The following is a 144,179-nucleotide window of genomic DNA, read 5'->3' on the forward strand; positions in this document are numbered from 1 at the left end:
TTTTACTATCTCTCTGGAAATTAGGGCAAAACCAGCAAAATATAACTCAGCACAACACAGTTTTCCCCTCAAATTGAGTAGGCATATGGCTCTCAATTACAATTCAGCAACCGTGTCAAATCTTGAGATCTAACTGTAGCTCATACTTCCTCTTCTGAAATGGTTGATTTGGGAAAGCAACCAACAACAGAAGCATCAGGCAGGTGTTCCTGAATTGTCTGCTGGTCCATTTGGTAATTCTTGCAGACTCGTTGGCAAGGCTGCCTGCTGATAAACTCAAACCTGCTCATTGTTAGAGATTCATGGATCAGGAAATGAATACCTTTAAGTGAATGATTTCATGTTCAGCTAACACCCAGGGATTTCTGTTTACCTATGAGACTGTGTGGGCACCATTTGATTATGAGACATATGCTGAGACAGCAGGGTTTGAACTAAATACAAACAAAAATGTACCATTTGGCTTGGGCATATTGATAAACAAGAGCAAACTATGTTCCCCAATGATATTCAAGCTACGAATGGACAATTTAAAATTCTGAGGCGAGTCTTTGGGAGTCAAAATGGCCCAAAGTTACACTGATAGGTGGTTAATTAGCATGAAAATGTGTGATATGGAGGCAGACTCAAGAGTTATCTTTATGCATTGAAATCAACTACTATCCCAGATCTGATCAGCATTAGTATACAGACTTGGGTCAAAATAACTTGGGTCAAAACTGTTTTGGCAGTTTGAAAATAACTTCCAAAAAAGCATGTAGGGATTGGGGGACTTCCCTGGTGGTACAGAGACTAAGACTCTGTTCTCCCAGTGAAGGGGACCAGGGTTCAATCCCTAACCTGGGAACTAGATCCCACATGCTGCAGCTAAGATCAAAGATCCCATGTGCTGCAACTAAGACCCAGCATAGCTAAATAAATAAGTGAATAAAATAAATTCAAATGAACATTTAAAAAATATGTAGGGATTGCATAAGAAGAATATTCAGCCTATTCTCGACCCATTAGCTTAAAATGTTTCATAAGTGAAAACTTGTTTTTGTTGGTAAGATACACGGTAGACATAAACCCTGTGTTGTTCCTCAAAAGGTGGAAGAATTCTTCTTAATAAATTGGGCTCCATTGCAGTGACTCTCGATCTTTTTTGTACTTTATTTTTACCAAGCGAGCTTTATAAAATTCTAATACCTAAGTTGGTCTGAGGAGAAGGATAAGCATGAGGATTTTTAAAGTGCCTCAGGTTATTTTAACATAAGACTGTGGTTAAGAATCACAGTTCAAACGTTTGTTACAGGCAAAGCCCTCTTTGGGTCAATAAAAGATACTTAAAAAACAATATGAGTTGCCAAGGGTAGATGTTCTGGACAGAATTATTATCTAAGATGCTTATAAATGGGCATCAAAATCACTGCAGCTAGTGATTGCATCCATGTAATTGGAAGATGCTTGGTTCTTAGAAGGAAATCTATGACGAACATAAACAGTCTATTGAACAGCGAAAAGCAAAAACCTTACTTTGCCAACAAAGATCCATCTAGTCAAATCTATGATTTTTCCAGTAGTCATATATGGATGTGAGAGTTGGGCTGTAAAGAAAGCTGAGTGCCGAAGAAGTGATGCTTTAGAATTGCGATGCTGGAGAAGACTCTTGAGAGTTCCTTGGACAGCAAGGAGATTAAACCAGTGAATCCTAAGGGAAATCAATCATGAATACTCATTGTAATTGTTGATACTGAAGCTGAAGCTCCAATACTTTGGCCACCTGATGCGAAGAGCAGACTAATTGGAAAAGGCCTTGATGCTGAGAAAGATTGAAGTTAAAAGGAGAAGAGGGCAGCAGAAGATAAGATGGTTGGATGGCATCACCAATTCAATGGACATGAACTTGGGAAAACTCGGGGAGATGGTGAGGGACAGGGAGGCCTGGTGTGGTGCAGTCCATGGGGTTGCAAAGAACTGGACACGACTTAGGGACTGAACAACAGCAACAACGACATGCTTACAAAATTGCCTTTGACCTTACTGGAATCCTAGGAAAAGGAAGAGAGAAAAAGTGAAAAATACATAGTAAAGAAACACCTCAATATATAAATCAGCTTTTATCAATTTCATCTTTGAGATTTTGTCATTCTGACAAAGTCTCCTATAAGCCTTCTAAGAAAAGACATTCTGTGTACTTTGGAAAGGACTCAGGGACAAAGATAAATCAGGTCACATGTATTTCCTTAAGTCTTACCTTCCTCATCTTAGAAATGATATTAATAGGTAAGAATACCATGGAGGTACTATCTAAGTTCAAAGTTCTGTGATTCAAAGGTTGTTCTTCGATTTGAAGTCTCTGCTACTTTCTTTTAAACCAAAGTACAAATCTTTCAAAATTATCAATTTAATCATTTAATTCAAAATTCTAGTTAGGCCCAGGAAATTGTGAAGTTCAAACATATTATGGGCTATAGCACAGTTTGTTTGTATATAGGCCTTTACACTGAGAAGAACATACCTGGAAAAATAAGCTTCTATTATCACAGATGATGTTTCTGAATGACTTCAGCCCAAATGGGTCTGTATAGGAACTGCATAGGCCCAGCAAAACACAAAGTGTCTTTCCAATAGATATGAAAAAGCAGTAGTGTCGTTCAGATAACTGGTTAATTATTAAATAAGTTTAATTAGAAAAAAGATAACTAGATGTCAAAAACAACTTTATTCCCATGCAATAGTGGGGATTTTTATTATAAAGCCAGAATTTTTCACAGAAAAATCACAAAAATAAAGTACAAAAGCATGTGCTATTAAAGTTATAGGAAAGTGAACATTTTATAAAAATTCACTTTCATTTATTTCATTTCTGTTTGAAGAACTTCTTAGTGAAATGTTTTATTAACATTTAATTTATTTATTCCAATTTTGATATTTTTCAAAGCACTTTCACAAAAGAGCCTCACGTTTTTTTGTTTAAGAAGAGAAAGTGATTTGCTATGAAGTGAAAGTTGCTCAGTCGTGACCGACTCTTTGTGACCCCATGGACTATACAGTCCATGGAATTCTCCAGGCCAGAACACTGGAGTGGGAAGCCTTTCCCTTCTCCAGTGGATCTGCCTAACCCGGGAATCAAACCGAGGTCTCCTGCATTGCAGGCAGATTCTTTACCAACTGAGCTATCAAGGAAACCTTAATTTGCCATTGGATAGGTGAAAATGCAAATCAAGATGGGAAAGTAGTGACATAGTGAAGTTAAAATGGAATTTTAGAATCTAAGAGGTAATAATCTTAGTCCAGATCCTTGGTCTTCAGGAATATCCTAAGGCCATAAGATATAGGATTTTTCTAAATGCCACTTATCTAGTTAGTTACAGCAGAAGGACTATAGTTAAGTCCTTTTTTCTTTTCAGTGTTTCATGCTGTTTTCATTTGGGCAAAGCCAAGTGAATACTTACAGGTGGTGGCAATCCTAAAACTCAATAATTTATTAGGACAATCACTGTCTCCAAGCGCAAGAAATCTCCCCTGGATGCTCCTTTCTAAGCTCACGAACAATGGGAGGTCTACACAATAGGATTATGATCACAATACTCTAAACGGAACTTGGGAAGACATTAAGACCCATTTATCATACCATATTCTAAGCAACTTAGTATGGAGTAGTGAGGGAATAGTTTTGGGTTATTCACAACAGATGGCCAAATAGCATCTGTAACTGATTTGTTTATCCAAATGGATCTTAAACAACACTACTGCATTTATAGAAAAAGCATTTTTAAGTGATGGATTCTGTACCACCCAAAGTGAAAGTGAAAGTGTTAGTTGTTCAGTTGGTGTCCGACTCTGTGCGACTCCATGAACTATAGCCTGCCAGGCTCCTTTGTTCATGGCTTTCTCCAGGCAAGAATACTAGAGTGTGTTGCCATGCCTTTCTCCAGGGGATCTTCCCCACCCAGGGATTGAACCTGGGTCTCCTGCATTGAGGGAAGATTCTTTACAATCTGAGCCACCTGAGAAGTCCATATCACCCAAAGGATAGTATATTTTTACCACCCAGCTATCTTTGGTAAGCCTGTGAAGTCTAGAACTTCAAATTCAGCTTGCGGAGCTCAAAGTACATACGTGACATATAAGTATTCTCATCCTCAAAACTTTCTCTGTTTTCTACTTATCTCTCCTCTTTTGAGTTCATACAATCCAAATAATAAGGTAATGGAAAATAGATGTAAATGGCATCTTAGAGTTAACTTATTTCATTTCCTAGAAGTGGGTAATAAATAAATGTTATGACAAAGGTCCCAGACTTGGCTAATTGCTTATCAGAGATTTTAACTCCCCAGGATCTTCTCACAATCTACCTATAATCTATATTATTTTCCATCCATTGAGTATTGATTGATACAGCCAAATCTATGAAATGCACTTGGCATCTTCTTTAATGGTTTACATATTGAATTGGTGATATTACCTGTCCTATAAGATTTTATTTCTTTAGACAAAACTGTTTTCTTTGCAGCTTATGTTTTGCAGCTTAACGTAAGGGGGGCATACAGGGGGCATGTAAATAACACAGTTGGTCAATCTAATTCAATCAATCAAATATCTATTCCATAAAGAAAATTCAAATTATGCTTGTTTTTATCTCCAACACCTTCCCAACCCCCAATCATTCAGTGTCATGGTTGCTTTATAGCTAAGCAGAGAGCAGAGAATGAATCTCAGAAGTGAAATGTAGGGAAAGCAACATTTAGCCCAGGTGTTTTGAGAATTGAGAAGGTGTTGGGTTACTGGGCCAGTTAGAATTTGGGTTTTAATAATGGCATTGCTAAACAATGAGCTGAACACACAGGAGGAAATCAAGAAGGAGGTGGAGAAAGAACGGCAATTTATGAACAGCAGCATAAAAAGCAGCTAAATGGAAGTTAATTTTGTTCATCCAGAGGTAAGACACCCAGGAGAATTAGCCTAAAATGTTTCTTTTGGTTGATTAGTACAAGATGGCTGCCTAGTGTCCTGAAGATCTTGTAAGGACCTTCTCTTTACTGAGACTGATTGATCACTGAGAGCACTGCATCTTTGTTGTTGATCTGTACTCTTCTTAATGGACTACAATATGCCTGATTCTTGCTTATTTTTGCCAACAATCAGTTAAGATCAATAGCCTTTGGTGGAAATTTTTGCCAGAATAGAACTGCAATTTCCTGTTTCGATGAACAGTTAGTGAAGTTTGCCTTTACTGAATAGGATTTGACCATTATATTAATTCAGTTAGTACTCTAAATGTGGGCAGAGAAACCATTGAGTGACTTGCAAGATACTGATTATTGGAGTAGAATGCTATAAGAGAATTGAAAAAGCAACACTTTTGAGGACAGAAAGGGAAGAAGAAAAAAAATCTGTCATCATGTATTCATATCTTTGTGATTGCATATTGGAAGCATTCGGAATATTTGTAGGTGTGGATGGAAGTTTTGGATAAAATACTGTACTTTTGTAAGGAAAGTTTATGACTCCCCCCCCAATCCTGCAATGACTGAAAACGAGATGGTTGGATGGCATCACCAACTCGATGGACATGAGTATGAGCAAACTTCGGGAATTGATGATGGACAGGGAAGCCTGGTGTGCTGCAGTCCATGGGGCCAGAAAGAGTCAGGCACGACTGAGGGACTGAAATGAATTGAACTAAATACTGCCTTTACAAACCTCTCTCTTTAATTCTAGAATGAATTTCTCAATTGTCCTTTCAGAGAATCAGACTTTCAATATGATAATTAGCTACTTTACTTAACTGAGAAGCAAATATATCTGTGATCACTCAGGTTGACAGAGAGAAAAAGAGGAGGAGAGCTAATCCATATTCTAATGGCCGCATATGGCAACACCATCACACATCTCATCCGCTCCTAAGTGGAAATTTTCTTATTAATATCCAAACTTATGTCCATTTCAGATTTTTTTTAATCTTTTTTTTTTTTAATGTTACCACTTACTCCCCACTGGGGTTGGTAATTAAAAACTCTCCAGAGTAGATCATAGTTAATCTAAGTTTGTTCTTCCCTCCAGAGCTTTATAATTACAAACTTATTCCATTTATGACTATATGCACTGCCTCATGTTTTATCCATTTCCAAAAGAACATTGCTTGTTTGTTTTTTTTTTTTAAGGGCAGAGATATGCCACAATGCATGGAATGAAATTTAACAAGGTAAAAAGTTTGTTAAAGTCAAAAAACAAGCAAACAATATTCAGAGACGGTGGTCATTTTGGCAAGCATTTGTAAGGTCAATTGCATGGCAATGATGACAGTATACTAGGTAGCTAAACTCTCCTTTTGGCTTGGGAGCAAACTGATTAGCTGCCTGCTCCTGATAGCCACCTTTATGCTAAGAAACCTATTGAAAACTTGGGGAATTGAACTTAGCTCATTGCCTCATAGAAAAATCAACTTGCATGAACCACAGTACTGACACTTTTGTTGCCAGCTTTGATCTTCTGAAATAATTATATACTTACTTGGACTTGACACATTAAATGTACATGTTAAGTTCTGTGGTTCTGGTTTTTAAGGTAGTTGTAATATAGTGGTACAAGAATATTAAGGAAATGAACATACATAAAAAAAAAGTTGTAAAAAGAAGAACCACATTTACTCCAGAGATCCTATTGTACTTTTCTAAATCTAAATCTCCTTTAATATGTATATATTTTGATTTAGATGCTCTTGTTATTTAATTAATTCCAAAAATGTAATACAAACTTAGAAGCATAAAAGTGAGTTGAAATATGATGGATTTTGCACAACAGTAAATATACCTTTTTTTTTTAGGAGAAGCATACTGACTGAAACTACCCACCCTGGCCAGACACCATAGCTACCATTTGTATGAGTTGTTTTATGACAGGAAGTAAGGAACACAGAACTAATAAGCCCCCACCAACTGGATGAGTTCGGGAAGGATCAAAAATGTGATACCACATGTCTGACCACCTCCAAGAATCCTTCTTGCTGACATCCATCTTGGACAAGCAATGCATCAGGACTCTGAGTCAGAATGATTGGTCAAAGACAACTGCAAACTAATCCCATTACCATAAATCCTGAGACTGCGAGCCACATGGCAGAGCAGTTCTCCTGGGTTCCTTTACCTTCTGCTCTCTGCCCAGGCTCACCTTCCCAATAAAATCTCTTGCTTTGTCAGCACATGTGTCTCCTTGGACAATTCACTTCCAAATGTTAGGCAAGAGCCCACTTTCAGCCCCTGAAAGGGGTCCCCCTTCCTGCAACACTTTCAGTCAATATCATTTTGAGCAGTTGAATGGGTCACTAATTAAAAGGCTGATAGTGAGTGTTTAGTAATACTAGTAAACTCTTCATTTTCATTAGCATATTAAAAAAAGAAAGTCTCCTGGATCCTTTTTAGGAAGAAAGAAGTTCCTCTGAGTTTCTTCCATAAACCCAAGGGCAAACACTCTTGAAAAATGTGAACAGCACTGTGTTTTCAGATCTGAATGAAAAGCACTAAATTCATTTCACCAATTAAATTATAAGGTATTATCTACATGTTGAAGAGAAAATCCAAAGCCTATAGCTGAACGGTTTATTTTCCATTTTCAGAGATAAATTTAAGGATCATGAATTGCATTCCAAAAAGCATCCAAAAGTAGATGGGTAGATCTGCCATAAAGCATCTCATGGAATCAATTGAACATGTCTGTGTACTTAAAGGATCTCCTAATTTGGCTTAAGCAGGGACTCACTTTGTTGAGGCATAGTAGTCATTTAGCATGGCTGAATGACTGTAATTTTATCATTTTTTCTTCTTTCTACTTAAAATAAAATAGGCAAAATAAACATTGTAAAGTTAAATTGTTCTTTTTTTTTCTTCTTTCTTGTCAACATAATATATCTGGGTAGTTTCTAAAAAAACAGACAAATCAAACAAAAGTAATTAAATTCAAGTAAGATAATTATTTTCAGCATAAGTTTACGGCCAATGTCAAAGGTACTCATTGAACAAGCTATTGTGTTACAAAGCAGTCCATAGAATACAAAATATAGTGATTATCTGTCCTTGGAGACTTTACATTTTAAATGCCATCATAAATTTAATCCAATTATATAAAGTAATCATTTGAGATGCATTAAAAGAGTTTGTTTTCTACTAACCAAACGCCTTAGCCTACTATCATTTTTCTCCTTACCAAATTTTTCTGTGCTATAATATTTGTATATTGTGACTATTTTTGCACCTTTATCTAGATAATAGTACTTTTTATTTAAATAGCAACTTTTTAAGGCAAAGAATATCTTTGCATCTGTTTTCCCAGAGAAATGTAATAGGACTATTTTGAAGATAAATATGATTGTATTGTGGTAGTTCAACTTTTTTCTCCTCAACACTGAATTTCTCAGTAACGTGAAGCTATTTTGTCAAGCTATGGGGAAAGTGATACCATGAATAGCAGCCCCTCTGCTTCTAAGGCGTAAAAGACCTTAAAATGACGGCTAAGAAACACCAGTGGGAAAAAGAATCAAGGTTTCCTTTAAAACTGACAGAACTAAGTTTATCAATGATAGAGCAGAGAAGAGGGAAATAATAATTCTGTCTTATTTTTGTAAAGAATGTTACAAAATTATTTTGTAGCAGTCTCACATTAATTTTTAAGGAACTTTTAACATAACTAAATAACATAAAATAGACTAAAATATATCAAGTAATCCAGTCTACTAGATATATAACACAAGATAGGTAAGTGTTTTATCAAAGTTTAAATTTACAGATGAGGAAACTGAAGCACATAGTAACTTTCTTGCCAAAGGCCACAGAAACTGCACAGTAAGCCCAAGACTAGAAGCCATGTCTTTTGGATCCTAAAGATTTTTTCAAGAAAAAGCTTCCTCAAATTAATAAACTGTTAATGATCTATTAACAAAAAATAACAAACTGCATGCAATCATAGGATTTCCTTTAAGAATCTCTGTGATGAACAGAGGCTGAAATCAAATGGATTGACCAGTATGATATTCCAGGGACAGCTACTTGTGAAATGGTTTTCAACCCTCAATCTTTTTCTCAGGGACACTTGATTATAAGATTTAGGTGCTTAAAGTGCACAAGATGGAGCTACTTTCTAAGAAGAACTGCTTTTTAAGACCCTGTGCAGCTTCAATCTCATCATCAAAGCAGTGTGCTTAAGAAAGCAGAATCTGATTCCTGGACAGGACCCATAAATCTGCATATTAAACAGACACTTCAAGTAAAACTGGTCCAGGTAATCCAGGGACCTCTAAATGGAGGTCTGTTTAGACTTTTGATTAGTTTAGGCAATTATTAAATGAAAGGATGTAACAAATGAGATAGGTATATTATTAGATATCATGTAAGATAAATAAAGCCTTTCCTGGTGGCTCAGTCAGAAATGGTCTGCCTGCAATGCGGGAGACCCAGGTTCAATCCCTGGGTCAGGGAGATCCCCTGGAGAAGGAAATGGCAACCCACTCTAGTATTCTTGCCTGGAGAATCCCATGGGAAAAGGAGCCTGGTGGGCTACAGACCATGAGGGTCACAAAGAGTCTGACACAACTGAGTGACTAACACACACACACACACACACACACACACACACACACACTCACACAAGACAAACAAAAGTTTCATTTATCCACAGAAGAGACTATTACAGCAGAGCCCCCTGCACCCACCTGGCCAGACCAGCTAGCCTCAATGCTGTCCTAAAGGCACAGTGTTTAGATGAAGTTTGCAGATTAATTTTCATGGCCCATTTAGTCCTTGGCTTCTCTGCTTTGCCTGCCAACAAAGGGGCCAATTAGTGAAGATGGTTTCAGTACTTTTTTCAGAGACAAATCCCTTCCCAGGAGGGAATTACATAAGCCCACTAACATATTTTGAATAACATGAGAAATCAATTCTAGGAGGGGCCAAATATTCTCATTGTGGGTTGAAGGAAAACAAAGTCATTAATCTTTTGTGGATAAGTGAAAGGTTGGCCCATGTGGATAGGGTCTTGGGCAAGATAGAATCAAACTTTTGGAAGGCGATCTCACAAAGAAGGCCACACTTTCTGTGTGTTTTAACTGTAATTAATGGTAACACTGAATTTTTGTACAATGTAACAATGTACCTAAATAATGTAGTATATATTTATTCAGGGTTGTTATGAAAACAACACAGAACAAAGAAATCTGGCTACATAAAAGAGGAAACAAAATGTAATCTTTTACTCTGAATTTTCACAGCAGTATCTTTATAAAATCTTCACTTTATGGAAAGCTTTTAATCTATCACCCACCTTCTAAGTTTCCCATTGAAAGTATATTTTTATTGAATTGCATTTAAATTATTTAGCTGTTTTTATCGGCATAAGGTAATCAGAAACATAATGTATCACACAGGTCCCCAAACGTCCCTGATGATGTCTTTCTGCTAATTAAATGTACATCACTGTTAGGAGGGGAGAAAAGGTTTGAGATTTATTTTTTTTTCCTATCTCTCTTGTATTTTTTTTTTCTAATTCTCAGTTCCTTTCTTTAAAAAGAAAATTAAAGGTCAGTTGTTAATTAGCTACTTTTGGAAAGTATCCATTAATATTATATAAATTGCTGCCTACAAATCCAATTAAATTCTTAGGTCATATTGGAACTAAATATATTATTTAATTTTCAGGGCATATTATGAAATGAGGTCTATAGGAGAAATCAGTACAGGCACAAAGACTAAGCTATAAGAGGGTATGTGTGTAGAAAATCTGGGCTTCTCAGGTGGCACTAGTGGTAAAGGACCTGCTTGCCAGTGCAGAAGATTTAAGAGACCTGGGTTCAATCCCTGGGTGGAGAAGATTCCCTGGAGAAGGGCATGGCAACCCGCTCCACTATTCTTTCCCTGGAGAATCCCATAGACAGAGGAGCCTGGCAGGATACAGTCCATGGGGTCACAAAGAGTCAGACACACCTGAAATGACTTAACACTCATGCACGTAAAGAAAATCTATAGATTTTCTGTATATTTTTTCAAGTGCTAAGTTCTACTGTGACTAAATAGAGGTGCACTGAATGCTTGGTAATCCTCTGGGTTACTGCCGAGACCAATAACCAAAACTTGCCTTAGAGTTACCTCAGTGGTTTAAAAAATGAGTAAATAAAGGATATGAGGGAAACAAATACATAGAAATCTAGAAAAACTTACATCTGAGTGCAAGAAATGAAGTGATCTTTCATATGTGTACCAATTCATTAAATTAGGCCAAAAGAAAATATTCAATTGCCCCAAATTTTGTATGCATTAATTAGTGTAAATTATAATCAGATTCGGAGAAGGCAATGGCACCCCACTCCAGTACTCTTGTCTGGAAAATCCCATGGACGGAGGGGCCTGGTAGGCTACAGTCCATGGGGTCGCTAAGAGTCGGACACGACTGAGCGACTTCACTTTCACATTTCCCTTTCATGCACTGGAGAAGGAAATGGCAACCCACTCCAGTACTCTTGCCTGGAGAATCCCGGGGACGGTGGAGCCTGGTGGGCTGCCATCTATGGGGTCCCACAGAGTCGGACACGACTGAAGCGACTTAGCATAGCATAGCATAGCATAATCAGATTAGGGGCTTCTCTCATAGCTCAGTCAGTCAAGAATCTGCCTGCAATGCAGGAGACCCAGGTTAAATCCCTGTGTCAGGAAGGTCCTCTGGGGAAGGAAATAGCAACCCACTCCAGTATTCTCTCCTGGAGAATCCCATGGGCAGAGGACCCTGGTGGGCTACAGTCCATGGGATCACAAGAGTCGGACACAACTTAGCAACTAAACCACATAATCAAATTACATCAATGTAGTAGAAAAAATGAATATTTAAAAGAAATACAGGATAAAGAAATTATTATTCCCTAAATTATTTTTGCTAAATAATTTTCAATGTTTCCTATAGCCTTCATGTCCTCTGAGTCCTCTCTCCTTGCCTACAGATAACAACCTTCTTGCTAGATTTCCTCATGGTCTTTTCCTGATTTTCCTGTCCCTAGTGTCTCCCTGTGTGTCTTAATCTCTTCTTTTTATAAGGATTGTATTAAGGTCCACTTTAAAGACATTTTAGTTTAATCACTTCTTTAAATATCCTATTTCCAAACAAGGTCATAGTCTGATATACTGAGGTTAAGGCTTCAAAATATGAATTTTGAGGAATCACAAATCAGCCCATAACAGAAGAATACCATGGTATACTACAAACAGCATTGAGTGACTCTTAGCCCTAGTATGTGGCATGACTAAGGAATTATTATGTGACTTTAGGCAGTATAATGGTGATTTAAGTCATGAAGTTTTAATTCAGGAGTAGATTACAATCCTAACTCCTCATTTAGAAGTTGAAAAAACTACAGTACGATATGTAACTTCGCTGAGTTTCAGTTTCATTATTTAAACAATAAATATTTCTGAAGATTTAATGATTAAATAAAATATGTTTAAAGCATTTAGATTGTTGCACAGAACAAAGTGGCTAATAAATTGTAGCTATGGGTTTCCCTAGTGGCTCAGCCATAAAGAATTCGCCTACAATGCAGGAGCGGCAGAGGTGGGTTCTATCCCTGGATTGAGAGGATGTCCTGGAGGAGGTCATGACAATCCACTCCAGCATACCTGCCTGGAGAATCCAATGGACAGAGAAATCTGGCGGGCTACAGTCATAGGGTTACAAATATTCGGACACAACTGAAGGTACTTAACACTCATGCATCATACATTTTTAAAAAATGAAGCTTTGTTGAGGTCTAGTTTATACATCATAAAATTCACTGTTAGTGTTTATAAATTCAGTGATTTCTTAAACATAGATTTACAATGTTATGCAACCATTACCACAATGCAGTTTTACAAAATTTTTGTCAGATTAAATACATTTTTTATGCTTTTTTGAAGTCATCTCATATTCCAATTCTCAATTCTCTACAGATTTAGCTATTCTGGAGTACTACATATAAATGGTTAATACAATATTTGCTTTTTTGCATACAACTTTTACACTTAGCATAACATATTTGATGTTCATCCATTTCATGATGTGCATTAGTAGTTTGTTCCTTTTTATTTCTGAATAAAATCCCATTGTATGAATATATAACATTTTGCTTAATCATTTAGATATTTCAGTTGTTTCTACTTTTGGCTATTGTGAAGTTTAGATACATACTTTTTTGTGTCAACATATGTTTTCATTTTTCATGGCAGATTTCTTGAATAAAAATGGCAGAGCTGTATTGAAATGGCACAGGAGCCCATGGTCCCTCCCCATCCCCTAAACCTGTTCTCAGCCTACCTTTTGTCTGTGGAACAGCATTAACCGAACAGTGTGTTTAATCAGAGAAGTGCAAAAAAATGTAAAAATAAAGAGAAACAGTCAAAGAAGACCAAATAACAATAGCTTAATCATTAAGCAAGGGCCTTCAGTTCCTCAGGCTATAAATAATGTTCTGAGCCTTATCCTGAGAGCCTTCTTATAGATACTAAAACCTCTACCTTGTGGAGTAAGTTAACTACATAATGACCAGATGTAGTCATTAACATAAGCTGCCACAATTTCTCACATTGGCCTCAAACAACTTGAAATAACCTGACTATGAAGCTGACGATTAACTGTACTTAAAATAATCAAGATGATGCCTATCAGACAACCAGTGATAAATTTCAAGATGACTGTCAGAGCTGATTGTGTTATTTCTGCATGTAGCCCTCTCTGTCTATAAAAGCTCTTGCCCACCCATTGTGAGTGAGGGGTACTCAGCATTTGGATAGGAATCTACCCTCCCCCACCTCCCAGCCCCACTGCAAAATCTCCTTTCCACTTTATCAGCTTTTTAGCAGCAAGTAGCTGGCTTCCATGTTTGGATAAAACATGATAAATGTTGCTTAATAATTTTAAAATTTTTTCACAATTTTTCCAATGTGACTGTTCAGTTCAGTCACTCAGTCATGTCCAGCTCTTTGCAACCCTATGGACTGCAGCACAACAGGGTTCCCTATCCATCACCAACTCCCAGAGCTTATCCAACTCATGTCCATTGAGTTTGTGATGCCCTCCAACCAACTCATCCTCTGTCAATCCCCTCCTCCTCCTGCTTTCAATCTTTCCCAGCATCAGGGTCTTTTTTAAGGAGTCAGTTCTTCACATCAGGTGGCCAAAGTACTGGAGTTTCAGCTTCAGCATCAGTCCTTCCGACAAATTTTCAGGACTGATTTCCTTGGGGATTGACTGGTTGGATCTCCTTGCAGTCCAAGTAACTCACAAGAGCCACTCCCAACACCACAGTTCAAAAGCATCAATCTTCGGCGCTCAGCTTTCTTTATGCTCTAAATCTCACATCCATACATGACTACTGGGAAAACCATAGCTTTGACTAGATGGACCTTTGTTGACAACGTAATGTCTCTGCTTTTTAACATGTTGTCTAGGTTGGTAATAGCTTTTCTTCCAAGTAGTAAGAGTCTTTTAATTTCATGGCTGCAATCATCATCTAGAATGATTTGGGAGCCCCCCAAAATAAAGTCTGCCACTCTTTCCACTGTTTCTCCATCTATTTGCCATGAACTGATGGGACCAGATGCCATAATCTTTGTTTTCTGAATGTTGAATTTTAAGCCAACTTTTTCATTCTCCTCTTTCACTTTCATCAAAAGGCTGTTTAGTCTCTCTTCACTTTCTGCCATAAGGGTGGTATCATCTGGGTATCTGAGATTATTGATAATTCTCCTGGCAATCTTCATTCCAGCTTGTGTTTCATCCAGCCCAGCATTTCGCATGATGTACTCTGCAGATAAGTTAAATAAGCATAGTGATAATATACAGCCTTGACATACACCTTTCCTAATTGGGGACCAGTCTGTTGTTCCATGTCCAGTTCTAACTTGCTTCTTGACTTGCAAACAGATTTCTCAGGAGGCAGGTCAGGTGGTCTGGTATTCCCATCTCTTGAAGAATTTTCCACAGTTTGTGGTGATCTACACAGTGAAAGGCTTTGGCATAATCAATAAAGCAGAAATAGATGTTTTTTTGTGTTATTCCATTGCTTTTCCAATGATCCAACAGATGTTGGCAATTTGATCTCTGGTTCGTCTGCCTTTTCTATATCCAACTTGAACATCTGGAAGTTCACAGTTTACGTACTGCTGAAACGTGGCTTGGAGAATTTTGAGCATTACTTTGCTAGCATGTGAGATGAGTGCAATTGTGTGGTAGTTTGAGCACTCTTTGGCATTGCCTTTCTTTGTGATTGGAATGAAAACTGAACTTTTCCAGTCCTGTGGCCACTGCTGAGTTTTCCAAATTTGCTGGCATATTAAATGAAACACTTTCACAGCGTTATCTTTTAGCATTTGAAATAGCTCAACTGGAATTCCATCACCTCTACTAGCTTTGCTCATAGTGATGCTTCCTAAGGCCCACTTGACTTCACCTTCCAGGATGTGTGGCTCTAGATGAGTGATCACACCATCATGATTACCTAGGTCATGAATTTCTTTTTGTATAGTTCTTCTGTGTAGTCTTGGCACATCTTCTTAATATCTTCTGCGTCTGTTAGGTCTATACCATTTTTGCCCTTTATTGAGCCCATCTTTGTATGAAATGTTCCCTTAGTGTCTGTAATTTTCTTGAAGAAATCTATAATCTTTTCCATTTTATTGTTTTCCTCTATTTCTTTGCATTAATCACTGAGGAAGGCTTTCTTAGCTCTCATTGCTATTCTTTGAAACTCTGCATTCAAATGGGTATATATTTCTTTTTTTCTACTTTGCCTTTAGCTTCCCACCAACGTTATATGGGCTTCCCAGAAATGCAGTGTGAAAGAATCCACTTGCCAATGCAGAAGACTCAGAAGACACAAGTTCAATATCTGGGTAGGGAAAATCTTCTGAAAAGGAAATGACAACCTACTCCAGTATTCTTGTGTGGGAAATCCCATGGACAGTGGAGCCTGGTAGGCTGTAGTCCATGGGGCCACAAAAAGAGTTGGACAGGACATAGCAACTAAACAACAGTGACCCATTCCATTCTAGTGGATGTAAAGTGGTACTTCATGGTTTTAATTTTATTTTCCCTAATGGGCAATGATGTTGAATATCATTTAATATTTTTGTTAATTATTCACTTTGGCCTTTAGGAGAATTTCTATTCAATTTTTTTGCCTTTTGAAAAATTAGGTACTTATATTTTTACTACTAAACTACAAGTATTGCTTACCTTTCAAATTTTGGGTACAAATTCTTTGTCACATATGTGTTTTGAAAAAAAAAAATGTTCTCTGGGTGTGTGTTGTGGTTTGTTATTCATTTTCTTTTGAAGTGTGAACTGTTTAATTTTGAGATTGTTCAAATTGCCATTGTTTTCCTGTATGAATCCTGCTTTTGTTGCCATACCTAAGAAATCTTTACCTACACAAGGAGTAAAAGCTTTCTCTTACGACTTCTGAAAGTTTTATAGCTTTAGTTAGGACTACTTATGTCTATAATCTATTTTGAAGTAATATTCGTGTATGATGTTATGTAAGGATCTAAGTTTATCTTTTTATGTGTGGATATCTAATTGTCTCTAGGCAATAAGTTGGAAAGTTTATACTTTCCTCATGGAATTAGTTAAACATATTCATCCAAAGTCAATTGACTATGAGTTATTTTTAGAACTTCAGTTCTGTTTCACTAATCTTTCTTATGCTAATAACACATTGCCTTGGTTACTGTAGCTTTATAAGATGTTTTAAAGTTGTAAAATGAGTCCTCCAAAGTTCTTTAAACTTGCTTTGGCATTTCCATATAAACTTAGATATTTGCATTTAGATTCTTTGCATTTCCATACAAATTTAGATTAGGTGACTGATTTCTGCAAAAAAAAAAAAAGCTAAGATTTTTATATGGATTGCATTGAAACTACTCACCAGTTTGACAAGAACTGGAACCTTCAAGCTATTGAGTCTTCCAATTCATGAACACAGAATGTCATTCCACTCATATAGATCCTCTTTATTTCATTTAACAATGTTATTTAGTTTTAAATGTATAAGCCTTAGCCTTTTATCTATTAGATATAATCCTAAGTCTTTACTTTTTGGTGCTAATTTGAATAAATTTATTTCCTTAATTCATTTTTAAACGTTTTCATTGGTATTATATATAAATGCAGCTGACTTTCTTTTATATTAATCTGTATTCCTCATTCTTACTAAACTCCTTTATTCTTTCTTTTTTGGGGAGGGAAGTGTTATTTAGAATTTTCTCAGTACAAGTTTATATTATCTGAGGAGAATGTTTTACTTGTTTTCTGATCACATTGTAGTTTGTTGCTGATTTACTGGCTAGAATGTCTAATATATACTAAATAGAAGCAGTGAGAACAGAAATCCTTTCCATGTTACTGATTTCAGGGTGAAATATTCAATCTGTAATCACTAAATATAATTTTAGCTCCACAGTTTTTGAGTGTCTTTTATCAGGTTGAATCGTTTTTTTCTACTCCTAGTTTGGTGAAAATTTTTATTTATTAATGGGTGTTGAATTTTGTCACAGAATACTAGAATTGGACATTTTAGAATTCTAGAATTGGACATGGGTTCAAAATTCGGAAAGGAGTACTGTATATTGTCAGCCTGCTTATTCACCTTCTATGCAGAGTGCATCATGCAAGATTCCAGGCATGATGATTCACAAGCTGGAATCAAGATTTCTGGCAGAAATATCAACAACCCCAGACATGCAGATGATACCACTCTAAAGGCAGAAAGTGAAGAGAAACTAAAAAAGCTTCTTGATGAGGGTTAAAGAGGAGAGTGAAAAAGCTGGCTTAAAACTCAACATTCAGAAAAACTAAGATCATGGCATTGAGTCCCATCAGTTCATGGCAAATAGATGGGGGGAAAGTGGAAACAGTGACAGAGTTTATTTTCTTGGGCTGCAAAATCACTGCAGATGGTGACTGCAGCCACGAAATTAATAGACGCTTGCTCCTTGGAAGAAAAACTATGGCAAACCTAGACAGCATACTAAAAAGCAGAGACATCACTTTGCCTACAAAGGTCCATCTAGTCAAAGCTATGGTTTTTCCAATAGTCATGTCAGAGGTGAGAGTTGGACGATAAAGAAAGGTGAGAACTGAAGAATGAACAGTATCAAATTGTGGTGCTGAAAGAGACTCTTGATAGTCTCTTAGAAAAAAGGAGATCAAACTAGTCAATCCTCAAGGAAATAATTCCTGAATATGCATTAGAAGGATTGATGCTGAGGCTAAAGTTCAAATACTTTGGCCACATGATGCAAAGAGCTGACTCTTTGAAAAGATCCAGAGTTGGACATGACATAGAGATTGAACAACAAGAACTACAAACAAAGCTAGTGGACATGATGGGATTCCAGCCAAGTTATTGAAAATCCTAAAGGATGATGCTGTTAAAGTATTGCACTCAATATGTCAGCAAATTTGGAAAACTCAGCAGTGACCACAGGACTGGAAAAGCTCAGTTTTCATTCCAATCCCAAAGAAGGACAATGCCAAATAATGATAAAGCTACCATAGAATTGCACTCAATTCGCATACTAATAAGCTGGTGCTCAAAGTCCTCCAAGCTAGGCTTCAGCAGTACATGAACCAAGAACTTACAGATGTACAAGCTAGGTTTAGAAAAGACAGAGGAACCACAGATCGAATTGTCAAGAGTTGTTGGATCATAGAGAAAGCAAAGGAATTCCAAATAAATAAATAAAATAAATTTACTTCTGTTTAATTGACTATGCAAACGACTTTGACTGTGTGGATCACGTCAAATTGTGGAAAATTCTTCAAGAATGGGAATACTAGACCACCTTACCTGTCTCCTAAGAAACCTGTATGCAGATCAAAAACAACAGCTAGAACCAGACATGGAACAATGGACTGGTTCAAAATTGGGAAAGGAGTAAGACTAGACTGTATATTGTCACCTTGCTTATTTAACTTCTATGCAGAGTACATCATGTGAAATGCCATGCTGGGTGAATCACAAGCTTGAATCAAGTTTGCCAGCATAAATATCAGCAACCTCGGATATGCAGATGATATCATGCTAATGGCAGAAAGTGAAGAACTAAAGAGCCTCTTGATGAGGGTGAAAGAGGAGAGTGAATAAGCTGGATTGAAACTGAACATCCAAAGTATAAAATCATGGCATCTGATCCTATCACTTCATGGCAAATAGAAGGGGAAAAAATGGAAGCAGTGACATATTTTATTTTATTGGGCTCCAAAATCACTGCAAATGGTGACTTTGTGTGTGCTCAGTCACTTCAATCATGTCTGACTATTTGTGACCCTGTGGACTACAGCCCTCCAGGCTCTTCAGCCCACGGGATTCTCCAGACAAGAATACTGGAGTGGGTTGCTATGCCCTTCTCCACGGTATCTTCCTGACCCATGGATTGAACCTGGGTCTCCTGTGTTGCAGGCAGGTTCTTTATTGATTGAGCCACCAGAGAAGACCATAAAGAAGGCTGAAGTGAAGTGAAAGTTGCTCAGTTGTGTCTGACTCTTTGTGACCTCATGGACCGTACAGCCCATGGAATTCTCCAGGCCAGAATACTGGAGTGGATAGCTGTTTCTTTCTCCAGGGGATCTTCCCAACCCAGGAATACAACCCAGGTTTCCCTCATTGCAGGAGATTCTTTACCAACTGAAGTACCAGGGATGCCCAAAGAAGACTGAGCAATGAAGAACTGATCCCTTTGAATTGTGGTGCTGGTGAAGACTCTTGCTAGTCCCTTAGACAGCAGGGAATCAATCCTGGATATTCGTTGGAAGGACTGATGCTTAAGCTGAAGTTCCAAAACTTTGGTCCCCTGATGCAAAGAGTCAATTTGATTCATTGAAAAAGACTGATGCAGGGAAAGACTGAAGGCACAAGAAGAGGATGGCAGAGGAGAATATGGTTAAATAGCATCAGTAATTCAATGGACATAAATTTGAGCAAACTCCAGTGATAGTGAAGGACAGGAAAGCCTGGCATGCTGCAGTCAAGGAAGTTGCAAAGAATCAGACATGACTTAGTGACTGAACAGCAGCAATGGTTTTTAGCCATTATTTTCTTTCAATGTCATTAACCTGGAATGGGTATGGGATCATTTCCAGGCTAAAACAACAGATCATTCCTCTTTTCAATAATGTTCAAAAGTTTTTTGAATAAAAGCTGCTCAAGTTACTATTTGCCCTTTGTCAGAGTCCAGAGTACGGAAGTTGCTATTTTGACAACTTTTTTCTAGTTTTATTATTGCTTTTTAGAGAGAGTATTTACTGTGTTTATTGTCTAGCCATTTTAGGAGTCACTCCCTACCACTACATAGCTATTATTTTTGATCCAATTTAATTTCAGACTTAAATTTTCCTTTTCTGTAAACAGGATTACTAACCCTCCATTGGGTTGTTGGGAATGTTAAATATGTAGTATACTGGAAAGTGATGGTGTACTGAGCTACCTTGTACATAGCGCATTCAGTAAATATTTATTGCATTTGAATTTGCATTATTCAATTGAATATTCAATTGCATTGAATATTGCATTCATTGCATTAATAGAACAGGGTCATTAAGAAGTGACTAAACAGTGTGGGATTTCGCTATAACTCGGGGAGCTCTTTTGACTCCCCAGTTAAACTAATAAAGACTGATGCATCATTCTTCCTTGTTCTATTGGATAGACATTTTTATACCCTTTTATACTCTACTTGCTTTTTAAATAAGAGCTACCTTGTGACAATCTGCCTTTCTTCTTGAGGCTCAGGACATTTTACTTTCAGCTGCCCCTTAGTTAATAAAAGTAGAAAAAATCTTGATATACAGGTGACTCTCAAAAAAACAGCATTTTGAACTGGATCCATTTTTATGCAGATTTTTTTTCAACTGTAAGTACTATGGTGCTACATGATCCGTGGTTGATTTGAATCTATGAGTTCAGAATTGAGGATAAGGAGTAACTGTGTCATTGGTGGATGGACTGTAAGTTATATGTGGATTTTCAAATTTGTGGAATGTTAGCTAGCCTGCTGCCTGCATTGTTCTAGGGTCAGCTGTAAATCTTATTTATTGGGGTCCTTTGAAAATGCCAGTAGCAATACCCTAGGTATCAACTTACCATAATAATAAAGATCCATTAAAAATTATTGTTTACGGGTAGGTTTTGTATATCACAAATCTCTAACATCAATAAGCAGGCAAAAAAGAGCCTGGTAAGTCCAGAGAAAACAAAATTTGCTATCTTCAAGCTTGTTTTTGCCTTCTTTCCCTTAAGGTTTTGGTTTTCTGCTGTGGAATATGTTTTGTTATGCTATGTGTATTGGAATAGTGGCTAACTTGTAGACAAATAAATGGCAAGGAAGCAACAAAACCTTTGTTTGAAACTTTGATATGAACTAGGATTCAGCCTTATCTAGCAAGATTCTATAATTTTAACTAACACTTGTGGGATCAAAACAATATTTTGGAATTCTCTAAACTAGACTATTCCTGTCTCCTTGCCTTAAACTGTTCATTACTACAATTCAGTATCCACAGCCATGGCTTCTAGTGGGCAACATGTTGTCCTGGTAGGGGTATTACATTTATTTCACATAAGTATAGATATAGACTGTAAACAGATATAATTTAAAAGTTTCCCAGTAGAAAAGGTGTTAAATATGTAGGAAGAAAATACAATAAATAATGACAATTAGACTTGGCTATTTTTAATCATGTATGCATATCTTGATTTATCCTTTATTCCATTATTTCTATCCCTCCTCTTTCTATAACTTTTTTCAACATATTTGATCTTATTTCTCATATCTACTTTTCTTAATAATTTTTTAAATATTTTTTCTGCTTCACCCATGTCTCCCTTTCTTTTCCACGTCAGGCCTCACTCACACTTGTCTGTCTTTGTTTTTTCGGTACTATTTCAAATTTGTCCAAGTGTACTGGGAGCAGTTTATACTCTTCAAATAAGCCACTTGAAGAAACAGTTAATGTTATCTTCCTAATAAAGAATTTCAATCATCGTAGCATAAATATCTCAAAGATGATTACCCTTGTATTTTCATTAGAGCCAAGGTTTTGTTTGGTGTTTTGGTTTTAAACAAACACTTGTCCCAGCAGTGCAGCTCACCAATATAGAAGAGAATTACAATGTACTTCCAGCCAAATTCAGTTTATTGTCAATTTCAGTAGTGTTTCTTATGGTAGCAATTATTCTCTGTAAGCCTGCAAGCAAGCAGCAGAAAACTGAAATCATCAAAGAGTTTTTATCTGCAGCAATTCCAGAAATGGCAGGTAGCTGATAGTTTAAACTTTACTTCTCTGCAGTGGAATAGTGCAAATAGAAGAATGCCATCTGCCTGCTCCTGGAGGCTTTCTAAAATATATGACCAAGTTAATAAAGATTTGGGGTGATATTTGATGACTTTGGTTACTATTGCATTGGATGCTAGGGCATATCTATAACCCTATGCTGCTGCCCTGGACACTTTTGAGACAAATTTCATCCGCATTGCTTTTTTAACATATGGATTAGATACTTGAATGTTTGTCACAATTTTCTAAATACCTGGAGTGAGATCTTCTAATGTTAGTTCTTTGATGTAATCTGAAAAATAGGGTAATTGCTGAGATTCACATGAATAGGAAGAAATGTAAAAATGGGCAACTAGATCTGGATTTATTTTTAAAAGAATTCTTAGGAGATTAGATTAAAGAATGATTGTAAAATGTCACCCAGGTTGCTCTTCCTGTTGTTGATAATTTATTTAGAGCATACTAGACAGCAAGTGGACTACTGCTTTCTATAAATGTTTTAAAAGAAGATTTTTCTTTATTTCTTTGATCATTGATGCAACAAATATGTATTGTTCTTATTTGCTGTGCTGTGAAAATACAGTGATAGGCAAAGATGTGAGTTTGAAACAGTGACCAAGACAAATGCACTCTTTTGTAACTTACGTTCCAGCATAGAAGAGTATCAGCATCATAATTTCTTACGTACAATTATAATAATTGTACAAAGCCATCAATTAGATAAAGAATAAGGACATAAAATAAGATGATATGATCTGAATATTTGTGTTTCCTTTAGAATTCATCTTAAGTGATCTTAAACCCTGAATATTCACTGGAAGGACTGATGCTGAAGCTGAAGCTCCAGTGTTTTGGTCATCTGATGTGAACAGACGACTCATTGGAAAAATCCCTGATGCTGGCAGGAGGAGAAGAGAGCGTCAGAGGATGAGATGGCTGGACGGCATCACTGATGAGATGAACATGAGCTTGAGCAAACTCTGGGAAATGGTGAGGGACAGGGAGGCCTGGTGTGCTGCAGTCCATGGGGTTGCAAAGAATTGGACACGACTGGGTGACTGAACAACAACGTAATTCATATGTTGAAATTCAGATGCTCAATGTAGTCGGTGTTTGGTAGATAGACAATTAGGTCATAAGGGGAGAACCCTCACAGAATTAGTGCCATTATAAGAGTCCTTTGAGAAATCTTGCCTCTCCTATCAAGAGAGGATACAGTGAAAAGTCAGCAGACTGCAAGCCTTCACCAGGAACCAGCTATACTGACACCCTCATCTCTGATGTCCAGGGCCCAGAACTGTGAGAAATGGTTCCATTGTTTATAAGCTACCCAGTCTGTGGTGTGTTTGTTTGTTTGTTTGTTTTAATAGCATCCTCAATAGACTAAAACATAAGGGAACATGCTCTTGCCTCTAGAAACTTCCTTAAAGAATTTGATGAACCATAAAATATGATTCAGAATTAACTCAGTAAATGAACATGTGAAAGTGTAAAAGGTCAATCCAGGATGAATGGACAGAGTAAGCAGAAGTCCTGAAATAGAAAAGAATACAAGGAAGGAAGGAAGGAAGGGAGGAAGGGAGGGAGGGAGGGAGGGAGGGAGGAAGCCAGTTGTAGGGAAAGAGCAAATTAGCTAAGATAGCGTGGTCAGGCGGAGAAGGCAATGGCACCCCACTCCAGTACTCTCGCCTGGAAAATCCCATGGACAGAGGAGGCTGCCGTCCATGGGGTCGCTAAGAGTTGGACATGACTGAGTGACTTCACTTTCACGCATTGCAGAAGGAAATGGCAACCCACTCCAGTGTTCTTGCCTGGAGAATCCCAGGGACAGGGGAGCCTGGTGGGCTGCCGTCTCTGGGGTCGCACAGAGTCGAACACGACTGAAGCGACTTAGCAGCAGCAGCAGCAGCATGGTCAGGCTCTCTCACTATACGGCCTCTTGCTCTTGCCCCACATTTTGTAAATTATGATTGCATAAAAGCTGAGATCACTTATAGCACTGCACATGAGCATCTTATAGCACTGCACATGAGCATCATGAGGTACTCGCTTGGTCATGAACTAGTTTCTGGGGTACCCCTGTATGAGCTTCACCATAAAAGCACTGGCTGCTGCTGCATTGGGGCTACATTGGAGTGCATCCTGGTAATGCAAAGTCAGTTTATATTATGGCTCCGTTATGGCTACCTTATGGTTATGTTGTGTCCTCTGCTTTGGTTGCTGAGGAGAGAGGCTGTGTTATGGCTGCCATGCCAGCCAGGAGAGAATAAAAGTGTTTGCAGTTCCAGTGGCTCCTTGAGTCTTCTTCCAGCCTCTTAGCTCTTGCTTTGCATACCATGGGGTCAGGGAACAGTGCGGTAGTGTAAACAGTGAGACAACTGGTGCTGTGAGCAGGATCAGTGATACACCAGTGCAGTTAGAACACAAACAATAAGGAAGGAGTTGTTTGACGTGAGTTTGATGGATAAACAGGGTTAGACTGTGCAGGAATTTGTAGGTTAGGTCAAATATTTTAATCTTCAAGACAGATGGAAATCTACTTTACGACTTTAAGCTAGGGAGTAACATGGTTTGTTCATTCAAAATAACTCAATTGGCAATGTAGAGAGTCACTGTTCAAGGACCAAGAATGGATATTAGGAGGCTGATGCTAACTTACCCCGGAGTTGAAACAGAGATGAGAAGATGCGGGTATTTTCAAATGTTTTAAGTGGCAAAGTGACATATATCAGGATGAATGGAATAGGGAATAGAAGATGCCAAAACTGATTTCTGTGTCTTTGAAGTGTATCAGTGGAGGTAACAGGTTCAGAATTAGCAGAGATATTAAGCAGAAAGTTGGCAACATAGGAATTTTAACTGGGAAGTAACCTAGACCAGTAAAACATATTGACATGTGGCCGCTGAGGTTATAGCTGGAAATCACCTAAAAAGTATGGAAAAAGAAGCAAAAACTTAGGTTCTAGTCTACTAGAACTTCAATATTTAAAGTTTGGTTAGGTGAAAAGACAGCCTTCAGAATGGGAGAAAATAATAGCAAACGAAGCAACAGACAAACAATTAATCTCAAAAATATACAAGCAACTCCTGCAGCTGAATTCCAGAAAAATAAACGACCCAATCAAAAAATGGGCCAAAGAACTAAACAGAAATTTCTCCAAAGAAGACATACAGATGGCTAACAAACACATGCAAAGATGCTCAACATCACTCATTATTAGAGAAATGCAAATCAAAACCACAATGAGGTACCATTTCACACCAGTCAGAATGGCTGCTATCCAAAAGTCTACAAGCAATAAATGCTGGAGAGGGTGTGGAGAAGAGAACCCTCTTACACTGTTGGTGGGAATGCAAACTAGTACAGCCACTATGGAGAACAGTGTGGATATTCCTTAAAAAAGTGGGAATAGAGCTGCCATATGACCCAGCAATCCCACTGCTGGGCATACACACCGAGGAAACCAGAATTGAAAGAGACACGTGTACCCCAATGTTCATCGCAGCACTGTTTACAATAGCCAGGACATGGAAGCAACCTAGATGTCCATCAGCAGACGAATGGATAAGGAAGCTGTGGTACATATACACAATGGAATATTACTCAGCCATTAAAAAATACATTTGAATCGGTTCTATTGAGATGGATGAAACTGGAGCCCATAATACAGAGTGAAGTAAGCCAGTATACACCAATACAGTATACTAATGCATATATATGGAATTTGAAAGATGGTAATGATAACCCTATATGTGAGACAGAATAAGAGACACAGATGCATAGAACAGTCTTATGGACTCTGAGGGAGAAGGTGAGGGTGGGACGTTCTGGGAGAATAGCATTGGAACATGTATATTATCATATGTGAAACAGAACACCATTCCATGTTCGATGCATGAGACAAATGCTCAGGGCTGGGGCAATGGGATGACCCAGAGAGATGGGATGGGGAGGGAGGTGGGAGGGGGGTCCAGGAAGGGGAACACATGTAAACCCATGGCTGATTCATGTCAATGTATGGCAAAAACTACTACAATATTGTAAAGTAATTAGCCCCCAACTAAAATAAATAAATTTACTTAAAAAAAAAAAAAAAGAAGATGATGAACAGCAAAGGGTATACTGGCAGAGGCATAGGAGAAAAATAGGATAATTTGATTGCTAGGGTGTCAAGAAACACAATATTCTCTATCAGTCATATGCTGCTAGGAAGTTAAAACACCTATCTATAGGAAGTGTACTTCATTCTAATCAGCCTCTTTTCATTTGCTTGACCATGAAATAAAGGGGACATAAAAACGGCTTACTTTCGTTATTGATTATGGGCATTTCATTTTCTAGTAGGCTAAAATTAGTCAGAGTATTGCCTGGCTATATGGAAAATCTCTTTTTTATGCAAATAGAACTGTAAGTTTAAGCACAGTGTTCAGGTGGACAAACACAGTTCAGCTGCACCTAGGGATCTCAATTCTGTCTTTTATTTACCTTTCCTCTACACTTTTTTTTCCTATTAATATTAAGGAAAAAGTAAGGATTAGATTGAAAATAGTGTGGATTGCATTTTTAATGCTCTGATACATTAGGTAATTCTTAGAGTTTTAGGGATAAAGGCTGTGTTTTAATAAAGAATTGATAGGAAGGTAAACTGTATTCTTATAATGTGTTAATATTAGAAAATACCAGCAGTATTTTCTCTTGGAGGAATGTGTTAACATGAAATGATTATTTTTGATACACAATTTTGATTGCAATGAGGTTTACCTCATATACATTACTTAATTTTATCTGTAAGAATTCTTTAATTTAAAATCTATTTTGATAATATAATAATTTTTATATCAATAAAATTTTCTTATTTTAATGAAAATTATAGTTATTTTAATATTACAGTAAAAATATAGGTTAATCTATATTCACAATGACTATATATATATATATATATATATATATATAGTCTATGTGACTATATATATATAGACTGCTGCTGCTAAGTTGCGTCAGTCGTATCCAACTCTGTGTGACCCCATAGACGGCCGCCCGCCAGGCTCCCCTGTCCCTGGGATTCTCCAGGCAAGAATACTGGAGTGGGTTGCCATTTTATATATATACACACATATGATATATTGGGCTTCCCAGGTGTTGCTAGTGGTAAAGAACTTGCCTACCAATGCAGTAGACCTAAGGGATGGGAGTTTGTTCCCTGGGTCAGGAAGATCCCCTGCTGAAGGAAGTGGCAATCCACTCCAGTATTCTTGCCTGGGAAACTCCTTGGACAGAGAAGCCTGACAGGCTACTGTCCATAGGGTTGCACAGAGTCAGACATGACTGAAGCAACTTAGCATGCACAATATCTTACATGAAATACATATTTCAACTTTTAAAATCTCTATATCAAAATTAAATAAGTAACTCAAGGGTAAAGAATCCATCTGCCAATACAGGAGATGCTAGTTTGATCCCTGAGTCAGGAAGATCCCCTGAAGGAGGGCATAGCAACCCACTCCAATATTCTTGCCTGGAGAATCCCATGACAGAGGAGTCTGGTGAGTTACAGTCCATAGGGTTGCAACTATTCGGACCCTACTGAAGCAACTTAGCATATGTAGCATATATATTTTTACAGATATAGTTACATAATGCACTAAGATTTTTTAATTGAAATATATAATTTGCATAACATAAAATTTCCCAAAGTTTACATTTAAATGCATAAAGAGATTTTGACCTATAAATATAAAAAATATTTTGTTCAAGAGTTAATGAAATTCTTAGGTAAATGTGACTAACAGAAATGTCTGTACCTTTGTCTTAGAATCTTTTTTTTTTGGCCCCTGATATTGACCCTCTTCGCTCTGTTTCATGGGTTAATACACTCCTATCAGTTTAAATGTTTTTTGAGATTCTTATACATACTTTTTCTTTATGAGTATTGAAAACTTATACTTTGAATTTCCATTAGTTTTCTCATAAACACTACTGTAGTGGTACCAATTTAAGAGGGATCTAATCGTTCCTACAGTTTGAAGGAGTTAATTCTCTATAAATATATGATGTCAGTTATCATTGGATATTGAAATGATTCCCCTGATCAATAGTGAATTCAATGATGCAAAGCAAAAGTTCTGAAACTTCTTTCTTATGACAATATTAGTTGATTTTTGAGGGAAGATTTATAGGCTCTTTTTCATGGAGGATAAAGAAATAGATTTACCTGTGTTTATAGAGTATCTTTTAAGTTCATGATCCATTAAGACATTGAAGCAGATGTAAGTTGATTTTGAATGAACTTCTACCAAAGCATCTCTGATCAGTCAGTGAAGAACTGATCCTGTTTTCTACCACACGTTCCACTGTGTATGATGATTTGAAAGAAACTTAGGATACTGTGGCTACTTGTATAGAAATGAAAAATGGTATTTTATATTCAATCTTTACAATTTTATGGTGTTCAGCTTCAAATATTTTAAAAGAAATTTGGCAAAAAAAAAAGCAATTTGGCAATAAATAAAATAGTCACTTTTGATAGTTTCTATTTTTCACTGATCATTTTCAATGTGTCTTTTCAGGTTATTTTCTTTCTTTACTTCCCCTTAATAATCTGTTTCTTCTTGTGACTGCTACCATGTGTATCTCTAATCTTCCTCCATTATTTTGTTATAGCATCTTATACTTTACCAAAATGTTTATAATAATTGTTGCTTTTGATAACAGTCACTAAAACTCAATAAAATACTTGAGGTACCTCCCATTAAACTTAATTAACGGATAAAGGCAACTGAGACACAAAATATGGTAAAGTTCTGAAGGTGTCTTTGAGTTATTTCCAAACCTGGAGCTGAAACTTTCTGGATCTGTAACCTTGATCACTATATGATTTCCCTCTTTGTGAATCAGAAATTTTGCTCCCAGGACTATTTCATAAGGTTGTTTGAGCACCCTCTACATGCTTGGGGCTTCCCAGGTGGCTCAATGGTAAAGAATCTACCTGCATTATTCTGGGAAAGGTAGCTACAAAGACCAGCCATTCTTCCTGTACAAGTGTATAAACTTAAGTGCTTGTGTGATCAGTCCCTCAGTCGTGTCCCACTGTTTGTGACTCCATGGACTGTAGCTCACCTGGCTCCTCTGTCTATGGGATTTTCCAGGCAAGAATACTGGAGCAGGTTAACATTTCCTACTCCAGGGGATCTTCTCGACCCAGGGATTAAACCCGTGTCCCCTGCATCTCCTGCATTGGCAGGTGGATTTTTCACCACTAAGCAATATGGGAAGCCCAATAAACTAATTAAGAACCATAAAATTCCTCCTAGAAAATATCTAGAATAAACTTCCATAACAATAACCATAGAATGTTTTTCCAAAGCTTCTTGGAGATTTCAACTTTTATTTAAGTTTATTGGAATTAAGAAACATGAATTTGAAAATAATGGTAATGAGATATATCACAAGGAAAATCACATCATACCAACTTTGAGATTTGTGAAGAAAATTTTGTTCTTCTATATCCTCTTTTGTTCAACTCAGTGGCTCCATCTACCTTACTGAGTGTTTCCTCCAATTCTATAGAAACAGAAGGAGGTCTGTGGAACCATAAAGGACTATAGAAGAATACACAGAAGTATACATGTATAAAGTGTATATATTTTTCAGTATGCATAAATCCCATACCTATGAAGACACGGTCCCAGGTTTTATTCTACATTCTAGCTAAATCAACGTTTGAGGTCTGATGGAATCATAACATAAAAGTAATGTATTTTTATAATGGCAAGGCAGATTGGATTTGCTCCCAACCTTGAATGGTTCTCTTTCTCATTTTGTAACAGCCTGGGTAAGTGTTGGGACCAAATGTGCTACCCGCCTAATCATAACAGTACAATAAAATCACATTTATAATACTGTTGTTTTCCTTCCCCACTGTTGGCAGCCAAAGAGAAGAGAGAGATCAAGCCCAAGCTCATTTTCTCTGCATTATGCCTTTGTGATGCATCTCTGTATAATAAGAAATAATGGCTTTCAAACCATTCTTCTCCTCAACATATGAAGAGATCTGCCACAGTGAGATTGAGGAGAAAGATCACCCAATAACATAGTGTGATATTCATAAAGCAAACCTAAAAGTTGGACTTTGTAAAAAAAAAACTTTTCACTTTATATTGGAGTATTAGCCAATTAGCAATGAGTTGATAATTTCAGGTGGACAGCAAAAGGACTCAGCCATACATATACATGTACCAAAGTTGGACTTTCAAATCTATATAAAATACATGGATTCACTTAAAATAACTGGAATTCAAGTGTCTCTCTGCTCTTCATTTTTTTTTTCTCTCCCTTTATCTTCACTTTTCTTCTTTCTGCCTCCTTTCCTTCTTCCTGCCTCCTTTCTTTATCTTTTCTATTAACACAGCACTTCTGATGGGGTAGACATTGTATTAAAGAGATGCATTACAGTTTGTCCTTGCCAGGCATCATTACTGGAATTAAGGATGAAGAAAAGATTTGTAAATTTAAAAATTGGAAAACAAAAATTTTTAATTGGCATAACCGATAGCTGCAGGAGAGCATAGAAGGCAAAGAATGTAAGGTAGTTGTCACTGAAAGTTCTGTTGATAAGACAGTAACTTAGCTCCAGATCCAGTATATTAGTAAATACTTAAAGAAAAGCAAGCACAAAAGAGGTAATATTCATGGCATATTAGGGTAGTTCTAGGTTGTACAGCCCCTTCATGGATCACAGCCTTGTAATGGTGAAGAGTTCTGACCAAATGTGGTCCCCTGAAGAAGGGAATGGCAACACACTTCATTATTCTTGCCTGGAAAACCCCATGGGCAGTATAAAAAGGCAAAAATATATGACACCGGAAAATGAGTCTGCCAGGTCGATATGTGTCCAACGTGCTACTAGAGAAGAGCAGAGGGCAATAACTAGTAACTTCAGTAAGAATGATGCAGCTGGGCCCAAGAGGGAATGACTTTCAGCTGTGGATGTGTCTAGTGGTGAAAGTAAAGTCTGATACTATAAAGAACAATATTACATAGGAACCAGAAATGTTAGGTCCATGAATCAAGGTAAATTGGGCATGGCCAAGCAGGAGATGGCAAGAGTAAACATCGATATATTAGTGATCAGCAAACTAAAATGGATGGAAATGGGTGATTTTAATTCAGATGAACATTATATCAACTACCGTGGGCAAGAATCTCTTAAAAGAAATGAAGTGGCCATTATAATCAACAAAAGAGTCCAAAATGCTGTATTTAGGTGCGACTTCAAAACTGAAAGAATGATCTTGGCATGTTTCCAAGGCAAACCATTCAACATCACAGAAATCAAAGTCTATGCCTCAACAACTGATGCTGAAGTAGCCGAAGCTGATGGGTTTTATGAGGACCTACACCTTCTAGAACTAATACCAAAAAAGATGTCCTTTTCATCATAGGGATTGGAATCCAAAAGTAGGAAGTCAAGAGATACCTGGAGAAGGACATGGAAGCAACCTAGATGTCCATTGGTAGACAAATGGATAAGAAAGCTGTAGTACATACACACAACGGCATATTACTCAGCCATTAAAAAGAATGCATTTGAATCAGTTCTAATGAGGTGGATGAAACTGGAGCCTATTATACAGAGTGACATAAGTCAGAAAGAAAAACACAAATACAGTATATTAACGCATATATGGAATTTAGAAAGATGATAACAATGACCCTATACGCGATACAGCAAAAGAGACACAGATGTAAAGAACAGACTTTTGGACTCTGTGGGAGAAGGCGAGGGTGGGATGATTTGAGAGAATAGCATTGAAACATGTATATTATCATATGTGAAATAGATCACCAGTCCAGGTTTGATATATGAGACAGGGTGCTTAGGGCTGGTGCACGGGGATGACCCTGAGGGATGGGATGGGAGGGAGGTGGGAAGGGCTTCAGGATGGGGAACAGATGTACACCCATGGCTGATTAATGTGAATGTATGGCAAAAACCACCACAATATTGTAAAGTAATTAGCCTCCAATTAAAATAAATTAAAAAAAAAAAGATACCTGGAGAAACGAACAAGTTTGGCCTCAGAGTACAAAATGAAACAGGACAAAGGCAAACAGAGTTTTGTCAAGAAAACACACTGGTCATAGCAAATACCTTTCTACAACAACCCAAGAGATGACTCTACACATGGACATCACCAGATGGTCAATACCGAAATCAGATTGATTATATTCTTTGCAGCCAAAGATGGAGAAGTGCTATATACTCAGAAAAAAAACAAGACGAGGAGCTGACTGTGTCTCAGATTATGAGCTCCTTATTGCAAACTTCAGGCTTAAATTGAAGAAAGTAGGGAAAACTACTAGCCCATTCAGGTATGACCTTGTGAGTAGACAATGGAGGTGATAAATAGATTCAAAGGGTTAGATCCTGTAGACGGAGTGCCTGAAGATCTATGGGTGGAGGTTCATAACACTGTACAGGAGGCAGTGGCTGTTTGAGGAGGCTTTGAAAAATAACTGTGGAAAGAAGAGAAGCAAAAGGCAAGGGAGAGAGAGAAAGACATATTCAACTGAATGCAGAGTTCCAGAGAAGAGCAATGAGAGATTAGAAGACTTTCTTAAATGAACAATGCAAAAAAATAGAAGAACAGAATAAAACAGGAAAGACTAGAGTCTGATTTAAGAAAATTGGAAATATCAAGGGAATATTTCATGCAGGGATGAGCATGATAAAGGACAGAAATGATAAGGACTTAAGAAGCAGAAGAGATAAAAAAAAAGAGGCAGAAAGACTACTCAGAAGAACTCTAGTGCAAAGAGTCAGACACGACTTAGTGACTGAACAACAATAAAGATTGTACAACATAATTTTTGAGGGTGGGTATTTTTAATATGCATAAATGGTTTTTATTTCTCTAAAGCTATTTATTTCTCCATGCTATTGTTCTCATCTTTTTATTTTGAAAATTTTAAACTTCCAGAGAATTTGAAAGAATAATATATTGAGTTTCTATCCCCTTCACTTAGATTTACCAGTTGTCAATATTTTGTCTCATGTTTCTCTTTCTTTCTCTTCTCTCAAGACATATACACACACTATTTTTTGCTAAAGAATTTGACAATTGAAGACTTCACGATGCTTTAACCCCAAACATTCCATTGTGAGCATTCTATATAAAAAGAATCTCATTATCATGCACAAGATATTTAACACTGGTACAAAACAATATCTAACATACAGCTATTTTTCAGTTGCTCAGTCTTGTCTGACTCTTTGCAATCCTATTTATTTCAAAACACAAGGTTTCCCTGTCCTTCACCATCTCCCTTTGTTTGCTTAAACTCATGTCCATTGAGTCCGTGATACCATCCAACCATCTCATCCTCTGTCATCCCCTTCTCCTCCTGCCTTCAATCTTTCCCAGCATCAGGGTCTTTACTAATGTGTCAGCTGTTCACATTAGGCGGCCAAAGTATTGGAGCTTCAGCTTCAGTCCTTCAAGTGATATTCAGGATTCATTTCCTTTGACTGGTTTGATCTCCTTGCAGTGCAAGAGATTCTCAAGAATCTTCTACAGTAGTTAAGCAAATTTCCCAATAATCTCCATCTTTTAAAACAATTTTTTACAGTCTAGGATTCAACTAATATTCATACATTGCTTTTATTTGTTATATGTCTCAGCTCTGTTTTGGTCTAGAAGTGTCATATGTTTAACTCTTTCAGAGATGAACTGTTTTTTGTTCTATATGTTGACTCCTGATTAATTAGTTTATAGTATATCCCATGTTCTAAACTTGCCATGTTGTATTCTCATGATTCCACCTGTAATGCAGAGACCCTGGTTGGGTTGGGATAATCCCCTGGAGAAGGAAAAGGCTGCTCACTCCAGTATTCTGACCTGGAGAATTCGATGGACTGTATAGTCCATGGAGTCACAAAGTGTTGGACACAAAAATTCAGGTCAAACATTTTGGTCAAGGACACTATATATGTGACAGTGTGTGATGTGTACTTCCTATTGCATTCAATTAGAAGCATATGATATGAAGTTGTCCAATCATTGGTTATGCTAAATTTCAGCATCAAAGTAGTATAAAACAACACAATTTTATGGTTTACAATGTGATGGTTTAATATGAGTACAGATGACTTTCAATATACAATGGGTTGGTTTACAGTTTTTCAACTGTAGGATGGTGTGAAAGGGATACATGTTCAGTAGAAAACTGAACTTTGAATTTTGATTTAGGTTGATATCCCTCTTGATGCTGTCAGTGGCTGTGAGCCATAGTTTCTAATCAGCCCCACAATCAGGGGAGAATATAACAGATGCAAACGTCTGTTGTAATACAATCCCACTATTATAAAACTCAATAGCACCCCACTCCAGTACTCTTGCCTGGAAAATACCATGGACGGAGGAGCCTGGTAGGCTGCAGTCCATGGGGTCGCAAAGAGTCAGACACAACTGAGCGACTTCACTTTCCCTTTTCACTTTCATGCATTGCAGAAGGAAACCTTATCTATGACTATCCCTTCTCAATATATTCATTTTCAATTTTTGGCATTTTAGTTCAGTCATTAAAAATGTGTAAATAAGGCAAAACTGCTGTTGTACACAATCTATGGTTGTTATATTTACCTTATATTTTATCATTTTTTTGCTCATAGTTCTTTTCTGTTATGTTTATCCAAATTTTTATTATTATGTTGACTTTTATTTATTCTGAATGCTTCCAGTTTCTTTCTTTTATTTTTCTCTGAAAAGCAGATTCTAGCAAACATTTAGAGCAGGTTTATCCATGACAGATTTTATTTTACTTACACATGAAAATGCCTTTTTTTTTTTCTGTTTTTGTTGTATATTATAAAATTTTTCTTTTATTTAGCCTTTTGTATCATATCACAGCATGGTCTTGGCATTCTAAGTTTTCAGTTTCATAGGTTTTTTTGAGAAGAAACTCACAAATAGAATGATATATATAACATTGTTTTTTCCTTTTGTTGGGGGTTCAGCTTGGTGCTGATCCTCTTAGCCAGTTTCTAAGGCTTCCTGGCTAAGAGCAGCTGTCTCTTCCGATGGCAGCTAGATGCTCTTCTTAACATTTTGGTATGTGAAGGATGGAAGAATTTATCTTACCATTATACATAGGTTCATGAGAGATCATACTTTTATAGATATTTGAAGAGTATATGTCTTTCTACATCTTTTATTCTTTTTGCCTGCTTTAACATGTTCTTTACTATTTTATTTTATTTTATTTATTTATTTTTTTTATCTTTAATAAATTTATTTATTTTAGTTGGGGGCTAATTACTTTACAATATTGTAATAGTTTTTGCCATACATTGACATGAATCAGCCATGAGTTTACATGTGTTCCCCTTCCTGGACCCCCCACCCACCTCCCTCCCCATCCCATCCCTCTGGGTCATCCCATTGCCCCGGCCCTGAGCCTTTGTCATGCATCGAACATGGAATGGTGTTCTGTTTCACATATGATAATATACATGTTTCAATGCTATTCTCCCAGAAAGTCCCACCCTCACCTTCTCCCTCAGAGTCCATAAAATTGTTCTATGTGCCTTTTTATACTTACTTCTCATAAAGGTAATTTTGCTGAACATAGAATTTTGACTAGACAGTTGTTTTTATTTTCCTTCATCACTTACAAAATGCTGTGTCAATTCTTTCTTGTTTTCATAATTTATGATAAGCAACCCACTTTAATTTTTCTTAACTTATAAGTAAATATGTATTCCTCTCTGCCTGTATTCAAGGTTTTATTTTTATTTTTATTTAGTTTTCATAAATTTGAGTGTAACAGTCATGGGTTTCTTTTCATCTATCCTGATTGAGATTTGCCCAACTTGTTAAATTTATGTCATTCATCAAATTCAGGCAATTTCAGCATGATTCATCAGTCCTCTCTCTCCTCTCTACTCTGGGATTCCTATGATACAAATATTAAAACTTTTGTAACTGCCCTACAGGTTTTTCAACTCTGTTCATTTCATAAAGATATATATATATATTTTTCTCTGGTTTAGATTGGATGAATTTTTTGTCTATATTTAATTTTACTGACTCTGTCACATTAATTATGCACTTGAATATATGAAGCGAGATTTTTTTTTAATGTTATCATATCTTTTTAGTTACAAAAATGTAATTTGTCTCATACTTTTGTCTTCTATGTATTCAATTTATCTAATTTTCTTCTATTTCTTTGCTGAAACTTTTGCATTTTTTCCAGAATGTACCTACTTACCTGTTGGAATATTTTACTGATATTTGCTCTAAAGTCCTATCAGATAATTTCAACATCTGTATTATTTTTGCATTTCTGTCTGTTCATTGCCTTTTCACAGTTGAGATTTTCCCCTGTTCTAGATATGATGAGTAATTTTTTAATTTATTTTCTGGACAATTTGACTCATGATAATTTATTATTCAGCAACATCAATTTCAGTTTGCTGTCTACTCTTTTGTGTTCAGAATGTATATATTTGTCCATTGTGAGCTGTGGTTTGGATGTTAGTATAGTTTTTTAAGTTTGTGTAGTGTTATTCTGATATGCCTATGTAACACTTGAATGTTACACAGAGAGTAATCTGAATACCTGGTTAGAGCCCACTTTCTAGTTCAGTTCTCAAAGCACTCATGATACTGATTACAGTTGCAAAAATAGAATACTCCAGAGTTTGCATATGACTTAACGTGCATGCTAAGTTGCTTCATTCTGACTCTTTGTGACCCTATGAGCTACAGCCCTGAAGTCTCCTCTGTCAATGGGGATTCACTAGGTAAGAATACTAGAGTGGGTTGCCATGCCCTCCACCAGGGGATCTTCCCAACCCAGGGGTCGAACCTGAGTCTCTTAGGTCTCCTGCATTGGCAGGAGAGTTCTTTACCACTAGTGCCACCTGCGAAGTTCAGTTCAGTTAAGTTCAATCACTCAGTCGTGTCTGACTCTTTCCGACCCCATGGCCTAGAACACCAGGCCTCCCCGTCCATCACCAACTCCCAGAGTTTGCTCAAACTCCTGAACACTGAGTTGGGAATGCCATGCAACCACCTCATCTTCTGTCATCCCCTTCTCCTCCCACCTTCAATAACTCTCAGCATCAGAGTCTTTTCAAATGAATCAGCTCTTCGCATCAGGTGGCCAAGGTATTGGAGTTTCAGCTTCAACATCAATTCTTCCAATGAGTATTCAGGACTGATTTTCTTTAAGATGAACTGGTTGGATACCGTGCTGTTCAAGTGACTCTCAAAAGTATTCTCCAACACCACAGTTCAAAAGCATCAATTCTTTGGTGCTCAGCCTTCTTTATAGTTCAACTATCACATCCATACATGACTAATGGAAGAAAAAAAAAAACACATAGCCTTGACTAGACAGACCTTTGCTGGCAAAGTAATGTCTCTGCTATTTAATATGCTGTCTATGTTGGTCATAACTTTTCTTCCAAAGAGTAAGCCTCGTTTAATTTTATGGCTGCTGTCACCATCTGCAGTGATCTTGGAACCCTAAAAAATAAAGTCTCTCACTGTTTTCACTGTTTCCCCATCTATTTGCCATGAAGTGATGGGACCAGATGCCATCATTAGTTTTCTGAATGGTGAGCTTTAAGCCATTTTTTCACTCTCCTCTTTCATTTTCATCAAGAGGCTCTTAATTCTTCTTCACTCTCTGTCATAAGAGTGATGTCATCTCCATGTCTGAGATTATAGATATTTCTCCCAGCAATCTTGATTCCAGCTTGTACTTCATCCAGCCCAGAGTTTCTCATGATGTACTCCACAGACAAGATATATAAGCAAGGTGACAATATACAGCCTTGACATACTCCTTTCCCTATTTGGAACCAGTCGGTTGTTCCATGTCCAGTTTTAATTGTTGCTTCCTGACCTGCATACAGATTTCTCAGGAGGCAGGTCAGGTAGTCTGGTGTTCCCATCTCTTGAAGAATTTTCCACAGTTTGTGGTGATCTACACAGTCAAATGGTTTGACATAGTGAATAACACAGAAATAAGTGGTTTTCTGGAACTCTTGCTTTTTCAATATTCCAATGGATGTTGGAAATTTGATCTCTGGTTCCTCTGCCTTTTCTAAAGCCAGCTTGAACATCTGGAAGTTCATGGTTCACGTACTGTTGAAGCCTGGCTTGGAGAATTTTGAGCATTACTTTGCTAGCCTGTGAAATGAGTGCAATTGTGCAGTAGTTTGAGCATTCTTTGGCATTCTCTTTCTTTGAGATTGGAATGAAAACTGACCTTTTCCAGTCCTGTGGCCACTGCTGAGTTTTCAAATTTGCTGGCATATTGAGTACAGCACTTTCTTTTTTTTTTTTTTAATAAATTTATTTATTTTAGTTGGGGGCTAATTACTTTACAATATTGTAGTGGTACAGCACTTTCACAGCATCATCTTTTAGGATTTGAAATAGCTCAGTCGGAAATCCATCACCTCCACCATCCTTGTTCGTAGTACTGGTCAGGGCATAGACTTGGATTACCGTGATATTAAATAGTTTGCCTTGGAAATGAACAGAGATCATTCTGTCGTTTTTGAGATTGCATCCAAGTACTGCATTTTGGACTCCTTTGTTGACACTGATGGCTACTTCATTTCTTCTAAAGGAATCTTGCCCACAGTAATAGGTATCATGGTCATCTGAGTTAAATTCACCCATTCCAGTCCATTTTACTTCGCTGATTCGTAAAATGTCAACGTTCACATCTCCTGTTTGACAACTTCCAATTTGCCTTGATTCATGGACCTAACATTCCAGGTTCCTATGCAAGATTGCTCTTAACAGCATTGGGCTTTGCTTCTATGACCAGTCACATCCGCATCTTGTTTTTTTCTTTGGCTCCGTCTCTTCATTCTTCTGGAGTTTTTTCTCCACTGATCTCCAGTAGCATATTGGGCAGCTACTGACCTGGGAGTTCATCTTTCCGTGTCCTCTGTTTTTGCCTTTTCATACTGTTCATGGGGTTCTCAAGGCGAGAATTCTGAAGTGGTTTGCCATTCCCTTCTCTAGTGGACCACATTTTGTTAGAACTCTCCACCATGACTGTGGCAGCTGTGCCTCACTGGAGCATCCTTGAGGAGATACCCCACATGCAAGGTCAGGAGCGGCGGCTGTGCTTTGCTGGAGCGGCCGTGAGGAGACTTCACATGTCTCAGGGCAAAGGAGAAGCCCCAGGAAGACAGTAGAAAGGGTGAATTCACATTTAGAATCAAACCCCATTACCTCCAGGGATGCTCAGAGGGCTCAAACAAACCTTGTGCACACCAGGACCCCAGGGACCCCACAGAGGCTGAGACAGAACTGTGTTTGAGCATCTCCTGTGGAGGTACGGGTCAGCAGTGGACTGCCACAGGGACAGGGGCTCTGGTTGCAGAAGACTTGGGTATGGCATAAGCCCTCTTGGAGGAGGTCACCATTAACCCACCATAGAGCTGCCAGAACTTATACAGGACTGGGAAATAGACTCTTGGAGGGCACAAAGAGAACCTGTGTGCACCAGGTCCAGGAGAAAGGAGCAGTGACCCCACAAAAGACTGACCCAGACCTGCCCAGGAGTGTCCAGGGGTTTCCAGCAAAGATGTGGGTTGGTGGTGACCTGCTGCAGGGTTGGGGGCAGCGAGTGTAGCGGTACATTCATGGGATCTTTTGAAGAAGGTCGCCATTATCTTCATTACCTCCACCATAGTTTGGCCCCAGGTAAATAGCAGGAAGGGAACACAGCTTCACCCATCAATAGAAAATTGGATTAAAGATTTACTGAGCATGGCTCAGTCCACCAGAACAAGACCCAGTTTCCCCCTCAGTCAGTCTCTCCCATCAGGAAGCTTCCATAAGCCTCTTATTCTTCTCCATCAGAGGGCAGACAGACTGAAAACCACAGTCACAGAAAACTAACCAATCTGATCACATGGACAACAGCCTTGTCTAACTCAGTGAAAGGGCCACCTGGGAAGCCCAGCACTTAATCTCTCTCTCTCTTTAGTTGCTAAGTAGCTAAGTCGTGTCTGACTCTTGCGACTCCCATAGACTGTAGCCCACTAGGCTCCACAGAGGTTAAAAATAACTTTCTCCAGATCCTTCTTACCCAAGATTTACTCTCATTGTTCAGATTTGAGGAAGAGGACACTCTTTCTATTGCTTACTTAATTAAAGGGTGCAGGAATGGGCAACAGGGCTCCACAACATGATTTTTGCAGTGTTTGAAGGGAAAGAATAGTGCCATATATTGTTATTGTTTTACAAGCATCCCGTGTATATCAATCAGATTGTGTTTTTGAGAAGTCAGTTCTCAGTATAAATAACACTCTTTTTTTTTGTAGGTGAGCTACTTTTTCTCTGTGGTGGATTCTAGGATATTTTATCATCTTTTTATATCTTCAGGTTCATTATGCTTTTTTTTAATTATTATTATTTTTATTTGTTTTGCCATACATTGACATGAATCCACCATGGGTATACATGTTTTCCCCTTCCAGAACCCCCCTTCCATCTCCCTCCCCATCCCATCCCTCAACCTAGATGCCCATCACTATGCTTTTTAAAACAAAATCCATTGTATTTGAAATTCATTTGTTTTTCTGAATTTAAATGCAACGTGTCATTTATCAATTATGAAGAATCTTTGTCTGTCTTCTCTTCCAATATAGCTTCTTCACCTTTTTCTCTAGTCTCTCCTCATATAATTTCTATTGGATATATTTCATTCATTCCCACATTGTCCTTTATTTCTATTCTAGTTCATGTCTTCCCTTTTGTTGATTCTTTGTATTTTGTGATATAGTGGAAATGGCTTATAGCAGCTTCCTAGTCAATTGTTAAATGTTCAGAAAATTTTTGAACCAGTTTTTAAACTATCATTGGCTTAAAATGATTATGGTGAGAATATTTAAAATTGGCAAATGCTACAAATTAGCGGTTATTTTTGAAAATGTGATATTATTAATACCAAAACTTGCTGATGTTAAAAAGGTGAAAGATCTACATGATTCGAAAATAGAATATTAGCACTTGCTGATTTTAGATGACTTGTTCAAATATATCATCCAACTTCCCAATTATTTCTGTAGTTCTGTCTAATCTTATATTTAATAATTCATTTATTTTCTAATTTCAGTAACACAATTCAACAAGAAGATGAAATTGATTCTATGAAAGATTCACCATATAATTTTAAATAAACCCACTATATTCTAAAATGTTTTTATGGACATATAGTTGATACACAGCACTTATGTTAGTTTCATGTATATGATAATGCTTGACATTTGTATACGGTGCAAAATGATCACCATGATAAGTCTAGCTACCATCTGTCACCATATAGAAATATACATTTTTTTCTTATGATGAGAACTTTGAATATTTAATTTCTTAGCAACTTTCAAATTTGAAATATAGTATTATTGATTATAGTCACTATGTACATTGTATCTTGTGATTTATTTACCTTATAGCTGGAAGTTTGTAACTCTTAACCTTTCAACCTGTTTTACCTACCTCCAACTCCTGTCTCCTGTGGCAACTGCCAATCTGTACTCTGTAGCTATGGATTTTATTTTATTTCATTTCTCTTTTTGTTTTGTTTTTGTTTCAGATTCCATATATAAGTGAAATCACATAGCTTTTTGGATTTTTTGTTTGGTTGTTTTGTTTTATTTTGGTTTGATTTATTTTATTTAGAATAATTCCGTCAAGTCCATTCATGCTGTCAGAAATGGAAAGAATTCATTATTTTTATAGCTAATGATCTTTTGTTTGTGTGTGTGTATGAAGCTGACTATAAGATATATACATCTTTATCCTTTGATCCATGAATGGATACTAAGTCTGTTTCCATATCTTCAATATTGTATTAGTAAATAAGCTGCTATGAATATTGGGGTGCATTTATATTTTTGAACCAGTGTTTTCATTTTCTTTAAATAAATACCATGAAGTAAGATTGTTGGATCATACAGTAGTCATATGTTTAACTTTTTGAAGAACCTCCACATTGTTTTATGTAGTGGCTGCCCCAACAGCAGTGCAGTCATCTCATTAACAAGGCACAAGTGTATGCTTTTCTTCATATTTTTTTACCCATCCTTGTTATTTTTTGTCCTTTTGATAATTTCGATAATTTCTTATCACCTGACAGGTGTGAGATGACGTCTCACTGTGGTTTTGATTGTATATTCTTTATGATTAGTAACATCATACATATTTTTGTTTTCCTGTTGGCCACCTGTATGTCATCTTTGGAAAAATATCTATTCAGATACTCTGCTATTTTTTAATGATTTGCAAATATATATATATATTTTCCCATTCAGTATTTTGCTTTTTCATTTCATTGATGGTTACCTTTGCCTTTCAGAACATCTTAATTTGATATAGGGTTGTATGTTCATTTTCCTTTTTTGCTCCCATTGCCTTTGGAGTCAGATCCAAAAAATGTTGCAAAGATCAAAGTCAAGGAAATTTCTGCATGTTTGTTCTTTTCTTTTTTTTTTAGGAGATTTGCTGCTTCTCATCTTACTTTCATTTTTTTAAAAACTCATTTTGAGTTAACTTTTATGTATAGTGTAAGACAGAATTCTATTCTTCTGCTGTAGCTCTCAAGTTCCCCTCATACCACTGACTGAAGAGACTGCCTTTTCCCCAGTGTATATCCTAGCCTCATTTGTCATATATTAGTTGAACATATATGTTTGAGTTATTTCTTGGCTCTCTATTGTATTCCATTGAGTTATGTGTCCATTTTTGTGTTGACATCATACTATTTTGATTACTATAGCTTCATAATATAGTTTGAAATAAGGGAGCGTGATGTCTCCAGCTTTGTTCTTATATGTCGTGATTGCTTTGGCTATTAGGATCTTTTGTGTTTCCATACCAATTTTGTCTGGAGAAGGAAATGGCAACCAATTTTGTCATTGTTGGTTCTATTTATCAGTAAAAATGCCATTGGAATTTGATGAAAATTGCATTGAATCTGTGTATTGTTTTGTGTAAAATGGACCTTTTAACAATGTTCATTCTTCTAATCCATTGGTATGAATTCATTGTTGTTGTTGTTTCTTTATGTCTTCAGTTTTTTTCATTGATATCTTCTAGTTTTCTGTGTATAAATCTTCCACTCGCTTGGTTAATTTTATTTATAACTGTTTTATTAATTTTCATGTAATCGCAAATGAGACTGATCTTTTAATTTTTTTCTGATAGTTCAGTGTTACTGTTTTAAAGCAGCACATTTTTGTATATTGATGTTGTACCTTGCAACTTTACTAAATTAGTTTATTAGTTGTAAATATTTTGGGGAAGAATCTTTAGTGTTTTCTATATAATATATGAAGTTGGGGTTTTCTAGGAGGCACAAATGGTAAAGAACTCACTTGTCAATGTAGGAGCTATAAGAGACATAGGTTTGATCCCTGGGTTGGGGAGAACCCCTGGAGGAAGGAATGACAACCTACTCCAGGATTTGTGCCTGGAGAATCTCAGACAGGGGAGACTGGTAGGCTGCTGTACATAAGGCTGCAAAGAGTTTGACATGACTGAAGGGACTTAGCACACATGCATATATAAAATCGTGTCATCCACAAACAGTGACAAGTTTACTTCTCTCTCTCCAATTTGTATGACTTTTATTTCTTTTTCATCTATTTGCTCTGGTGAGGTCTTCTAATACTGTGTTGAATAAAACTTATGAGAGTGGGAACTCTTGTCCTATTCCTTATCTTAGAAGTTTCTGTCTCTTACCATTGAGTATAGTGTTAAATATGGGCTTATCATATATGTTTTTTTTGTTGTTACATTGTACTTTCTATATCCACTTTCTTAAGAATTTTTATCATGACTGGATGATGAATCCTGTTAAATTCTTTTCTGCATATATTGAGATGATTATCGTATCATTCATTTTATTGCTTTGGTGCATAAATGTTGATTGGTTTGTGTATGTTGAATCATCCCTGGAATAAATCCCATTTTATCATGCTGCATAATATTTTTAACGTATTGCTGAATTCAGTTGGCTAATATTTTTTTAGAATGTTGCATATGTTAATCAGATATATTAGCTTCTTTTTATTTCTTTACCGGTTTTGCTGTCCTTTCAGTATGAGTTTGGGAGCATTTCCTTTTCTTCAGCTTTTTGGAAGAGTTTGAGAAGGGTAAGTGTTAAAGTTTCTTTGAGTCGTTGATGAAATAAAACAGTAATAAACCCACCAGTCCCAGACTTCCCTATATTGAGTTTTCAACTGATAATTCAATCTCCCTACTCCTTTATCAAAATTGTTGTTGCAGTAAGATATTTACATTCATATATTTTCTTGATACTAATTAGTGCCCTTTCTTTTCAGCTTAAAAAGCCCCTTTAACATTTAGGTCAGTGTAGTGGAGAAGGCAATGGCACCCCACTCCAGTACTCTTGCCTGGAAAATCCCATGGGCGGAGGAGCCTGGTAGGCTACAGTCCATGGGGTCGCTAAGAGTCGGACATGACTGAGCAACGTCACTTTCACTTTTCCCTTTCATGCACTGGAGAAGGAAATGGCAACCCACTCCAGTATTCTTGCTGGAGAATCCCAGGGATGGCGGAGCCTGTGGGTTGCCGTCTATGGGGTCGCACAGAGTTGGACACGACTGAAGCGACTTAGCAGCAGCAGCAGTGGTGATTAATTCTTTCTGTTTTTGTCTGGAAAGCTCTTTCTCTCCCTTTCAATTCTGAATAATAGCTTTGCCTTGTAGAGTATTTTTGGTTGAAAGTGTTTTTTTTTTTTTTTTTCCCTTTCAGCATTCTGAATACATCATGCCAATCTTTCAGGCCTACAGAGTTTCTTCTGCAAATATGGGAGTCCTCTTGTATATAGTAATTTGTTTCCCTCTTGCTGTTTTTAAAATATTTTTCTTTAACTGTTATCATTGCAGTTATGTTTTATGTGGGTATCTTTACATTTACTTGTTTAGAACTCACTGGGCTTCTTGAATCTGGATTTATGTTTCCTTCAACAAGTTAAAGAAATGTTCTACTATAATTTCTTTATGTAAGGTTTCTGTTCTTTTTTCTCTCTTTTCTCCTTCTGGGACTTCTATAATGTGAATATTACTTTTCCTGATGCTATCCTATAGATCCCTTTAGCTATCTTCATTTTTTATGTATTTATTTTTTGCTGTGTATGGGGAGGGGGGCGTGATTTTTAGATAAGTTTCACTGCCCTGTCCTCCAGATCATTGTTTTTTCCTACTGCTTCATCTAGTCTGATTTTAAACCTCTCTATTCTTTATTTATTTATTTATTTTTCCTTTTCAGTTAATGTCATCTTCCACATTCTGACTTCTGTTTGATGCTTTCTTATACTGTCTGTCTCTTTGTTGAAGTTCTCACTGTGTTCATTCATCTCCAGGGTTTGGTGGGATTTTTATGACCAATTACCTTGATATTTTATCAGGTACATTACTTATCTTCATTTTGTTGAGGACTTTTCTCTAGGCTTTTATCTTGTTCTTTTTTGTGAACATATTCCTCTTTCTCCTCGTTTTATTTGATTGTGTTTCTATGTGTCAGACAGAACAGTTATCTAAGTCATGAAGGAGTGCCTGTGTATAGGAAATGAACTTTATCGTTTAACCCTCCAACTCTTCAATGTTGCCACTTGAATTTTTGCGATTGTCTGAGCAGCCTGATTTATTCTTGATAGGTCCCAGTTGTTGATGGTGTGTCAAGGCCTGTGAGTTTTCCAAAGGAAGATATCTCAGTCAGCACCAGTTTCAGTCTGATTAGAAGGTGGACCCTCAGGCAGCAGCTTTTAGAGAATACACGTATGTACCTAGTCACCAAAGCCAGGTTCTCAAGGACCACTCCCTGTGTGGGTTGCATGTGCCTGCCCAGTTTTGGTGGGACCACAGGATTGGTAAGGGGGTGGGGTCACAGCCCCTGACACTAACAGATTAGGAAGAGAGTGAGGAACTGGTGCTCAGGTCCCTTGAGAGAGGGCCTACAGACTCCTACTTGTTTGGCAGATGCTTTAAGATTTGAAAATGTGTCTCCTTCACATTGGTCTGGACATTTTTCAAACTGTTGCTTTTTCTCTGGGTCCTAGAGTAAATGAGTGTATATGCAAACTCTTTAAGAATAGCATCTCCATTCTCTACACTACTATAACTAGTGATTTACAAAATTCTAAGTCTCTTCTTCTTCCTAGAGTATCTTTCCTTGTGTTTAGTAATGGCTACATAACTTGCTTTGCCAGTGAACATAAGCATAAGTGATATGTATCATTTCTGGATAGAAGCATATCAGAGGCAATGTGCCATTGTCTATGTTTTTTTCTCTTAATTTGGAAATGTATGTTAACATGAAGATTCCACAAGATTGAAACAGCCTAAAATATGGACCCACCACAAGAAAGACATCTTTCTTTAAGAACTGCTTAGGCTCTAAGTGAATACTGGCAGGATAAGAAGTGAACTTTTATAATTGAAAGACTTTGAGAGCAGTATATAAAAAGATATAGATACTTGCATAACATAGTCTAGCCTGACTGATATTTTTATTTTTTTGTTCTGCTTTATGCTCATATGTTAGTTTCTACCTTTTAAATATTTGCTACGTTATTCTACTGCTTTATATGCTATACTTATTCCTATTTAAAATATCCTTGAATCCTAGGGTCTTTTGAACACTTTTTAAAGATTTCATTTACTTTATATGAAAAAGACAGACAACTTTTCTAACTATATAATTTATAAATTCTTAGGAATATTGATTATATACTAAAATCCTTTTATTTCACTAAGCCATTCAGTCCAATTAACACCTGAAGTCTATTTTCAATAATCATTGGTAAATAAAAAAATAATGTATTCATAAAAGATGTAGTTCACAAGGAAAAGTAAATTATTTGGATTAAGATGTTCCTTTAAAATAATAATAATGATAATAAAATAGGTTGTGCTTATTTTTTGGCCATTCAATTACTTCAAAATAATACTGACTGGTTTTTGTCCATACCCCAAAGCTATAGCACATGTTTTATAACAGATGTTTTATTGCCTGGCACTTTGCAAAACTCATTCATCCAAAATACTATAATATGCCCCCAACTCCAATCACTATTGAAATAAAACAGCAAGAATTGTAAAGCAACCCAAAAACAAACCCAAAAAGTAATTTTGGAGTTTAAGAACTCTTTTGTCCTTAGGTTTCTCCACATGATGTACTTTCTCTTTCTTAATTAAACTTTGGTCTTAAAAATTGAGTACTGTGAAGTTTTATTTTTCTGCTTTTCCTTTGCAAGAATGTATCTTACTCATCAGAAATTATAACTCTGGATACTACTTGAACAATGTCATTACTTTGATCTTTATAAACCATCTGATTAAGGTTTGCCCAAAAACCTTTTTTAAAAATTCTTAGCATAATGGCAATGGTGGATACCAGACAGGAAAATGTATTCTTACTTTATTACATGCTTTTGTAAAGATTAATTGATTAGACTTTCCAGGTGGTGCTAGTGTTAGAAAAATCATCTGCCAATGCAGGAGACATAAGACAGGAACTTTGATCCCTGGGCCAGGAAGATCACTTGGAGGAGGAAATGGCAACCCACTCCAGTTTTCTGGCCTGGAGAGTTCCATGGACAGAGGAGCTTAGCAGGCTACAGTCCATAGGGTTGCTGAATTGGACACGACTGAAGCAACTTAGCACATCTACCTGCTTTATAGTGTTAATCCATGTTTTTTAAGTACTGATGCTACAATATGGCTACCCTGGTGGCTCAGGGTCTTCTCTGGTAACTCAGTTAGTAAAGAATCTGCCTGCAGTGCAGGAGACCCCAGTTTGATTGCTGGGTCAGGAAGATCCCCTGGAGAAGGGAAAGACTACCCATTCCAGTGTTCTGGCCTGGAGAATTCCATGGACTGTATAGTCCATGCGATCGTAAAGAGTCAGACACGACTGATCAACTTTCATTTTCAGTGGTGGCTTAGATGATAAAGAATCTGTCTGCAATGCAGGAGACAAGGGTTTAATCCCTGGATGGGAAAGATCACCTGGAGGAGGGCATGGCAACCCACTCCAGTGTTCTTGCCTGGGGAATCCCATGGAGAGAGGATCCTGGTGTGTGGCAGTCCATAGGGTCCCAAAGAGTTGGACAAGACTAAAGCAACTTAGAATGCACCCACATGTGCTTTAAGTATACAAAGTAATCAGTCAGTGGAGAAAGGAATGATGGTTAGGAATACAGTAACAATCAAGAGGGAAATAAATAGAATATCTCAAATAAAGCACACTCAGACTTAACTGATTTGTTATAAGAAAAGTCAGGCTTACATCTCCCAATTGATATACTCTTTAACTAATACCTAGCTTAATTGGATATTACTTGTACCTGACTTGTACCTCATTTATATGAAGATTCACTAAAGCCTTTGACTGTATAGATCACAGCAAACTGTGGAAAATTCTTAAAGAGATGGGAACATCAGACCACTTTACCTGCCTCCTGAGGAATCTGTGTGCAGGAAAAGAAGCAACAGTTAGTACCAGACATAGAACAATGGACTGGTTCCAAATAGTGAAAGGAGTACATCAAGGCTGTATATGGTCACTTTGCTTATTTAACTTATATACAGAGTACATCATGAGAAACGCTGGACTGGATGAAGCACAAGCTCGAATCAAGATTTCCGGGAGGAATATCAGTAACCTCAGATATGAAGATGACACCATCCTTATGGCAGAAAGTTAATTGGAACTGAAGAGCTTCTTGAGAGTGAAAGAGGAGAGTGAAAAATTTGGTTTAAAACTCAACATTCAAAAAACTAAGATCATGACATCTGGCCCCATCACTTCATGGCAAATAGATGGGGAAACAATGGAAACAGTGACAGACTTTATTTTCTTGGGCTCCAAAATCACTGCAGATGGTGATTTCAGCCATGAAATTAAAAGACACTTGCCATTTAGAAGTAAAGCTATGACAAACCTAGACAGTGTATTAAAAAGCAGAGACATTACTTTGCCGACAAAGGTCCGTCTAGTAAAAGTTATGGTTTTTCCAGTAGTCATGTATGGATGTGAGAGTTGGATCATAAGGAAAGCTGAGCACCCCCAAAATTGATGCTTTTGAACTGTGGTGTTGGAAAAGACTCTTGAGAGTCCCTTGGGCTGCAAGGAGATCTAATCAGTCCATCCTATAGGAAATCAGTTCTGAATATTCACTGGAAAGACTGATGCTAAAGCTGAAGCTCCAATACTTTGGCCACCTGATGCAAAGAACTGACTCATTGAAAAAGACCATGATGCTGGAAAAATTGAACACAAGAGGATAAGGGGATGGCAGAGGATGAGATGGTTGGATGGCATCACTGACTCCATGGACATGAGGTTGAGCAAGCTCCAGGAGTTGATGATGGACAGGGAAACCTGGTGTGCTACAGTCCACGGGGTCACAAAGTGTCAAACATGACTGAGCCACTGAATTTACTGAACTGAGCTTAACTGGATATTACTTGTATCTACTTTATATGAAGATTCATATGGGGAAAAATTGTTTACAGTGAGATTATTTTGTCTGTGGTACTTCTATACATGTAAAGGAATGCCCTGAAATATACCAACGCTTAATCCCAAGGCTGTCTATTGTTGCATCTATTTATTCATTCATACTTCAAACCTAATGGACCCAAAAACAGTAACTTTCCATTTTTTTTTTCCTCCACTTTTGTTACTACCTCCCTAAACATTAGCCTCTTTTTCAAAATCTTCCAAAGGGAAGGACTCTGTATGTTTCTGTGATTTCATCATTTCATCGTACATCCCAAGGACATTTCTCTCATCTACAAACAAACAAGACATTCTATGGGAAACAATTGACTCCACAGTTTTGTTTTGTTTTTTTAAACAGGTTAATAAAGCAAATCAATTTTATCATTATTTTGTAAGTGGTCAGAGGAGGCCAACAACTTTTTAAAAATAATTACTGAATATTTTTTTCTTGACACTTGCTTCAATTTGCAAAACAAGTGATTAGAAAGGAGGAGAGAAGGAAATGCAGAAACCACTGTTTTGTTTTGTCATGAAGTCATGAAGATATAATGGCTGTGTGATCAAGGTATAAGAAATTTGATCTTTATTCTAAAGTTGTGGATATTATGTTAAGGGAACAAATAGTCTTACAAGAAATGTTCAAATAATGCTTACTATACTTAAGATTGTTCCTACAAATTAGCAAGCCTTAAAGTATTTGAAGCTATTCCTGTCTAAATATGTGGTTTATGTTCACCCTGTAACTCCCTATGAATTCTTCTGGCATAACATATTATCTTCAATCGGTAACAATGTCCTCAAGGTTAACCTATGTTAGGAACTTTGATAATTCTTTGTTTGCTCCTATGTTATTAAGTAGAACCTATGTACTTTATCATACCAGATAATTGAGATGGATCCTCCTTGCTTTGGAATATATAACAATTGCTTAACTCCTGTAGATGGTATAAGCCTTCTGGAAATTTAGTTCCTTGTGAATACCTGAGAGGCACCTGAGCAAGCTATATTTGGTGGCTGGGAAGGAAGACTGATCATAAAGTACGTAATTTCCTTTGCAGAGGACATTAAACATTAGAAGAACTGGGGTTCTCACACAATATATAATGAGTGATCATCCACAAAGCACTCCTGTAAAGGACCTGGAGTAGAAAATAGATCATATAATTCCTTCTTTGGGGTTCACAATTTTGTGAATCTGGAAATTTCCCACAATTGTCTAATGGCATAAGATCATAAAATTTCTCCAATATGCATTTGATTTCATGGATGAGTTAAGATTTAAGAAGTATCCATAGGAAATATGAGACTATAAGAAATCCCTCATTAATCTTATTCACTTAATTTTAAGTTTGAGATATAACAATGAAGTCCTGAAAGTTAGAATTTTCCTCTTTTTTTCCTATCTTAGTCTTCCTCAGCTTCCCCAAAATGGATCTATTTACATTCTCCATATTTGAATGAAATCATACTACAAAGTGGAACATGAACCAAGGGTCTAACCAGCCACTGAATTCCTTGTGTTCCCAAAATCCATGGCTGGCAACTTGGCCTGGTTTCATTTTACAAGAACTACACCCTAAGCCTGTGTAGCCACAAAAGCCAGCACTCCTACGTTTCCTTTACCTCAATTCACTAACACTTTTTACAGGACCTAGTTCTAAAGCAGAAGACAGCTTGCTGGAGGCCCCAGACTCCAGTTTATTTATCTTCCCTACTTTCATGCACCGGAGAAGGAAATGGCAACCCACTCCAATACTCTTGCCTGGAGAATCCCAGAGACTAAGGAGCCTGGTGGGCTGCCATCTATGGGGTCGCACAGAGTCGGACACGACTGAAGCGACTTATCAGCAGCAGCAGCAGCAGCATTGCTGATGGGACAACGATGGAGCTGCTAATGAAAGGATATGCTGTGGTGATGTCTGATGAAAGTCAGGAAAGCATTGTTTATTTCAGGAGATCTAGACACCAAGAAATGGAAATGAGATGTGAGACTATCATGAACTGCATGACTAACACAGAGACTGTGTGAGAGAATATTTTTGTTTGTCACATTTGCTAATTATGAGATGACCTGGTTGTATAAAGTACAAGGTTAAGTTGTGATCTTGATAGAGGTTGGGTTGAGGGCAAGGTTGGTGTATAGTCAATTCTGATTACTCATGGATTCTGTATTTGAAGATTCTCTATTTATGAATTCACCTACTCACTGAAAGTTGTTTGTAACCCCCAAACCAGTACCTGCTACAGGTTTATGGTCATTTCTGTGCATGCAGAAAGCAGCAAAAAATGTAGGTCATTACCTTAGTTGAGGGTGAACAAAGCAAGGCTTTGCTTTCTTATTTCAGCTCTCATGCTTTAAACAAGTGTCCTTTTCATGCACATGAATTGAGTGCCACATTTTTTTTTTTTTTACATATTGCACTTTTTGTTGGTGATTTCTCTGTTTAAAACAGCAACCGAAGGAAGAACTGAATGCTGCCTAGAGTTCGAAGTGTGAGAAGCCTGGGATGTGCCTGCCTTACAAAGAAAACACATGTGTGAGATAAACTTCACTTAGGCATGGGTTTTAGTGAGGTTTCTGAATTCAACATTAATGAATTTATAATATTTATTAGATAATCATCTGTACATATGTACATAAAATAAACTTATGTGTGGATTTATTGATGAAAATGTTGTAATTCGAGGCATACAGGACCCTAACCACATGTGGTTCAGTATTTGCTGATTTAGTGTTTGTAGTAACTTTATGGGACATAAGTTCCATGAACAATGAAAATCTACTGTAATTTTTTAAACCTCTTTGTTCAGTATTTTTCTGCTCAAATTAGAATGAATATCTCTATGGTGCAATGAGACAGTAAAATTTTTCCTTTAAGCAGAATACCAGGGTTTTTCAGGTCACACTCTAAATGCTTCACTCAGCCCCTTGATTGTGACTTGTATCCAGTCATACCCTTCTCCTCTCTGAAAAATGATTCTGGATTTTGCAGTGATGAAAATTTGCAGCAGACACTTGATATATTTACTCCAGTAGTGGGCAACTCTGCCCTTCTAGCTTTAGAGGTATACTTAATACTGCAAGGGTGAAGTTCAATTCAAAACTCAAGATGGTTCTTTCTTTTCGCCCTGTAAGGCAGAATCAAGAAACTCTCAAGTTCAGGTTCTTGTTGTTTCTAAATATACCCTGAGCTAAGGGGATAACCATTATAGTCACAGGTGTCTTTATATGATCACTTCCCCTCTCCCTTTTTTTTTCCTGGAAATTATAGGGCTTCGTGTGAAAAGAACCAACATTTCACCATAATTTTTGCTAACTTCAAACTTGGTATGCTTTTAAGAATGAGAGAAATTTGAAGTTAATATGGAATTCGATATAGACAGGTCTGCAAATTTATCTATATAAATACCATTTTTTCTAGAGACTCTGGCTAGCCAGAATTCCAACACAAAGCCTTGTAATAAAGCTGAAAAATCTCCATTTGGAATCTTGAAGTAACTAATTCTTTGTTATAACATGGTTTTCATAAAATTATGTAAAAAACTCATTTTACGGTTGTCAGAGGAAATAACTACCCAGATAAATAGGCATGAAAGTACTATAACTGCAGCATAGAAAGCCAATTCAAAATTGGGCCCCATCCCCAAACTCCTAATTGGCCTTATTATAGTGTCATAGGAATGAAAAGTTCTGCTAGCAATAGACTTAGGTTTGGCTGACTGTTCTGTATAATAGTGTCCTATATTCACTATTGCTTAGAGATTATGCTGTATTTTGCTATAGCAGAACCCATTTTTGCATTGATTCTTATGTGAACTTAAAATGCTTAGGCAAAAATGTAGGCGAGATTTCTGTTACTTAATTCTCATAAGCATTTTAGTACTTATTTTATGTAAGAAAGGCTTTTTATTAAACGAGTGTTATTTTTAAATGTAAGTTTTCTTTTTGTCAGGGCTTCTTATCATGTGATGCAATATTCTAAAATAAATGGCAATAAGATATAACACTTTGTTTATATATATATATATATTTTTTTTTTTTTCTAAAGAGAAAAGACAGTAGCAGCATTTCTGAGTATTCGGAGTCTGAAAAGTATTTGAGTTCATGTAAGTAATTACTTCAAACCTTTAGGATACAAATTGCTTTATTAAAAATTACATATTTTAATAAACATCTTCATGTGTACATGAAATTATATAAAAATATATGGAAAAAATGAAATGTAATGTTAAAGTTAGAACAAACAAAAAAATTTGATGTATATTGCTGTGCACATATATACACACCGATGAACACAATTAAATAGTAGAGACTCTAACATAATCCTCTAAACCAGGTTTCCATAAGTGAATAAGCCTTACAACCACTTTCTTTAAAATAGAATTATATATTTCTTCTTTTCCTGAAATCCCCAAGCCTAAAAATAATGTTCCATAAGAACTTCATGCGACAAGCCTACCAATACGAGATTCATTGGCTTGGGGACATAGAGATAAAAATTCAAAACTTGGCAGAAAATTGATGAATCTCTTTGTCTATTTGCCTTTATAACCTGATTGACAGTGAAAGAGAGGTGATTCAAATGCAGCTGGTGGCATGAGGAATTATATTTTCCCTTATGTAGAAGTGGGAGATATTCCTAATCCAAGAAAACCTGCATAACTGGGAAATGGTGAGTGTAAGGTGCTAAATGTCTTTCAGCTTATCCTGATCATGTTCAATCTGGAAAATAAGAAAAATGTATTGCATATCATTAACATATTCATGCTTTTAATATTATTCTGAACTCCCAGCATCTACTAGGCACTGTATATAATGCATACTGTCTGCCTTATTTTCTCAGTAGAAACTTGAGTAGGGAGTGAGTTGTGGGGGAGCTGGTGGAACCATAGTTCGGCTTAGGACAGCTCATCTGAGGACAACAGACACGGCTAGAGTCTTTATTTATTTATTTTAATTACTTTTCTCATCCTCCTATTAAATGCCTCCTCTTTTGTTCTTAATTTGAAAGCACCCTCATCCCCATTTAATTACTGTGCTTTTGATTGACAAGAGCAGGGGACAGGAAAAATAGAAAGCTGTCTTCTTCAAGTCCTATTTGACACAATATAATGAATGTGTGATGGATAGTTTATTTTTTCCTTGACAACTTAAATATTTGAAGATGAAATGCAGAACTTAAGCGCGTAATGACATAGAGCAAGGAGAGAGAGAGGAAAAAAAAAAAGAAGAAGAAAGGAAGTTAATTGGACTAGGAACCAAATACAATACTCATTTGTGCATTTGCCTAATAGTTTAATAACTGCCAATTTGGTGCAGGGATTCTGTGTAATTGTAATAAGAATTTCATCTTGAGCTCTTCCCAGGCAAAAAAGAGTCAGCAAATAGACTGTGTCCACCGGATGCCCTGGTCCTATGTTTTATTATGTTTACTTTATAATCCCATCATCCCCATGCCACTAGCATGCTTGAGGGGTAGAGAAGGCAGCAGCGGCTGCTCCCACTCGGCCCCCTGTCTTTCAGAGCTACCCTAAGGTACTTAAGAATGACAGTATAAAGAATATCTGTGCAGATGAGCCTGTAGATTTGGGGAATTGGCTGCTTATAGACAGGGATTCTTTTGGTAGACTTAATTCCTTTAGCAAGGGTGAAGTACCATCTGTGGGGATTCCTGTCATGTATAAGGAAGTTAGTCATGCTCTCTGTGGAGTTGAGATTCTTGAATTTTAATGAAACCCATGTCAATCTGTCTCTTCTATACCCTAGTGTTAAAATCAGTGGTCAGCTACTCAACAATCACAACAGTAAATCACAGCAGATAAACCAACCAGGACAGCTCTGAAGAATTTAAGGCTGTGTTCCCTCATCAGCCCCCCTTCACAACTAAGATGCTGAAAGAATACATAATGAACTGGTGGCATTTCTGTTTTAAAGGGACAGCCTTGTGTTCAAATACAGAATCTAGATTTTTTTTTTAAGTATCTTTCTTCATTGGGGAGTTTTTCTTCTCTGTTATCGTATGTGTTCCTTTTCATAGATCTGTCACAGATTTGGGGGCTTTTGTATAGTTCATGTGTGGTAAAGCTGAACTTTTACAAAATGCTCGGAGAGATGCTGATTCTAACCAAAGAAAATGAACTGTTATGCAGAAATTAAGAGAAAATGATGTGTGTGCCACCTGAATATAAATTAACTGTGAATGATGTAACTGAGAGAAGCAGGTGGCAGTTCAATATGAGATATTTACAATTAGCTATATGCATCACTCTGAGAACACAGGGTAGAAACTATCTCACCCAGATTGGATTGGCTCCCAACGGGTTGTAATAGCATTACAGATCTCAGTGTAACTTTCTAATTCTTCTACAACGTGTCACTACCATCTCAAAGACAAGGTCGTTGGAACATAACTTTCATTGTCAGTTTGCATGTATAAGCCAAAACTATTTCTGTGGGGAGGACTGACAGAGCAAGTTGGAACTAAAAGTTCTTTTTGGCAGAACTGTTTTGGCACAAAATGGAACTCTAACTGGTTCCTTAATGGTACAGCCTCCATTTATCTTCTTGTTTGAGCTAGTAGTTGGAATTGCTAGCTGGCCATTTTCACAGGTCTGTTGTCTCCATTCAGGGTTGCATTTCTCTTTATTTGGTTCTTTTTCATGTTGGTAAAGGTACATGCCATGATAGAAGTCTGGCAACTTTTATATTTTGCATAAAAATTGGCACCCTCCATTTAAATTGCAGTGTATTTTCTTCTCAACTCCTTATTTAGGTTAAGGACATTAATATGTCAGTGTATGTGCTAAACCACATTATATATCCATTTAAAAAATTGCTTATCTTGCTTTCAAATTAATGTGTGGATGTGTGTTGAGTTTTCTTTGTATTTTTCATGGCTACATCCATTTACTATTATTTGATATTTAAATGTGACAAAAATTAAATTGATGCAAACATCTTAATATGTAGAAAAAACGTATTGAAATATACATCAAATTTTTTTTTCAATAAGTGAAAAGAGACAGCTCTGTTTTTTACTGTTGTTGCTTTTTTTCTTTGTTTGATTTGTTGTATGAAGCATTTCAGTTTCCTCTTAGCGTTTGCTGCCTGATCTTCTCTTGTGCGTGTGTGTGTGTGTGCGCTAAGTCACTTCAGTCGCTGTCTGACTCTTTGAGACTCTATGGACTATAGCATCCCACACTCTGTCCACGGGATTCTCCAGGCATGAATATTAGAGTGGGTTGCCATGCTCTCCTCCAGGGTATCTTCCTGACCCAGGGATTGAACTCATGTCTCCTGAGGCTCCTGCTTTGCAGGCAGATTCTTTATCACTGAGCCACTGGGAAAGCTTGGATCTTTTCTTACACCTTCTTAATTTATTCAGTGGAGGGCCTATATTAGATAGTCAACAAAGGAATTTGATTAATGATTATATACTGGAGTGGGGTAGCCTTTCCTTTTTCCAGAAGATCTTCCCTACCCAGACATTGAACCCGGGTCTCCAGCATTGCAGGCAGACTTTACCATCTGAGCCACCAGGAAAGCCTCATATAATATATTAGTTATTATGTAAAAATCCTATTCTTTATTTTGTTGCAAACTCAGTTTAATGGAAATCTTCATTTCCATAGTGAAAACCAGTTGCCTAAAATACTATACATTGAGTAATTATTTATTAATTAATTCAGTTATTTATTTCAGTAAATATTTAGTGAACATACATTATGTGCCAATTAGAGCTCTCAGAACTGGAAGGATGATGAGCAGCAAGACAGTTAGGTCTTTCCTCTCTTGAGGTGTTACGATATAGAAAATCCCATCTATAAATGACTCAAAAGGACCAATGTCTTTAATGCAGATTTTGTATTCATCCACACTTTACCCAAATCTCCCCTAAAGCACTGCTACACTTATTTCTCCAATTACTAGAACTTTTAGCAATTGATTCCTCAAATTTAGATTCTCTCCAAAACCCTCCATCAAAGCAAGATTCCTTCAATTTTACATTCCTTCTGTGAGGCATCCCTCATCCACTGAATAATGAACATAAGATTCAAAGTCCTGGACTTCTTCACCCAAGATGGAAAGAGCCCACCACCAACAGGTTTCAATTGCCTGAACTGAGGCCCTTGTTGCAAGGTCATTAAAGTTCAGTTTCTCTCTCTGCCTAATCCTACTTCCCTCATTTTCATGGAAGAGAAGTCCTATATAGTTGTCTCCAACAAAGTTTGTGGATTCAAATTGCCACCTTAAATTCTTTTTCTTGTGAAAACCAACTTAAGACCTTGGCAGCTACTAATGATAAAGTGTAATATATGAATTTCTAAGGGCAGCTCGATCTTGGACCAGGAGTATAAGGAATAAATCAAATGAAGTGGCATTTGAACGATGAAAAGAGATATGTGAATGTCTTATTTTCTATTAATCCCAAAACAAATAGAATAAAACCTGAAGGAATTTACCTCAGTTTTCCCTCTAATAAGTTTCTACTTAAATGTCCACACTAAAGAATTAGCAGGAACTCTAAACTGACTTTCAAAGAATGTCTCCTCAACCTTTATTGCCTTATCTGAATATTTTATATAGTAATTTCAACTATCCTGAAAGTCACAAAATATCTATAACCTCCAACAAACAATTAGCTTTTGTTTTTATATTCTATGTTACTTTTTTTTTATTGTATATACTGGTGTGTGTCTTTTCTTCCAATTTATATTTTTGCAAACTCTCTGAGGACAGGTGTCATATTTTTCAACTCTTTTCCTCCACAGCCCATCATTCCCAACATTTGGTAGAGTGTGAAATATATATATGGGCTTCCCTTGGGGCTCAGATGGTAAAGAATCTGCCTGCAATATGGGAGACCTGGATTTGATCCCTGGGTTGGGAAGGTCTCCCGGAGAAGGGAAAGGCTACCCACTCCAGTATTCTGGCCTGGAGAATTCCAGGGACTGTGTAGTCCATGGGGTCACAAAGAGTCAGACATGATTGAGCGACCTTCACTTTTCAGGATATATATATATATATATATATATTTTTTAATGATATCTGAATACTTGAGACATTAAAGAAACAAAAGTAAGTCTATGCATTCCTTTATAGAAGCTTTGGAATTTATCTGGAAAATCAAAACAAGTATATTACAGTTGAACATTAACTCTTTCCTCTGCTCTTGCTTCTATTTGGCTGATAAATGTTCAGAATGCAGTCTTGAAAAAAAAAAAGAATGCATTGTTGCAATTATAAATTATGAAACTGAGTTATAATATTGTCTATTAATGACTACATAGTAATATTAAAAATAAACAACAGAATAAAAAATGAATTAAAAACATTGAAGAGAATGGTGCATAGTTTATTACTACAATGTAATGGATATTAAAATTGCCTAAAAACAAAAAGAATCCAAATATAGTATTCCCTTCATAACTCAAGACTGTACCATTTACCTGAAGCTAATAGTAACTTCTAAAATAATATATCTTGTGGATAGTTTTCAGTGCAGCTTCTAGTTTTTTTAAAATGTTGGTCTCTGCCTTGTCATCTCCATAAAGACTTTTTTTTTTTTTTTTGCAGTTTTAACTGTTGCTGTGATATTCTTCACCACTTTTTTCTTTATTGCTAGTAGTGTAGTGGTTGGACTTCTTCAAATTCTGAGATGTTTGAATACCTCTCATTTTCAGGAAAGAAATTCATTTCACACAAAGAACCCATTTCTAGAATTGGTTAGAGTGTCATTTGATCAGTTGGATACAGTCAAATATCGTCAAGATCCCTTTTCCTTCTCTAATATAATAAATGGGATGATTTCTTTCTTATTTTATTTTGGAAAGCTCAGTAAAAATTAATCAAACATGTTTTACTAAACCTCAGTTGTTAAGTCCCACAATTCATGTATTTACTGCCTCTACTTTAAAGGATGGGTTGGATAGGGCAGAAGCATGCCTTGCTTTTATGAATACACATAAACAGATCATAAGAATTTCAATACAGTATTTGCATCATGACTTTATTTTTAAGATTGAATTTGGTGCCCCATGATTGCTTATTTATTATTCATAAAGTATGTTACTTTGATTTTCTACATTAATGGTCTTCTCAGCAGCAAAGATATTACATCCAAACCACTTTTTCTGATATTACTGACATCTACGGGAAACTACTCTAAGATATTTTAAATTTTAGCATTTTCAAAAAAAAAAAGTGTGTCAATCCAAAAAAATAAAACTTTTATTTTATTAAAAATATAGGAAAATAATTTACCCCATTAATTAGAATATTTAAATATGAAATCTTAGAAAGTATAGGGGCATTAAAACGTGGAGACATTACTTTGTTGACAAAGGTCTGTATAGTCATAGCTATTGTTTTTCCAGTAGTCATGTATGGATGTGAGAGTTGGACCATAAAGAAAGCTGAATGACAAAAAAATGATGCTTTTGAGTTGTGGTGTTAGAAAAGACTCTTTAGAGTCCCTTGGACTGCAAGGAGATCAAAGCAGTCAATCCTAAAGGAAATTAGTCCTGAATATTCATTGGAAGGACTGATGCTGAAGCAAAAGCTCCAATGTTTTGGCCATCTGCTGTGAAAGTGAAAGTGAAAGTCGCTCAGTCGTGTCCAACTCTTTGCGACCCCATGGACTATACAGCCCATGGAATTCTCCAGGCCAGAATACTGGAGTGGGTAGCCTTTCCCTTCACCAGAAGATCTTCCCAACCCAAGGACTGAGCCCAGGTCTCCCGCTTTGCAGGCAGATTCTTTACCAGCTGAGCCACATCTGATGTGAAGAACTGACTAATTAGAAAAGTCCCTGATGCTGAGAAAGATTGAAGGCAGGAGGAGAAGGGGACGGCAGAGGATGAGATGGTTGAATGGCATCACTGACTCAATGGGCATGAGTTTAAGCAAGCTCTGGGTGTTGGTGATGGACAGGGAAGCCTGGTATGCTGCACTCCATGGGGTTGCAAAGAATCAGACTTGACTGAGTGAGTGAACTGAACTGAATATATAATTGACTTACACATATGTATATATTCTCTGCTCTATATTTACTATATGTTATATATATATATATATAAAATATTCTAAATAATAGCTTTACAACTAACTTTTCCATCAAGATTCAGATAAAATATTTATTTTTATGGGTCTAGTTCAAATTAAAAACCATCATTATTTCCTTAGGGTGTAAAATTGAACTCAATTTTCTATTTTGTTTACATCTTCAGTATTTACTATAGTATTCAGTCTACAGGAGGGACTCTGTAAATCCAGCTTATTAATAAATTAATAGTGCAAATAATAAATGGCATTATGATATCATAAATAGGGGGAATATAGGTTGATTCCTTCTCAACTTTCCCTTATTTTCCTCCAGGCTTCCCACTTTTTTCTTCCTAGTTCCAGTTTTCAGTTCAATCCCTAGAGTAACAAAGAGAAACGCATGTCTTGTCACATCCGTTATGTGAATTGAGTATTATGTAGGACCAGAATTATAATAATAATAAGTATAAATGAGAAGTTCCATCTCAATAAAAATGAAGTACTGAGCCAAAGTAATTGCTGCTGCAGTAGAATACAAAAATGAGAAATCAAGATTTTTGATTCCAAGTGTTTATCATGTCAATAGGAGACAGATATTTGTCCTGTAACTCTAATATGTCCTAAAATTTAGATATCAAGTTTTGTATGATATTACCTAATAATGGAGCACTTACATTTTACTTCAGAAGAATAATCATTTTTTTAAAATTTACAATCCATGATACAAGATCGCTTACATAAAATACCCTGCATATCTGTCATATGCTATATAGTGTAAAATGAAAGTTTTCTGTTGATTAGTTCCCTTACCTAATGAGAAGTATATGGTCAACAGTTCATGAAACACTTCTTCCTGATGTGGAATTCAGTGGGACCTTGAAGATATAAATTCACTTTCTTGCACTAAAAAAAAACATATTCATTTCAGCCAATCACTATAAAACAAACAAACAAAAAAATTAGTATTGAGGATATTCTCTCCACTACATTTCAGAGGGAAAATAACAAGCAACGTGCCTGTGTAAGATTGACATTTCAATCTTCTTCTTTGGCTATTTCCTGTCCAGAGTGGTTGTCTCTCCAGCTCCAGGACAGTGCTCTCTGAAAGCTCAGTCCAATTATAAAGTGACACAGTCAGAGCTCAGCTTTTTACTGCAACCTGATGGATAAAATAGTCTACTTTCACTTCCAAAGTTGGTGGCTCAGATGGTAAAGAATCTGCTTGCAATGCAGAAGACTCAGGTTCAATCCCTGAGTCAGGAAGATTCCCTGGAGAAGGAAATGGCAACCCACTCCAGTATTCTTGCCTGCAGAATTCCGTGGACAAAGGAGTCTGGTGGACTACAGTCCATGGTGTCACAGAGGGTTAGACAATTTCAGAGTATAAAGCAGGGATGAAAATCAGTTGCTCTAAATTGGGGTAATTTTTTTTTTCATATTCATTTTTCCTTTAAAACTTCCCTTCACTCTTTTACAACCCAGCAACAGAAAAAAAAAAAAATTGTACTTAAAGCTTCAGGATTAACCACTGAACACAACTTTCTGTTTTATTTAAATCTTAAGAGTCTATAGTGCTAGACATACAGACGATGTTCTGTGAATTGTGGGTGGATGTAATTGGATTAATAACCATCCAGCAGTTATCTGAAAAGAAAATGGGGAGGTGAAAGGCAGAGGGTTAAGCATTAAATGTACATTTGGTATCACTAAATTCAAACCACAAAGTCCAGCATGGGCTGGGATTTAATAACGCTCAATACCCATGTTATCTTCTTTTCCTTTTTGTGAAGAGAGGTCGATGCCCTTGTCTTTCCTTTTTCAAGTGAAGTGAAGCGAAAATCATTTAGTCATGTCCAACTCTTTGTGACCCCATGAATTATACAGTCCATGGAATTCTCCAGGCCAGAATACTGGAGTGGGTAGCTGTTCCCTTCTCCAGGGGATCTTCCCAACCCAGGGATCAAACTCAGGTCTCCCACATTGCAGACGGATGGATTCTTTATCAGCTGAGACACCAGAGAAGCCCCTCTCTAAAATTTTGATTGTCCTGATTTCAATTTCAAAAAAAAAGAAATTCACAAGCTATAATTCCTCCTTGGCCATCAAAGAAAGTTTAAAACAAGCCAAATAAAACTACCAAAAACAAAACAAAACCATAAAGTGCCAAAGAGTGATGCTTATAAGTTTTCAAATAGAAGCTGAAAACACCAATAAAGTTTGGATTTAGCTCCAATGTACCATCAACCTCAGGCAGCTCCCGCCTGTCCCTACCCCTTTTTAATGGTCCATTTGTCTAGTCCCCCTGGAAGATCTATAGAGAAAATTACCTGTGCAGAATGTAGATCCAATTGCACATCCTGCTATAGGAGAAACGATTCCTGTTCTCATCATTGGGATCAATAATTTGCTAACCCAGTATTAGCAACAGCAACAACTCTACCAGGTTAAAGGAGTTTTACACTGAATAATGACGGCCTAGGAAAGGGAAAAGCTGAGCGAGTAAATCCTGGCAGCCTTTTACTATTGAGAGAGCACACGCCAGTGAATCAATAGTGGCTCTGTTGAGTCCGGGCTGTAAAGATGCTTTATTGTTCTGCCTAAGTACATTGGCAGAGATGCTCCTCTTAATGTCTGTACACTGGGGCCACTGGGGTTCAGGCCCATCCTATTAACAGAAGCACTTTCTCCTCTGAAGAATGGAAGTCCCTTCCAGGGACCCAGAAATGGCTGCTTTGTATCTACAAAAACTCCAAGGGAAAAAAAAAAAAAAGCCGAGGATGAAAAGAATAACTGAATCCCCAGAGAGAGTATGGGAAGGGATTCAGAACTAGGAAATGTCACTTTACCTCAAAAGATTAAGAAAAAAAAAGAAAAAAATCAAGAGACCTTCACCCTTAGAGGTCTTCCTGAGTCATTTAGTTATATCTGTATTGCTAGAGGCAGAGACTATTAAAATCAATGCAATTCTCAGTTATCCTCTAGGACAAATAAGTCATCTCTTGTTTAAAAAAAGTGAAATTTTTGAACAGTGACTTGATTTACCCAAAATCATCAAATATGGAAGAGTGGTGGCAGGGGTAGTTTCCCCAATGTTGTTCGCTAGGCTGGAGTGGCCTTCACACTGCCCTAGTGATAATCTGTGATTTATGTCCCATTGCCCATATGGCATCCCATTGCCCATATGCCTATATAGCATCATCAACTTGATAAACATGAGTTTGAGTAAGCTTCAGGAGTTGGTGATGGACAGGGAAGTCTGACATGCTGCAGTCCATGGAGTCGCAAAGGGTCAGACACGACCGAGTGACTGAACTGAACTATGTCCCATTGGATAATCTTGTAGTTAAGGAAGGAATCTGTCCATCTAGTGTCTGGCTCTGTGCTTTTTGGTACACACAGAGACATTGTATTTTCTGTCCACATTGTGGTCAGACAGAGCATGGGACAAGTCCTGTTCATGAATTGTGAGCAGATGTCCTTCTTACTGTTGTTCAATTGTGAAGTCATGTCTGACTCTTTGAGACCCCATGGACTGCAGCACGCCAGCTTCCCCTATACTCCACTATTTTCCAGAGCTTGCCCAAATCCATGTCCATTGACTCAATGATTGTATCTAATCACTCATCCTCTGCCCCCCTCTTATGCTTTTGTCTTCAATCTTTCCCGGCATCAGAGTCCTTTCCAATGAGCCAATGGTCCAACTCTGACATCTGTACATAACTATTGGAAAAATCATAGCTGACTAGATGGATCTGTGTCCACAAAATTATGTCTCTGCTTTTTTAATATGCTGTCTAGGTTTTCCATAGCTTTCCTTCCAAGGAGCAAGCACCTTTTAATTTCATGGCTGCAATCACCATCTGTAGTGATTTTGGAGCCCAAGAAAATAAAGTCTGTCATTGCTTCCACTTTTTCCCCTTCTACTTGCCATGAACTGATGGGACTGAATGCCATGATCTTCATTTTTTGAATGTTGCCTTTCAAGTCAGCATTTTCACTCTCCTCTTTCATCTTCATGAAGAGGCTCTTTAGTTCCTCTTTGATTCCTGCCATTAGAGTGGTATCATCTGCATATCTAAGGTTGTTGATATTTCTGCTGGCAATCTTAATTTCAGCTTGTGGTTGATATAGCTTGGTTTTTCACATGATGTATTCTGCAAAGAAGTTAGATAAATAGGGTGAAAATATACAGCCTTGTTGTACTACGTTCCCGATTTTGAACCAGCCAATTTTTCCATGTCTGGTTCTAACTGTTGCTTCTTGACTTCACATACAGGTTTCTCAGGAGACAGATAAGGTGATCTAGTATTCCCACCTCTTTAAGAATTTTCCACAGTTTTTTGTGATCCACACAGTCAAAGGCTTTAACATAGTCTATGGAGCAGATGTTGGAGAAGGCAATGGCACCCCACTCCAGTACTCTTGCCTGGAAAATCCCATGGACGGAGGAGCCTGGTAGGCTACAGTCCATGAGGTCTCGAGGAGTCGGACACGACTGAGCGACTTCACTTTCACTTTTCCCTTTCAGGAACTGGAGAAGGCAATGGCAACCCACTCCAGTATTCTTGCCTGGAGAATCCCAGGGACGGCGGAGCCTGGTGGGCTGCCGTCTGTGGGGTCGCACAGAGTCAGACACGACTGAAGCGACTTAGCAGTAGCATGGAGCAGATGTAGATATTTTCCTGGAATTTTCTGGCTTTCTCTATAATGCTATGAATGTTAGCATTTTGATCTTTGGTTCCTCTACCTCTTTGAAACCCAGCTTGCACATCTAAAGCTCTCTGTTCACATACTGCTGAAGCTCAACTTGAAGGATTTTGAGCATAACCTTGCCAGCATGTGGAATGAGCACAATTGTACTATAGTTTGAACATTCTTTGGCATTGCTCTTCTTTGGGTTTGGAATGAAAACTGGCCTTTTCCAATCCTGTGTCCACTTCTGAATTTTCCAAATTTGCTGACATATTGAGAGCAGCACTTTAATAGCATTATCTTTTAGGATTTTAAATAGCTCACCTGTACCAAAATGTGGCAAGCTGCACAGGGAGAGGATATTTTTCTTCATTATATTCTTTTCGTATTTCCAAGATTTTCATAATGTGTACATATTACTTTTCCAAAATGAGTGTGGCACTTTAATAGCATTATCTTTTAGGATTTGAAATAGCTCACCTGGAATTCCATCACCTCCATCAGCTTTGTCCATAGTTATGCTTCCTAAGGCCCACTTGACTTCACATTCCAGGATGTCTGGCTCTAGGTGATTGACAACACTCTTAAGGGTTTCCTGGTCATTAAGATATCCTTCTTATACTAGAGCAATTACTTGTCCACTAAATACTTGATGTGAAAACATAGTTAAGAAAAAAGAGATAGAATGGGAATCTCTCCATGGAAAGCTGACATAACCACAGGAACCCATAATTAATTATAAGAAAGGCAGACATATAGATGAGAATGTAGGGGAAAGTATCTTAAAATATGTTTAGGAATAAACAAAGTCTATGGGTGTGGCTGTCACTTTAAGTTTAGTGCAGTTAAATAGATGAGAAAAGAACTGTATTTCTGAGTTATACTTCCCCCATACTGGTCTGAACTCCCATCCTTATCTGAAAACCTCACCTGTTTAAGATTTAAAGCAACTCTTGGCTCTCAATCTCTGAGCAATGTAGAATTTCTTAGCACCACTTCAAAATTTGTGTATGAATGAAGAAAGGGAAAGCCTCCTGTGTGCAACTGATGGCCGTGGAGAACAGTGGTCTGAGTGCTCTTCTCTGGAAATTGACTCAGGTTTTAATCAACAAACATTTCCCACCCATAGAGTAGGGCCCATGAGACAGCTGCCAAGATAATCTGAGAATTGTTGCAGACTAGGGACAGTTTTGTGTATTTGTGGATAGTTTCTGTGATTACCTTCTCCCTCTTTCATTAAAGGTTGTGAGACAGTAGAAGCAATTAACTAGTCTTCCAAACACAGAGATTTACTAATCAAGAAGAGCTTCAGGTAGACCTTATTAAAGGCTCCCCACTTATAACACCTTGATGTACTATTAATGTCACATTCCATAGATCTGTAAATGAGACCTTTGGGTGGTCTCTCTTAGGGAAATTATAAATATATTTTGTTTGAGGAGACAGTGTGATCTGCTGTTTTGTGAATAGAAGGGTAAACTTTGGTTATTATTAATACTATTTATCAAGTATTTCCTGCTTTCTGTCATTTGATCAAATGTTTAAATTCTATTTCCTGTATTCTTTGAATTTGGTAAGGCCGTGTTCCTAGTCAATGAGCTTTGAGCAACTGTAATATTTGTTATTTCTGAGCAAGGGCATTTAATCGGCAATTTCAAAAGCTCCAAAACACTCTCTCTCCCTTGTCTGTCTTAGAAGTGGTTGGATGCTTAATAAATGGGAAACCAGAGTGAGGAATTATAAGGCAGGACCCAGTCAATCCATAAGAGACCTGTAGATAAGAAAGAGCAAACACGTATTGGTAAAACTCTTCATAATATGGGGATTTTAGTTACTTCGGTATAATATAGCCTATTCTGACTGGTAGAAAGTTCTCTGTTAGCAGTTTCTCTTGGAAATCTAATACACGTAAACCAGTGCTATGCTGGAAGTGGGTGACTATCATAAAAAGAATAAAGAAGTGCACAAATAAAAATACAATAGAAAAATATTTTAAATGGATTATTTTACCTATTTCTGCCTCTAAGATTGTTCTCATTTTTATCTCCTGAAACTGAAAATGTGAATAACTATACAGATTTATGCAAACCCTGACATTCTGCAATTGAAAGTACATAGTTATTGCAATGAACCTATAATGATAATTCATAATTTTCATAAGGTTTTATGATATGTCCTCTTCTAATGATTCCAGAAGTAAGTAGATATTCTCAACCAGCAACAAAAATAATTTCTATTACATGCAGTGGGTTGTAAAGAGCACTATTAGATCAAAATATTGCCACATAGTTCATCACATAGTTTGAATGGCATCCTTAAAAATTATTTCCTCAGGTTGTCTTTTCTAATTTTAGATCAAACTTAAAAAATGGCATGCAAATCAAAACCACAATGAGGTATCATTTCACACCAGTCAGAATGGCTGCTATCCAAAAGTCTACAAGCAATAAATGCTGGAGAGGGTGTGGAGAAAAGGGAACCCTCTTACACTGTTGGTGGGAATGCAAACTAGTACAGCCACTATGGAGAACAGTGTGGAGATTCCTTAAAAAACTGGGAATAGAACTGCCATATGACCCAGCAATCCCACTGCTGGGCATATACACCGAGGAAACCAGAATTGAAAGAGACACGTGTACCCCAATGTTCATCGCAGCACTGTTTACAATAGCCAGGACATGGAAGCAACCTAGATGTCCATCAGCAGACGAATGGATAAGGAAGCTGTGGTACATATACACAATGGAATATTACTCAGCCATTAAAAAAATACATTTGAATCGATTCTACTGAGATGGATGAAACTGGAGCCCATTATACAGAGTGAAGTAAGCCAGAAAGAAAAACAACAATACAGTATACTAATGCATATATATGGAATTTGAAAGATGGTAACGATAACCCTATATGCGAGACAGAATAAGAGACACAGATGCATGGAACAATTTTATGGACTCTGAGGTATAAGGTGAGGGTGGGACGTTCTGGGAGAATAGCATTGAAACATGTATATTATCATATGTGAAACAGAACACCATTCCATGTTCGATGCATGTGACAAGGGCTCAGGGCCGGGGCAATGGGATGATCCAGAAGGATGGGATGGGGAGGGAGGTGAGTGGGGGGTCCAGGAAGGGGAACACATGTAAACCCATGGCTGATTCATGTCAATGTATGGCAAAAACTATTACAATATTGTAAAGTAATTAGCCCCCAACTAAAATAAATAAATTTATTAAAAAAAAAAAAAAGAAAAAAAAAATGGCATGCAGACATTGGCTGCTTGATAGGCTTCAGAGATTTAGGGATTCAATTTTTTCCTTACCTTGGGGATTGGGTTTGCAGGGTCTTCATTTCATGTACATATTTAGAGTTTATTTAATGACTAAAGGAATGTACTTGGGGATCTACCACCAGCTTTGAATCCTATGACCTGGCACTTCCTGGAAAGAGGAACTATAGTTGCAAAGGTAATGAGCCTTCATACTGGTAGCCAGAGAAGATTTATGTAAAGTCCTTCTCATATTTGTTCTTCTAATGTGCCTACATAAGCCATTGCCTGAGAAAAGTAGTTATTTAGAGCAGTATTTTCCAAAGTAATCTACTTTCATCAGAGCATACCACCTGCACATTTCAGAAACATTTAGGGAAATTTTAGCTATATTCAATAGTACTTGGTTTTTCAGAGTCCAGCCAAGTGAAATAAGTGTCTGGCAGAAACAACTCTGTTCTCCAATGAATCTCATTTGCAGTATCCAACATTCAAGTTAATTAATATTGGAGAAGACTTCACAAGGGACTGTTTTTCTCTTATCAATCTCTTGTTCTTTATCTGTGAGAATAACTTACTATAAGTAGAGTTTCAAAAAGCTACAAACTGTACCTGAAATCTACCTTAAAAGGCAGGAACTGATTATCATCGTGACAACAAATGGAACAGACTGAATTTCCCAAGCAAAATATATCCAGTCTTATGGAATAAAAGAAAATTAGAGACAGAGGGAGTTTCATGTACTACTCCTTCATTTTGCAGCAAAGGAAACTGAGGTCCATGTATACAAAGAACCCCATTTCATAGAGATAATTATCAGAAGAACCTCTATTGTTACTAAAAACATACTAAAGGTGAAAGTGAAGTCTCTCAGTTGTGTCCGACTCTTTGCGACCCCATGGTCTGTAGCCCACTAGGCTCCTTTGCCCACGGGATTCTCCAGGCAAGAATAGTGGAGTGGGTTGCCATTTCCTTCTCCAGGAGATCTTCCCGACCACATTGTAGGCAGACGCTTTACAGTCTGAGCCACCAGGGAAATTAAAAATGTACTGACTCCCTCTCTAAGATTTCAATCATCAGAAAGCCCAAATCACTGACATTAACATATATAAAGCAATCAGTAAAAACCATATAATGCTATAACTTTTCTCATCAGCTCTTTCTGTAATAAGTATGCAAAATACTAAAATAAATAAATCTAAAGTCGTATCTTTATACATGTCAGCTAAATCACAAATATTTCAAATAAGTGCCTTTGCTCAATGATTTTTTAGAGATGTCCTTATGCTCCAAGATTCCTCTAAGATATCTCATCAATAGGATGGCCATATAACATATTGCTCAAACTGGTTCACTTTTGAGACTGAAATAGATCACTGCTTATAACTTCTCCAGGCATCTGGGCACATCAATTTGTACAGTAACTTTATGCATTGTCTGCCAGAGTAAAGGAGACTGACTCTGAACAAAGAGGGCACAGCTGGGGGATAGTGTGTTTCCCTTCTCTCACTCAGAGGAGATCTACATTTCAAGCTTATGGAGCTGCAATGCCTAATTTCATTCAAAAAAAAGAGATGGATGAAACTGGAGCCCATTATACAGAGTGAAGTAAGCCAGAAAGAAAAACAACAATACAGTATACTAATGCATATATATGGAATTTGAAAGATGGTAACGATAACCCTATATGCGAGACAGAATAAGAGACACAGATGCATAGAACAATTTTATGGACTCTGAGGGAGAAGGTGAGGGTGGGACGTTCTGGGAGAATAGCATTGAAACATGTATATTATCATATGTGAAACAGAACACCATTCCATGTTCGATGCATGAGACAAGGGCTCAGGGCCGGGGCAATGGGATGACCCAGAGGGATGGGATGGGGAGGGAGGTGGTTGGGGGGTCCAGGAAGGGGAACACATGTAAACCCATGGCTGATTCATGTCAATGTATGGCAAAAACTATTACAATATTGTAAAGTAATTAGCCCCCAACTAAAACAAATAAATTTATTAAAAAAAAAAGAAAAAATAAAGTTTTCTATAATAATAACAAAAATATTTGAAACCCACTGCTTTGAATGAAGCACAATCATTTGAGTACCCAACACAGCTATAAGATTAACAAGTATCCATCCATGAACTTTTCATAAACCAAGTCTTCTTTGAATAACATAATGATCAGAAAATTAGTGGTTTCCTGGTATCAGTCCTCTTCCATCCTTTCCCACTTCTTCTGCCAAGATTGATGGTACCTCACATCTACACATTTAGGCTTATCAGTGATGCAAAGTGAGAGTGCAGAACAGAGAGGTCAATCTCCACCTCTACTTCCTTCCTGTGTTGTGCTAAGTCGCTTGAGTCATGTCCAACTCTTTGCAGTTCCATGGACTGTAGCCCACCAGGCTCCTCTGTCCATGGAATTCTGCAGGCAACAATAATGTCAGTTCAGTTCAGTAGCTCACTCATGTCTGACTCTTTGCGACCCCATGAATCACAGCACGTCAGGCTTCCCTGTCCATCACCAACTCCTGGAATTTACCCAAACTCATGTCCATCGAGTCGGTGATGGCATCTAGCCATCTCATCCTCTGTCGTCTGCTTCTCCTCCTGGCTTCAATCTTTCCCAGCATCAGGGTCTTTTCCAGTGAGTCAACTCTTCGCATGAGGTAGCCAAAGTATGGGAGTTTCAGCTTCAACATCAGTCCTTCCAATGAACACCCAGGACTGATCTTCTTTAGGATGAACTGGTTGGATCTCCTTACAGTCCAAGAGACTCTCAATAGTCTTCTTCAACACCACAGTTCAAAAGCATCAATTCTTCGATGCTCAGCTTTCTTCACTGTCCAACTCTCACATCCATACATGACCACTGGAAAAACCATAGCCTTGACTAGACAGACCTTTGTTGGCAAAGTAATGTCTCTCCTTTTAAATATGCTGTCTAGGTTGGTCATAACCTTCCTTCCAAGATTAAGCGTCTTTAATTTCATGGCCGCAACTACCATCAGCAGTGATCTTGGAGCCCAAAAAATAAAGTCTGACACTGTTTCCATTGTTTCCCCATATCTTTGCCATGAAGTGATGGGACCAGATGCCATGATCTTAGTTTTCTGAACGTTGAGCTTTAAGCCAACTTTTTCACTCTCCTCTTTCACCTTCATCAAGAGGCTCTTTAGTTCTCCTTCACCTTCTTCCATAAAGGTGGTGTCATCTGCATATCTGAGCTTATTGATATTTCTCCCAGCAATCTTCATTCCAGCTTGTGTTTCTTCCAGCCCAGCATTTCTCATGATATACTCTGCATATAAGTTAAATAAGCAGGGTGACAATATACAGCCTTGACGTACTCCTTTTCCTATTTGGAACCAGTCTATTGTCCCATGTCCAGTTCTAACTATTGCTTCCTGACCTGCATACAGGTTTCTCAAGAGACAAGTCAGATGGTCTGGTATTCCCATCTCTTTCAGATTTTTCCACAGTTCATTGTGATCCACACAGTCAAAGGCTTTGGCATAGTCAATAAAGCAGAAATAGATGTTTTTCTGGAACTCTCTTGCTTTTTCAATGATCCAGTGGATGTTGGCAATTTGATCTCTGGTTCCTCTGCCTTTTCTAAAACCAGCATGAACATCTGGAAGTTCGTGGTTCACGTATTGCTGAAGCCTGGCTTGGAGAATTTTGAGCATTACTTTACTAGTGTGTGCGATGAGTGCAATTGTGCGGTAGTTTGAGCATTCTTTGGCATTGCCATTCTTTCGGATTGGAATGAAAACTGACCTTTTCCAGTCCTGTGGCCACTGTTGAGTTTTCCAGACTTGCTGGCATATTGAGTGCAGCACTTTCACAGCATCATCTTTCAGGATTTGAAATAGCTCAACTGGAATTCCATCACCTCCACTAGCTTTGTTCGTAGTGATGCTTTCTAAGGCCCACTTGACTTCACATTCCAGGATGTCTGGCTCTAGGTGAGTGATCACACCATCATGATTATCTGGGTCGTGAAGATCTTTTTTGTATAGTTCTTCTGTGTATTCTTGCCACCTCTTCTTAATATCTTCTGCTTCTGTTAGGTCCATACATTTTCTGTCCTTTATCGAGCCCATCTTTGCATGAAATGTTCCCTTGGTATCTCTAATCGTCTTGAAGAGATCTCTAGTCTTTCCCATTCTGTTGTTTTCCTCTATTTCTTTGCATTGATCACTGAGGAAGGCTTTCTTATCTCTCCTTGCTATTCTTTGGAACTCTGCATTCAGATGGGAATGTCTTTCTTTTTCTCCTTTGCTTTTTGCTTCTCTTCTTTTCCCAGCTATTTGTAAGGCCTCCTCAGACAGCCATTTTGCTTTTTTTTTTTCCATGAGGATGGTCTTGATCCCTGTCTCCTGTACAATGTCACGAACCTCTGTCCATAGTTCATCAGGCACTGTCTATCAGATTTATTCCCTTAAATCTATTTGTCACTTCCATTGTATAATCATAAAGGATTTGATTTAGGTCATACCTGAATGGTCTAGTGGTTTTCCCTACTTTCTTCAATTTAAGTCTGAATTTGGCAATAAGGAGTTCATGATCTGAGCCACAGTCCACTCCCGGGCTTGTTTTTGCTGATTGTATAGAGCTTCTCCATCTTTGGCTGCAAAGAATATAATCAATCTGATTTCAGTGTTGACAATCTGGTGATGTCCATGTGTAGAGTCTTCTCTTGTGTTGTTGGAAGAGGGTGTTTGCTATGACCAGTGCATTCTCTTGGCAAAACTCTATTAGCCTTTGCCCTACTTTACTGTACTGGGTTGTCATTTCCTACTCCATACTTCCTTTTTAGTCACATTTAAATAAGCAAAACCAAAAATATCATTAAAGTAAGAGAAAGATAAGGGGCAAAAATGGAGCCATGGTAATAGGTTTCCAATCTTTAATCATGTAAATAATTCTTTAAAATTTGTCAAAAAGAACAGGTTGTTTTGTATCCAGAACAACTTCCTCAGGGATCTTACTTTCTTTGTGAACTCAGGCGTAGCCTCAATTTTTCTAAAAGGATGGGAGAGAAGAGGGAATGTATTACTTAATCTTATTTCCCAATCTTCCAGGTGAAGGTCAAGAACACAATGCAAGGTGCTAAAGGACTGGGGATGAGTTTATATTATTTTTGCATTCTACTAAATATCAGCACTTTTTTTGTGGAGAATGAATGTGTTCTCTGAACTTCTATTAGCATGTTTTTCCATCCTTGACACACTACTTTCTTGTTTCAGTGTACTTTTGATAACCACATGTTCTGAATTCTTCTGAATAATTTTTAGCTTTGTACATTGGACACAATGTACTCTCCAGTTCATATATCCATGACTAAGCACATGAGATTAAATAGATATCATATTATTTTTCCAATGTTGTTGCTCATGTTCATAATTCTAGTCCCCTTGCAGGTCATAAGAATATGTCAAAGTGAAGTGCTTTATAAAACAAGTCAACATATTTTAATCATGTAAACAAGCTGAAAATCCTACTTAATCCCAAATACTACAAATCTAACTTATTGAGTAATCTTTGTTTTTTATCATTTATAACATTTCCTCAGATATTTATTCTTCTTTAAACATCCATTAGATAATATAAACTAATGTATTTAACTTCCATGTGCCTAGAACTATCCACTTACTTATATACAAAAGAAAAAGCTATGCTATCTAATTGCTGGAAGTTAACAGTCTAATAATCAAGAGAAAATAAACTCAGTAATAATGCCTTGCAACAATCAATTCAATCACAAAATACAAGCTAAACAAATAATGATTGTCCCAGGAGTTGTCAAGAGGGAATCAATGAAGGCAGCAATAAACTTGGATGCCTGTATCTTTGAGGTTATATACCAAAGTTGAACTTCAAAGTTTAACAAAGTTCAGATAAAGAGAGGCTAAAATATGACAAATACTCTTGAATATCAGCTTAATTCTTACCCTCCCTTTCCTTCAAAGCAGAATGCAAACTTTGCCATTTTCAACATTGCCATCATTAATGCCTTAATAACTTTGCCATTATTCCCAGGAAAATAAACTATATTTTCTAGTCTCCCTTACTTCTGATGATGAGAATGAAGAACATATGACATGTAACCAATGAGATGCAAGTGGAAAATCTATTGGAAAAGTTTGTCTTCCCTGGTATAAATTACATTTTTTATGGCTTTCTTATTTTTCACAAAATGCTTATATGATACCAGAGGGGGAACAGCCAATTTATGATTAGGAGGAGATTACTCAGATAATAGCTATATTCTTCACATGCCAAAGAAGGAACTAGAAGTAGCTGCTTTATTGATCTATTCAAGATACTGCACTAGCCTTAACCTGTCCATTTTCAGGGTTACAGCTGAAGATGTAATATAAAACTTTAGTTTGGTAAGTCACAGTAATTCTGTTTCTGTCCCATGAAGCCAGACACAATATTTTACTGCTAACAAGGGAGTCAGAGTGTTCCAAATGAGAATAAAAATAAGCTTTGATGGAATATAGATAAAGGAACTGAGTGGACTGAAGCCAAACATTATTATGAGGGTCATGACTGTGGGATAGAAAACTATGATATAGTTTTCTATCATGATATAGACTATGAAATAGTCTACAGTGTCAGACTTTATTTTTTTGGGCTCTAAAATCACTGCTGATGGTGGTTGCAGCCATGAAATTAAAAGATACTTACTCCTTGGAAGGAAGGTTATGACCAACCTAGATAGCATATTGAAAAGCAGAGACATTACTTTGCCAACAAAGGTCCGTCTAGTCAAGACTATGGTTTTTCCAGTAGTTATGTATGGATGTATGATGTACATGACCACTGGAAAAAATCTGTATGCAGGACAAGAGGCAAGCATTAGAACTGGACATGAAACAACAGATTGGTTCAAAATTGGGAAAGGAGAACATCAAGGCTGAGTATTGTCACCCTGATTATTTGACTTATATGCAGAGTTCATCATGCGAAATGTCAGACTAGATGAAGCACAAGCTGGAATCAAAATTACAGGGAGAAATACAAATTACCCCAGATATGCAGATAACACTACCCTTATGGGAGAAAGTGAAGAAGGACTAAGTAGCCTCTTGATGAAAGTGAAAGAGAAGAGTGAAAATTTTGGTTGAAAACTCAACATTCAAAAAATGAAAATCATGGCATCTGGTTCCATCACTTCATGGCAAGTAGATGGGGAAACAAAGGAAACAGTGACAGACGTTATTTTCTTGGGCTCCAAAATCACTGGAGATGGTGACTGTAGCCATGAAATTAAAAGACACTTGCTCCTTGGAAGAAAAGCTATGTCCAACCTAGACAGCATATTAAAAAGCAGAGACATCACTTTGCTGAAAAAAGTACATCTAGTCAAAGTTATGGTTTTCCCAGTAGTCATGTATGGATGTGAGATGTGGACCATAAAGAGAACTGAATGCCGAAGAATTGATGCTTTTGAACTGTTGTGTTGGAGAAGACTCTTGAGAGTCCCTTGGCTTACAAGATCAAACCAGTCATTCCTAAAGGAAATCAGTCCTGAGTATTCATTCTAATGACTGCGGCTGAAGCTGAATCTCCGATACTTTGGCCACCTGATGTGAAAAACTGATTCACTGAAAAAGACCCTGATGCTGGGAAAGATTGAAGGCAGGAGGAGAAGGGGACAAAGGGGATGAAATGATTGGATGGTATCACTGACTCAGTGGACATGAGTTTGAGCAAACTCCGACAGACGGTATCACTGACTCAATGGACATGAGTTTGAGCAAACTCTAGCAGATGGTGAAGGACAGGGAACCTATCATGCTCAGTCCATGGGGTAGTGAAGAATTGAACAGGGTTTAGTGAATGGAGAACTCAACTATTGAAAGAGCTGGGGAATTTTATATGAGGGAAGCTGGCGAAAAGATTCCAATTTTCAGCACTAATGGTGGTTATAAGAGTTTGCTGGAGAGACATAAGCATGAGTAGTGGACTCTTCCAGGAATTGAGTCAAGTTAGCAACGTGGTAGCATGAGATCTGATAGATCTTGATAAGAATTGAGACATCATCACGATGTCATTGCCTCAACTCTGAATAATAAATATCTTCAGACAAAAGGGAGGTAAACACCTCAGAAGAAAGCTTCTTTGTTGGAAAAATATGAAACCCTGTGGAATTTCTGGTTTCTAAGTATTCATACTCAGTGGAATCTCTACAAATATCCCAATTCTAATTCTCAGGATCCTATACTTTACCATTAGTATACTTTGATTTACGAGATATGGTTTAACTTTGACTTTAACATATGCTGTATCTAAGCCATCAGTAGACCAAACATTGAGTGTGAGGTTTAGAAACATTAACCCCGAGGTTTTGAGAAATCAAGGGAACCTTTCAAGTCAAAGAAAAAATCTCTCTGCTTTTTTAACTAAGATTTGGCCTGGTAATTTAAATCCCCACATTTGTCACATACTTTCTGCAAGCTTTCTGATGCAGTCTGATCCATAGTCCTTTTGATCATATGTAGTTGTATTTCCATTAAATTGTTCTAATTCCAATAGCAACTTGGTGTCCAATGTCTTGCCTTCTACAGACTCTTGATTCCAAACACCTTTAAGCTATAATGGAAACAGATTCAACATTGTCTTCAATTGACCACCAGGGTCACACTTTACACAAGCAAATATGTACACTGATCAAAGTATCTATTTCTGAGTTTCATCTTTGAACATCTGTTTCCCAGGAAACAGTTTCTCATATGACTTAACTGTGTAAGTCAGAAGTCTTTCAGTCCTTGCAATTAGTATTCTTTTGATGCAGATAACTGGAGTTTTATACAACCTTTGGATGAGTTAGGGGATTGTATGACAAGGAAGTTGTTGCAATAATAAAAATTTGCAGCATCAAAATGATGATCCCAAGAGTTTACTGGGAAGCCATAGGTATTTACACAGTGGATCAGATTTTGCTTATCTAAAATGATATTAGATATTACCAATTTTCACTTCACAAATGGTTTTACAATGTATATTCTCGCCATAACCATTTGAGTTTCCATTTTCCTACAAGTTTACCAATATATATTAATTTTTAAATATGTGCCAATATCATAGGAATAAAATAGTATCTCAGTTTTAAAACCCCTCTTTCCTACCATTAGAATAAATTGCTATTTCCTAACCAAAAAGAATCTATGATTTTAATTGCATTTTTCTATCTATTTGGACACTTTTAGAATCCTTCATATCAGCCTTTGCTGTGGATAACTTTCTCTTGGGTTTAGGATCTAATCTCAGACAGCCTTCGAGAAAGCAGATAGAAAATACAGAGAGATATATGCATTTTCACTTTTGATGATTGATTTGGTGCCAAATCCATGAGTTGAACATCATCCACCATCACCGTTGCCAGTTTCATACATAAAATATCATGCAGGCAATGGATTTGAAAGGACCTGCCAAGTACAGTGTTGAAAACCCTAGAGATATTGATTTTACAGTTTCTCTAGTGATTCTACATCATGCTCCTTTACTTTCTGGCAATCTTTATAACTTTTACACTGACATAAATTGCCATAAAATAAGCATCCAGCACACCCCTCCCCTTCCTCCTCTAGAAATGGTTAAGGACGCTCCATTATTCTATTAACATGTTTGACCATTAATTCAGCTGATCTCCCTGGGAATGACGAGGTGACTTTAAACTTGGAGGGCAATATGTACTACCCAGTAGATTTATTATTATCCTCTCTAGTGGAAAGCACATGAATTCATCTAAACATTTGTTTTCCTTAGTGTGCTGCTATTTCTCTTTTTATGTTTTTTAAAGTAGATTTAGTGGCAGAATATTAGCAGCTGAGGATATCAGAGTTGTTGTCTACCCAGTGAGGCAGGCAGTTCAGCTTTCTGAATGTGGCCTCAGACCCTGAGACTTTCCCTTGGCTGTAGTGAGGGAAAGCCATACGTAAAATGGGGAGGGCAGTGCTGTGTTCCCTAAATGGTCAGAAATTAGCCAGTCTTTAGGCCAGGAAAAAAAAAGGGAGGGCTCCAAGCCATAAAAACAATTATACAGATGAGCCCACTGCTAGCCTAAAATATTGGTGCATTAGTTTTCTGTTCCTTCTCTGACACATTAACATAAACTTCATATCTTAAAACGACACATATTTATAATCGTACAGTTCTGTGAGACTTCCCCCACAGGTCTCACTGGGTTAAAATCAAAGTGTCAAGAGAGCTGTGATTCATTCTGGAGATTCTAGAGGGGAACCCAACTCCTTGCCTTTCCTTCTGGAGCCATCTGCATGACTTGGCTTGCGGCCTGCTTCCTCCATTTTCAATGTCACTACAGTGACTTGAGACCTTTTCACATTGTATTCCTCTGATTCTCTTTTCTGTCTCTTCATCTTCCACTTTAAAGACTAGTGATTAGATTGAGTCCATTTGTTTAATTCAGGGTAATCTCCCCTTATCAAGGCCAGAAAACTAAATTGCATCTACAGTCTTAATTCTCTTTCATGTAAGACAAGATATTCACAGGTTCTGAGCATGAGAATGTGGGGGTCTTGAGATCTTGGGGAAGGGTTTTTCATTTTGCCTACCATATCTAGTAAAATCAGATTTGTTTTTAAATTATAACAAACAAGAACATAAAACTGGATAGCACTTTAATGCTACATATTAGCCACCCTAGGACTTCCCTGGTGGCTCAGATGGAAAAGAATGTGCCTGCAAAATAAGAGATCGGTCCTTATCCTGTGTACGGAAGATCCCCTGGAGAAGGGACTGCGTATCCACTTGGGTATTCTTGCCTGGAGAATTCCACAGATAGAAGAACCTCGCAGGATATAGTTCATGGAGTTGCAAAGTGACAGACACAACTAACACTTTTAATTTTCAGAGTTCATAAGCTAAAGAAAATATGCTAAACCAGGATTTTTTCCACACTAAAGAAGCAGGTAAAATAGCCAATTGCCTTTTGCAGTGAGGCCAAAAAATTCAATGGAGTAAAAATATCTCTTTTCAGGAAATAGTACTGGATAAACTAGACATCTGCATGCAAAAGACGTTGAACACTTTTCTTAGACCAAACACACACACACACACATACACAACACAAGTCATAGACCTAAATGTAAAACTAAAACTACAAAGGTATTACAGGAAAGCATAGGGATACATCTTCATGAATTAAGTAATTTCTTCTTTCATATAGTACCAAAATCACAAGCACCAATAGAAAACATAGATAAATTGAATTATACCAAAATTGCAAACTTTCTGCTACAAAAAATACCATCAATAATGATAATACAACTTGCAGAATTGTAGAATGCATTTGCAAAATACATATTTTTGCTTTTGTTCAGTCTCTAAGTTGTATCTAACTCTTTGAGACCCCAGCATGCCAGGACTACAGCATGCCAGACTCTCTTGTCCTTCACTATCTCCCAGAGTTTGCTCAGATTCATGTCCATTGAGTCAGTGATGCTATTTAACCACTTCATCCTTTGCTTCTCTCTTCTCCTTTGCCTTCAATGTTCCCAGCACCAGGGTCTTTGCCAAAGAATCAGCTCTTTGCATCAGGTGGCAAAAGTATCAGAGCTTCAGCTTCAGCATCAGTCCTTCCAGTAAATATTAATGGTTAATTTCCTTTAAGATTAACTGCTTTGATCTCCCTGCAGTCCAAGGGACTCTCAAGAGTCTTCTCCAACACCACAATTTGAAAGCATCGAATCTTCAGAGCTTAGACTTCTTTATGCTGCAAATCTCACATCTATACATGACTAGTAGAAAAACCTTGGGTTTGAATAAACAGACCTTTGTTGACAAAGTGATGTCTCTGCTTTTTAATATGCTGTTTAGGATTGTCATAGTTTTTCTCCCAAGGAGAAAGTGTCTTTTAATTTCATGACTGCAGTCACTGCAGTGATTTTGGAGCCCAAGAAAATAAAATCTGTCACTGCTTCCACTGTTTCCCCTTCAGTTTGCCATGAAATGAGGGGACAAGGTGCCAGGATTGCGTGTTTGTTTGTTTTTTTAATAAATGTATTTATTTTTTATTGAAGGATAGTTGCTTTACAGAATTTTGCTGTTTTCTGTCAAACCTCAACATGTATCAGGGTATACATATATCCCCTCCCTTTTGAACCTCCCTCCCATCTCCCTCCCCATCCCAATCCTCTATGTTGATACAGAGCCCCTGTTTGAGTTTCCTGAACCTTATAGCAAATCCCCGTTGGCTATCTGTTTTACATATGATAATGCAAGTTCCCTTGTTTCAAGCCACCTTTTTCACTCTCCTCTTTCAGCCTCATTAAGAGGTTCTTTAATTCCTCTTCTCTTTCTGCCATTAGAGAGGTATCATCTGCATATCTGAAGTTGTTGATACTTCTCCCAGCAATCTTGATTCCAGCTTATGATTCACCCAGCCTGACATTTTGGTCTGATATTTCCATCTCTTTAAGAATTTTCCACAGTATGTTGTGATACACACAGTCAAAGAATTCTGCATAGTCAATGAAGCAGAAGTAGATATTTTTCTGGAATTCCTTTGCTTTCTCTATGGTCCAATGAATGTTAGCAAGTTGATCTCTGGTTCCTCTGCTTTTAATAAAGCCAACTTGTACATCTGGAAGTCCTTGGTCCACAAACAACCAAAGCCTAGCTTGAAGGATTTTGATTATAACATTACTAGTATATGAAATGAGTGCAATTGTATGTGACTTATATCGACTATATTTTTAAAAAAGCAACTGTTGCAATTCCATAATAAAAATATAAAAACCTAATTTAAAATGGACCAATGATATAAATAGCCATCTCTCCAAAGAAAACATAAAAATGCCCAATAAACATATGAAAAATGTTCAATATCAATAGTCAGGAAAATGAAGTTTAAAACCACAATAAGATAAAACTTCACAATAACAAGGACAGCAATAATTGTTAAAGATGGACAAAAATAAGTGTTGGTGACAATTCAGAGATATTGCAACTCTTATGTATTGCTGATAAGATTGAAAAACAGTGCATCTATTTTAGAACACAATTTGGCAATCCCTCAAAACATTAAAGGTAGAATCACCATATCACCAAGGAATTTCATTCCTATTTATATAGCCAAAGCAAATTATAATATGTCTACACAAAAAAATTACACATAGATGTTCATAGCAGCTTTATTCATAATAGCCAAATAGTAGAAACCATCTAAATAATATCCTTGAAATAATAAGTAGGAAGATAAAATGTGATATACTCATACAACAAAATATTATTTCCATTAAAATAGAATGAAATGTTGATACATGAAAAAATATAGACTGACCTTGAAAACATTATGGTAAGTGAAAGAAGTCAATCACAAAATCAATGTCTGATTCCATTTATATAAAATGTATGGTTGTATGACCCACTCTAGTATTCTTGCCTGTAGCATCCCATGGACAGAAGAGCTGAAGGGCTACAATCCATAGGATCACAAAGAGTTGGTCACAATTGAAGTGACTTAGCACATGCAGAGCACATCCTTGTATGATCTATATGAAAGGTCCAGAATAGGCAAAGAAGCTAAATTAGTGGCTACTGGAGTGGAGAGAGCAGGGACAGGAGGAATAGAAGTCAGTTTAATAGGTATGGAGTTTCTCTTTTGGGTGATGAAATTGTTTTTGCAACTAGATTGTATTGATAGTTGTATAGCTCTGTGAGCCATGCATCTTAAACGGGTGATATACATGGTATTTGAAATACATTTATATAAGGCTATTTAAAAAAAAAAAAAAAGGTGGTGCAGCTACTATGTCATTGTGCAGTTAGATCTCTGAAGGGCCATCATGGCTCTTCTTTGATGACCAGTTAGAGGCAATGCTTGACAGTCAAATAATGAGTAGAAATTTTTTTTTTAGAATACTTTAACAGCCATCTACTAAGATGGATGCTTGCTGTCAAACATTACCTTCACTCTCACACCCATCTAATGATCATTACAAGTATCAGGCTTTAGCATCATTTTGATACATCAGATTGCATATGGTTGTCTGTGAACAACAGGACTGATTACTTAAAAAAACTGACAAATGAGTGTTTTTATATTTAAATGAAGTTAATGACTTGCAATGGCTGTTGTCATTTGAGAGAAGCTGCAAGTTCTCTACACAGTGCTTGGCACCTTGTGGTTGCTCAATAATCCAGAAGATACCTTAAAGCAGAGGCCCTGAAAATGTTGCTGGCTGAACACCTTTACATCATCTGCTTTCTGAACATTTCACCTGGTTATCCTGAGTGAACCTCAGATTCAACATATTCCAACCACACCTTCTATTCCCCAAGGTCACTCCTCAGTTATCCCAAGTCCCTCCTCCTTTCCCAGTCCCCACTTCCACCTCCAATTTAATCTCAGCTTAATCAGCCAGTGAGTTATACTGATTCTGCTTCCTAAGTGGCTCTTGGTTCTCTGGTTCAGGCCCTCATCATTTTTTACCTAAATAACTGCTACACCTTTCTGACTGATCTTCCTTTTTTAATCTCACCTGTATTCCACATTTCAAGCCTCTGTAAATTGATTCACCTACAACTCAAAATTGAAAATATTTTTCTTCTGGAGACATTTTGCAGTAATTTCTCAGGAAGGATTTTTCTTTCTTTCTTATTTTTATGATTTCAATTTTGCTTTTAGAGTCAGAAATACATGTTAATTGTTCAAGCATTTTTAAAGTATCTATTTAAAAAAGCATATAGGGAAATTTCATTTCTTCTGCCCTAGTTGTTCATCTACACAATTATTGCCCATTCTAGCAAACAGGAGACAACTATTATTAGTTTATTCCTTCTAGAGAATATTTATACAAATACAACAGTAAAGCAAATATACAAATATTGTTGTTCAGTTGATAAATCCTCCCAAACTCTTTGCACCCCCGTGGTCTGCAGCATGCTAGACTCCTCTGTCCTTCGCTGTCTCCTCGAGCATGTTCAAATTCTTGTCCATTAGGTCAGTGATATTATCTAACCATCTCATTCTCTGCCACTCCCTTCTCCTTTTACCTTCAACCTTTCTCAGCATCAGAGTGTTTTTCAATAAGCTGGTGCTTCACATCAGGTGGCCAAAGTATTGGAGCATCAGCTACAGCATCAGTCCTTCCAATGAATGTTCAGAAATAATTTCCTTTAGGATTGACTGGTGTGATCTCCTTCAGTCCGAGGGACTCTCAAGAGTCTTCACTAGTACCACAAATCAGAAGCATCAATTCTTCAGTGCTCAGCTTTCTATATGGTCCAACTCTCACATCCATACATGACTACTGGGGAAACCATAGCTTTTACTATAGGACTTTATGTCAGCAAAGTGACATCTCTGCTTTTTAATATGCTGTCTAGGTTTGTCATTGCTTTTCTTCCAAGGAGCAAGCGTCTTTTAATTTTGTGGCTGCAGTTACTATCCTCAGTGATTTGGGAGATCAAGAAATGAAAATTTGTCACTGCTTCCATTTTTTCCCCTTTATATTTGCATGAAGTGAGGGGACTGAGTGCCATAATCTCAGGTTTTTAATGTTGAGCTTCAAGACAACTTTTTCACTCTCTTCTTTCAATCTCATCAAGAGATTCTTTAGTTCCTCTTCACTTTCTGACATTAGCGTAATGTCATCTGCATATCTAAGGTTGTTAATATTTCTCCCAGCAAACTTGATTCCAGTTTGTGATTCACCAACCTGTAATTTTCCATGATGTACTGTGCATAGAAGTTAAATAAGCAGGGTGAGAATATACAGTCTTGTCATATTCCTTTCCCAATTTGAAACCAGTCCATCATTCCATGTTCAGTTCTAACTGCTGCTTCTTGACCTGTGTATAGGTTTCTCAGGAGACAGGTAAGGTGGTCTTGTATTCATATTTCTTTAAGAATTTTTCAGTTTGTTGTGATCCACAGAGTCAAAGACTTTACATAAACAATTAAGAATAAGTAGATTTTTTTTTCTGAAATTCCATTGCTTTCTCCATAATCCAAAGAATGTTGGCAATTTGATCTCTGGTTTCTCTGCTTCTTTGAAACCCAGATTGTACATTTTGAAGTTCTCAGTTCAAACACTTGTAAAGCCTAGCCTGCAGGATTTTGAGCATAACCTTGATAGCATGAAAAATGAGTGAAATTATATGGTAGTTTAAACATTTTTTGACTTTATCCTTGTTAGGAATTGGAATGAAAACTGACCTTTTCCAATCTTGTGGCCACTGCTGTGTTTTCCAAATTTGCAGACATGTTGAGTGCAACACTTTAACAGCATTATCTTTTAGGATGTGAAATAGCTCAGCCCAAATTCCATCACCTCCGCTAGCTCTGTTCATAGTAATTCTTCTTAAGGACCAGGAAGTCTGGCTCTAGGTGAGTGACCACATCATTGATGTTATCCAGGTCATTATGACCTTCTCTGAACAGTTGTGTGTATTCTTGCTACTTCTTAATCTTGTCTGCTTCTGTTAGGTCCTTACCTATTATGTTCTTTATCATGCTCATCCTTGTATGAAGTGTTCCTTGATATCTCTGATTTTCTTGAAGATAATTCTAGTCTTCCCCATTTTATTGTTTTCCTCTATTTCTTTGCATTGTTCACTTAAGAAGCCTTTCTTGTCCCTCCTTGCTATTCTCTGGAAATCTGCATGTTTATTGGCTATAACTTTCCCTTCTCCCTTGCCTTTCACTTTCCTTTTTTCCTCAGTTATTTGTAAAGCGTCCTCAGATAATCACTTTGCCTTCTTGCATTTCTTTTTGTTTGGGATGGTTTTGGTCACTACCTGCTGCACAGTATTATAGACCTCTGCCCATGTTTCTTTAGACACTCTATCTGTTAGATCTAATCTCTTGAATCTATTCATCTTCATCACTTCCACTGTATACTTCTATGGGATTTGACTTAGATCACACCTGAATGGCCTAATAGGGGATGATTCTATAGTTCGCAAGGCATTCTCAACAATATATCTCTGTAAAAAAGAAAAAAAAAGTTTAAAATACTTTGGCTCTCATAGTAATAATTTTAATTAGCTAGGAAGCTTTTTTTCCTAAAATGGTTGAGGTATAATTGAACAATAAAATGCACAAATCTAGATAAGCATTTCAGTGACTGTTCATGAATGCATATAGCCCTATAATCCACACCCAAATCAATATACAAAATAATTCTATTAATCTGAGAATCCCTTTCAAAAATAAATCCTCCATAGTTCCATACTTGGCAATCCAAATTCAGTAGAATTTAGGCCTGGGATTATGGAGACAGATATTTTAAATCAGAAGTTGATTTGCAAAATTATTTATAGCAAAACAAGCATGTAAAGATGAGAAACTGAATCAGTGTAATGGGTACTTCAAAAATATAAATGGATAAGAAGAAAGTAGTCAGAACTTTGTAATTTGAAGATAATAAATGGATGAGAGAATGGAAAGTCCACAAGAAATCATAGGACATGTTTTCTGATATAAAAGTTTCTTAAGGACAGATTCTGGATATTTCTTTTTATTTCCAGAGCCTAGCACAGTAACTGGCATTTGCCAAACTAGTAAGTTCCAAAATGTTTGAGACTGACCAAATAAATTATTGAAAGCCAGTGTGCACAGTTCCTGCTTATTCTAATGCTTTAATTATCAGTTAAACACATCTGGTACTCAGATCCAAAACAGTGTCACTGCACTGACCAAGAAGATGAATAAAATCTCCAGAGTTATATGCCAGTGGTTTCAAGAGATAGTAAATGACTTCAAGTGATTTTCCAACAATTTTGACCCCGACTAACCTTGATAGGGAAAAAATATTCCTCTGGAACTTTAAACTGAATAGTCAAATAAGCAAAGACGCTTCACTTGCTTGAACAAAACCTGCAGATCATTTAACTAAAAGCAGACCTGGTGGGAACATCCCTGGCACAACCACATCCCTCCTGGTAAATAAATGAGACTGTACTACTGGCTGTACTACTGATGGCTGCACTACTGGTGGTTGTACTACTGGACAAGCACTCATCTGGGATCTAGCTCTGCGGTTATTAATGTTTAGGAATAAGGCGACCTTGAGTATTACTTCAGAAAGAAAATTTTCCCAGGACAATTTCCACTAAAGATGAGGGTGCAGCTTCGAGAAATGGGACTTCTGAGAGGACCTCAGCTTAAGAAAGCACATCAGAGATTTAGAACATGAAGCAACTTGAGACACTATGAAAATTGAGACCAGAATTTGGTTTTGGTCTAGTCTCTGCCATTACCTGCTTGTGTTATCTTAAATGAATCATTCAAATGATAAGAACCTCAGTTTTGCTCTCTTCAAAATATGTTCATGGCTGAAGATAATTTTTGAGATTTCTTTGTATTTTATAATTCTATAAAGTCAACTAGAAAATCAATGTGCCTCTCATCCATGTGGCTACAATTACTCTTGTATTTACATATGACTCTGAATAAAGAAGGGCTAAAATGATCATCAAAGCAATTACTCAAATACAAGGAAAACATAGAAACCAAAGTTCTTTATTGAGGATGGAAATTATTAACAAAACGATAGACAACTAAAAGTAAACTACCTCATGTAAAGTCTGTACATATTTTTTTTAAAGGGCAGGGAGAGCAATTATGTTCTGATGACTTCTCTTCATAGCTACTCATATCACTTAGTAAGGGTTTGTTACCTCATGAACAATTTTAATAAACACATACAGGTAACTGTTCTCATTACACACTTACTCAAAAATTGAGTCTGAAATTGCTTGTGTTATATAAATTCATAAAAAGTGTGTATATATATATATATATATATATATATATATATATATAAAATCATATGATTCTAGATACTCATTTTTTTTTAACTAGTGACTAAGTAATTTAAAATGAAAATTATCCTTTGAATATAACAAACACTACAACATTACCCCATATGATGGAACTACATGTTTGGGATCAGGAGGTGAAAAATAAAGGCATGTGTTCAATAACAGTCATGACAGATAAAGAGAAATCTTGAATCAAATATTGAGAGAGAAAGTCACGTGAATTATGTTTTTTCTAGGTCTTGAGAGATGTTAAATATTGGTATGGGAAAAAATAGGCTCATTATGCATCTAATTCTTCATTTATTTTTCAATTAGTCAAACAACAAACATGAACTAAATAAATATCTATTTTGTGAAAGTGATTGTCATGTTCATCACTATTTCACAGCTGTAGTTCCTTGCACAGAGGAAAGAATAAGGGCCCTGTTGATATAAGCTAGGGTTTATTTCTCCATGGCGACAGCAGGAGTTTGTAAAGGGTGGGGGTGAAAACATTCTAGGCAGAGAGAATCACGTAGGAAATGATGCTTAGCATAAATAGAGTATAGGACTACTGGCAGAATGGTGTGACTTCAATTAGACTGAGGGTTAGAACAATAGGCTGAGGAGCTATTTTGAGAAAGGATACGAGTGTACACGCCCAAACTACACTGAAATTTTGCACTGTCCTATCTTCTAGGCTTTCATTCTTCCTTGGGAGAAGCCCATCTTATTTGCCGATACCCAGCATGTCTCCATGCTGTGTGAGCAATGCTGAGCATGACAATTCATGTATGAGGGTGTTTGGTACCAATGATGCTTCCTTTCTCAATCACTTCCTCTGCTAAGTCCCTCCGACATCATGGCTTGTATTCAGCATTTATCACAGCATTAGCACAGGGAAGCCAGGCACATCTTCAGGCCTAGTTAGTTTCAGCAGTTGACAGGAATTGAAATGCTAATAATCTCTTTTTTCCCCTGAATTCTTGGAAAGATACAAATGAGTCACACAGCTGCAAATCATCTGATGGCAGGAAGAATCTCTGACAGCTTCATTTGAAGTTCCAAAGTTCCTGCTTTATGGCTTGTTTAATGTTTGGTAAAAGATAGGCTGTTTAAATTAGAGAAACCTCATGGTAGAATATATAGTCTCACGAAAAGTGACAAGCTTTTCCCCCTAAAAAAATTGAAAAGAGAAAAAAAATACACAATTTTGCAAGCTTGTGAAAAGCAAACCAGTCTTTCCTTTTCTGTGTCTTGTTTTTTGTTTAAATGTTTGCAGAGTATGCAGTATTGTACAAAACAAATATTTTCTTCAACTTGGTTCGTTAGTCAGGGTTTTGTCCAGCTCTACTCAAAAATGTCTTCTGTATATGTAAAACAAACCTCAGCCAAGATTAGAAAAAATATGCATATACAAGAAAATATATAGAAGACAAATATTCATATAAAAGAAAATATGTAGAAGGCAAATATTCATGTAGAATAAAATAGAAAGCAACCAGGATAATCCTCAAATTTACACAGAGAGATGGAGTAATTGTAATAGACAGTCCACAGTGATTCTTTAATGATGATTTAAGATCTGTTGGGTAAAGCACGCATGAGATGCTGAGGTTTGTAGTCAGAATGATTTTACTCTTATGTTCCATAAATCCATTTCCCACCTTTTTTTTTACTCACCCTGGTTAGAGCTCAAAGTCTACCACTGAAGATTGGTAAGTCCTTAGGCAAGTGAGTTGATGTCTTTGAGTCTTTGTTTTTTCATTTAGAGAGTCACAAAGCTGCCTCCTAGTTCTGAGACAACTAGACATGTGACTACTACTTGGTGGTATGAAAAATCTATCTTTACAGATGAGGAAATTGAGGTTTAATGAGGGCATGTCACATTATCTTAGAACACTGCCTATCAATTGTCAATTGGGGTAATTTTATTTCCCCCAACCCTACCCTAGGATATCTGGCAATGTCTGTAGACATTTTTGGTTGCCACAACTAGGATGGAAGTGGGTAGAAGTTTAGTAAATTTTCTTTGGAAGAAAAGCTATGACAAACCTAGACAACATATTAAAAAGCAGAGACATTACTTTGCCGAGAAAGGTCTGACCAATCAAAGCTATTGTTTTTCCAGTAGTGATGTATGACTGTGAGAGCTGGACCATGAAGAAAACTGAGCTCCGAAGAATGGATGCTTTTGAACTGTGGTGTTGGAGAAGACTCTTGAGAGTCCCTTGGACAGAAAGGAGATCAAACCAGTTAATCCTAAAGGAAATCACTCCTGAATATTCATTGGAAGGACTGATGCTGAAGCTGAAGCTCCAGTACTTTGGCCACCTCATATGAAGAACTGATTCATTGGAAAAGACCCTGATGCTGGGAAAGATTGAAGGCAAGAGGAGAAAAGGATAACAGAAGATGAGATGGTTGGATGGTGTCACCGACTCAATGGATTTGAGTTTGAACAAGCTCCAGGAGTTGTTGATGGACAGGGAAGCCTGGCATGCTACAGTTCACGGGGTCTCAAATAGGTTGACAGGACTGAGCGACTGAACTGGTACTGAACTGATAGGTTAAGTATAAGATTAAACACACTGCAATGCTTAACAAAGCATCATCCAGTCCAAAATGTCAGTAATACTGAGATTGAGAAGTTCTGTCCTAGAGCCACCGATTAACCGGATCTATTCAATTCCAGAGTCTGAAATCAAGCATGGTACTAATTTGTTTATCAATAATCATAGTTTAATCTCCATTCCTCCAGGGACCTCTGAAAGAGTGAAACGTAGCATGATGGACAGATATGGGGAGATATTAGTTGTCTGACATGTACTTGAAGGCGTACTTCAATTTATCTTGGCAAACAGTGGAGAATGTCACCTATCTGCAGTGGCAGTTTTGTAATTAGCAATTTTTCTTAACCTTTGATTATAAAAGTTCGTTTTTATATTTGCTGGGTAACCCACATCTATTTTTAAGGATTTCTTTCAAGTGACTCCAACTCCTTCTCCCTTTAAACCTATACAACTCCCTGTCTTTTTGTCTTGATTGATATATGTCACCCTGTTAACTCTTTAATGTTAGTAATTTTTCAGAAATCTGCAGATGAATTGAACTTAAGCAGGACACCAATAAGACAAAAGCTGTGAAAGAAATAGAAGAACTGTCAGAGAGACTTGTCGGTGCTTTACTTGTTATCTGAGATTTGTAATTGCTGAAGAATTTAATGGCCATTGTCAGACCATTGACACAAGTGGGTCTTGAAGAACAAAAGGTAGATTTCCTGAGCAGCTCCCCTCTGTCCTCACAATGCAGAATGCTTGCTACCCCAGTCCTGACACTCCATTGTTCCAATGTTCTCTAACATGTCTGACTTACCAAAAAGAAAGTGGTCAGTTTTACCTATAATTGCTTTCATACTTGTGTCTCTGATAAGTGCTTTTCTTTAGCTTGTTCTACAAATTGCCCCTTTAAGCTCTTTCTAAATATGCTTCTTGGAGAATGTACAGTGATTAGATTGAATGTGCTGCTTTAAGTGAAGTCTAACAAAACACACTGCATTTCCTTCTCTTTTTTTCAATAATAATGAATCTGAATAATCTTTAATATAGGTTTTTATTAAAATAACTCACATCTCTTTCCAGGTCAATATGCTATAGTACCTTCCCATTAAGGAGATATTATGTCCTTTTATTACATGCTACAAGACTCATTATTCTGCATTTATCTTCATTGAATTTTCTATCTATTAGCCCAGGTATTTAAGTGAGCTAATTCTTTTCCTACCTGACGATTGTTTTTCAGGGATGACCTTTCCTCCCAATTTAGCATCATCTGCAAACTAGAACATTGTAGTGTAAGTATTATGCTTGGAGTCAGTTATTTAAGCTCTTTAATAACAGGATATCCAATATTACTTTGGTCCAAGGTAGCTCTGCCATGAGTAGCTTAGCTGTGATTATATTCTTTATCTCCTATTTCATTATATAGAAGGCTTGATTGGAATAAGAGCAAGAAAAAATGTCTTGATTAAAACAAAGCCTGATTTTAAATAGAAGTTTCTTCAGGTTGATTTTTTGCTCTGCAGCATCCTCCAAGATGAATCAGCAGAGCACCTCTCCTATCCTGGCAGGTAACTGTTCACTTTACAACCCTGGGTCACCAAGATAGGCATCGTTTAGACCCAGAAAATTGGTGCAATTAATTCCAGGGTTCTACTTCAGGAGTCCCTGAACTGGTAACTGTGGGTCAGTAACTCAGGGAGGAAGGTGGGGCAGAGAAAAAAACAAAGCTCAGCTACTTATCTACAAAGATTTTCTAAGTTAAGACAAGGAGATGTGCCTACATGCAAACCATATAGGGAGAATTTACTCATTTGTGAAGTATCCCTACTTTCATACCTGTGTCTAGGATCAGCTGATTTTGTATGAATAAAATGGTGGAGACAACATGGTTCTTTCAGAGTGAATCTTTCAGAGTGAATCCTTCCAGAATTTCTTTCAGAGTGAATCCTGAAAGCTGTCTTAGAATCACACATTCCTGACTGAGAATGTCACTATTTGTGAGATCTTGGAATGCTATATAATTTTAGAATTAAAAAGAAAGTTAGCATCAAAGATGTATATAAATGCAAATTGTCCAGATAAAGAGTATAATTGTCAATCCAGAGCATAAAGGTAATGATAGCACCCCAGCTTTATTAGAAGCTGAATTAGATATGTATTGCTGTTGGAACAAATTATCAGAAGTTTAGGGGCTTAAAAGAATGTAAATATATTATCTTGCAATTCTATAGGTCAAAAATCTGATATAGGTCTCTCTAGCTAAAATCAAGGTGACAGCAATTCTGTGTTCCCTACAGAAGTCTTTAGGGGCAAACCCATTTACTGCTCATTCAGACTACTGGCAGAATTCAATTCCTTGCAATTGTGAAATTCCATGTGCTTGTTAGGAGTCAAGCTTAGGGACATTCCCAGTTTCTGAAGATCTCTACATCCTCTGGCTTGCAGCCTCCTTTTCATTTTCACTGCCAACAATGGTGTGTCAAGTCTCTCCATGCTTGCTTGGAATCTCTCCTGCCTTTTCCTTCATCTCATCTCTCTGACTTTAGCAAGAAAAAGTTCTCTGCTTTTAAGAGCTCATGTGCTTGAATTGAACCTACTGGATCATCCAGAAAAATCATGTCTCAAGGTCTATAATTTCAATTACATCTGCAGTAAACCATTTGTCATATAATAAATACAATGTATCCACAGGTTTCAGGAATTAGGGCATAGACATCATTGGTCCCATGATTTGGGGCTTCCCTGGTGGCTCAGATAGTAAAGAACCTGTCTGCAATACAGGAGACTCAGTTTCAATCCCTGGGTTGGAAAGATCCCCTGGAGAAAGGAATGGCTAGGACATTTGGTGGGCTTCCCTGGTAGCTCAGCTAGTAAAGAATCCACCTGCAATGCAGGAGATCCCAGTTCGATTTCTGGGTTGAGCAGATCCCCTGGAGAAGGGATATTCCAGTATTGTTGCACTCCCCTGGTGGCTCAGATGGTAAACAATCTGCCTGCAATCCAGGAGACCTGGGTTTGATCTTCGGTTGGGAAGATCCCTTAGAGGAGGTCATGGCAATCCACTCAGTATTCTTGTCTGGAGAATCCCCATGTCGTGTCTGGAGGATCCTGGTGGGCTTCAGTACATGGGGTCACAAAGAGTCAAACATGACTGAGAGACTAAGCACAGCACAGCACAGGACCTTTTGTATTTGATTAGCACTGTTGTTGTTCAGTCATTCAGCCATTTCTGCCTCTTTGCAATCCCACTGACTGCAATACACCAGGCTTCCCTGTCCTCCACTATCTCTCAGAGTTTACTCAATCTCATGTCCATTGAATTAGTGATGTCATCCAACCATCACATCCTCTGCCACCCCCTTCTCCTCCTGTCCTCAATCTTTCCCAGAATCAGGGTCTTTTCCAATGAGTTGTCTCTTCACATCAGGTGGCCATAGAATTGGAGCTTCAGCTTTAGCCTGTCCCTCAAATGAATACTCAGGATTGATTTCCTTTAGGATTGACTAGTTTGATCTCTTTGCTATCCAAGGGACTCTCAAGAGTCTTCTCCAGCACCACAGTTCAAAAGCATCAATTCTTTGGCACTCAGCCTTTTTTATTAATGCATATATATGGAATCTAGAAAAATGGTATCATGAACCTTTTTGCAGGGAAGGAATGGAAATGCAGGTATAGAAAATGGACTTGTGGACACAGTAGGGGAAGGAGAGAGTGGGATGAATGGAGAAAGTAGCATCGACATATATACACTACCATGTGTAAAATAGATAACTGCTGAGAAGTTGCTATAAAACACAAGGAACCCGGTCTGGCACTCTTTGATGACCTTAGAAAGGTGGGATGGGGAGAAGGGAGGGAAATTTTATATATATATATATATATATATATATACACACACACACACATTATTGGTGAATTGTGTTGTTGTATGGCAGAAACCAACACAACATTGTAAATCAAATTTCCTCCAATTAAAAAATAAATTAAAAATATCTATAACTTTATATCCAGCTGAACCATCATTAAAGAACACAAATAAAATAAAGATATTTTCTGACAAACAAAATCTACCAAAAACAAATCCTATTTATAGGAACTTCAGGAAAATAGAAATATATTCCAAGAGGATTGCAAGAAAAAAATGTTGAGCAAAGAAATTTGTATATATGCAGTTGAATTTACAATAATGGATATATATATTTAATGAGTAATTGCTAATTTCTGATAGTTAAATAAGGTGAAATAAACTATTGGTACCCATCAAGAAAAAAAAATAAGATATGAAAGAGTTAGGAATGGCAGTCTGATACATGCCATCTTTCAACCCATGCAGGAACACTTCATTACCAAGAGGCAAAGAGCCCTGGGTTGATGGCCTTTTGTGGAAACGTCTTTCCCTGTTTCAATCTTAGTGTGTACTCCTGAGCACATCTGTCAATGGCCCTCAGGCAAGCCCCCAGCCTTCTGTATTTCAAGTCCCAGGGGGAGGGTCATGATTCTTCTATTGGAGCAAGAAGTGTGATGTATGCAGTGAAATCTCTTCTGTCCAAAGTGGGGTAGAAAACCTAGCATGGGAGATCACATTGCAAGGTGCTGGATCTTGTGTACTCATTCTCTTCTCTTGCTGTAAGTAAACTCTATACCACTAGAGTCTAATGTGTGTGTTGTCTTTCTCTGTGACCTTCTCTGGGTGGCACATACCTGCTTCTTTTTGCTTTTCAACATTAGGTGCATAGCCTGGCCAGCCAGTGAAAAGTGAAACAAATGTTAATTAACAATATAAGACATGTGTGCATCTGCTGTTTTATTATTCTGTGTGCCTCAATTTCCTTATTTATAAAGTTAGGAGGATAAGATTTTATGTTCTCCGGAATTTCACTGAGCTGTTAATCAAGTTCTAAGATGATGCAGTCTTGCTAAAATATAGCTCTTATTTCTCTTTCTCCCCACACAAGAAATCATTACCTATTTTTTATAATATTATTTCTAACACAATATTCTCAAACTTTGGTGTTAGATTATTATGCTATAAATTTAACATAAGTTAAAATATGCCATGACCAAAAAGTAGTTCTTAAATCGTCCAGACAGAGCTAAATGTCTATAGCTGAGATAAACTACATCATTTTCGTCTCTGTGTTGTTTGCAATTATATGGTACATACAGCCTGGAGCATGGGCTATGGACCCTGAAGTCAGGATGCCTATACTGAAGTCCTTTTTCCATAACTCATCAGCAGAGATTTAATCTAATGAACAAAATATTCCTCCATTGAATCGTTGGTGTAGAGACTCAATAAAACAGAGCAAGTAAAACATTTAGAACAATTCCTGGCACATCATAAGTATGCAATCAGTGTTTGCTTCTAAAACTTTGCACATTTTATGTGATATATTTGGTATTTTGTCATTCTCATTCTTGAGGTCTTTTAGTATTAATATTGAGGTCATTTAGCATAGTATTAAAGTCTCCAATTAATACATGGACCGCAGGTACCCTGCTGAAAATATTAAATTGTTAGGGATATTATATAAACTGAAAACTAAAACCAATTTCCTCAGGCTCTGACTATACACTTAATTCTTCAAAATAGCAAGAAGCTCATATATCTGTTAGCTTCTCAACTCTACATTTTTCAATGGAACACAAAATATACTTTCCTAGTGATAAATTTTAGGCATTATTGTAATTCTCAGGTGGTCTGCGGAGAAGGCAATGGCACCCCACTCCAGTACTCTCGCCTGGAAAATCCCATGGATGGAGGAGCCTGGTAGGCTGCAGTCCATGGGGTTGCTAAGAGTCGGACACGACTGAGTGACTTCACTTTCACTTTTCCCATTCATGCACTGGAGAAGGCAATGGCAACCCACTCCAGTACTCTTGTCTGGAAAATCCCATGGATGGAGGAGCCTGGTGGGCTGCCGTCTATGGGGTCGCACAGAGTCGGACATGACTGAAGCAACTTAGCAGCAGCAGCAGCAGGTGGTCTGAGTTCTCTGTTAAGAAGAGTTACCACAATCTTCACTCTCTTTGGGCATCGAGAGTATTTTCCTTCTCTTGAGACACTGAGAATAGGAGCAAGTGAGGCCACTGATTGTGCTTTGTTCCACAACTGGGAAGCAACTAAATGAAAGTAGAATAAAAATGTCTATAAGTCACTCAGTCCTTGCAAGAATCTTACAAAAAAGCATCCGTTTATCCTGTTTTATAGATGAGAATACCAGAACCCATGCAAGAAGAAACAACTGACTAAGATTATTTGGCTAGAAGGAGGAAGATCTGGTGCTGAGATTCAGGTGTCTGCCTTTCTCCAAAGTCAAGGATATTAACAGACACACAACCTCTCTGGTATAGTAGATGTGTTATGGAGTTGAATATAGGTAACAGTTTTTTAGGCCTGATTCTGCATGTTATATTCTTCATGAGATTAAAAGACACTTGCTCCTTGGAAGAAAAAGCTATGACCAAACTAGAGATCATATTAAAAAGCAGAGACATTACTTTGCCAGCAAAGGTCCGTCTAGTCAAAGCTATGGTTTTCCCAGTTGGCATGTATGGATATGAGAGCTGGACTATAAAGAAAGCTGAGCGCCGAAGAATTGATGCTCTTAAACTGTTGTGTTGGAGAAGACTCTTGAGAGTCCCTTGGACTGCAAGGATATTCAACCAGTCAATCCTAAAGGAAATCAGTCCTGAATATTCATTGGAAGGACTGATGCTGAAGCTGAAATTCTAATACTTTGGCCACCTGATGTGAAGAACAGACTTGCTGGAAAAGACCCTGATGCTGGGAAAGGTTGAAGGAGGGAGGAGAAGGGGACGACAGAGTGTGAGATGGTTGGATGCCATCACTGATTTGATGGACATGAGTTTGAGCTAGCTTCAGGAGCTGGTGATGGACAGGGAAGCCTGGCGTGCTCCAGTCCATGGGGTCACAAAAAGTCGAACACAACTGAGTGACTGAACTGAACTGAACTGCATGTTAGAACATCATGCAGAATTGTGAGCCGGCACGCTACTTATGTGGTATTTTTGTCAAATCACTTAAATACTCTGAGGCTCAATCTCCTTTCCTATAAAATAGGAATCTATTTCTATTACACTACCAAGGTCTAAGCAGCGGACAAATACCATGTGAAAACCTGTGTATATATATTTTTAAGACTCTGGTGTATGCAGTTTACCTAACAGTCAAAGATGTATAAAGATCATTATGTCTTCTTAACTTCTTTATTCTTTATTAGGTACATATATATTTCCCTATTTCATGAGCAAACTCTGAGCCTAAAAACAACTTTTTAAGCTCCCTAAAAAGTTGATGACTGAGTCACCTCTAAATAAATTAGAACCTGAGTGTCTTGACCAAAAAAAAAAAAAATATATGGTTACTCTATGAACTAGACTTTAGGTACTGGTGTGATATCTTAGCAAAAGGATTGGCTTTTTGCTAACTATTCACCATGACTCATTCTCAGTTTCTTCTGCCTAGGAAGCATGTGCCTTAAATCCCTGGCTATCATTAAGAAAGAACTTCATATAGCTCATCTCATTAATGGAAGGGCCTGATATCATCATTTTATATCATCATGAGGGGAAGGGACATCCCACTCAGCACCTTCTAAGACCTGCTACAGAGGCATTAGTCCACCCCCAGTGGGGGAAGCTAACACTCAGTTACTTTGGCGTATACAATCTGCTGAAATGACTTCCCCATTGTATCTCACTGTTGTAAATTGGATTGGATAGCTGAGAAAATGTCATGTTTAACTCTGTCCTTTGAGGACAGATCTCCCCTTCTTTCTCTCCTAAGGAAGATGGGAGATAGTCATTATGTTGTTGGTCATGATATTTACATTTTGATGCTGTGTCTCTGTAAAAAGTTCACTTATTTGGGAGATTAAGAAATTGTTTCCCTATCCTCCACTGAAACCACATTGTTAGACTTTACAAAGATTAATATAGCTCCATGGGGGTTGGATTGTTTCAGTCTCTACTGTGTCATAAACAAATGGCTGCTCTCCAAGCTGAGGAGCCACACAAAGCAAAAACCCATTGTAGTGGACATAAAAACAACCACTTGCTTCTTATGGTGCTGAGATGCGAGTCATCTCTGTTTACAATTTTATATAGGATACTCTTTATGATTCATCTAATTTTACTATTATTATTATTATTTTTTTTAATTTAGTCAATTGCAGTCATTCTCTTTGTAGAGATGTGCTCAACTTCAGAATTTGGAGAAGTTGGGGCAATCCTTTTTCTATGGTTCCAAAAAACATTTTTGACAATGCCCAACCCCCTAAAAGCTATATTCATCATTAATAAAGTCTCAGAAAAAAAAGCCACAACCCAATGTTATCTGGCACTGCAAAGATGATATAAACTTAAGGCATAAAGTTTGTCTACAATTTGCTTGACTTTGTAATACCTACCTATAATATGTCAACATGACACTTATAATCAGATGAAATGCAGCAAAACAATTAAATAGAAAAGAAATACAACAATGCAGAATAACTTTAGTTACCTGAATCTAGCATTAAAGATTGAAAGTAAAAAACAACGAATAAGAGAAAGGAGTAAATAAAATCATTTGCAGATAGTTCTCCTCCGGAAGGGGAAGATAAGTAAAATCACTTTCCAGGGTCTTCAATAATTTAAATTCTATCAAACACGTATTTCTCCCTGTAACAGGTTCACACAATTTTCACAGCACTGTAAGTTGTTACTTTCTTTGGCTTTTGCTTTTCTGCACTCCCTGAGGATGTTCTCTGATGATTATTTCTTTCTATCTTTATTTTGTTCCTTTCTATTTTTTTCCAGCCCCCTCCTGTTCCCTGAGGTAGTGTGCAGCCATAATGCTGAAGTGCTGCTAAATGCAATAAGGCAAAAATCATCACGGCTTGATGGCACCAGAGTGCCGGCGCTTTGGATAAAGAATTATCCCACTAACGCAGCACGAACCAGCCAAAAGGAAAAAGAAGAAAACAATCCACAAACTCATGGCATATTTATTTTTTATGATCCTAAAAACCTTTATTTAAAAAAGATAAAATGAGAATCATTGGATGAATATATTTCAAGGCAGGAATCTCACAGGCAATTTGGACCGGCCATAGTTTTGTATATTGATTCTCCATATTGGGTTTTCTGAGCTGTGAGACAAATATACATTGTCAACCAAATTCAATCTGAAACAAAAAGTCCCCTCTTTGATCTGTTCTTTGTAACAAAAATCTATGCTAAAATTGAGATTTCTCTAATTAGAAATTTAAAAGAAATTAAATAAGTTGAATGCATTCTAGCTTTAAGGCATAAAGGAGAAAACTATGTTTTCCCTTAACATCTCAATAACCTGTTATTACAGATATTAAGTATATTTTATATGTTATATATATATGTAAAAATCCATGCCTTTTCTTAGTGAGTTTACCCATTAGCTAGGAACTTTCCTTGTTGCTTATATTTCTCTTACCTTTCCCCCAAAGCACAAACCCCACGCTGGACTTTGACTCGGTCTCTCTTTCTTTCTCCTCTATATCTGTCTCTCATTTTTTCTTCCTTCCTCTCTCTTCTCTCTCCCTTCCTCTCTCTCTGTGCTCAAATTCAGATATATGGTTTCATCATGATAGTCTTAGGCAATGACTGTTATGACATCAGTAAATGCACTGGGGGAATCCAGGTTAATTTAGCTTGGACATGATTAAGACTTTCCTTACCTTCATTACAAAGTAAGGTCATCCTGCATCTAGATCCAAATACTGATGCTTCAGGCTTTAGGTTACCAACTAATCTTCTTGAAATTGTTGTGTTTCTATATATAGATGAAGATTTATGGATTTATTCTGACACCATCTCCATTATGTCTTCCTATTTAATATATTTATCACCTTTATTTAGATAGCCAGCAAGCAGATAATGCCTATTGTTGTAGACAAGCTGTGGGCACCACTGTTAATTTAGACATTTTTGCAGCAAGATTTCAAATTTCAAACCCAATTCTGAGTACTACATTTCACAACAAATTGCTAAGAATTCTACACATGTAAAATACCTTCTTTGGTTATTTTACTTCTGAATATTTTGTTTAACTACTAATAGCATTTTGATGATGATATTACTAACTATGATAGACGACAAGTTTGCAAGACAGCCCTGTTAGAAATATCTTTTTTTTTTATCTTATTGCACAGCTCTCTGGATTTTTTTTTTTTTTGTATATTTCCAACATTAAAAAAAAAAATCTTTGCTTCTTTTAAAATCTCAGTTAAGGTGGCACTTTTTGAAGGTGGAATTGCTTGAGAAAAATTAGTAATTTAAATAATATTTTCTTGAGGGATTTTTAAAATTTAGTTTTCATAGTCATAGCATTCTAAAAATAAGGGAGGCCTTAGAGGGACTTCATTCTGTGTATTTGTTTATCCATAATGATGTTGCAAGTCAATGGGAGGAAAAAACTAGAATCCAAGTTGTTATTCACTATGCGTGTCATTTGACATTCATTTTCTAAGCCACAAATTCCCAAGCAGTACTTTTGTGGATCATTTTCTATCAAGAGTTTTATGACCCATCAGTGGCATGGCAATGACATTATCACCATAGATTCATTTGTTCCTTTTAACAGACATTGTCATGGCCTTTGCCTCGTGGGTGAGACCCCATCCTGAGCTCTGAGATTATGTGAGTTGGGAGGAAAGGAATATTTTAGAAAAGAAGTTTGTAATACATCTCTGTGTGTGCTCAAGTATATTTAAGTTGGCATACCAGCAAAGGTACTTACTAGCTGTGTGACCTGGAATGAACACTTTTTACTTTACTAAATTTAATTACCTTTCTTTTGCTTGTCTGTTAGTCAGTTAGGCTTGTTGTTTTAACAAACAATACCAAATTCAGTAATTATAAACAAAACAAACAAACAAAAATTTTACTGCTGACTCATGTTACTTTCTGATGTGTATTTCTGCTCAGGAGACTGTTTTGGGGGTAATCCTCTTTCAAGAATCTATTCAAGGACTGAAGCTTCAATATCCCACAAGAGACTTGGATTCCGTCGCTGGATTCTCTGTATTTGGAAGCAAAGGAAGATAAAGAGAGTCAGGAGTATTTTAAGGAAGGTATTTTAGAGGCCAGTCCTGGAAGTAGTGTAAATCAGATTACATTTCTTTGACTAGAATTCAGTCCATTGTCAGGGGTGGCCCTGCCTAAATATGAGGCTAATTGGAACACTAGGCCTGCTTGTATGTCCATGAGGGTGGTATGTACAGGATTTGGAGAACACATATCCTTATCTCTGACAAATAGGGAAAAATCATAGTGCCTATCTCTCAAATCTGTTGTGAGTATAAAAAGAGAAAGTGAATATAAAATATATAAAAATATATAAAAGAGCCGCAAAAAAAAAAAATTAGGGTTAGGGTTAGAATCAATTAAATCAATTGAAAATATATAAAATGTCTGATGGTTGATAAATACTCAATTATTGAGGGGTGGAGCAAATAAAACAAAATTAAAATAAATCAATAACCATACTTTATAAGACTAAAGTGATAAATCCCATAAAAGAATGAAAGACAGATTACTATGAAAATTTAGAAGAATGAAAACCAATTTTTGCTATGAGTGTCAGTTTGACCACATTTAAGGGGGACACTCAATCTCTGTCCTCAGTGATTTACTCTTTAAGCCCCATATCTTCCTTTGGTGATCTCATCTCTTCCCACAGCTTCTGTTACCACATACATATGCTAGTTAATATTGAACTAGCACGTGCCTCTTGTATTTCTCTCTATTTGTATATTTAAACGCTGAGTGGAGCACTTAAATTTTTATAAGGCCATAACTAGTCTCATTACTCCTTCCTTGTCTACACTCATGTGTACACTTATTTTTACACTTCCCTTTCCAGCAACTATGTTTGCCACTCTGTGTTCACATCCTATTATCTCCCTCTCTTAACTTCATACACAATCAACCACTAAGTATTGACCAGTTATCTCCTGTATCTTGCCCCATTCCTTTATTGTATCTTACTTACACAAGTTGAGGACCAACAATCTCTAGCATGTATTACTATGTGATTTATTTGCTGTCTGCTTTACTTCCCTTGCTCCATCACACCATTCTCTTCAGAGCAGTCAACATTTTTATTCTTACTGTTACTTGTTTTGGGAAAAACGCACATCTGGGCAGCTGACTCCACTTTTGCAAAAATTTTGAGGACTTCCATTTTTAGTAAGTGGGTGCAAGCTCCTCCACATGGCTTAGAAAATCCTCAACCATATCAACACTGTCTAGCTTTTCCTCTTCCCATTTTTATGCTCTCAGTAACCACCTACACGTCTGTCCCTTCTTCTCATGAATAATAGACTCTTTCATCTCTGGAACTTAGCATGTGCTATTCCATCTACTGATATAGTTTTTCATCTTACTTACTTATAATATTACTATTTATAACAAGAAATATATATTTGGTCTCTGTTCCCAGTTTTGTGCTCACAGATCTTAGAATTTCTTGAGCAATAAAAACAATGGGAGCATTTTTTGTCAAAATAGTTAGTGTCTTCTCTTAAGTTCATACACTTGCTTCAGAGTCATAAAAGTGAAATAGGAGTCTTGTTCATACCACACTTTCTACCACACTGGTTTATGTTAATGAGGTGACCTTGGAATGCACCTAAGAATGGGGCCTGTTTGCCTGAAGAACCACCCATGTGATTAGAAGTTTGGAGCTTTCAGTCACAACCCTAGACCTCTTGGGAGGGGAGAAGGCTGGAGATTAGGCTCAATCACCAGTAAACAATGATTTAATTAATTGTGCCTTTGTGATGAAGCTTCCATAAAACCCCAAAGACAAGGTTCTTGGAGCTTCTAGATTGGTGAACAAGTGGAGATTTGGGAGAGTGGCACTCTCAGGGAGCATGGAAACTCCACACCATTTCCCCAGTGCATTGTTCTATGCATCTCTTCCATCTGAGGCTTCATGAATTACATTTTTTAATAAGAAACCAGTAATCTAGTGAATTGACTGGTTTCCTAAGTTCTGTGAGCTGCTCTAGGAAATCAGTTGAAACCACGGATGGGGTCATTGGTAACTCCTTTCTATTGCTGGTCAATCAGTAGCACAGGTGACAACGTGGGTGTGTGATTGGCCTCTGAGTGGAAGGCAGTCAGTCTTGTGGGACTGAGCTTTAACATGTGGACTCTGTTGCTATCTCCAGGTAGACAGTATCTAAAATGAGTTAAGCTGCAGCTGGTGTTGGATAATTGCTTCTTAGTGGGAAACATACCCACACAAACACATCGAAATTGGGTGCTCAGAAACCTTATCCCCCCATCCCCTCAAGTAATGTAAGAGGAAATGCAGCTATAGCCTGCCCACTCTAGAATTATATTCTATATCATTTCTTCCAGGAATCACTCTGATCCAACACCAGGCCCACACTCTTTTATAAGTATGAAAGTGATTCATCTTTACCCTTGTGTAATGATTACTTGTTATGCTTTACTTTTCAAACTATATTGTTGTCTACTCCCACTTGATGGTAAGTCATGAAGGTATGGCTGTGACTAGTATTTTTCATTTTTTTTGTCCTCAGAAACTAGACATCAATCATGTTTTCAATAATAAATGGTTTCAAGAATTGTGTGTCATTTGAACTGGGCCTTGAAGGATAGAGGATTATGAAAACTAAAACTAAGGGCTAGAGAATACCATTTCCCCACCAGAGGGGAACACACAGGCAAAGTCCTGGAGACAGAAGCATCAAGACTGAGTTGAAGACCATGATTAAGTTTAGTGTGGCTGTCTCTGGATCCTGATAAAGATCCAGAGGGAAAATGTAATGGTTGCTTTCTTACCATCACAGATGTATTTTCTTCTACAGAAAAAAAATGTTCTCTCTAGATGTTATTCTTTCCGACAAAAGCATCCGTATTTCTAGAGATCAATTTCATGCTCAGCTTCTACTGGTTGGGATGTGCAAGAGAAGGAGGACCAATAGCAATTGGATCCCACTTGGAATCTCCCCCAATCAGGTACTCTTCCCTCTCATTTACTCATATGCATAGGGCCCTTCCTCCTCTCCAACTTGACTTGTTTTCCAGTCACACTAGCCTCTCTGTGCAGAGACTATCTTGAACTACAAGGGAGAACAACAGCCTGGCAGCTAGCTGTGGCTTCACGACTCAACTTTCTTCAGCACTTGAGTGTGATCAGCTTCACGACAGTATATGGAGACCTTTTCTCCGGATATTTCGTTGTGGTAACAGCTGGGAACTTATCAGTTTGAGGAACTTAGTATTGAAAGGCAGCATATGGACAACACAGCACAGCTCAGGGGGTAGATGTATTTTTTTTTCCCCTCCTTCTTTATCCACTGTAAAAGCACAAAGCAAGTACATTTACATTATGACAGGGAAATATATATATATAGTATGCACTTTTCTGGGGCTTCCCTGATAGCTCAGTTGGTAAAGAATCCACCTGCAGTGCAGTATTCTGGCCTGGAGAATTCCATGGACTATATAGTCCAGAGTCCCAAAGAGTCAGATACAGCTGAGCTTGACTACATCATAAATTCCCTGATTGCAAAGGGGCAGGACAAGTATGAGACATTAGTAATAAAATGTCCTTTGATCAGACGTAATTACTAAGTCCTGATTACAAGATCTAGTAAATGCAAGGCTCTGTCTGTGATGAGGACACTAAGGAACATTTTTTATTGAGAAATCTGAGAACACCTTTCATAATATAAACAATAGAATTTTAGTGTCTTTTGTGAAGTAAACTACTGCTGTTCTTCAAATTCCTACTATTTCCTCTTAAGAATTTGCCATTCATATATGTATTAATGTGCTTTTGATATTATTTGCATTTCAGGTTATTTCAGATAATGCAGTTTTAATTTATTCTGTGGAATTCCAGAATTGAGTGAACAACTGCTATTCTTTGAACATTCTCTTTCACCTTCATGATAATATCTGTAAGGATTCTGTCCCCTTTAAGAGTAAATTTAATCCTCAAAGTCATTCCACTCATTCTGCTCATCCATTTGCAGATGTCTGTCCATATTCTGTCCAGCTAATTAATTTTCTCTAGAATAACTCAGAGCTGCAAAACAGGGTATGGTTAAGACCCTTTTCCTCTAACTATCTAAGAGAGAGGAGAAGAAAGGTGTTGAAAGCTTAGTAGACCTATGCCATCATTTATGAATTAAGACATGCTTTAATTTAAAAGTAAAATGCAAATGTATTTGGTATACATTGTGTGAAAGTCATAATTTTAAAACTATATATTAATAGGCAAGAGAAATAAGTACTTTTTTGATCACATTGACATAATTCAATTCATAATGATGATTTAATTAAGCCATGATGTAACATACTGTTCGCATTTCCAACTTAACCAGTATCCCACTAGGTCATTCAGGTATGACCTATATCAAATCCCTTTTGATTATACAATAGAAGTGACAAACTGATTGAGAAGATTAGATCTGATAGAGTACCTGAAGAAATATGGATAGAGGTTCATAACTTTGGACAGGAGGCGGTGAACTAAGCCATACCTAAGAAAAAGAAATGCAAAAAGGTTGTCTGAGGAGGCCTTAAAAAAATGAGAAAAGAGAAGCAGAAGGCAAAAGAGAAAAGGAAAAATATATTCATCTGAATGCAAGGTATTAGCAAGGAGAGATAAGAAAACTTCTTAAATGAACAATGCAAATAAATAGAGTAAAACAATAGAATGGGGAAAACTACAGATCTCTTCAAGAAAATTAGAGATACCAAGGGAACATTTCATGCAAAGATGGGCACAATAAAGGACAGAAATGGTATGGGCCTAACAGAAGTATATGATATCAAGAAGAGGGGTCAAGAATACACAGAGGAACTATACAAAAAAGATCTCCATGACCCAGATAACCAAGAGGGTGTGATCACTCACATTCACCTAGAGCCAGACATCCTGGAATGCAAAGTCAAGTGGGTCCTAGGAAGAATCACTACAAGCAAAGCTAGTGGGGGCGATGGAATTACAGTCGAGCTATTTCAAATCCTAAAAGATGATGTGTGAAAGTGCTGCATGCAATATGCCAACAAATTTGAAAAACACAGCAGTGGCCCCAGGACTGGAAAAGGTCAAAAGAAGGGCGGTGTCAAATAGTGTTCAAACTACCACACATTTTCACTCATTTCACATGCTAGCAAGACAATGCTCAAAATCCTTCAAGTTAGGTTTCAACAGTACGTGAACTGAGAACTTCCAAATGGGCAAGTTGAATTTTAAAAAGGTAGAGGAACCAGAGATCAAATTGCCAATATTCACTGGATCATAGAAAAAGCAAGGGAATTCCAGATAAAAATCTAGTTCTGCTGCATTGACTATGCTAAAACCTTTGACTGTTTGGCTCACAACAAACTGTGGATAATTGTGAACGAGATGGGAATACCAGACCATCTTACTTGTTTCCTAAGAAACCTGTATGCTTGTCAAGAAGCAACAGATAGAACTGGACATGGAACAACAGACTGGTTCAAAATTGGGAAAGCAGTATTGATAAGGTTGTATACTGTCACTCTGCTTATTTACCTTCTATGTAGAGTACAGCATGTGAAATGCCAGGCTGTATAACTCACAAAATGGAATCAAGATTGCTGAGAGAAATATTCACTTCAGATATGCAGATGACACCACCCTAATAGTGGAAATCAGCGGAACTAAAGAGCCTCTTGAAAGTGAGAGAGAAGAGTGAAATAGTTGGCTGTAAACAGAACATTCAAGAAACTTAAGACCATGGCATCGTTTCCCATCACTTCGTGGCAAATAGATGGGGGAAAAATGAAAAGAGTGATATGCTTTACTTTGGGGATCGAAAATCAGTGGGGAGGGTGACTCAGCATGGACTTAAGTGATTTCTGCTCTTTGGAAGAAAAGCTATGACAAACCTAAACAGCTTATTAAAAAGCAGAGGCATCAACTTTGTCGACAAAGGTCTGTATAGGCAAAGCTATGGCTACATATGTGAGAGTTGGACCATAAAGAAAACTGATAGTCAAACAATTCATGCTTTTGAATTGTGGTGCTGGAGAAGTTTCCCGAGAGTCCCTTGAACAGAAAGGAGACCAAACCAATCAATTCTATAGGAAATCAACTCTGAATATGTACTGGAAGGGCTGATGCTGAAGCTGAAGCTCCAGTCTTTTGGCCACCAGATGTGAAATGCTGACTCATTAGAAAAGACCCTGATGCTGAGAAAGATTGAAGGCAGGAGGAAAAAGGAGTGACAGATGATGAGATGGTTGGATGGCATCATCGTCTCAATGGACATGAGTCTGAGCAAACTCTGTGTGATACTGAAAGACAGGGAACCCTGTTGTTCTGCAGTCCATGGGGTCACAAAGATTTGGACATTAATGAGCAACTGAACAACAAAACTTTTTGTATTTCTGTGATTAGGTTCTCAGGTTTCCTAGTAGCCCTATTATGAGATAAAGCAACAGGAGTCTAATGTAAGTTTTCAAATTCTAAGAACCATAGTTTTTTGCAAAAGTGGTAGATTATGCTATTAGTAGTTCCATCTTACACCCTAGCAATGCAATGAATCTTCTTACATTCAGATCCCTTTTAAATATTTCATAAAAGTTGAAACCCCTCCATCTGTCCAGAAAAGTTTAAGCAAGATGCTTGAAAAATGCACAGAGGTCCACTGATGGCCTCAATACCTGCACACCACGTGGCTCCAGGAGGCACTACTGTTGCTGATGCAATGTATAGTGTGAAGAGCACCCTCTGGAGAGGCTTGTGAAAGCTTCTTAGTGGGAGGGACTGGGTCTGGGGAAAACTAGGTCTTTTTCTGCTGGGCAGGGCCATGCTCAGTAAATCTTTAATCTAATTATCTGCTGATGGATGGGCTGTGCCCCCTCTCTGTTAGTTGTTTGGCCTCAGGCAACCCAGGCCTAGAGTCCACAAACTCTATGGTAGGGGTCCTGGCAATCTCCAAAAAGGACTTATGCCAACACATGGCTCCCAAGACTGGCAGTGCCCCTGTCTCTACGGCAGGCCATTGCCCTGGGTATTTATCATTATTCTCTCTTTCAATCTAATATTTCTAAAATGTGTGACTAGCCTGTACACTGTTCTTGAGCTTTAATCTTGCACTTTCAATGATCAAGTGAACATTGTCACCTGGTTATACTAAAGGGACCTTACATTTCATTTATTTTCTAAGCCCCTTTTCTGCTTTCAACCCCAAAACTTATCTGATATTTGATGTAATGATGAATGGAATTAACATGAACCCAGTATCACAGAGTAGATCTTTCCATATCATCCTCAAGTGTTTCCTTTCACTTATCTCGACCTACAATTATTTACTGATTCCTGCTTCCTAAATGAATATCCCCTACATCTAGCTATTCTTGCCATTCAAACAATCATTGTCCTACTTTCAATCTCTTTATCTCTCCTTGTATCTATGGAATAGCTTCTCAATTAGCTTTCTTGACTACAGCTTCTACCCATACCCAGTGGAATTGCCTTTCTAGAGTACAAATATAATTATGCTCAGTACCATCCTTCACTCCTGCTTAGAGAACAGATAGAAGCTAAATTAAGAATTAGTCACCTCACAATTGTTTTATCTTTTTCTAGCATATCCTTCTCAATTTTTATTTCCATATTTTCCCCACATTCTTTACCACAAAAATTATACTTCAGTAATACCTAAGAACTATTATATTCCAATAATACCCAAGTATTATTTGCATATGCCATCTTGTGTCAAGTCATTAGGCTATAAACTATGCCATATGTACTACTTGGACTGTCTTTCTTTCATACTTAACTTATAAACATTATTTTCAAGTTGAAGCGCAAGTATTCTTTATACTATAAGATCTTTCTTATTTTTCAAGGGAAGAATTTAGAGAATTTTGTTCTTTTTTATAGTTATTTTGCATATATCTCATTTTGATTATCCATATTCTATTACAGTCATTTTTAAATCCTCTATTTATATTCCTATCTCTATCTTTATCACTATCTCTTTTGGGAGACTGCAATTTCATTGAGGGAAGTGTCAGATATGTTTATTATTTTAGTCTCAATGTTAAGTACAGTGATTTCACAAAAATGCATGCTGAATCACCAGATTGAGAAATGCATTAGAAAAACATGCGTGGGCCATAAAAGTGAGTCATCGCTGAAGAGAAGGAACTTTGGAGAAACTACACAGCAGATTATAAAGCATTTTAAGGAGTTATTAAGTAGCCCAATTAATCTATTCTGTAGGGTAAAACAGCCCCAACAAGGTTAGGAGCATAGCTTGAAACACTGGTATCCCCTTTGACTCATTAAGGAACCGTTATAGAATTGTCTTCATTTCTCTTGATTAGATATTAGAAATAATATTTCATCCAGGTCCTCTTTGCATAAAGACCACTAGCGTGTGGGTTCCATATGAGGACCATCACCATTCAGTCTACACGGAGGAGCTCTGTTGAAAAGAATAAATGAATAAATTTTTGTATTTGGCTTGAAGGTATCTTAGTGTTTAATTTAGTCTGTAGCATTGATGAGTTTCAGTCAGCTGAACTATAAGGCAGCTGCAAATCTGGATAATGCAGAAAATGCTCAATTTGTTGGCCATATGTAGGCATAGACTTCGTGTTGCATAAGCAAGACTAAACCAAGCCTTTTCTTAAATGAGGAATGCACATGCATGCTGATGAGCTGTAAGATCCTCTGTTGATTCAGGAAAGCAGAAAAGGAAGTCCTACAAATCCATCTCTTACAAAAAGAAAGTGTACAAGCTTTCACTGAGTTTAATTTCCTAGAAGTTTAATTTATTCATACCTGTTAAGGACACAAAAGCCACTCAATCTATTCACACCTAGAATCAGTAAATTTATTGCTACAGATTTATACATGGAAAATGTGATCAATAGAGGGAATTCACTTCCATGGGCCAATGGGACACATTGGTGGCTAATTTTCTAAAAGAGGAGTATAATTCTAGGGCTACATTACTCTTTGTAGTTAAATAGGTATATGCTAAAAGAAAAAAAAAATTATTTCCCTGTATGTTCAGTCTTTTCAGTCGTCTCCAACTCTTTCAGACCCTGTGGACTGTAGCCTGCCAGGTTCCTCTGAACATGGGATTCTCCAAGCAAGAATATTGGTGTGGGTTGCCATTTCCTTCTCCAGGGGAACTTCCCAATCTTGGAATTGGAACCATGTCTCTTATGTCAGAGACAGGCTAGGAAAACAGCTCACATTTCATACTCTCTGTCTCAAGTCTTTTGACTTCTGATCTGGCAAATAAAGTTATTTCCCAGTGCCCTCTAGCAGTCTCTGTTCTAGATGGCCTGGTCCTTGACCAACCCAGTGTGTGCCAGGGATGCTGTGAACAGCTGTGTTTCAGCTGTGCCACGGCTGAGAGAGAGCCTCTTCTGTAGCTTGTGGGTAAAATTTCAAAATGTGAAAACGCGTCTTTAATGTCCTTTTAACCTTAATTCTGCCTTAATCTTCCTGTTCCATCAGGTATCCTGGAATTTCATGGTGCCCCTCCCTCATGGTTCTGATACTTCACAAGAGGATTTCATCTGAGACCATCACCACAAAGTAGCACCATAAACAGTGACCCTTTTCTGAATTTCCTCATCAAAACCACTCTGTCCTTTCCACAAGTTATTGCTTATAAACTTTCCTGTCAGCAAGAATTAATTTTCCCAAATACATCAGGTAAGTTCAGCTAACAAGGCCTATGATCATCTTAATCTGAAGAAGAAATGTTTATAGACATTTTTGGCAGTGTATGAATAAATACAATTTGGCAAAAAGGACTTTGGGAGGCTTCAAATCATACTACTTTTATGACTGTGGTAATTTGGCTCTGAAATTTGCCACTCTCCATCAGAACAAAACAGGACACCAGAGAAGCTTCCTAACTTAGCTCAATTCTTACTCTCACTGAAAATAGCCCCTGAATTATTTAACTCACAGTGATCCTGCCTGAGAGATTGCAAAGACAAATTTAGTGGTAAATAGCATACCCTTCATAGATTAAAGAGGACCTCATGTTTCACTGAGTCTGAAGATGAATGTTTTGTTTGCTTATTTACAGTTTTCCATCCATGTTGGACACTGAGAGTATTTTTCATATATAACTTCTCATAACTAGGAGCCATTTTTCCCTGCCCTGTGCTCATGTTTTCAATGGGGTCATTTGGAAAAAAAAAAAAAATGTATAGAAAGTGCATTCTAAGCTCCCAAAGGCAACTTGGTTTGCAGAAGGCTGAAGACTGGCTTCCGGGCTTGCAAATATGAAGGAGAGTGTTTCACCTCAGTATCCCTGAGTGTTTCACCTCAGCATCCCTGAACCTCAGCCAGCTTGGGTTAATAGTGTCCCAAAGTCATTTTCTCGCCTACTCACATGGTTGGAAGGGGATGATGTGATGGCGGCAGTTTCAGGCATCCACCTCCCAGATGAGCGTTGCCATATGGATGCAGAGCTGGAAGGGAAAGTATGATGAGTTTGGAGGTAGTGGATGCAAATGGGTAAGGAAGAAATTTGAGCCAGGATGCCAGGAAGAGCAGGGCACAAATGAGGGAAAACCGTTTAGAGAAAACAGCTTATGGCTTGAGATCAGGATACCTGAGATTTTCTGGCTCTACCTCGTTTCAGCTAAGTGACCTTGGAGAAGATACTTATTCTGTTTAGGTGTCTGTATGTGTATGTCTGTAACAAAATGAATTTAGCTATTTATCTCTGCAGTTTCTTACAGCATCAGACTTCTGAGGGAGGAATTATTGAGCAATACTTTATTATCAAATAATTATACTTTGTAAATCAGTAAAAGAATCTGCACCTCAGTTTCAGTCGCTTATATGAATAGAAGGTATTCATAGATGCTTTACAAGTTCCTTAAGACAATCCAATCACTAGTAATAACACATGCGCATTATAAGATATATGTGCATTATAATTTACTTTACATATGCTCACATATAACCTTCTCAAGAATACTATGTAGTATTATTCCTTTTATGTGGATGAGAAAATTAAAGGTCAGAGAATATAACACTTCACAATGTCACATAGCAGATAAGAATCCAGGATTTTCTGACATGAAGGACAAACTCTTTCAGTATGAAACAATATTAATGATTCCATCACATGTGTAAATTCCATAACAGACATAAAATGTGTCCCAGTCTCTCTTCTTTATAGGGATTATGACTATCCATGGGATCAACACACACCCAGCACATATTTAAACATCAACATGAAGAACATTAAGGGTATAATCAATACACATGAAAAGATCAATAAAACATAGCAATACAAAAATCTATTAATTGGCAATAAGTGCCACTGATAACTAAAATTTGGGGAGATGTAAGAACTTACTGTTTGTTGAACTCTCTGCTATACATGTCTGCTTCTCTAATTAGTACTATAAATGTGATTTAGTACTATAAATATGATTCTTCAACTTAGACACACAACACTCACATCCAAAATTTTGTGTTAAACAGTATTATCTTTTTCCACATGATAGAATTATAGTTCAGAATAGTGAACTGACTTGCATAGGACTCACAAAGTTGCAAAGCCAGGATTTAAGTTACAATTAATAAATGGTACAGTTCTTGATTTTCTTTCAAGGGCCAGTTCTATTGGAATATCTTCATAAAGAACTTGAAGGCCATGATGGTGGGGTAGGGGGAGCTTTCCATGTTGAAGCAATGGTGTGAGGAAATCCACAGAAGTTGAAATTAATCTTAGGGAGAAAAATCCAGATATCACTTGTCATTCAGAAAACTTATATATAGAAAATTGCGAATGATACAAAGGTGATCATTCTAAAGAAAATTGAATTAGTTATAAATTTTAAAATAAAAACAGACAGAATCTGTATGCCAAAAATTACAATATGCTAATAAAATAAGTATTAAGATACTTAAAGAATGGAGAAAAGATTCAACGTGGAAAAGAGATCAGTTCTCCTAAAATTGACCTATATTTTTTAATGTGCTTTCAAGTAGAATCCCAGCAAGATTTTTTGTAGACATAGACAAACTGATATCAAATTTATGTAGAAAGACATAGGCACTAGCGAAAAAAAATTGATAAAATAGGAAGAATTACTCTTTTCTATATTAAGTCTTACTATGTTGTTGTTGTGTTTATAGCTTAGTCATGTTTGCCCTTTTGCGACCCAGTGGATTGTAGCCCCCTGGGTTTCTCAGACTGAAATTCTCTAGGCAAGAATCCTGGAGTGGGTAGCCATTCCCTTCTCCAGGAGATTTTTCTGACCCAGGGATTGAACCCATGTCCCCTGAATTGCAAGCAGATTCTTTACCATCTGAGGCACCAAGGAAGCCCACTATATATATATATATATTTTTATATATATATATATAACTTGATATAAACTTGATACTTTAAAAAAATTAACTCAGAATCAATCACTAACTTATATGTAAACATAAAAGTATAAAACTTTTAGAACAAATCATTAGAAAATCAGAACTAATGCAGGAGTTCCTAGATTTAACTCCAAAAGGCATGATCAATAAAAGGAAAAGATAGATAAATTGGACCTCATCAAAATTAAAATCATTTGATCTGCAAAAGATCTTGATAAGAGGATGAAAGATCAAGCTACAGAATAGAAAAAATAATAGGACATTTCAAAGCAAAAAAAAAAAAAGCAATTTAATTATAAAATGAGCAAAAGATATGCTGTTGCATACAGAGGGTATACAGATGAGAAAAGAACATGAAAAGATATTCAACATCCCATTAGCCACTGGGGAAATGAAATTAAAACAAGAATGAGGTATCACTACATGGTTATTAGAATGTTTTAAAAATTACTGACATCAGCAAATGAAGGTGAGAATGTGAATAAACTTGATCATTCCACTTTCTCAATCATTAATACAATGCTAGTGAATATGTGAAATGGTCCAGTAATTCTGGAGAACAGCATGACGCTTTCTTATAATGCTAAACATGCAATTACCACATGCCCCAACAATTCTACTCTTAGCCATTTATTCCAGAGAAATAGAAATACATGCTCAAGAAAAGAATCTGTACAGAAATATTTATACTAGCTTTATTCTTAGTAGCCACAAACTGGAAATTATCCAAATATTCTTTCTTAGGTGAATGATTAAATGAATTGGTATATTCATGTCACCGAGGACTATACAGGAATAATTTTTTTAATGTATTGATACAAATAATTTGATGAGTTTATAGATAATTATGTTGAAAGAGAAAAACTCATTCTGAAAGATTACTTATCAAATATTACTTATCATATGATTCAATTTTTTAACATTCTTAAAATGACACCTTAAAAAGATGGAGAACAGTTATAGTAGCCAGGGGTTAAGGAAGGGAGCAGTGAGGAAGCTGAGTATGGCTATAAAAGGATACAGGAGTAATTCTTGTGGATTAATGTGTTCTGTATTTTGATTGTGGTGATATTACATGAACCTACACATTTGGTTAGACTTGCATAGAGCTAAATACACACACACACACACACACACACACACAGTAGTATATATGAAACTGGTAAAATTTAATCAAGGTCAAAGGAATATATCCATATCAATTTTCTGGGTTTGATATTGTACTGTGACAATGGAAGAGGTCACCATGAGGTTACTGGGTAAAAGGTATACACAATTTCTCTGTATTATTTTCACAAGTAAAAAGTATTCTGTAATCATCTCAAAACATAAAAGTTTAAATTAGAAAATAAAAATGAAGCTCTGAAAAAAGTCAAAGGGCCTTGAAAACATTCAAGTGTGGTGTGTATAAAATTTGGGAGCTTTAGCGAGCAAAGTCCATTTTGCAGAAGTGATATATGAGGACCAAAGCCATTAAATCTCACGTTCATGTAGAAATTTTGTGACATGTTCTCACTTTTGAGCCTCCGTTCTTTCCACTCAAAGAAAAGGTGTCATGCTTATCTGTAGAGTCCTTCTCTCCCCCAGGCTCTTTGATCCCACAGGTACCAGACTACCTAGACTGATCCCACTGTCTTGCCATAGAATTGATGGAAAACATTATTTTTGTGTTAACCCATGCATATTCTGTCAAGTTTATCAATTTTTCTGTCCTTTTCTATCCCTAAGTAGGGGTGAGTGGAAGAATTTCCTGCTGTGAAATAGAGCATGTTTTTTCCTAATTGTTAAGCTGCTCTCCTTCATGTTTCTATACAGGCCAGCAATAACATATCACCTTTCCTGTCTTATTGCAAAAATGGGGCCTGGGGGAGTTGCATGTACATCCCAAATGCTACATATTACAATTGAGTACACCAACACAACTATTAGGCTTTAAAAGGAATAATGTTTTAAGCCTACTCAACTAAAATACTATAGTCTACACACAATCAAACCTCTCTGAGGAGATTAGACAGAAACCATTTTAATTTATCCATTCTGGAGTGTGGTACCAAGAATGCTTCAAAGATAAAAACAAATAAACCGCTGAGTTCACCGTTTTGTTTTTTTAATCCATCAACAGAAGAGTCCCTTACTTTGGAAAAATAAGGAAGAGCACCATGCTTCATCCAGCTCACTCAGTAACGGATGGAAGGACCTCCTCTAATCACGTTCCTAAATGACTCTCATTTACATACATTTAAGGTTTAGAGAATTTGTGTTCAGTTGTCCTCTCCGTTCATTTTATCAGAGCCTCCTTTAGACAAGAGTCCTCACAACATAGCTCTATGTAACCCAGATGTTCACATGTCCCCAGATCAGCTTGTTGATATTATGTTACTTCTATAAATATGAGTGTCTAACATCATTCTTGATTTGACATGGAAAACTTTATAAAAGTGAATTACACAAAGTGTTCCATAGTTGAATAGGAATCACACCCTAATCAGTTTCCTTAGGAAGACCATTTTTTTAGTTCAGTTGGCTAGAACATATCAGACAGCTATGCATGTGATTTCTAAATTAATATTACTCTTCTGGGGCCCTGAAATAAGTGAGGCAAAAAAGTTTGAGACTAGGAATCAGATCCACAAATACCTTTAAGAAGGATTTGACATATCACATGCATAGTCTGCCAATATTTTTAATTTTTCTTACTTAGATGAAAGAAAGAGTTGAAAATAATTGAAGTTAAAGCAAATGATATAGGGAATCTGCAATATCAAAATATTTGTAGAGCTATTTGAATGGAATAGTAATAGCTATCTGTAATTGAGGATCTTCTAAGGAATATGGTAGAAATTTGAGAGCCTCAATGATTGTTTATAGAAGAACTTTGCTAAGAAAGATGACACTTGACTTCAATATTTGCTATTCTTTTAATAAATTGAGTAACTTAAAATAATATATTTGTTGTTGTTTTTTAGTCAGTAAGTTGTGTTCAATTCTTTTGTGACCCCATGGATCTTAGCCTCCCAGGCTCCTCTGTCCATGAGATTTCCCAGGAAAGAATATTGGAGTGGGTTGTCATTTTCTTCTCCAGAAAATAATATATTAACAATCATTTGTTATTGTCATTCTTTATTATTAAGCATTGTCAAAGATTACCATAGGCAGCTATCACGTTTGTTCCTATAAAGAAAATTTGAACCCTTACCTTCTGTGGCAGGCAATATCCTACCCCACACCACTCTGCCCCATTTCTCCCTGGTGGAGTGTGCATTTGACCTTCCTGGTGTCCAAGTACAATCACCCTTTCCAAACTTAGATCATGTCTCATTGCTGGCAGACTTTATTATCAATACAGGACAGCATGATATTGTTTTCTGTGATCGCAAACTCTCAATAAATAATATTGTGGCTAGACTGGCCCTTGTGATTCTTATTATGTTTGCAAGATGCCCTTTAGTGGCAACTATCGGGAAGAAATAAAAGTTTATTACTTGCAAGACCTAGGGATTACATAACACACCTGTGCCACATAACGAAGTCATGGTGGGAGAGAGAGAGCACATGGGCCTTGGGTTCTGCCTTGACTGGGGTCAAAGGTAGGGGCCTAGGATCTCACAGTTTTATTCTTTTTTTGATGGATTTAAAACACAATAACAGGAATTTAAAGCATGGAAAGAGAAAAGCAAATGGCCCAAATGGTCAGTTATTGAAATCTTCCAACATTTCTAAGACAAAGGAGCCTCAGTTGGGAAAGTTGGCCTGGCTGTTTATCTACGCATGTGGCTGGCAATGTGTTTACTCCAGATCTTTGAAGCAGATGCTTCTTTGAAATGAATGTCTCAGCAGTCAAAGCTTAAATCAGGCACTTGCATTACCAAAAAAAAAAAGGGCAAGCAAACAAACAAACAAAACAAAACAAAAAAACAACCCTGTCAGTCAGGGTTTACTTTATAGATATACTTCCTGAAACATCCACGGTAATTTTCCTTCTAGGTAAACATTGTGAATATGTGCTAAGTAGCTTCAGTAATATTGGACTCTTTGCAAAATGCAACTCTATGGACTGTAGCCCACAAGGGTCCTCTGTCCATGGGGTTCCCCAGGCAAGAATAACTGGAATAGATTGCCATGCCCTCCTCCAGGGGATCTTCTGGACCCAAGGATCAAATCATATCTCTTACATCACCTGTATTGGCAGACAGGTTCTTTACTGCTAGAGCCACCTGGGAATCCTAACATGGGAGACGAGTGAAGCAATTTCAAATAATGTGGAGTTTTACTTCTTTTGGGGAAAAAAAGTGAGAAGAAACCAGAAGATAATAATGCTTTCACTTTTGCATGTGGTTTGTCACATATAGACTTTTCAAATTTTCAACAGATAGAGGTCATCACACTGTGGGGAGGAATGTTCTGATTATGGCCTTCTAGAAGGGCAGGCTGGAGTGTTCACAGGTGTTAATAGAGCATTTAAAGAGGGAAGAATGCTAAGGTGGAATTTCATAGCTAGTTTTCCATATGCATGACTGGAACTATGGTGAATTAGAAAAGTCTTTGAGATAAATTTACATTTTGTTTTTGCATTCCACAATCTTCCTCAAACACCAGCCCTAGTTTGTCTCACTGAAGGACATCTTGAAGAATGCTGCTCATTCTACAATTTTATACCAGGATTATAGATTCTCAGAGAAATTCACACTTAATGAGGTTTTCCACTTTTAGTTTTTTATGATTCTGAATAGATGCCCAAATCTAGAAGATGTATTTGAACAATTGTATCCATCTAGATAAGCATGTGTAAATGCCGTGTTCATTTCAAGCTTGTTCTTCACTAGACCTCTATTTGCTAAGGGCAAGAGAAAAAATGTGCTTTAATGGTTGTCAAATAACAAAAAAGTAGGTCTTTCTTTAAATGATCATTTACAAATTCTCTAGTACATCTATAATTTTGAGTTATAATAATTACTTTAACAACATTTTAATTTCAGAAATAGGACTACTCAGAGTTCTAAGAACAAAAATCCCTTATCTTTCAGAGGAAAGACTTCTTTAAGAAATTTGTGCATATGTTAGTTTAGTTAATAACAATTCTTTTTAAATTTTTATTGAAGTATAGTTGATTTACAATGTTTCAAATATAAAATGATTAATTTATATATATATGTAAATATATATGTCTAGATTCTTTTCCATTATAGGTTATTACAAGATACTGAAAATATTTTCCTGTGCTATACAGCAAGTTCTTGCTGTTTATTATTTATGTAGAATAATGCATAAATGTTAACCATAAGCTTCTCATTTTTCCCTTTCAATTTCCCCTTTGGTAACCAGAAATTTATTTTCTGTGTCAAAGAGTTTATTTCTGTCTTATAAATTTGTATCTTCTTTTCTAAATTCCATATATAAGTGATATCATATATTTGTCTTTCTCTGAATTACTTAGTATAATAAGAATCTCTAGATCCATCTATGTTGCTTCAGATTGCATTATTTAATTTTTTGTGACTGAGACATATTTCATTTATATATGTACCACAATTCTTAATCTAGATGTCTGCCAGTGGACACTTATGTTGCTTCCATGTCTTGACTACTGAAAACAGTGCCTCTATGAACACTGAGGTTAATGTATCATTTTTAATTAGAGGTATTTCCCTGGTGGCTTAGACAGTAAAGCATCTGCTAGCAAAGCGGGAGACCTGGGTTTGATCCCAGGGTTGGAAAGATCCCCTGGAGAAGGAAACAGCAACCCACTCCAGTACTCTTGCCTGGAAAATCCCATAGACAGAGGAGCCTGGTGAGCTGCAGTCCATGGGGTCACAGAGAGTCGGACACAACTGAGCGACTTCACTTTCACTTTATTTTCCATATTTATGCCCAGGATTGGGATTGCTGGGTCTTTTGGAAGGTTCCCTTTTTTTTTTTTTCACACCATCTTCAGCACTTATTATTTTAGACTTGTTGATGATGCCCATTCGGCAAATTTATCTTGAGATTCATCAATATGATATTAGTATATTCCTCCATTGATTTCAGAGCCTACTGTTTATCTATCCATTCACCTAATGATGCACATTTCAATTATTTTCAGGTTGGGACTATCGTGCATAAAGCTGCTGTGAAAATTAGAATGCAAAAAAATTTATAGACTATAGCCATAAATGCTTTATTTGGGAAAACACCTAAGAGTGAAATGACTATGGTTTTGTTAAGTTCATTTATAAGTTTTAATAACTTTTTTTTCCCATAATTTAAGGATTGGAAATGAGAATAATGGCAATCTCCTTCAAAAGGTCCCATACATGCACTGCTACACTCAGTGCCCCCAACCCTGCAGCAGGCCACCGCCGACCCATGCCTCCATCAGAGACTCCTGGACACTCACAGGCAAGTCTGGATCAGTCTTTTGTGGGGTCACTGCTCCTTTCTCCTAGGTCCTGGTGTGCACAATGTTCTGTTTGTGCTCTCCAAGAGTCTGCATTCCCAGTTCTGTGTAAATTCTGGCAGCTCTATGATGGGGTTAATGGCTACCTCCTCCAAAAGGGTTTATGTCATACCCAGGTCTGCTGCATCCAGAGCCCCTACCTCTGCGGCAGTTCACTGCTGACCGGTACCTTCTCAGGAGACACTTAAACACAATTTTGCCTCAGTCTCTTTGGGGTCTCTGGGTCCTGGTGAGCAAAGGTAAGTTTGAACACTCTGAGCATCTCCAGCCAGCACGGGGTTTGATTCTAAACGTGAGTTTGCCCCTCTTACCATCTTGCTGGGCCTTCTCTTTTAGCCTTGGACGTGGGGTATCTCCTCAAAGTCACTCCAGCCATGCAATCCCGCCCTTCAAAAGAAAATTGGATTAAAGATTTACTGAGCATGGGCTTACCCATCAGAACAAGACACAGTTTCCCCCTCAGTCAGTCTCTCCCATCAGGAAACTTAATAAGATTCTTTTCATTCTCCATCAGATGGCACACAGACTAAAAACCACAACCAGATCACGTGGACCAAATCTGATCATGTGGACCACAGCCTTGTCTAATTCAATGAAACTATAAACCATGCTATGTAGGGCCACCCAAGATGGATGGGTCATGGTGAAGAGTTCTGACAAAATGTGCTCCACTGGAGAAAGGAATGGCAAACCACTCCAGTATTCCTGCATTGAGAACCCCAAGAGCAGTATGAAAAGGTAAAAAGATATGAACTGAAAGATAAACTCCCCAGGTCGGTAGGTGCCTAATATGCTACTGGAGATTAGTGGCGAAATAACTCTGGAAAGAATGGAGCAACAAAGCCAAAGTGAAAACAATGCCCAGTTGTGGATGTCACTAGTGATGGAAGTAAAAAGTTCGATGCTGTAAAGAGCAATATTGCATAGGAACCAGAAGTGTTGGTCCATGAATCAAGGCAAATTGGAAGTGGTCAAACAGGGGGTGGCAAGAATGGACATCAACACTTTAGGAATCAGCAAACTAAAATGGACTGGAATGGGTGAATTTAACTCAGATGACCATGATATCTACTACTGGGGGCAAGAGTCCTTTAGAAGAAAAAGAGTAGCCATCACAGTCAACTAAAGCATCCAAAATGCAGTACTTGGATGCAATCTCAAAAATGAGAGAATGATTTCTGTTCATTTCCAAGGCAAACCGTTCAATATCACAGTAACCCAAGTCTATGTCCCAACCAGTAATGATGAAGAAGCTGAATTTGAGCAGTTCCATGAGGACCTATGAGACCTTCTAGAACTAACACCCAAAAAAGATGTCCTTTTCATTATAGGGACCTGGAATGCAAAAGTAGGAAGTCAAGAAATACCTGGAGTAACTGGCAAATTGGGCCTTGGAGTACAGAATGAAGCAGGGCAAAGGATAATAGTTTTCCCAAAAGAATGCACTGGTCATAGCAAACGCCCTCTTCTAACAACACAAGAGAAGACTCTACACATGGATATCACCAGACGGTCAATACAAAAATCAGATTGATTATATTCTGTAAAGCCAAAGATGGAGATGCTCTATACAGTCATCAGAAACAAGACTGGGAGCTGACTGTGGCTCATATCATGAACTACTTATTGCCAAATTCAGACTTATATTGAAGAAAGTAGGGAAAACCACCAGACCATTCAGGTATGACCTAAATCAAATCCCTTACAAATATACAGTGGAAGTGACAAACAGATTCAAGGACTTAGATCTGAGAGACACAGAGCCTGAAGAACTATGGACAGAGGTTCATGATATTGTACAGGATGCAGCGAAACAAGATCACCCTCAAGAAAAGGAAATGCAAAAAGGCAAAATGGTTGTCTGAAGAGGCCTTACAAATAGCTATGAAAAGAAGAAAAGCAAAAGGCAAAGGAGAAAAAGAAAGATATACTCATTTGAATGTAGAGTTCCAAAGAATATCAAGGAGAGATAAGAAAAAATTTCCTCAGTGATCAATGCAAAGAAATAGAGGAAAACAATAGAATGGGAAAGACTAGAGATCTCCTCTAGAGAATTAGAGATACCAATGGAACATTTTGTGCAAAGATGGGCACAATAAAGGACAAAAATGGTATGGACCTAACAGAAGCAGAAGATATTAAGAGGTGACAAGAATACACAGAAGAACTAGACAAAAAAGATCTTCATGACCCAGATAATCACGATGGTGTGGTCACTCACTTAGAGCCAGACATCCTGGAATGCGAAGTCAAGTGGGCCTTAGGAAGCATCACTACGAACAAATCTAGTGGAGGTGATGGAATTTCAGCTGATATATTTCAAATCCTAAAAGATGATGCTGTGAAAGTGCTGCACTCAATATGCCAGCAAATTGGGAAAACTCAGCAGTGGCCAGAAAACTGGAAAATGTCAGTTTTCATACCAATCCCAAAGAAAGACATTGCCAACAAATGCTGAAACTACCACACAATTGCACTCATCTCACACACTAGTAAAGTAATGCTCAAAATTCTCCATGCCAGGCTTCAACAGTACCTGAAGCATGAACTTCCAGATGTTCAAGAAGGATTTAGAAAAGGCAGAGGAACCAGAGTTCAAACTGCCAATGTACGTCATCAAAAAAGCAAGAAAGTTCCTGAAAACCATTTACTTCTGCTTTATTGACTAGGCCAAAGCCTTTGACCGTTTGGATCACAATAAACTGTGGAAAATTCTGAAAGAGATGGGAATACCAGACCCCCTACCTGCCTCCTGAGAAATCTGTATGCAGGTCAAGACGCAACAGTTAGAACTGGACATGGAACAACAGACTGGTTCCAAGTAGGAAAAGGAGTACATCAGGCTGTATATGGTCACCCTGCTTATTTAACTTATATGCAGAGTACATCATGAGAAACACTGGGCTGGAAGAAGCACAAGCTGGAATCAAGATTACCGGGAGAAATATCAATAACTTCTGATATGCAGATGACACCACCCTTATGGCAGAAAGTGAAAAGGAACTAAAAAGCCTCTTGATGAAAGTGAGAGAGGAGAGTGAAAAAGTTGGCTTAAAGCTCAACATTCAGAAAACTAAGATCATGGCATCTGGTCCCATCACTTCATGGGAAATGGATGGGGAAACAGTGGAAACAGTGTCAGACTTTATTTTTGGGGGCTCCAAAATCACTGCAGATGGTGACTGCAGCCATGAAATTAAAAGACACTTACTCCTTGGAAGGAAAGTTATGTCCAACCTAGACAGCATATTAAAAAGCAAAGACATTACTTTGCCCACAAAGGTCCGTCTAGTCAAGGCTATGGTTTTTCCAGTAGTTATGTATGGATGTGAGAGTTGGACTGTGAAGAAAGCTGAGCACAAAGAATTGATGCTTTTGAACTGTGGTGTTGCAGAAGACTCTTGAGAGTCACTTGGACTGCAAGGAGATCCAACCAGTCCATCTTAAAGGAGATCTGTCCTGGGTGTTCATTGGAAGGACTGAGGCTGAAGCTGAAATTCCAATACTTTGGCCACCTGATGCGAAGAGTTGACCCATTGGAAAAGACCCTGATGCTGGGAAGGATTGGGGACAGGAGGAGAAGGGGGTAACAGAGGATAAGATGGCTGCTTGGCATCACCGACTCGATGGACATGAGTTTGGGTAAACTCTGGGAGTTGGTGATGGACAGGGAGGTCTGGTGTGCTGCAATTCATGGGATCGCAAAGAGTCAGACAGGACTGAGTGACTGAACTGAGCTGAACTACCATGTTGTTTTATCAAATATTCTACCAGGCACAGATTGATCCCATTCCATCCTAATCAATTACTGTGTCATGAAAATATAAGGTTATTTGTTTCAATAATTATCAATTTTGTAAACTAATAATAATGTTTTTATCCTCACTCCACTATACTAAAACGTTTGGCATGGTCATGCCACCTTGCTGTTTATTTGCGGACAATATCTTTACCTTCTACAACATTTGGTGAAGTCAAACTCAGTTTTAAAGACATAGGTCCTGTAAAACGATTGTCTACTCATCTACCCCAGGTAAAGTTTCTCCTTTTTCTATTCTCCTAGATGTCATGATGTGTTTACCTGCTACTCACCTCAACTAAACCACTCTCATTTTTTTTTCTTTTTTTGCAATAAGGCCTGAAAACAGAGATCTGTATTCTTCATGCCCTGCAGACTGTTTACGAAAATCAGCAGTGATGTTTATTCAGCAGTGATTTCTTTTCTTTAATGAATAGTAAACTTTGTCTTAGGAGATGTCAAATTTCCTAAGTTTCCAGGGAAATCAGAAAATTGAATTTTATAAGAAAGACTCATTGCTCCCCCTAACATATTCAGTGACTTTAGTTAGGAAAATCCCTAAATGGTAAATAAAAATCTATAACCACTAGCAAGACTGTCAGTGACCTTGAACAGAGCACATAGATAAGGGATATGAATCTGAAAATCAGTGAGATTAAACTAAACATTGACAAAGGACTGGAAAAAAGGTTTTGGCCTTGAACTAGGAAGAAAAGTACAGAGCTCTAAATTAAGGACAATAGAAGAAAAAAATAATTGACTGCTTAGGTGGGCTTGTAGCAGAAAGAGAAGGTGGGGGTGAAGTGCAGTGTGGGTTGTAGAGAGAAAAAAATAGATGTTGCTAGCTTTTTATTTCTGTGTCTGTACTTCACTAACTTACATGTGCCATTGTTTACATTGATCAGAGAATTAAACTTCAAAAACTTTTTAAATTTTTAAACATATGGCAGGAAAAGGTTATTTCTTTATTTCATTGTTGTAATGACATAATGAGGAAGATAAGTTCTCACTGGAAAACAAATTCAGCTGTGAGTACTCAGTAACTCTTTACAAAAAAATAAACAAAAAATACTCTTTGGTTGGAAATGAAATAATTCAATCACAAAAAATTCCTGTTCCTTGACAGGTCAATTTGATTTTGTCCCTCAGCCTGACTGTAAGGATATGACTGAAGAGGACACATTTCAAGCAGAGTACCCAAAGCTCTAAAACATTTCACACTTTATAACACTAAAAAGGAAATTTGACCAACTGGGAAAAATGCCCTATTGGCAACTTGACAAAATTCTTGGAAGAAAAGGCAAACCTATGTGTTTGTTCTTTGCGTACTTTATGTAAATGTGTTGATGTATACGCACATGTTGGTGGGAAAATAAATGCAAAAAGATGGAAGTTCCAATGAATGAATATGTTGATTTGCTAAAAGCAACATATTGCAACTTATGTTCTGAGAGCTCTTTGCTCACTATGAAATCCCCAAGCTGAATGTATCCAGAAGAAATGCAATAAGGTATGGAATAGTTCCAGGTTCAGATGTGAACACAGATACAAACACAGTGAACGTAGAAATGTGTATTTGATGTTGTTGTGTAATGTTGAAAAAATAAATTGGATGTTGTTCATGTTGCTAATGCAAAAACAGAATGAATGCTAAAATGAAGTTATCTGCTGATTTTGGAATCTCATTTATCCCCTGCTGATTCATATCATCTGTTTTCGTTATACACATGATACGAACATTCGTTTTGTGAAATCCCACTCCTAAGTCTTCAACGTTACCCCAGCGTTTGAAAATTAGCACTAGTTCAAATACTAAGAGTGTGAGGTAATTGATTTCCAGCTGGTAAAGCAAGTATTTTCTGGAGTTGATGCTCTGTGGAAATAAAAGTTTATTTTTTAAAATTTGTTTATAAAAGAGAAGTATGCTTCTTTCACTTAATAGGCATACCAAAATATTTGTTTACTGAGAAAACAAAACAAAACAAAACTCTGTCTCTGATCTAAAGAATCTGAAGATACAACTGGAGTAGACAAGGACTCTATCTTTTTATACCATAAACTAAACCATAAAACCAAGCCAAATAATTATCACAATACAAAGAAATACCTGTTTAGGTGTGAACCTTAGTAAAAATCAGTTGCAATAGGAATTTAAGGAAGGAGAATGTCATGGATTGGATTTAGAATGAGATTTCCTGAAGGATTTTTATGCTTGAATTAGAACATAAAAGGAAATATAGCTAAGCTGTGAATATGAGGGAAGTCATTTCTGATAGTGGATCAGTCCAAACAGAGAAGATATAATGATGGATTCAATATGCACAAGAGATTACGGGAAAATATCATGTGTCTTCCCTTTGAAATTCATATTTAAATATGGGATTCTAGGCCTCTGGAGAAACTCTAGACTACAGATTAAAGTTGGCTGCTTGAAGATATTTACAACTTCTTTTGCCTGCAATTGTCCAATTAGATAGTTAAAATCTAGCCTATTTGCTTTGTTTTAGAATTTTATAATAAACTGACCCTTAATAGAATTAAATGAATGTTTTTCTATATAAAATTCATACACTGTACAATTAAGGTTAGAGAATTCATGCTGTGGTGGTGGTTGGCCTAGATAGCCTCTAAATTTAGTCTTTTTGAGTTTGCAAATTTAATTTTATTAGCACATTTGTTTTTTAATTAGCTAGAGTATTTCACTGAGTTTTGTAAGTAACTTCTCCCTGATGAACCAGAGCGTGGTAACTGAAGTTCAACATGACAAAAAGGTGTCAGAATTGATTGACAAATTGAAGAAGCCAGATACGAATTTTGGGAAAAAACATTTGATTTGGCATGACATCTATAGAGACAATCTCTATAAAAAGTGTGTGTTGTCTACGCAGTCATCCAATTAATGCTAATTACTTGGTAATTTCCAACCCAAGTAATTTCCAATCTCTGAATATATTCTTACAGATAAAGAAAACACCAAGATTTGTCACCATGGCAGACTGAGCTGACATAAGCATCCTCCCTACTTCAAATACAAAGAAATTCTGAATAAAATATGCAAAGGGATCCCAAATGGATACCAGGGCCTGAATGAGATCAGAATTGGGAAATTAAACCTGGTGCACATTTAGGAAGTGAGGTTTTTACACTCATGGATGTCTTGAGACAAACCCTAGGACCATGTCAGGGATAGGAAATCAATTGCCTAAATATGAAACCACATATGAAGGTGGAACCACAAATGTTTGTATGCTCCTGAGTTTTCTGGTTTGCTCGTTTTGGTTTTATTCATCCATTGAACAAAGTTTGGGTGTAATGCGTACTAGACGCTGGTACTATAGTTAAAAAAAAAAAAGAAGAGGAAGAAAGAAGGTCCCATTTGTGCCCCTGAGAAGTGTGTATTCTAGTCATGAAGGAGAGGGAAGTTATGTACATTAACTTGTGATAGATGCCATAGAAAAAAATAGACAGAAAAGAGATATAAAGAATATGAGGATTTCCAAAAATCTCAGTGAAGTAATTTGATATATCCTGATTTAAAAAAATGACTTTAATTAAAGAAGTTTAGTCAAGATCTCAAAGCCATATCTACACGTATGCCCAGGCAAAAGAAACCAGAATTACAAAAGTCTTTAGTCAGAATACTTCCAGAAACATTCAAGAACAGTAAGATTACCACTATGGTTGAAACAGACTGATGAAATATAAGGAAATTAAGTAAGACTATTGATGAAAACCCAGATAATGTGGGCACTTTCAAGAGAGATAGGGGTGTACATGGGAAGTTTAGTTCTTAGGCTATGCTAATCACCCAAGTAAGAGATTATAGTGTATTGGACCAGTCTGGTAAGAGTAGAGGTGAAAACTAGTGGTTCTATTGTGGATATTCTAAAATGAAGTCACTAGGATACATGTGAGATAGAAGAGTCAAAGTTTGTTTTGGTACTAGAAAGATGAGGAAAACTAAGGAAAACTATTGGGAATGCCACTTTTTTTTTTTTTTTTTAGAAAAATTAGATCTCAGTCATAAGGTATACCATGTTGAGACATCTCTTAGAAAACTAAGTAGCTATCTGGTAGACAGTTGGATATACGGGACTGGATTGAAAGGGAGATGTCTGTGTTAAAGATGTAAATTTGAAAGTCATCAGTGTATAGATAATATTTAAAGCCATTAGACAAGATGAAATCACCAAGGAAATAAGCATAGATAGATTCATGGTTGTTAAATCATGTTCTTGAAAGACTATATTTCCTGGGCAGGGAGAGACTGAAAACAGGATGCCCAGGGCTGTGACTAGGAAAAGATTCATGCATTTAGAATTAGAAAAGCAAACCTGATGCATGTGAAAGTGTGCTATCTGAACTCCTACTACTCTTCTGTAGCAAAAAGCTTACATAAGTAGCTTGGCATTTGGCCGCATCACTTCATGGCAAATAGATGGGGAAGCAATGGAAACTGTGACAGACCTTATTTTTTTGGGCTTCAAAATCACTGCAGATGGTGACTGCAGCCATGAAATTAGAAGACACTTGTTCCTTGGAAGAAAAGCTATGGCCAAACTAGACAGCATATTAAAAAGCAGAGACATCATTTTCCTGACAAAGCTCCATCTAGTCAAAGTTATGGTTTTTCCAGTGGTATGTATGGATGTGAAACCTGGATCATGAAGAAGTCTGAACACCAAAAAAACTGATGCTTTTGAACTGTGGAGAAGACTCTCGAGAGTCCTTTGGACTGCAAGGAAATCCAACCAGTCTATCCTAAAGGAGATCAGTCCTGAATATTCATTGGAAGGACTGATGCCGAAGCTCCAATACTTTGGCCACATGATGCAAAGAACTGACTCATTGGAAAAGACCCTGATGCTGGGAAAGATTGAAAGCAGGAGGAGAAGGGGACACCAGAGGATGAGATGTTAGGATAGCATCACCAACTCGATGGACATGAGTTTGAGCAAGCTCTGGAGTTGGTGCTGGACAGGGAAGCCTGGCATGCTGCAGTCCATGTGTTGCAAAAAGTCGGACACGACTGAGTGACTGAACCCAGTTCCATGTAACCTGTGAGTTTCCAGAGAGAGAGAAAGACATAGACCTTAAATGCTTCCCAAGGACAAGTGTGAGTCTTCATAAAATAACATTACCCGTTAAAGATAGCATAGTTGTCAACATTTACAAACCACCATGAGGTGTCAGTTGTTTGTTGTTGTTTAGTACCTAAGTCATATCCAACTCTTTTGCGACCCCATGGGCTCTTCAGACTCCTCTGTCCATGGGATTTCCCAGACAAGAATATGAGTGTGTGTTGCCATTTCCTTCTGCAGGGCTTCTTCTTGACCCAAGGACTGAATTGGTGTTTCCTACATTAGAAGGCAGATTCTTTACCACTGAACTACCAGGGAAGCCCAAGGTATCAGTAAGTACTATTAAAAAAACAAAAACAAAAACAAAAAACAGAGTTGCAGGGGCGATCTTAAGATGGCGGAGGAATAGGACGGGGAGACGAATTTCTCTTCCACAAATTGGTCGAAAGAACATTTAGACGCTGAGCAAATTCCACAAAACCTCTGAATGCTGGCAGAGGACATGAGACACACAGAAAGGCAGCTCATAGTCTACGAAAGGAGGTAGGACAATATATAAAAGATAAAAAGAGAGACAAAAGAGGTAGGAACAGAGATCCGTCCCGGGAAGGGAGTCTTAAAAAAGAGAGCAATTTCCAAACTCCAGGAAACACTCTGTCCGGCAGGTCTGTGGCGAGCCTTGGGATCGCAGAGGGCAAAATAACCGGGAGGAAAAATAAAGAAATAATTAAAACTTGCGGTTTAGGTTTACGTACCTAACAGCAAATCCCAGGGGGCGGGCAGCCCGGACGTGCACATCCCCCACTAGCAAGAGAGGGCTGAGCAGGGAGGGGCGGGCTGCATTGCTTTGGGTAAGGACTGGGCCTGAATGCCCCGAGGGCAATCTGAGAGAACTAGATTGAGACAGCAACCTAGACCGTGGGATAGCTTTCGGGCAAAAAGCCTTAACATAATACACCGCCAGGCCTGCTCACAGAACAAAGGACTGAGCAGAGTAAACCGGCTGCGGACCGGCCCATCCCCCGCAGGAGACAGGCAGGCGAGAGCAGCAGAGCAGCCAGAGCCGGAAGGGCGGAATCGCGGCCCCAGAGAGGCATCCTATAGCAAACTGCAAACAGACCTCGCTGCTAACCAGGACTTCTTGGGACTCTGGAGGGTCTACACCCACCAAGAGGGTCTCAGCCAGAGATCAGCTCCTCGGGGGAGAGCACGGCACACCTGGGAAGCTGCACCCATTGTACACCCAGAAAACCGAACGGCTGGGACGGGGGAAGGGAAAAAGGCGCAACCCCCGACCGTGCTAGCCAAAAACCTGGTCACTGGCGCTGCTCGGACTTGGGAAGGGCACAAAACCCAGGCTCAACCAAGTCTGCGCCTTTGTGAAGTACCGGGAAACCAAAATCTAAGCGGCTTAGACCTGGGAAGTACAGGCAACCCCAGGGGCCGCTTCAGACAGTTCCCGGCTGTGTAACCTGGAGCCTGAGCAGTGTAGACTGGGAAAGCACACACACCGTGAGTGGGGAAAACCCAGAGTGGCCGAAACATTGTCAGCACATGCCAGTGAGAATTGTTTGCAGTATTCCTCCCTCCCCACAGCACGACTGAACAAGTGAGACTAAAAAAAAGTGACCACCACCGCCCTCCTTGTGTCAGGGTAGAAATTAGACACTGAAGAGACCAGCAAACAGAAGAAGCTAAAATAAACAGAGGGACTGCTTTGGAAGTGACAGAGGCAACAGATTAAAACCCTGTAGTTAGCACCGACTACATAGGAAGGGGCCTAGAGACCTTGAGAAGTACAAGATGGACCAAGGCACTATCTGAAAATGAACTGACTCCACACTGTCCGTAACAGCTCCAGAGAAAGTCCTAGATACATTTTTACTACTATCACTTTTTTTTTTTTTTCCTGAGAGAGAGGTGATTTTTGTTTTTATTTTTTTTAATTAGTTTATTTTTTATTTTTTAACTTTACAATATTGTATTTGTTTTGCCATACATTGACATGAATCCACCACGGGTGTACATGTGTTCCCCTTCCAGAACACCCTTTCCACCTCCCTCCCCATCCCATCCCTCCAGGTCATCCCGGTGCACCAGCCCCGAGCACCCTGTATCATGCGTCAAACCTGGACTGGAGATTCGTTTCACATAGGATAATTTACATGCTTCCATGCCATTCTCCCATATCATCCCACCCTCGCCCTCTCCCATAGAGTCCATAATACTGTTCCATTTATCTGTGTCTCTTTTGATGTCTCGCATACAGGGTTATCTTTACCGATTGACTAAATACCATATATATGGGTTAGTATATTGTATTGGTGTTTTTCTTTCTGGCTTACTTCACTCTGTATAATAGGCTCCAGTTTCATCCACCTCATTAGAACTGATTCGAATGTGTTCTTTTTAATGGCTGAGTAATATTCCATTGTGTATATGTACCACAGCTTCCTTATCCATTCGTCTGCGGATGGGCATCTAGGCTGCTTCCATGTCCTGGCTATTATAAACAGTGCTGCAATGAACATTGGGGTATACGTGTCTCTTTCAAGTCTGGTTTCCTCAGTGTGTATGCCCAGCAGTGGGATTGCTGGGTCACATGGCAGTTCTATTTCCAGTTTTTTGAGTAATCTCCACACTGTTCTCCATAGTGGCTGTACTAGTTTGCATTCCCACCAACAGTGTAAGAGGGTTCCCTTTTCTCCACACCCTCTCCAGCATTTATTGCTTGTAGTCTTTTGGGTAGCAGCCATTCTGACGGGCATGAAATGGAATATATCTACCTAAAGAAACAAAAGACCTATATATAGAAAACTATAAAACACTGGTGAAAGAAATCAAAGAGGACACAAATAGATGGAGAAATATATCGTGTTCATGGATCAGAAGAATCAATATAGTGAAAATGAGTACACTACCCAAAGCAATCTATAGATCCAATGCAATCCCTATCAAGCTTCCAATGGTATTCTTCAGAGAACTAGAACAAATAATTTCACAATTTGTGTGGAAATACAAAAAACTTCGAATAGCCAAAGCAATCTTGAGAAAGAAGAATGGAACTGGAGGAATCAACTGCCTGACCTCAGGCTCTACTACAAAGCCACAGTCATCAAGACAGTATGGTACTGGCACAAGGACAGACATATAGATCAATGGAACAAAATAGAAAGCCCAGAGATAAATCCAAGCACCTATGGACACCTTATCTTTGACAAAGGAGGCAAGACTATACAATAGAGAAAGACAATTTCTTTAACAAGTGGTGCTGGGAAAACTGGTCAACCACTTGTAAAAGAATGAAACTAGAACACTTTCTAACACCATTCACAAAAATAAACTCAAAATGGATTAAAGATCTAAATGTAAGACCAGAAACTATAAAACTCCTAGAAGAAAACATAGGCAAAACACTCTCTGACATAAATCACAGCAGGATCCTCTATGGCCCACCTCCCAGAATATTGGAAATAAAAGCAAAAATAAACAAATGGGACCTAATTAAACTTAAAAGCTTTTGCACAACAAAGGAAACTATAAGCAAGGTGAAAAGACAGCCTTCAGAATGGGAGAAAATAATAGCAAATGAAGCAACGGGCAAAGAATTAATCTGAAAAATAGACAAGCAACTCTTGCAGCTCAATTCGAGAAAAATATACGGCCCAATAAAAAATCGGGCCAAAGAACTAAACAGACACTTCTCCAAAGACGACATACAGATGGCTAACAAACACATGAAAACATGTTCAACATCACTCATTATCAGAGAAATGCAAATCAAAACCACAATGAGGTACCATATCACGCCCGTCAGAATGGCTGCTATCCAAAAGACTACAAGCAATAAATGCTGGAGAGGGTGTGGAGAAAAGGGAACCCTCTTACACTGTTGGTGGGAATGCAAACTAGTACAGCCACTATGGAGAACAGTGTGGAGATTACTCAAAAAACTGGAAATAGAACTGCCATGTGACCCAGCAATCCCACTGCTGGGCATACACACTGAGGAAACCAGACTTGAAAGAGACACGTATACCCCAATGTTCATTGCAGCACTGTTTATAATAGCCAGGACATGGAAGCAGCCTAGATGCCCATCCGCAGACGAATGGATAAGGAAGCTGTGGTACATATACACAATGGAATATTACTCAGCCATTAAAAAGAACACATTCGAATCAGTTCTAATGAGGTGGATGAAACTGGAGCCTATTATACAGAGTGAAGTAAGCCAGAAAGAAAAACACCAATACAATATACTAACCCATATATATGGTATTTAGTCAATCGGTAAAGATAACCCTGTATGCGAGACATCAAAAGAGACACAGATAAATGGAACAGTATTATGGACTCTATGGGAGAGGGCGAGGGTGGGATGATATGGGAGAATGGCATGGAAGCATGTAAATTATCCTATGTGAAACGAATCTCCAGTCCAGGTTTGACGCATGATACAGGGTGCTCGGGGCTGGTGCACCGGGATGACCTGGAGGGATGGGATGGGGAGGGAGGTGGAAAGGGTGTTCTGGAAGGGGAACACATGTACACCCGTGGTGGATTCATGTCAATGTATGGCGAAACAAATACAATATTGTTAAGTTAAAAAATAGATAAAGTAATTAAAAAAAACAAACAACAAAAACAAAACAAAATTAGACACGAAGAACAACTCTAAGTAGAGCATATTATGAAAATAAATGATGCCATATTTGAATACTGCTGTTTATAATCATAAAATGTATTTTTAAACTGATAGATGTATTAAGGTAATTACATATATATAAAGCAGGGCATAGACATTAGAAAATAGATTTGAGGAAGTTTTTCAGGGTGCATCTCAGAAAGATAAAGGAATTAATATATGAGGAAGAAACTAAGATATTCAGAGAACAGAATTAAAAGGGCCAAGTTAACTTTAATGAAAAACTATGACAAACCTAGACTGTATATTAGAAAGCAGAGACATCACTTTATTCATAAAGCTTCCTATAGTCAAAGCTATGATTTTTCTAGTAGTCATGTACAGATATGACATTTGGACCATAAATAAGGCAGAGAGCCAAAGAATTGATGTTTTTGAAGTGTAGTACTGGAAAAGACTGAGAGTCCCTTGAACAGCAAGGAGATCAAACCAGCCGATCCTAAAGGAAATCAACTCTTAACATTCACTAGAAGGACTGAACCTGAAGCACCAGTACTTTGGCCACCTGATGGAAGAGCCGACTCATTGGAAAAGACACTGATGCTGGGAAAGATTGAGGACAGGAGGAGAAGGGAGTGACGGAGGATGAGATGGTTGGATGGTATCATCAACTCAATGGACATGAGTTTGAACAAATTCCAGGAGATAGTGAAGAACAGGGAAGCCTAGTGTGCCAAAATCCACGGGGTTGCAAAGAGTCAGACATAAGTAAGTGACTAAACGATAAAAACAACGGGACAGAAAGAAGAAAATGGAATGATAAAAGGAAACATCAGAGAAATTTCAGAATTGAGCAAAATTAAAAGCCTTCAACATGAAAGAGAATCTTAGTGCCTCAAGAAGTGTAAATAAAAATAATTCAATATCTAAATATATAATGGTAAAATTTGAAAATTCAAAAGCAAAGAGAATATATCAAAAGTAACAAGGGAAGATTTAATAAGAAAAAATAACTACCAGGGATAACAATCATACTCACCTTAGAAGTTCTCCTGGAGAAGGACATGCCAACCCACTCCAGTATTCTTGCCTGGAAATCCCATGGACAGAGGAGCCTAGCAGGGTAAAATCCACAGGGTCTCAAAGAGTCAGACATAACTGATATGACTTAACATGCATGCATAGATGTTCTCATCAGCAACAATTGTAAAGAAATAGTATAATATGTCCAAGAAACTAAGCAAATTATTATCAATCTAGAATTAATATAGGCATTTCACCCCCACCATATAGGAGTGAAATAACAGCATTCTCAGGCAAAGGGAGAAACAGTTTACCATATGTAGACCTTCCCTGCAGATCTAATGGAGATTGGACTTTAGATTTTTGCATTTGTATTTTCTTTCTGGTCCAAATACTGGTACAACCTTTTGGGGGGATCAAAACAGGCATCATCGTATTGAGAGAGAGGGAGACAGCTAGAGATTTAAAAAAAAAAAAAGTTATTCATATACTTATAGATTTTGGATGCATTTGGTTTCAAGAAACAGAAAACTAAAATGGCTTTAACTATTTAAAAGAAAAACAGTTTAACAGAAATTAGGAGGTAAGGTAAGCTTCAGGTAGTAAATCATGGCTAACTGATATTAACAAAGACCCAACATAATGCTTTAATCTTAGATGCAACCTGAATTTGACTGCAAGCTAACTTCAGAGCCATAAATTAACTGCAGCTGTTCCCTAAATGATGGGGAGGAATAAACAGCCTCAGGGGAATGAAAGGGCCTATTTTGTACCTGCTTTTATACACACACACACACACACACACACACATATATATGTAGCAAGGAAATTTTGTTTATAGAATCCATAGATGGACCTTCCTTCATGATTCATTGAATAAGATTAGAGCACATGTTTATCCCTAAACATGTTAGGAGAGAAAGAAGTCATTATAAATTGCTTAGACCTATCTATTTGGGAAGATTTGATATTGAGGTATCAATTACAAGGAGCAGAAGGGGATCAGGCAGAAAGTGTAGAATTTTAAGGTCTTTTCTTCATTCAGAGGAGGACAAAATAATTGATATATTTATCAATATATAATTTAGATACAACCAGATAAATAGTAAAAAAAAAAAAAAGAAAAGATGGTGAGTAATGATAAAAAGAAGAACATGAGTAATATACAAAATCATGTTGAAAGGAGAAAGGATTATAAGAAACAAAGAGGTATAACCTGATGATAAGATAACCTACCAAGAAGATATTATAATCACAATCTTTTGTGCAAAGGTTGTAGTTTCAAATACAGAAAGGAACTGATAGGATTTTCATAAGTTTATCACTTACAAGCCATGTGTATTTATATTTTTCTTAAGGAAATACAATCATTATTATAATAAAGGGCTTTGACCCCTCTGTTGGGTCTCTGGTGACTTGGGGCTAGCTCAAGAGCCAAGGAAGGCAGATGTTTGTAAATGTTCAATTTAGCAAAAGTGCCTAATCTGTTAGTGCAAGTATTTCCAAAATAATAATGTTGTTCATAGTATATATAATCATTGGCACATCAGTATATCAAGAATTTTGTATTAAAGTATAGTTAATTTGTAACAATGTATGTGGGGTGCATGTATCTTCTCAAATTAGTGTTTTCATTTTTCCAGATGTATACCCAGGAACAGAATTGCTGACATATATAGTAAAAAAAAAAAAAAAAATTATTCATTCTAACAGGACAGAATAAAAGTAGGAGAGTTATTGAGGTTGCCTATCCATTAAGAAAAACAATCAAGAGCCAATTCACTTAAAATATACTCCATCTGTCTTTGTTCTATACAGCCAACTCATGATATTGAACTCAGTGTAGGTGTAGCGGAGAGTGGGACAGTGGAGTATCTAAGGCGTATAGCTCAAAGGCAATGGCACCACCCAAATCTCTGCAGCAACTATGCCTCTAAAACATGTGTTCACCAGCTATGTACTCTCTGTTCCCTGTGAAAAAGTGAAAGTAAAAGTTGTTCAGTCATGTCCGACTCTTTGCAATCCCTTGGACTGCAGCACGCCAGGTTTCCCTGTCCAGCACCACTCTCGGAGTTTGCTCAAACTCATGTCCATTGAGTCGGTGATGCCATCCAATCATCTCATCCTCTGTCGTTCCCACTGGAGTGGGTAGCTCTTCCCTTCTCCAGGGGATCGTCCCAACCCAGGGATCAAACCAACGTCTCTGCATTGCAGGTGGATTCTTTACCAGCTGAGCAACCAGGGAAACCCAAGGATACTGGGGTGTGTAGCCTATCCCTTCTCCAGCGGATCTTCCAGACCCAGAAATCAAACTGGGGTCTCCTGCATTGCAGGTGGATTCTTTACCAGCTGACCTACCAAGGAAGTTCTGTTCTCTATTGCCTATAAATTCACTGCTTCTTTACTATCTCATGGTTATACATTTTGCAGTTTGGAGAAAGGAACTGTAATGACAAGTTTTCAGAGAAAGCCTGAAAGTTGACCAGTATATCTACACTACATTTTTAAGTGCTAGATTAGTCCCTGGGCTTCAGTGTCGCCAATCACTACAGGGAAATCATTTGGGTACTAAAATGGTTTCTTAGATAAGAACCTCAAATTAAATGAGAGGGCTGGGGTTTCTGGGAAAATTCAGTCAGAATAAGGGATTTTAGAATTTGTATTTATACAAAATGGAACTGACAAGTAGTCCACCATGTGATATCAGTAAATAAAGATAGAGAAAAAGCTTGGTATGCAAAAAGTCACATAACTGTTGCTGCCATTTCCACCTGGAATGGAATTCTGTTTCTGACAGTCACCAGATAATATGATTTTCAGAAAGTTACATTTAACTTCTTTCATCTGTAAAATAAAGTTTGCTATAAGGAGTAGGAAATGTCTTTATAACATATCTTCTAGATATTACTAACTGACATTTGTTGAGTGCAATTATTAATAAATAGATGTCATGTGATTTAATGAGAGTTAAGAATGTTAGCAAAGATAGCAATACAATTTCTCCACCTCTTTTGAGTCTAGAACTCTTGGACTTAGTACTTCTAGATCTGATAAAACATGTGTACTCTTTCTGCAGCCACAGGAATTAGAATTTGTATTTCCCTTTGTCTTTAATGCATCTCATTTTTGAAAATATTAAAATGTCAAATGGAATACAGTTACCAGATGTTTCCCCTTTTGGGCCAAAACTTCAAAGGTTGTGTTACTCTATCATCAGAATATTTGTCTCCAGGGTTTGTTTGTTTGTTTGTTTTTCAAGTGAAGCATAAGCTAGACTAGCACATATATTTGTAAAGACACTTCTTTAACTCCTCATGTTTTTAAAAATAATTAAAACATTATGATTAGTCAAAGAGAACAGATGACTAGGAAAAATTAAAATATGGAATCCATAATGAGATTTAAACCTAGATGCTTAGAAGGACTTAAATACGTAATAGTTGAAAAGTGGAGGAAGCATACGTATGCAACAATACAGCAAAAAATGATATCAACTATTCTAAAATTTTTCTTAAGTTTAAAAGAATTGTCAAAGGACTGCAAGATAAGAGAGATCCACAGTGCATTAAGAATCCAGGAAATGGCTATATGGAAAGTATACATCTTAGTGCACAAAACATAGAAACAGAGATTGCTACCTCAATTATCCTGCTTCTCTTATTTCTGTTTTCATATTTACCTACAAAGTGATAGTGTTTCTATTCCTAGTATAAATTTACCTTTTCAGAATTATAAGCCCACAAAACAACAACACTTAAAACTGAAATAACTGTTCTAACCCTACCTTCCTAGCTCCATAATGTTTGATTAATTTGTTCTCTGCCTTTGTTTAACTACACATAAAGATTGCAGCTGGACTAGATAATTAATAATGTCTCTTTTAATTCTGAATTTATGAAGACTAGTTTTAAGCGTAGGTCAAATAGAAACTCCCTCAGATCTGACCGGTGATGATCAAAGTGCTAGAAATTCTTCCAAAAAGAAGCCATCTTTTTATTTCCAACTGATCTATCCTGGAATCTTTTAATATGCAAACTTTTATGGGAAACTTTGACCTTTGTCTTCCACCTTAAGTTGTGAGAGTCTAGCATCTCTTTTGTCTTGATAGTCTCAAATCCATAAGAAATACTGCAGAACTAGAGGAAGTCAAGAGGACGCAAAAGAGAAGCAGAGAATGTTAATGACTTTCTGCTGCATTAATGTTTGAATTAAAAGATATAACCCAACCAGGTCTCAGAGGAAGTAGATTTGTAAAGGGGGGTTGAATAGCAACTTGGTATTACAACTGTAAAAATCCACACATTAAAAATCTGAGATTTCTATATGCACACCAGTTAAATTCATTTCTAACCTTGTTACTGAGACTTTTTCAGAGACAAATGCTTGATATCTCTGACATGTTATAGAATGGAAGCAGGAAGTGAAAAGTCTAATTAAGTAAACTTGTTCGAAGTCGTATCCATTAGTCAGTGATGTGAGTGTCACCAAGTTGACAAACGTATGAATCTTTCATGGAGTATTTTAATGTCTCCCTCACAGTCATTCGTCCCAAGATGTACCTAGTTATCTATGCTAGGATATAAGATTAAGGCGTTTCAAAAAATGTTCTGTTTTCATAGTGTAATATAGCACCTACTGACATAACCAATGAAAATACCAGTTAGATAAATTATTATGAATCAAATGCTTATTTAAGTAGGTCAAGAAATGTGAAGTTGTCAATATTGCAGAATCCGAAGGGAACTCCTAAAGGAAATCACACCTGAATATTCACTGAAAGGGCTGATGCTGAAGCATAAGCTCTACAGTTTGCACCTGACGTGAAGAGTCAACACACTGGAAAAGATCTTGAGCTGGAAAAGATAGAAGACAGGAGGAACAGGGGACAACAGAGGATGAGATGGATGACATCACTGACTCAATGAACATGAGTTTGAGCAATCTCATGTTTGAGATGGTGAAGGACAGGGAAACCTGGCATGCTGCTGTCCATGGGGTCTCAAAGAGTCAGACACGACCGAGTGACTGAACAGCAACAACACTCCAGAAGCCCCTGCATGATTTACCAATAACTCCACTCCTCCTTCTCTTCAAAGTAAAGCTAATATTTAACCTTATGGTGATTCTTTTCTTGTTTTATTCTGGAGATCACTTACCTTTATCATTTCCTTCATTCCATCTTATTACATTTATTTTGCTATTCTTTTTCAAATTTCTTGGATGCTTGAATTTTAAATATATTTCTTTCTTTTCAAGTAAACAGTTAAGACTGTAGATGTTCATTTAAGCACAACTTTAATAGCCTATCACATATTTTGTTATGTAGTATTTGCAGTTGTCATTAAATTCAAGACATTTCCTAATTTCCTTATGTGAGTTAAATTTATTTCTTGCTTGTTTGCCTTGTAGCCAGTTGATCACTTGAAATCTGTTAATAATAATTTTAAGAACAGTATATAATCACCTTTTGCAAATACTTCTTGTGTGTCGAAAAAGATGTGTAACATGCCTTACAGGAGCTATGTTCTATATGTATGACCAATTATATAGGTCATATCTTCCATATTCTTAGTGATGCTTTGTATTCTTCGTATATGCGACTGAAACGTATGCTCAAATTTCTCACTATGAGGATTTGATTATTTCTTTATATTTTGATCAATTTGTATCTTAATGCTTTCAGGCCATGACGTTTATATTTATATAGTTTAAATGTGTGTCTTATAAGCATCTAAGTTTTTGCTGGCAATCATTGTCTTTTAATTAGATTGATTTATGTACTTACACTTATGAGATTATGATAAATACTGGTTTAAAGCTATCACCCTACTGAAGACAACTGACCAAAAAATGATAAATGATTTTCTTTTGAAAATCTCAAAATAACAAATAACTAACCAAGATTAAGAATTTTTCAATCAAGATTCCAGGGACTCCTGCATTCCAGAAGACTGTTTTTGGCATTTAAAACTGGTTTGCCCTGAAGATAATTACCCACTCTATAGTCTCTCTTGTTTAAGGGTCACTGGATCACAAATAACTGAGAAATTTCATGAAAAATGTGTGTTTATATTTGTATATCAATAAGATTTCCCAGGTAGTAGTTTAAATCTAACTTCCCTAGATTTGCATAATTAAGGAAGTCAAACACTGTGCAGAGTCTCAACTGCAAATGCAGTTTCATGACATTATGGAGAAATGACATATAAACAACAAGAGAAGGGAGAAAGCAATGTTCTTGTCACAATTATAACCCTAAGAGATAGTGTTTGATTTTGAAATAATAAAAAAAATCTCATTTAAAAAAGGCAAAATTATATTCTATAAGAAAATTATGACTTGATCTTCCATTGATCTGCAAAAGGATAAAGATATTTGGAACACAAAGTTTCATAAATAAGACTGTAGTATGTCTTCTAGAATTTTGCAAAATTGCATGCAATTTATTTATTCATATATGTCTACAAAATAGAATTGTAAAACTCGCAGTGTTATTCTCCTGCTCCCACTTTTTTTTGGTTTGTTTTTTGTTAGCAAAGATAGTGAATAAATTAGCAGAGGATAGCAAGAAAATGTGAGAAGAAGAAAATAAATAATGTAAGTGATGATAAAGACCAAAGAAAGACAAAGGGCAATTAAAAGTGGGAAATATTGGTATATGAGGGGTATGAAGACATAAAGAAATCTGAAGTGATGGGACTTCCACAGTGGTCCATTGGTTAAGACTCCTTCTTCAAAGGCAGATATGACATAAATCAAATCCCTTATGATTATACAGCAGAAGTAACAAACAGATTCAAGGGATTAGATTTGATAGGCAGAGTGCCTGAAGAACTATGGATGGAGGTTCGTGACATTGTACAGGAGACAGGGATCAAGACTGCCAAGAAAAAGAAATGCAAAAAGCATAATGGTTGTCTGAGAAGGCTTTACAAATAGCTGAGAAAAGAAGAGAAGTGAAAGGCAAAGGAGAAAAGAAAAGATATACCCATCTAAATGCAGAGTTCAAAAGAGTAGCAAGGAGAGATAAAAAAGCCTTCCTTACTGATCAATGCAAAGAAATAGAGGAAAACAATAGAATGGGAAAGACTAGAGACCTCTTCAAGAAAATTAGACAAGATGGGCACAATAAAGTACAGAAACAGTATGGACCTAACAGAAACAGAAGATATTAAGAAAAGGTGTCAAGAATACACAGAAAAACTATACCAAAAAAAAAAAACACTTCATGACCCAGATAACCATGATGGTGCAGTCACTCACTAGAGCCAGATATCTTAGAGTGCGAAGTGAAGTGGGCATTAGGAAGCATCACTATGAACAAAGCTAGTGGAGATGATGAAATTCCAGCAGAGCTATTTCAAATCCTAAAAGATGATGCTGTGAAAGTGCTGCACTTAATATGTCAGCAAATTTGAAAAAGTCAGCAGTGGCCACAGGACTGCAAAAGGGCAGTTTTCATTCCAATCCCAAAGAAAGGCAATGGCAAAGAATGCTCAAACTACCACACAATTGTACTCATCTCACATGCAGGCAATACAATTCTGAAAATTCTCCAATGAAATCTTCAACAGTATGTGAAACGAGAATTTTCAGATGTTCAAGCTGGATTTAGAAAAGGCGGAGGAATCAGACATAAAATTACCAACTTTCATTGGAACATTGAAAAAGCAAGGGAGTTCCAGAAATTCATCTGCTTCTGGTTTACTGAATATGTCAAAGCTTTTGACTGCATGAATCACAACAAACTGTGGAAAACTGTTCAAGAGATGGGAATACCAGATCACCTTACCTGACTTCTGAGAGACCTGTATGCAAGTCAAGAAGAAATAGTTAGAACAGGGCATCAAAAAAAGGACTGGTTCCAAATTGGGAAAGAGTACGTCAAGGCTGTGTATTGTCACCCTGTTTATTTAACTTATATGCAGAGTACATCATGGGAGATGCCAGTCAGGATGAAGCACAAGATGTAATCAAGACTGGCGGGAGAAACACCAATAACCTCAGATACACAGATGACACTGCCCTTGTGGCAGAAAGAGAAGAGGAACTGAAAAGCATCTCGATGAAAGTGAAAGAGGACAGCGAAAAAGTTGGCTTAAATTCAACATTCAAAAATCTGAGATCATGGCATCTGGTCTCATCACTTCATGGCAAAAATTGGAACAGTGAGAGACTTTATTTTCCTGGGTTCCAAAATCACTGCAGATGGTGAATGCAACCATGAAATTAAAAGACACTTGCTCCTTGGGAGAAAAGCTATGTCCAACCTAGACAGCATATTAAAAGCAGAGACATTACGTTGCCAACAAACGTCCATATAGTCAAAGCTATGGTTTTTCCAGTAGTCATGTATGCATATGAGAGTTGGACCTTAAAGAAGGCTGAGCACTGAAGAACTGATGCTTTTGAACTGTGGTGTTGGAGAAGACTTGTAGTGTTCTTTAGACTGCAAGGGATCAAACCAGTCAATCTTAAAAGAAATCGGTCCTGAATATTCATTGGAAGGACTGATACTGAAGCTGAACCTCCAATATTTGGCCACAGGATGCGAAGAACTGACTCACTGGAAAAGACCCTGATGCTGGGAAAGTTGAAGGCAGGAGGAGAAGGGGGTGACAGAGGATTAGATGGCTTAATAGACTCACTGACTCGATGGACGTGAGTTTGAGCAAGCTCCAGGGGTTGGTGATGGACAGGGAAGACTGGCTGCAGCCCTTGAGGTCTCAAAGAGTGGGACACAACTCAGTAACTGACTGAACTGAACTTCCAAGGCAGGGGGCATTGGTTCCATCCCTGGTCAGGGAACTAAAGTCCCAGGTACTATGGGGTGTGGCCAAAAAATTAAAAAGAAAAAAAAGAAAGAAATGTTAAGAAATAATGTTTTCATCCTTTAGCATTCAATTTCTTTTCATATGCTCCTAAGCTAAAAGAACAAACATCATTATTTGCCATAAAGAAAGAGTATTATGAAACTCTGTGGTGCCTCCATGGAGCGTTCACCCTTCTCAGTGGTGCTGCCCTGATAAATGTATAGACGGGTTTGCAATTTAATGAAATCTTCATTGCATGGAGACTACACTAAATACAACCTAAAATAAAAGAACCAGAGGCATTAATGACACATTAACTCAAAGCAGAACACTAAGTTTTAATACTGGAAAGACCAAGTTCAAACACAATTCATCTGAGTCAACACTGAGGTTATAGAAGCAAGAGTTTATTTCATATATTTATGAGATAAGACTGGAATGGTTTGGGATGGAGGAAGAGGACTTATAACATAATGGCTGCAAACATCACTGAATTTTTGCTGCCTGCACTATGGATGACTTAAGTAAAAATCAGAGGAAATTTGATATTCCGTTGCTAAAGACATTTAACATGATTGCTTTACCTAAACCACTGGTTTTTGTTTTTTCTAGCATGCTCTTTCAGTTCAGTTCAGTTCAGTCACTCAGTCATATCTGACTCTTTGCCACCCCATGGACTGCAGCACACCA

Source organism: Giraffa tippelskirchi, chromosome 14 (assembly GCF_054371585.1).
Source record: "Giraffa tippelskirchi isolate mGirTip1 chromosome 14, T2T-mGirTip1v1.2.pri, whole genome shotgun sequence".
In the NCBI taxonomy this organism is placed as follows: domain Eukaryota; kingdom Metazoa; phylum Chordata; class Mammalia; order Artiodactyla; family Giraffidae; genus Giraffa; species Giraffa tippelskirchi.